The 142199-nt window shown below is 46.5% G+C and overlaps 7 protein-coding genes across 15 annotated transcripts; 3 read left to right on the plus strand and 4 right to left on the minus strand.

The window, feature by feature from the left end:
* The first annotated feature begins 24318 nt into the window (after window positions 1-24318).
* LOC149331493 (U5 small nuclear ribonucleoprotein 40 kDa protein-like) lies at window positions 24319-36698 on the plus strand. Its single transcript, XM_089557350.1, has 9 exons — window positions 24319-24556; window positions 25565-25694; window positions 25776-25869; window positions 28041-28206; window positions 30078-30200; window positions 32353-32473; window positions 33950-34032; window positions 35610-35775; window positions 36646-36698. The coding sequence occupies exons 1-9, from the start codon at window positions 24437-24439 to the stop codon at window positions 36696-36698; spliced, it is 1056 nt and encodes a 351-aa protein (XP_089413476.1). The 5' UTR covers window positions 24319-24436.
* Window positions 36699-36719: 21 nt separating this feature from the next.
* CysRS-m (cysteine--tRNA ligase-like protein, mitochondrial) lies at window positions 36720-38574 on the minus strand. Its single transcript, XM_089556668.1, has one exon. It carries the CDS (start codon window positions 38437-38439, stop codon window positions 36727-36729), a length of 1713 nt encoding a protein of 570 aa, XP_089412794.1. The 5' UTR covers window positions 38440-38574; the 3' UTR covers window positions 36720-36726.
* A 440-nt stretch (window positions 38575-39014) lies between these two features.
* On the plus strand, window positions 39015-44461 carry LOC149331495 (uncharacterized). Of its 8 annotated transcripts, none has more exons than XM_089556672.1 (8): window positions 39015-39166; window positions 39611-39648; window positions 41469-41588; window positions 41720-41803; window positions 42418-42479; window positions 42643-42722; window positions 43339-43431; window positions 44158-44461. In XM_089556672.1, the coding sequence occupies exons 2-8, from the start codon at window positions 39640-39642 to the stop codon at window positions 44316-44318; spliced, it is 609 nt and encodes a 202-aa protein (XP_089412798.1). In that variant the 5' UTR covers window positions 39015-39166; window positions 39611-39639; the 3' UTR covers window positions 44319-44461. The 8 variants fall into 8 exon arrangements, with proteins under 8 accessions (XP_089412798.1, XP_089412802.1, XP_089412797.1 ...); XM_089556676.1 differs by having other exon boundaries at window positions 44261-44461; XM_089556671.1 differs by having other exon boundaries at window positions 39017-39166; window positions 42643-42951; window positions 44261-44461.
* A 2745-nt stretch (window positions 44462-47206) lies between these two features.
* Window positions 47207-68134, plus strand: LOC149331496 (zinc transporter 6-like). The gene is made up of 13 exons (XM_089556677.1): window positions 47207-47570; window positions 47824-47910; window positions 48541-48625; window positions 48740-48782; window positions 49088-49153; window positions 50375-50455; window positions 54120-54155; window positions 55772-55915; window positions 57155-57274; window positions 58118-58220; window positions 64973-65089; window positions 66486-66590; window positions 67621-68134. Exons 1-13 carry the CDS (start codon window positions 47502-47504, stop codon window positions 67747-67749), a joined length of 1185 nt encoding a protein of 394 aa, XP_089412803.1. The 5' UTR covers window positions 47207-47501; the 3' UTR covers window positions 67750-68134.
* A 5440-nt stretch (window positions 68135-73574) lies between these two features.
* On the minus strand, window positions 73575-79233 carry LOC149331497 (long-chain-fatty-acid--CoA ligase 4-like). Of its 2 annotated transcripts, none has more exons than XM_089556679.1 (3): window positions 78902-79233; window positions 75783-77106; window positions 73575-75347 (listed from the first exon to the last, which is right to left on the minus strand). In XM_089556679.1, exons 2-3 carry the CDS (start codon window positions 76497-76499, stop codon window positions 73941-73943), a joined length of 2124 nt encoding a protein of 707 aa, XP_089412805.1. In that variant the 5' UTR covers window positions 76500-77106; window positions 78902-79233; the 3' UTR covers window positions 73575-73940. The 2 variants fall into 2 exon arrangements, with proteins under 2 accessions (XP_089412805.1, XP_089412806.1); XM_089556680.1 differs by having other exon boundaries at window positions 78898-79233.
* Window positions 79234-87387: 8154 nt separating this feature from the next.
* Window positions 87388-112722, minus strand: LOC149331498 (long-chain-fatty-acid--CoA ligase 4-like). Its single transcript, XM_089556678.1, has 3 exons — window positions 112588-112722; window positions 91361-92374; window positions 87388-89027 (listed from the first exon to the last, which is right to left on the minus strand). The coding sequence occupies exons 2-3, from the start codon at window positions 92096-92098 to the stop codon at window positions 87594-87596; spliced, it is 2172 nt and encodes a 723-aa protein (XP_089412804.1). The 5' UTR covers window positions 92099-92374; window positions 112588-112722; the 3' UTR covers window positions 87388-87593.
* A 15896-nt stretch (window positions 112723-128618) lies between these two features.
* On the minus strand, window positions 128619-137112 carry LOC149331499 (long-chain-fatty-acid--CoA ligase 4-like). Its single transcript, XM_089556682.1, has 2 exons — window positions 136593-137112; window positions 128619-130058 (listed from the first exon to the last, which is right to left on the minus strand). Exons 1-2 carry the CDS (start codon window positions 137106-137108, stop codon window positions 128619-128621), a joined length of 1956 nt encoding a protein of 651 aa, XP_089412808.1. The 5' UTR covers window positions 137109-137112.
* Window positions 137113-142199: the final 5087 nt, after the last annotated feature.

The following is a 142199-nucleotide window of genomic DNA, read 5'->3' on the forward strand; positions in this document are numbered from 1 at the left end:
GCGACCAATCATTAACTGCCACCTGCCACGATGGGCAATTGCTCACAATCTGGTGGGCAGGCTGTGATTACGCCACAAGGTCACGTGTCCTAGATCGCTCACCTTGGTTGCTGCTCCGGGGATGGCTCAGTGGTTATCGCGTTCGGCGGCTCACCCGAAAGACGTGGGTTCGATCCCGGCCGCGGCGGTCGCTAATTTCGATGAAGGCGAAATTTTAGAGGCCCGTGTACTGTGCGATGTCGGTGCACGTTAAAGAACCCCAGGTGGTCGAAATTTCCGGAGCCCTCCACTACGGTGTCCCTCATAGCCTGTGTCGCATTGGGTCGTTAAACCCCCATAAACCAAACCAAACCGATTTTTCGCTCACAACGCCGACGCCTGACTTTTTTTCTGAACGGGAGCTTTGACTGTATCCAGTTAAGACGTAAACAAAATACTCAGCGAAGAGTTCTTGACGGAAAGTAAACCCTTCATGAAGAGGCTATAAGCCATCTTTAGCTCGCGGTATATAAAAGTTATCAGTGCACCAAATCATGATAATCGAAGTGGCGATGCAGCCAAGCGGCCGCACTTTGTGTATGGTGTTGCATTTTCAGCTAAACAGTAAAAAATACGCATACAATCGTTTCCTTGATACACAAAAAAGTAATTGATGTTATCACAAGTGTACTGTCTGCACATCATAATTGTTTTACCTTTGGGAGTAATTAGAAAAGTGCCAGAATTTGTGAGATCTTTCGCATCGTCTCGTCACACTGTAGCTGTGTCCTTGAGAACTATAAGAAGCAAAACCAGGTTCTCTAAGATCAGCAACTTCATAGAGTGGGATTTTGATTTCGCAGATATGAAAAGAAAAAACATGTAAAAGAAGGGAGTGTGGCATGTGGTACAAACATGCTAAATACCTCTACTAATTGCAAACACCGCACATGGGAAATGCTATCCTTCAGTTTGTACTTCCCTCTCCTTTTTTGTTCTTTTTTTGGTCTCTCTGATCACTGAACAGTTCAGGTGTTCACAAAGAGTACAGGAGGTACAGCCGGGCAAATCTTTTGCTGGGGTGCGCGAAGGCTGCTTTTTCTGCGCTCCTAAGCATGGTATTAGTGAGCCTATGCTTAGATTTGATATTTTTTCAAGTTTGGTTCGTTGTAAGCTGCAGGAGCACGAAAAACGCCGCCGTCGCGCACGCCAGCTAAAGATTTTGCCGGCTGTACAGCGCTTGCCCATTATTCGTAATCGCAGTGTGACTTAACCTACCTAGCCTTCGCGCGCCTCCAGTAACCAGTTATCAGCAGGGTTTTATTCCGGCTGACCCTGCTGCATTGGCTTAGCGGTTATGGCGTTCGTTTTGCAGATCCAGAGGGCGTGGGGTCGAATACCGACCACGGCGGCCATGTTTCGATGCAGACGGAATGCATAAGACGACCATGTGATTTGCGAAGTCAGTGCACGTTACAAAAGAGTCAATTCGTCGATATTACCCTTGAGCCCCCCGCTGCGGCGTCTCCGATAGTGCCAGCAGGAGTGGCTCTCTTGGCTAGCCGATAATTCATTTCTGTTCAAAACTAAAAAGAAACAGTGAAAAGGCGACAAAGACACAAGAGAAGAAAATTGCTAGGACGCTTTGACAACGAAAGTGTTGAGAGGCGAAAGCCTAGGACACTGTGCCGTGACGACTTGCGGTGGATGTGACGTCACATCGTTCCCGTGGCTATATCGACGCAAGTTCGACATTTTTGCCCATAATTAATTAACTAATTAATGTACAGTCATCAAACTTAGATTCTAGGTTCATTTTTTCCTTCTCTATCTGAAGCAACCATAGGTTTTCTTCTTTTTTAGTTCCCGAGTTAAACGCATGTGACACGCTTTGTTAACGAACGACAGTATGAGCCATCAAAGCCTTTCGCCTTAATACTCGTGCTACCGCGCACTGGTCGCTCTCATGTTGGCGCTCAGGATGATGGCCACGTGTCAGGTAGCATACCACTTCCCGGCCATGTACTAGTGCCACGAGAGGGCTACTAAGAGTGGCCATGCGCTGCGTTCGGTCAAAGCTATGCAGAATGCTTATTTTCTTGACGAAGCAGCTCAGCGGACACGTCTGTGTTTGCGTGACGACATCCGGGGCTTGGGAAGTAGGGTGTACGAATATTCGAAATTGGCGAATAGCGAATAAAATATCCTACTCTTCGATTCGCTGAGCGAATCAATTAGTGCATGTTCAAATTTTTTTTAAACAAATCGAGTAGGTGCTGAATTTTTCGAATAGCTTTCGAAAAATTGGCAGTGGCTTAGCTCAGCTATGCCAGGTTATACCTAGCGAGAGGTACGGTATAGCCCTGGTTTCATCTAGTTGTTTTGCTTATCGTCATGGCTACGTGTTAGACATTTAAGACGAGACATGTGGTGAACGCGGCTATTGACTGCTAGAAAGACGGCCCGGTGATCCGTAAAGTAACAAGCGGCCGTCTCGGTCGGAGGCGAGCGGCGTCTGCTCCGCGGTCGGCGCGCGGCGCACCAGCTGCGCGGCTCCGACGTCACTCGGCTCCTCGCGCATGCGCAGAACTGGCGACCGACAGCCACACCACTCGGCTCCTCGCGCATGCGCAGAACTGGCGACCGACAGCCACAGCGAAACGGCGAGATTGCGGATAATGTAGCTCTCGCTACATTAATACGCACGAAATTGTAACAGGCACGCCGTGGTTTTCTTCAACGGCTATTTCAGAAACAGAGTCCACTCCGACCCCTCACAGCATGCTGCCATGATCTATGCGCTTGAATAACGATTCAGAGCAGGGACGCCGTCCACTGGGTTTAATCATGAGCTATCATGATACATCATACATCATAAATTGAGGTGCATGTCATCATCAGCACAAAAAGGTGATTCTCACGTGCGTATCACATGACGGTCGTAGTCATGACGTACTGACAGTGTTGCGATCAGTGTTGCGTCTTTCAATAGCTGCAGCTTTACCCCATCGGTTATAGAGCCGCCTTAGCGTCGCACTGTTTTGCATTTGTATTCGTTTTTTTTTCGAATATTCGTAAAAGTAGTGAATAATCATGGAAATGCTGAATTCATATTAGATTCGGTTTTTCACTCTATTCGCATTCAATTCTGATTTTAACTCACTATTCGTATACAATTCAGTTTCGATGTGCTGCTCGCACATCTCTAGTTTTGAGGAAAGGCGCAGTAACTACTCTATCTAGGTGGACACCTCAGCCGCGCCGCGAACAAAACCGCGGTGGCCCAGTAGTTGAAAATTCAAATTGCTGTTCAAGGAGAGGAAATGGCGCAGTAACTGTCTCACATATCTCGGCGGACACCCGAACTATGCCGCAAGGAAGGAATAACGAAGGGAGTGAAAGAAAGAAAGAAGAAAGAGCTGACATATTGAAGGGCTTCGGAATAATTTCGACCACCTGGGGATCTTTAACATGCACTGACATCGCACAGCACACGGGCGCCTTTTGCGTACACCACGCTACAGCAGTTTGGTGCATGATGGCCTTAGCTGCCTATGTGCCGTCAAACCCAACACAACACAACAGCGTTCTCCCTCACTACGCCTATGAACACAAAAAGCGCTCGTGTGCTGTGCGATGTCAGTGCACGTTAAAGATCCCCAAAACTATTCCGGAGACCTCCACTACGGCCCCTCTCCCTTCCTTCCAACCCTCTTTCACTCCCTCCTTTATCCCTTCCCTTACGGCGCGGTTAGAGTGTCCGCCGAGATATGTGAGACTGTTACTGCGTCAATTCCTTTGGTAAAAACCGATTTTACGGCAGCGCCTATCGAATTCTACGCCGCGTGAGCAACTAATAGGCACAGGCCGCCTCGGAAGGTCCGTTCCTGAGAAAGCGCTTTAACCACGATCGCGTGCAAATTCGTTTCGAAATTTTGCGCGAAATGGTCTCAACCTTCGATCCTCTTGGGCGTCCCTACTTTCAGCTGAAGACTTGCGCGTCATTCGGCGTTGAGCCGCACGTCGTCTTTTAGATGCAATGCCAGAATCGAGCTCGTCGTAACCTTTTCTTGAATGAAACTGGAACGAGCAAAGTAGATTATGTTATCATGCGCTTCACGTGAGATTCGACGATAAACGGTTAAAAGCCACGTAAGGCACCTTATTATCTTTTGCGAGGAGAAAGTCACTCCACACCTGAATGCGAGAAGAACAAAGACGACGCATACGCTTAACTCGATATATATTGAAGGTCAAATCTTTCATCATATATGTAACGTCAAGGCTTATCATACCTCTTCGTAGCAGGAAAACGAAATTTAAATGCTGCTGCAGCGCGTCTAAGTGGATTGATAAAGGGCTTCTCAAAGTGAAATACCATTCACGAAGCTGCTTTTCTTTCCAGTACTTGAAGTTAATACGTTTCAACCCCCCCCCCCCCCTTTTTTTTTCTTTTTGATAAAAAGATAGGATTCTTGACTGTTTTCACCTAATTAGTGGCGTCATTCTTTTCTTTTATTAAGATGAGTTAAGAAGATTTTGGCGTCCTGCTCCGTAGAGGACTACCTAATCGCTCGTTACGTAATCAAGCTGCGACGCACGTAAGTTAAGAAAAAAGCGCAACACCGAAGCCGCGTGAATGTACTCGGAAGGAATACACATTCAGTCTATAGTCCAATATACGTAAATCTGAACTCGAGTCTATAGTGTAGTGAGTGTAGTTATAGTGTAGTTAGCCAACAGTTTGTATGGGCTAACAATCATGCATCTTCCATCTCCCCTGTTACCTCCGGCGTACCTCAAGGCGCGGTTTTAGGACCTCTACTATTTTTAATTTACATCAACGACCTCCCAAGTAATATATCTTCCACCGTTCGTTTGTTCACCGACAACTGCGTCATCTACCGGAGCATCACTTGTAACAGAGACACTTACCATCTGCAGTGCGACATAGGACTTGTGGAAGAGTGGTGCGCAAACTGGCTGATGTCTTTGAACGTTAATAAAACAACGCTAGTATCATTTCATCGTCGTCAATCGTATCCTACTCCCAATTACACCCTTCGCGGTTCCATGATAACACACGCATCTTCATATAAATATTTAGGTATTAGCTTTACACAGGATTTCTCTTGGACCACCCACATAATGAACATAACCAACGAAGCTAACCGTGTTCTTGGTTATCTAAAGCGTAACTTGCGTTTGGCACCTGCTTCCGTAAAATTTTCCGCCTATTTAACTCTTGTCCGTCCTAAACTTGAATATTCATGCTCAATCTGGGACCCCCAACAAATTAACCTAGCCAAAACCCTTGAGTGCGTCCAGAGCCGCGCGATAAGATTCGTATATTCTGATTACTCATATCATACGAGCGTAACAGCATTGAAAACAAAAGCTAACCTCCCCAGCCTTGAATCCCGTCGAAAAATAGCCAGACTCTGCCTTTTCCAGAAGTTTTATCATTCTCATTTCAGCCAATCCGTTATCACCCCTGCATACCGCCTTTCACTTCGCATCAGTCATCCGAAAGCTGTTCATACACCTCGAGCATCTACTTCTGCGCACCTAAAATCATTCTTCGCCCAGACCGCAAGAGACTGGAACGACCTCCCCGCTGAAGCTTTCATCCATCCTGGCCTGGAATACTTCAAATCATTCATCACTTATTTTTTTCAATGATATGTATGCCCACCCCTCATGTAATGCCCCTAGTGGGCCTTTGAGGTACTAATAAATAAATAATACGTAAATCTGAACTCGGGACCCTTAAACAAATTTTGTTGGGTCCCTGAAGTTCTGTGTTTGTATTTCTTTTTTTTATGCTAAATAAATACTTTCTTTCTTTCTTTCAGTCTATAGTGTAGTGAGTAGCCAAAACTCTTTTGCACGATAATAGACTCCCTGTGTGCAAAAGATTGACCCACAGAACTAAATAGTGAATTCGTAAAAACTTCCAAGCATATACAAAAAATTATTTAGCAACATACAAGGCAAGACGTGCAACAGATGCATCTGATGCAACCGCATAATGAGAGCATATGCTGAAGACATCAACAAAAGAAAGTGTAAGAGTGTGCAAGACACAAACCAAAAGCAAGTCGCACTTAGTTCTCGGGTTCGAGCCTAGTGCAGTCCAGTGATGCACTGTCATCCTTACTAAAATATATGCCACGTGACAGGCCTCTATGTTCTTCCATTTATCAGGCGACACTAATAAGACAGATAATTAAAAATGTCTTAAACAGGTTTTTGTGAAGCATCTTTTGACCACAGCCCATAAATTTTAGTCGCGGGCGATGGTCGTCTGTGGAGAGGAGTGGGGAGTGGGGGAGTGGAGAGGGGGAGAGGTGTCGCAGCTGTATAAGTAGGCGGCTCGGCGGAGCTCTCGCGTCACTCCAGGTTGAACCAGAGCTAAACCACAGACAATTTTTCTTATATTTGGAGTTCTTTGAAGTTCCGCCATTTTCCACTTTCCTCGTTGCACACGTGCGTCTGTTGTCCTTTACTTTCTTGCATTGTTGTCACTGCGCCGCAGTATTTTCAGTCGTGCACCAACTCGCCCCACAGGCCGTCATTCTAGAGACATGATTCCGTTATCCGACCTGAGTTGCTTTGGGTCGTTAAACCCCATAAACCAAACCAAACCAACGATACAGTCGAAAAGCTTCCTAGAGTGCCTGGATGAAGCGTTCCATTGAAGGCGTTGCCAAAGGACCTCTGCACCCGGGCACCCTGGAGCTTCCGGTTAAGCAACGCTACCTACAGGCAAATAGGATGAAGTTTAAGAGAACGGATTAGAGCGTAATTAAAAGCACCCATCTCACCGGTTCTGTAGCGGAGTGAATTAGCGCTGCGTTTTTGAACGCGAAAGACACCAGTTCAAACACTTTTGTTGAGAATATTTTTTCCTGTCTTCTTTTTAAATGTGAAGCACGAAAATATTTTCTGGTCTCCACTGGGTGCATTTACTTTTAGGTTGCATTTAGGTTGCACTCAACCACCGTTTAAGAAGCTTTGAGAAGAGCCGGGTGGCGACATCGGAAGCTAAGGTACCGCAACGTTAAGAGGAAGGAATTACGCAGAATCACCTGCACATACATGATTTACCGTATCCTCCTGAGCGTGTATTACTATTTAGGTTGCATATTGAAATGCCTTTGCGCCAAAATCACTGTTCAGAAATCTGTCACATATCTGGTAGGCGAAACCGGAACTTAGTGTACTGCACCGTTGAGACTGTTGACTCGTCGGAGGAGGAGGAGGAAATGCGGGGAGGTTAACCAGGATAAGAAACCGGTTTGCCGCATCTTATGGGGTAAGGAATGAGGGTATATAAAGGTGAAGGAGAAAATGGACAGCAAGAAAACTGAAGTCAGTAAGCGCGCGGTAAAATCAAGTATAGAAAATTGCACACCTGGGTTCCAAAACTGTCCGGAATTCCTCGAGGTAAGCGTGATCTCCCTCTCAAATGTTCGGAGCCTGCCCTATTCGTCCACTCTCGAAGTAGGGATCGACACACAATAGCCATCGTGTTGGGCAGTCCACTTCCGCGCTGTGATTGAGAGGTCAGATTTACCCCTCAGCGATAGCGCTGCTTCTGAAGTGTCACTTGGAGTTTGGTTTTGTTTTCGTTTTTCGGCGTGGACACAGGTAGCCTTCGATCTGGCGCGCTTGTTCTCCACCACAAGACATAAATGTATTGTAGTGAAGCCACAAAATCGCGCTGCCGTGACCAGCGTGTTTGTACATCGTGCGGTGAAGACAACACAATAGATGTGAGGTTTCGCGCCAAACTACCCAATTCATGCAAGCAGCATAGCAGAGCTAATCAAGATGCGCAACATAAGTTTCCCATAAATCATCAATATGCTATGTGTGCTACTTAACAACCCAGCAACAATGGCTGACTGCCCGTGCACCTCGTTTGCGTGCGCCTTGCCCTCATATACTATACACTGCTAGACGCTAATTCATCGTCAGAAAGTCATAATATATATCCATTATATGCGTCGATAATATAAATCCATAATCTGTGTGGATTATTGGATGAGATGTAGTCGATGTCCACCCGCAATCTACAAAGATTCCGACAAAATTCCACAGAAGTATTTTAGTATTCTGCACACCAGTCGTGAGCTAAGCCATGGATAGTGACGCAGGTTGGAAACGTGAGTTACTTAGCAGAGTAACGTCATCAGGAAATGAGATATTGCTAACATATTCTTGAATAGCTCAATATATTCAGGCAAAAAATATATTGCTGTTAGCAGAAACAGGCGATAATGACACAAGGAGAAGAACGCACACGTTGCGCGCCCACACTGTCTGCCACGGGTGCTGAATTGTGAGTGATTCTGAAAAAAAAAAAAAAACCTAGTCGGCGGTAATGATAGCAGCATCCACGGTTTACAGTTGTCGGAATCAAAGTAATCGCAGCTCTCTAACGTGCTTTCTTTATGCTCCTCCCTGAAGAACTTCGCGGCAGCAGAATTAGTTGTCTTTTTTATATTTTCGATTTACCATGATTTCCAATATTTCCTTTTTTATATTAGTCGACGAAAGTTCAAAAATAAAAATACATTCACATCGCGTTGTTTTAATAATCACCTATTTGCTGCTCGCGCAATTGTTCTGAAAGAGCTTGCTAATTTTGAGGTTCTAAGAACTAGTCCTTGCCTTTTTCCTAAAGCCTCTTCGATTCTTCCAAGCTCAGTGATACGTTTACCGTGAGAGAGCTTCTTGGAGGCGGCAAATTAAACACACCAGAGAACATATTTATTCATGCTATACTTCACCTTGATAACCTCCTCTTGCTTTAAAACACGTGCCTATTGTTATCATCAATACTCTCGTCCTGGGTGACCGATCGATTTTAGAGCAAAAAGTATAAGATACAAAAAAACTACAAAACCCTTATTGATAAGTTTGCTTTGCCGCATTTTTAGTCTTATCAAGGCAAAGCCAACTTCCAAAAAAATGTGCGAATCACTTGTTGACAAGTTGGCTTTGCCACATTAATAGGCTTATAATGGCAAAGCCAACTTAGACGAAAATGTGCTTGTGGTTGTGGAATGCGTGCAAAGCTCTGCTACAGTACCCATAAATCTTGCTAATTTAAAAGAAACGGACTTAGTTAAAGAAATGAGAGCATTTAAGGTGCAAAAGGGCCCATCAAAAGGAACATATGGTAGAAAAATTTGTAATAAATTATTCAGTGCGAGGCGAGTACGAGGCTACGTTGCGACGAAAATACTAAATTTTACATTAACATGTCGACGAAATCGTGATAAAGAAAACACTATCCTAAAAAGTAGATTTCAAAAAAGGACCTCACTCCTTCCAGCTATTCATGCACCCTGAATCAGCGAGGTCCCGGCCCCAGTTAAAAACAACATACTGCAATGGTTCAATCATTCACGTAAACTGCAGCTCCGTCTCCCTTCAAGAACCGCTGGCCTGTGAAGAATCAACAGCCTGGAGACTTGCTAGCCTATAGTGATTTAAAGCCACCACAGTTCTTTCGCAAGCATTTCTTGAGATAACATTGCTGAGTTGTGATTCTGTTGCCTCTCAAAACACATCGATGTCTGTAAAGAAAGGAGAGAAGACAACGGAGAGTGGAAAGATGGGGGGGGGGGGGGGATGTCTTGACGCAAGCGATCTGCATCCGGCCCCAAAGATCGCTCAGCTTCCTTTCACCGGAGAAGTGCGATTTACAATTCTGCGGAAATCGCCGACGCGCGTGTTAAGGTCCCTCAACGGCGTCAGCTAGATACACAGTCCGAGACCGACAACGGCGGCTGCCGCGCGGACTGCATTGTTTATAGCTGCCTCGCTGAAGCTGCATCCGCCGACGCCGCAGTGCCGACACATGTCGACGGAAAGAAACAAGGCGCGAACAGCCGGGCATACTGAGCAGAACAAGAACAGCATCAGCAGCAGCACTGGAGACAGAAACAGCACGCGAACAGAGATGAAAGCCTTCTTCCCGACGTCGCGCGAGAGCTCGGCTCGTGGGGGAAGCCGAGTGCCGTGCCTCCGGCCAAAAGGAAACACTCCCGTCTCAGCTGTCTCCAGTTAAAGCATCGATCGAGCTCGCTAGAAGGGCGAGGGATCGAGGTAGAAGCGTCAGAGAAGGCGAGTTGAAAGAAGGAACGACGCGAAACGAGAGGGCGGAATAAACTCGGTCGGGCAAGCCCCGCCCCCTCTGAGCCCGCCCACCGAGCGGCACCGACCAATAAGGAGCCGCGCAGGGGAGACCCATCTAAGCGAACGCGAGCGCGATCTCAATTTGCGCGCTCTAACGAAGCGGTAATTGAAAGAGGGTTCGTGAGTCACGCTTCGCAAGAGAGTGGCTGCACGCGGGAAGGGGGGAGGGGGGGGGGGTACGGTGGGGGAGGAAAAGTAGTCTCAGCCAAGCGCGAGCACATCCCTTCTCCACTTCCTTTCCCCGGTCACTCCCTCCCCCATTTCATCCCCCGAGCGCTCGCCCATCTCCATCCTCCGCACTTTTGCAGCGGCAGCAGCGGCGACGCGGGAACCGGCGCGACCGCGCGCTCTCTGGCTCCGTCTCTGGCTTCGGCTCCGGCTAGAAACCTCGGGGGGAGCAAATCGCATTTGCAGCGCAGCGCACAGACGCCCCCTCGGGCTCTTCGGAGAGCGGGCTTCCAGCGAACTCGGCCGGAGAGAGCACAGACCGTAGGGAGGGGAGACAGAGACGACGAAGGGTGGTGGTGGCGCAGGCTGATTGCGTTGGCATGCCGCCGCGGAGCCGGAGGGTTGGCGGGAGAGGGGGCGCCACACGCGTCTTCTTGCTTGCCTCGCGGAGTTCGCCGCCTAATGGCACACCACACGTTCGCGTTTTTCCATTAGGGAGAGCGGTGAGGCACGTGCGTCCATAACCGCGTACGCGTGTTTGTGAACCGGCGCTGGGCTTTCAATATTCAGAGGGGATAAACAGAGTAGAAGCTGCTGCCGTTGACGCTGCGGTTTTACGCAGCCTCGTGCACGTGCAAGACGCGCTAGACCTAAAGGCGGAGAATGGGCGCGCAACAAAGCTCTTTTGGGGTGTTGTTTCGGTTTTACGCTTCTAGCAGTACACACACCTGCGCATGCGCGCGATGGAGTAGGACGCTTGGCATGAGCTGCCCCCCCCCCCCCCCCCCCCCCCCCCCCCCCCCCCCCCCAAGATGAAGACGCGTCACCGACGAAAACAAACTCCGAAGCGGAAATTCCGCGGAATTCGCCTCTCAGCAAAAGAGTAGAAGGAGACATTGAAACATGCACTGATAAAAGACGCTATAATTTCTAAAATACAAAAAAATTACGAAGACGAAAAGTACACTTCAGTAAAGGCCTCCGCTTTGTTGATTCTAAATGGATTGAAAATAAAAGAGAAAGTGAAAATAAGTTGAACGCGGAAAGGCAATTTGCACTTCCTCTGAAAAGTGGAAACAGAAAAGAACGAAACAGGCGGGAAGAGGACACAATATCCGAGTGTTTCACTATACGCGGCGAGATAAGAAAGGGTGACACCGTGGTTAGCACGCCCGGTGCTTCTTCGATCCATGACCGGAGGCGAGCAAAGATCCAAAGACAGCGTCGGTTGCTTTCTTTCGGTCACCACGCGAGAGTTCGAGCTGGTCCCTGGCTATGCATTGGACCAAGACTTCCCCTAGGACAGAGAGTGTCCAAGCATCTGACGCCGTCCAAGTAAAGTGCGATAAGCGAAAGCGCGACCCTGACGAAGCTTCGCTAAGGAGGAGAGAGCGGACGCGTTAAGTCGACCGAGGTCCCGCTCATTCCCCAGAGCTCGTCGGTGTTTGGCGCACCCGGCATAGAAACAGAACATCTGGAAGCAGGAAGTGCAAGAGGCGAAAAAAGCAAAGAGCGTAACGACACGGGCTTGAAGGTGGCTTGAAGCTATGGTGGCTCCGGGTAACGGCGTGACTGGGAGTAAATATAACATTAAACGAAGCGGTATTATAGCTTGTATAAACATGAATTAGTACACTTTGAGTGCGCTAGTAGTGCCGAGATGATGTATCATTCTATTTGAACTTTTGACTGAAGTGATACAGGTCTCCGCTAGTCCCGAAAGAAGCCCTTGGCTTGGCAACTGACAAAAACAAAATAGAATTAAAATAAAACATAATCATTTAACTACGCGGAAAAGGGGTAAAACTTTTCTGAGAAAAAAAAAGTCAACAAAACAGGAGCCGCCTTAGCAGTGCCGAATTCTTTGTCTGCGATGAACAAGCTGTTATATAAACACTACACAAACGAGTTGTGACATAAACAAGTTTTGGTATAAAACACTTAGCTCTCCCATTGTTTATAACAACAATGGCTGTCCCTTATCGCCAATAGGTGCACAGTATAAACTAGATTGCATAACTGGTACTTGCGTTGTTTTATCTTTGGTCTGCAATCTGGAGTAGTAGGGCACATCTGACACTTTGTTGATCCAGGTTGCCGGATGAGATTAGTAAGTTTTGCGGGGTAAAGGTGGTTACAGCTGGTACAGGATAAAATTAATATACTGTTTTTTTTTTCCCTCACGTTCAGTGTAACATCTTTGCCTTTGCTGCACATATATGGTACAGGATAAAGTTAATATACTGTTTTTTCCCTCACGTTCAGTGTAACATCTTTGCCGCACATATATGAGACTGAATAAATTTTTACCGGCTGCATAAAGAAACGCAAAAAAAGATACTTTTTGAAAAGGGCGTTTCGTTAAGTTTTATAAACCATTTGCTTCAAAACTCAAAGCGCTGTTAGTAAAAAAAAAAAAAAAAACTAAACTTGAATAATACATGCTTTAAGTTTAAGGGTAAACCTAAGAAAGAAAATGTCATCCGGATTCAGACTATGCATCCTATGTAGTCGAAATATAGCAGAATTTGGCAAAACCAAGACGGTATATATTTATGAAGAAAGCCAACAGTCACCGTAACCAAGCATAAGGGAACGTGTAATTTTTTTTTATTATTTGTGGTCCTGATCAATGGGAAATCAATTACAAAATTATAAAATAGCGGAAAGATAACTGATTAGACAACGAAATAAAAAGCAATCAGCATCCCGCCGGTGGTATCCAAACCTCCGACCTCCGAATTTCCCGTCCGGTGCTCCATCAGCTGAGCTGCGGCGACGGCTGTTCATTTTTCTGCTTTCGGGGGTATTCACGCGTATAGTGTAACCGAACCTTGAGAGTGTTCACCAGCGCCACCCTCTTCCACAGCGGCGGACGTAGTAAGTTCTGTATTACTGCGAGTGTCACGTGGAATCATCGAACGGTGAGGGCAGGCCTCGTTAAGCTATCGAGCAGACAAGGACAAGGAGCCCCTAATTTCTGCTCCAGGTGGTCTCCGCAAGGTGGTATATTGTTGAACAAATACCATCACACAAAGGGGACGACAAACAATGCGTATATGAAGGCGAAGCTTACTCTTTAAGGGTTAGAACATCCTCATGTTCATTTAGATATGATACGGGGTGTTGTCAATGTCCCCGAATTCAATGCAAGTGCGCAGGTTCGACGAGAGACCGGACGGAGTCATTTCCAGGGGTTTCTCCTCCTGCGAATGTCAAGCACTTGACCAGCGGATTCTTATCCTCGCATCCTTAATTCCTCGCAAATGTGTGGCTGTGCGACATGCAATTCAGCCAGTTCTGACTCCTAGCCTAATTTTTTTATTGGTTTCTCTTGTTCTACTCAGCTGTATAAATTTAGTAATTAACTGTTTCTTCTTTTGATCATGGTTATCAAATAGACTATATATTTATCGACTTTGAAGAAGCCTGCGATTCTGTACCTCATATATTATTTTTACGTAAGTTATCCTCTCTTGGCCTTCATCCCATTGTGCTTGACTGGCTCCTTTCGCGTCTTAGCATGTTTTTATTAACGATTGTCACTCCTATTATGTCAGTGTATCCTCTGGTGTACCGTATAGGCCAATTCTGGGGCCTCTTTTTTTCTTGATTTATATCATTTATGCTTAAGGGTGAGGGTCCTTAAGGGTAACGGACTGGATTCCAAGAGAAGGAAACCGTAGCAGGGGGCGGCAGTAAGTTAGGTGGGCGGATGAGATTAAGAAGTTTGCGGGGATACGGCGGTCGCAGCTGGCACAGGACAGGGTTATTTGGAGAGACATGGCCTTTGCCCTGCAGTGGGCGTAGTCAGGCTGATGATGATGATGATGATTGTTCCTTTACCCACTCTGCTCTCTTCCATTCGTTTAGTGGAGTACAGGCACAGCTTTTGATGGCATGGTTTCTTCCTTGGCATAGTGCATAAAGCACCGCTTTTCACGGATCGAAACGTACAATTCGCCTGCGTCTAAAGAATAACCTATAATTCAGTATCTTTTCTCATGATGTTTAGGCTTCCGCAGCCGAGCCGTTTCTACGATGTCAACATGGCCTTCAGATCACACGAAGCATAAATAATTGGCATATAATGACTGCTTCGTCGTTTTTATTCGCTTCAACACTTACGCTAACCTGCCTCGAGAGCCGGAACGAAAACAAACAAGCAGCTAAATATGCCAGTTTTCTTTTTTTTTTTTTTAACGCCTCAAGTGGCCTGAAGTCCAGTGTGATGTGATAAACAGAGCTCGGCTTTTATTTCGAAACCGCATAGGAAAAAAACCAAACTACTAATTTATTTACCGGCTAGGTAATTAGGCAAAAATGATAGGTGTAACGCAAAGTTACAGTAAAACACGTTGTTGGGCTAGTTGGTGCATTGCATTCTGTGCGAATCTAAACACAGAAAATGGCCCACTGTATGAAAAAGATATTGCGAATTATCTTCCACTTGATGATGATGATGTCACCAGGCTTAATGGCACTTCTTCTCCAGCCTCTTTCCTATCTTCCACTTCTCAGTTTTCTTGTGTGCGTCTTTTTGGCTGGTTTAATTTTTTAACGTAAAGTTACACCTGTCATTTTTCTTTCCATAGCTCGCTGCGCTGTCCTTAGCCTGCAGTACGTAGAAATAATTTAAAAAAAGAAATAGTGAAGTCAGTCGCTAGAGTCAATCATTGGCCTTATTCTCATCATCAGCACCAGCTCAGCCATCATCATCATCACAATCAGGCGCTCACTCAGCGCATAACCGACAGGCGGAATCTCCACGGGTTCCGCACGTAAAGGCCTATCTTCATCCGTTCAAGAGATTGAGCCGTCCTTCTGAAAAAGCCTGCGCTCGTTTGCGAGTTTCCATCAGTTCGCCCCATTAAGTAGTCCGGAAATTAGCCATCACGGCTGTTGAGGGATGCGGTTACCGTCGGCGCCTTAACGTGACGCCAACACGTCCGTTCATTACCGAACTACAGCTTCATTCCCGTGTAGGTATTCCAGTGCACTAGGCATGCAATTCGTGCCGTAATTAAACGGGAAATTAAGATTAATCGCGCTGTTAGGCAACCGGCTTACCGTATATTTAGGTCGTGCAAGATATATGCTATACCTGAAGCAAACAAGCAGTCAAATGTTTAGGGGAATCCTCCAAGGTGGAGCAGGATTGTAATAAAGAAGTATTTACTCATTGGCATCCAGTATGGCTACAAACGAAAGCTGTACAGCTTTCTCAGAAACATCACAATTGAAAAAAAAAAAAACTGCGAAGTTTCTGAGAAAACTGTCTAGCTTTCCTCTGTAGTCGTATAGCTGCGCTTGGGTGGATTCCAATTAGTAATTACTCTCTTATTACAAGCAAACAAATACTTTTGAAAACATACTTCTTTATTCACCGAAAGCAAAATTGAAGCCATTTCTATAAGTATTTACCTATAGTGCATCCAGCAGGATATTTATTACTGAATGAGCTTGAGTTTTGCAGAAAAGCATTTTACCAGCATTCTAAGCACTGAAGATGCGGAAGATGTATCTGTCAGAGAAATTCGAGGTCTGTGAGAGGAAAGGCGCAGTTGTTATCGGTACGGTAACTTAGTCCTAAGCGCTATTTCTAGGCATCAAATCCAGTGCACTATGTAGAAGCTCTTGCCACTTCGACCCCCCCCCCCTCCCCCCCTCCCGTGCTTTAAGCTTCAGTGTGCAAAAGTATCACCCAGTGATTATACTCTGTTAGGCGAGGGACTTGATTTGATGGGTTTGTAACAGCCAAACTTCGCTGCTACAAGCCTGGTGCACAAATTATCATTCCTTTCTGTCTGCAAGTCACACGATTTTGTAAGTCGCGACCCTCCTTAAAATTTCTTCTTTCCCGAAGCATTTCGTATAAAAGTCTCAGTGTGGTCTCAGTGGTTAGAGGGACCCCTTACGTGGAGCAAATTATGAAATAAGGTTGTAATCGCTCATTAACATCCAGCCAGGTGCGGTCAGATGACAACAAAGATTTTCGGTGTAGCCGTTTGCCTGCCCTTCCGTGAATGTGAATGAGTAATTAATTCGTTCCAGCTTTCTTATAAACCTCGACCTTTTTACACTCAATGCGATGGATCGAGTGACGCATGTATTGAATAATCGCGTGTCCACCAAATCTGCCTTATGGGAAGTCTCCAGTCTACACTCAGTGGTCACTTGAAGAGGAACAACTGTAGCCTTTTCGATTCTGTAATCAGCAGTTGTAACAATGTAATACTGTGACCTATACACGATCGTCTGCTTTTTTTCTTTTTTGAGGCGGTGGTTGCAAAAACGAAAAAAAAAAACGCGTATTTATTGCATTTAGAAGAACTCCGATTTGAGACAGGAAACAATAGCACCTAAAAAGAGAAACGCAATGGAAGAACAATAAATTGCATTGTTAAATAAAATTACGCAAAATAGTCATCATCATCATCATCACTAGCCCTATTGCGTGCACTGCAGGACAAAGGCCTCGCCCGTTTTCCTCTGAATCATAATATCCTGCGCTGCCTGCGCCCCCTAGAGCTACTCAATACCCGCAAACTTCCTTGTATTCCCTGCCGACCTGATTTTCAACTTCCCCGCTCCTTCACTTACCTCCGCTTGGAATCCAGTCCTTTAGCCTAAGGGACCATCGCTTACTCTACCCTGTATCTGTTCATACCCTCTTGATATCGGTTAGGATATCATTAGCTCGCGTAGATTGTATACACCACTCTCCTCACCACAAGTCTCATAGCGTTACATATGTCATGTTCCTTTCCGTAGCTATCTCCGTCGTCGTAAACATAGCGACTTAAGAAAACACTGAGTCAACGGTTTCAAACGGCGCCGGGTTATGTCAGCCGGAAATGCGGGGTCTCGATTTGCATTTTCACTGTTTGTGATACGATGTCTAGAGTACTTTTAAATCGTCTGTAAAAATGTCAGTTCGCTTTTTTTTTACCCGACCGACGCTGGGGAGAGCCTGTGAGTGCGGCTATCGTAGGGACGGTCAGGTCGCATTGATTCTACTCAGCAGCCAATCATGGCCGGCATTGCCTCCCTAGAGAGCTAAGGAAGGAACCAAGGCGCCTCTTAGCATGCATCCGCTTGTTTAAACACCAGTGAGCTCACACGCACACAGTGATGAATTACTGTAGCAGAATTCTTGGGCCTTGACCGAAGCCATATAAATTGCCCTCGCAGCTATAGAACCAAGAAAGGTTTATCTGTCGCTTTTTCAGTGCCTGCAAGAACACAATACTGGAATAACACGTTATGACACTAATTTGTGTGGATATGCGCAGTCTGTGTGTGTGTGTGTGTCTGTGTGTGTGTGTGTGTGTGTGTGTGCGTGTGTGTGTGTGTGTGTGTGTGTGTGTGTGTGTGTGTGTGTGTGTGTGTGTGTGTGTGTGTGTGTGTGTGTGTGTGTGTGTGTGTGTGTGTGTGTGTGTGTGTGTGTGTGTGTGTGCGCGTGCGTGCGTGCGTGCGTGTGCGCGTGCGTGAAACCATGTACACTCGCCGTCAAAAGTAAATGGAAGGCGACTTTGTCAAAAAGATTTGATTTCTTTAAATCTAAAGCTTAATGGTCCATGTTTGTTGGTACGCAGTGCAATTCGCACAATCACAATTAGGCTGCACATATGTATTCAAGGATGCATGAATTGAGGGGGCAGTGATTAATTTTCTTTTCGCTAATATTGCCTTCCATTTACTTTTGACGGCACCTGTACGTATCTCTAAAGTTATGTATACTTATATTTCTTATATTAAATAAATTCCACATACACGAACATTGTGTTAATTTGAAATTAACAGCGCAATTATATAGGAAACAAAAAATCATTCTGCCTTTTCTGATGACGAAAAAAATTTTGTTTTCGCCCTGTTCTCTAGGCACGTAGATAGTCTTATAAGGCTATCGTCATTACGTTACTGTTCTTAAAGTAATTACATATATCTCGGGACTGAACCACATTTGCGATGACGTGGGCAGCGCTTTTCGACAGATTGGATTTGAATCTACCCACATATTCGCGTATGATTGCGTAAGCGCCTTTGGTGTCAAAGCTGCACTTAGTTACGAACCAAGACAGTTTATAAAGAAAATTTAACTACTGGAATTAGGTTGCATAACAAGCTTTTCGAAGTTTGTGCATCATATACTCAAACGCAGGAACGCCTAAAAGCATAAATCTTGTATCTTTTTTTCATTTTGACGCTTTTCAGTAATGCTGATTCAAAATCCTTCTCACTGCGCTTCACGTAACTGACATGTCCGATTGTTAGTGGCGACCGCTTCGCCAGAACTGTCTTATTAATTTTTGCCGATTTTCGTTTTGCCACCGTACTGGAGGCTTACAAAGGTGGAACCGAAGGTAACGATACGTGAAAGTACGATTCAAAGACATAGTTTGGAAAAATTTAGTGCGACTAAAATCGGGGGTACTTCTACAATAAATATGAAACAGCGTTGTCGTCACGCGGGGCTACTATGAGGTGTCATGGTTTTACTCTTGATGTAAATGGAAGCACTATAAGACACTAAAATAAAAAGGCTCGAGAAGCTTCAATGCCTTCATACCAATTCTCTGAGTTAGTTATGTTTCATAGTAAGAAACAGTTTTCAGCGACTGGTAGGAGCGCAAAGGAAGTTGGTTTCTACGCGCGCTTAAGTCTTAACCGAACGCTGTGGCGATCGGACCTCTACTTTTCCAACGAGCGTTCTCCAGAGCTATATATTATCTTCTAGAATCATTCCTATGTGCATCGTAAGCCATTCGACAATAAAGTAGTGAGCCAAGCTCGTCAGTGGGCACGCATTAACAATAAAACAACCAAAATCAAGCAATCAAGCCCCCCCCCCCCCCCCTTTTTTTTTCAGTGATAGCTGCGGCGTTATAGAACACATATCTTAAGAACACATATCCAAGAGAAGGCAAACGTAGCAGGGGGCGGTAGAAAATTAGGTGGGAGGATGAGATTAAGAAATTTGCGGGAATATGGTGGCCGCGGCTGGCCAAGGACAGGGTTAATCGGAGAGACGTGAGAGAGGCCTTTGCCCTGCAGTGGGCGTAGTCAGGCTGATGATGATGATGATTATGATGACGAAGAAAAAATAAGGGATGTCACAGCTTCGGTGTAACCTGATCCTTTTCTGACGAACAAGGAGGCGGTCCTGACGCTTCCGTCTGCTGGCCAATGAAACCGTGTTGTGTAGTCACGTGGTTGAGGTTTTGCGGCCAATAAGAATGCGTCATTTGTGTTCACGTGACGCATGCCTATGGTTTACGGGATCCAGAGTGCCTTTCGCAGCAAAAAAAAAAAAGAAATCTTGGAAGGATGATAGGGCACGGAGCACAGCCGTCGTCGCAGTTTCTTCTAGCTATCGCTATCACGTCAGAAGAGGACGAGAAGCCTGAGAGTTTTATGGGTTTGTTTTATATATTTTTTTTAGCGCTTGGTTTAAACCATGGTCATAGTATTTTTTCCTGCAAGACACATCCCCGCGTTTTGAAAATATATGAGCCAGACTTGCATTACTGCACGGTATAGTTTTTGATGCCAGATATTTTCAACACCGGGCCATGCTACTCGCCTATTTCAGAGATGAACATGTACTGCACTTGATGGAGCAGATTACTCAAATATAAAAAAATCAATCTTTTTTTCTAACTCCAAACACGTGGCCTTGCACCACAAGACCACGCCAAGAACGTTTGCCGTTCTTGGCAGCAAGGGTAATCTGACTCTGTGCCATCATGCATGGGTCCTTAGCAGCTATCGCTTTTCGAAGAGCGGAGACATCCCCAGCTAGCGCGTCGTCTGCTACATCTGTAGCTGATCATGTGCTTCGGCGTTGATAAAGCGATTTAAGGCAGGTGAGAGTGTTTTGTGATTATTCTACCAGTTTACGGCATGGTGGTCCGTTGATAACGGTCTCCTGCATTTTGCGCTGCGCATAACAGACGACAAGACGCTCGAAGATTTTTGGAATGCAGCGGTATGTCAGCTCCGTTGCTTTGATGAGCTGCGCATGTGCTCATGCAAGTTCACGCACCTTGGATCAATCACTCCAGCGGCAGAGCGATTTCGGTTCTCGCTGCTGCAGACGACACGGCATTTCTCGTTCCCCTCTAGCGCTTCTCGAGCAGTGGGAGCCGCGAACAACGCGCGCCGTTAAATTGCGCTGGCTGTAAAGAGAAACACATGATCCCGTGTTCCCTTTCATAACGCTTTTGATTGTAAATACAAGCTTTGAAAGATGCACGAGCCACAAACTTGATTCTCTTTTTTGTAAAGAGTGCTTTGCCACAATTACTTCCTTTGTGTGGCGAAGCAAGTACTACTTTTGTGTAGGGTGGTCTTGGAAGGAAATAAATCTGTTTTCGTGCATATGTAAGCGTTAGTTGGCGTTCGAGTAGTGATGGCTGAGACTATGCTTGCCACCTACAAAGCCAGATACCAGAGAAAACTCGAAAATTACAACCATAGGTGGCGATTCAAGTTGGCGAGAACAACCGAAACAAAATGACTTTTTTGCACGGCGTACCTCAAAGCTCCAGATGCTTAACATAATCTGACTGCATCCCATTCTGACCGAAATCAATTGTTATCTAGTCTACGGTAACAAAAATTAAGTAAAAAATATTTTCTGTCTCATTATAAAGGAAAGTAATCGAACCTTTTTTGTGACATGTCAAAGAATGTCACACTGCGCCAGTAGACTACGAATTATAAACCGCTAACTGAATCCTTAGCAAAGTCCTTCCTGTTTACAGGATTCCTAAGGGACAGATTTTTTTGTTTTAGTTTTTTTGCATGCCGGTACAATTATCGCGTCCATTAAATCCAGCTTTGGTTAGACGGATCGCTGCAAAAGTGCTTCGCAGTAGTCATGCAACAGATATATTTGTCCGTGTTTAACACCCTTCGATAGGGGAAACATTAGGAGACAGAAAGAGCTGGCAGAGTGGGCTCGAGAACCAGCGTGAATTAAAGATATTCTAGCTGAAACCAAAAAGAGAAAATGTACTTGGGAAGGACAAGTAGTGCTGAGATCAGGTGACTAGCGTTCTGTCAGGACACGGGAATGGCTTCTAAGAGATTGGAAACTCAACCGGGCGTGGCAGGCCGTTTGGAAGGAAGAAAAGAGTTAACTGGAAATCAGTGCATGGAAGTTAGTTATGTTGATTATGAACTTCGGTGCCCTGCTGTACTTCGAAAGGGGGTGCCATAATGATGCAGAAGCCAATAAATTTCGCTGGTCAATGTATAGTCGCGATCAGAACAATTCAACGCATGCTTCTGATGTCATATCACTTGTTACCGAGCAAAAATAATTTTTTATTTAAATTTATATAAGTGCCGATAGTGCGTTGCGCATAAATGCTACAGAACTCTGTTTCCTCTATGTAATTGCGAGAGAACAGTTGAAACGCTGAAGCATGGCTCCCGTATTGTTATGACTCCATCTGCATATATCAATGCTAAACGCTTATCAACGGGAAACTTTGCCGTTTCCTTTACCAGAAAAATAAGGAGGCGTTCACTATAAATTTAGACCTGCAATACCTGCTTAGTTTACAGCCGCTGATTACGTGTAAAGAGGTACACATGCGAGCTGATCCCTTCCAGTTCTATTTAGTTCTATTTCATACGTGGATTATTCAGGCTCAAAGCAAGCTCACAAATCAGAGCGAGATAAAAACACTGGAACTGTAAATTTATCCAGCGTTTCGATTCCTTTCCAGCGTAGATGCTATGACTCCAGAATTCGTTCTTTGCAGCGAGCGGTTCAACCACCATACCTTATTGCACTGCTCGAGTGAGAATTTCGGAGGTCTTGTGTTCGGATCCCACCGGTGACATGTGGTTGTGTTTTTTCTTCTACTTTCAAATCAATTGTCTTTAAATGATATAATGAGAACACTATTATACTCCCATTTATCTACACCACAAATAAAAAGTAGAAACATTCTTCGTGCTCCTTGGTTTCGGCTGCTATTGGCTACCTTCATATGTACCGTATTGTGCGTTTTTATCGTAAAGATTTTCAAAATTTTTCTTACCTCAACCGCTGGCTCGTTTGCGCTGAAACTGCACACAGAGCTTGCGTATTATGGTAACTTTTGTATCGTAGCAAGTTTTACAACGGTACTTACTTAGTTGAGCCGTGCATGATGCAAAAGCGTAATCGTCTGCGTCGAGATCGGCGAACCGAAGCCCAAAACACCGAGTTTTTGCTGAAGGGCGGCAGTAGCGCCATCTGTCTTCCACAATGAAATTAAACAAGAAAAAAAACAGCTCAGGACATCGCGACGTCGTCCTCCGACGCTTTAGGAGACCCACGAAAGCAGACGATATAAGCTGAATTGGATAGTCATTGGACGAAAAAAAGAAGACGTAAAACAATATACTTTTAATGGCACAGCCGCGTTAAAATAGTTGTTTCTGGCATTTTTTCCGCTCAGTTGGCCGAAGCGCTTAACCCCGCGCTCCTTGCAACGCTCGCCTTGGCGGCTTGTGACGCTTTCCACTGCAGAAGACAGATGGCGCTACTGCCGCCATTCAGCAAAAACTCGGTGTTTTGAGCTTCGGCTCGCCGATCTAGACGCAGACGATTACGCTTTTTTATCATGCACGGCTCAACTAAGTAAGCACCGTTGTAAAACTTGCTACGATACAAAAGTTACCATAATACGCAAGCTATGTGTGCAGTTTCACCGCAAACGAGCCAGCGGTTGAGGTAAGAAAAATTTTGAAAGTCTTTACGATAAAAACGCACAATACGGTATGTCATAACGAACCCCTAATTTCCCTTCGCTTTCTGCTCAACGAGAATGTAATAGTGTGGGGTTCATTTGGGATCATAAAGATCAATGTGTTTAGAGAACCCTTTGAAGAGAGGTAGACTTGAAACAAACGAACAACTACCATTATATGTACTATATAGCATAACATATGGCTAGAAAAGAAAGTTGTACTGTTTTGTCAAATCTTTGTGGTGTAATAACTAAGAACATTTTTTAGCTGTGAAGTCTTTTTAGCTTACCTTTGTAAGTGATAGGCACATAAAAATCAATCAATCAATCAATAAAAGGACAAAACCCTTTCCACGCGTCACATGCATACTTCACACGGTACATCGCTACTCACGTAAAGTTTCGTGGTTGCGGAAAGGCGTAGCGCTCACTCGTGGTCACAAACGCCACTTTGTTTCACCTCCTAGATGGCCTTCCTCTGCTCAGCATTGTAGTTTATCGACGCTGGGTTCCTTCTTCTAAGCTGGGTGCTCACGAGCTGTGCGCTCTCCTTCTGGTCAGGGACATTATATATTGCGAAGAAATTCGTGGCGCGTGTTTTTCTACACTCGAACTTGAGAGGCGGGTCCACAGTCCACGGGCGAAATAGAATTAACGAGACAGACAGACACCAAATTACATCTCCATGCGTGTTTCCTCTTACACCCCACCCTTCGCAGGTTTTCAGAGCACAAACTTTTATTGTACCTCCGTAACCCTGTTTTCACCCCTCACCCCTGCTCGAACCACGAGCTCCATCGACTTGCTGCACATTGTGGTCGTGGCCCTAGCAACCGGGCCAACCTAGCAACGGAGCTCCGCACGGAACTACCGCTCTCATGGAGGAAGGAAAACGTCCTCCATGACCGCTCTGAATACTGACGTCACGGATTAAAAAAAAAAAAAAACTCATTTGTCTCCAATTTGGAACGTTTGAACTCAAAAATTATATTAGTTTAATTGCTATTTGAATTATTTATATTATTTTATATTTGATAATTTACTCTTCTAGGCTTAGAGACAGATTTTATTGCTACGGTTGTATCTGTAAAATCGATGGCCACACTGTACACAAAGTCGAAAAGTAGCCATTTGTAGCCGCCAGCAGTGCAATCCAAAGTCGCGCGTTGTTTCTTTGCTTGAAGCATTTGGTTGAAGTATAGTTGAAGTGTGTTCGGGACCGGCGTCACTGTTCTGTGAAGTTATCCGCTGAATTCTCTGTTTGACTGGCAAACCGTGCATGACAGCAACTATTGGATAAGGCTCGCGGGTAGTGTTCAGCAGGCATGGCTTATTATTCGGCTCAGGAAAAGAGGAAAGCGTCCGAATTGGCCCTGGTTCCTGCAAAGAAATCTCGGCATGATCTCATCTCAGCCAGCGATCAGAACAAACGGCTGCAGCTCGCAGTAAGTGTCGCTTTTACGTCCTGATCTGCCGTCATGACCTACTTCGTTCGCATCTCCTATCTGAATTGTCGAAATGGGGGGATGAAGTTGGGCACGACATAGCCACACTTCTACTTGCCTGTTTTTGTTTCGGCGATCGCATTTTGTATCTTGATTCGGGAAAGGGAACTGTTGATCGTCAAAATCAGGAGCAGTGATCTCACTTCGTTTGGTCCATTCGGACTTGTGTGGCTGACGCTGACGACAGCATTAACAGACCGGTTAATTTTAGTCAAACATAGAACAAGCATTGCTGCAACATCAACTAAGAACTGCTACAAGTCAAAGGCCCCAGACAGGGTCTATCATAATTCCAAATATCTAATAAAGTTCTCTTCTGTGATCAAATTCCGCATCGTTTCAGCCCTGAATTATGTCCTTCTGAAAGCTTCATGCGCTTAAAGTTCCGCCCGAACGGAACAACTGCGGTTGGAGTTCTGTCGAGGCCCATAACGGCTGTTAACCTAACCTGACAAAACAAAAGCACACAGCAGAATATTGAAACGTTTTGTAATGCTCTGGTACTTCTGGACGGAACTCTAACTACGGCTAGACATTCTGCTGGCAGTCATTCTTAAAAAATAATAATTATAATTAACCACTCTCGAAGCTACGTCTAGAAAGAACGGCGACTGTCACTTTAGTTTTGATACGCCGAACCTGACCTAATCTAACCAAAGCATACCATACCTAACCGTTTGAGATGCAGTGGGCATGGAAACAAAACCATGCTGCAATATACCATCATACATGTTGTGATGGTATGTACTGGTGCCAGTCTGATTGAAATCTTAAGGGGCAGTTGGCACTGAGGGTTGATCTAAAAGAAATGGGGGACTGGTATGGTCAAAACTGCATCGCCAGTAAATGCTGCATTTGGACAGAGCTCTAGCAGCAGCCATGTCGTTCCATCTGGATGGAACATCAGACACTTCATTTTCTTAAAGCAGCACTCTTTTTTCTTTTCAGGATATTAATCGAACATCTAGTTTGGAGGCACCCATTATGCTTCTGACCGGACACCAGGGAGAAATTTATTGCGGCAAGTTTCACCCAGATGGCACGTACCTGGCTACGTCCGGCTTCGACAGGCAGATCTGTGGGTATCCACTGTTAAGAGGCGTCAGAACTTATTTCTAAGCATTGCTTTTGTCGCTCTGTCTCTGTCCAACTTTTGCAGTTTTTTGGAACACGTTGGGAGAATGCGAGAATTTTGGAGTTCTCACCGGCCACACAGGTGCTGTACTGGATATGCACTTCTCCACAGATGGCAGGTGAGTGGGAAAGAAATACGCACAGTTCTTGATGATGCTTGTCTGTTCCCAAGTCGGAATAGTGGCCACAGAGCTATTATTGCGGAGTAGGTTCCCAAAGTATTGCCGAATATGCTTCTAAGTGTTTCAGCTTTGGGGCAGAATAAAAGCATTAATGTGTAGTCGGTCTAGAACTGTCCCTGTGGTCAGTCACATCTAACTGTTTTGTGAGGTCTCTGACCTTTGTGTGGTGAATAAAAGGTACACACACACTTGCTTAGTCACAACTAACTTCATTTTGGAAAACATGTGATCGTATATCAGCACTAGAGCAAGCACTCCTTTGCTGGCTTCCAATTTATGAGATGTTTGTGCGGTCGTATTTTCACTACAGCCTGCTACCAAGTTACTGAACTTTACAATCCATCATGTCGTATTAAACTTTGGAAAAATGCATGTTCTAAGCTGTAGTATTTTATGTACATCATTGTTCATTGAAACTGAAAACCTCTCTGGAGTGGGTCAGTGGTTAGGGTGCCCGGCTACCGCACCGGTGGACCCAAGTTCAGTCCTGGCTGTGGTGGCCATGTTTTAGGGCCGGCGAAATGCAAAAGGCGCCCATGTGCTGTGTGATTTCAGCAAACGTTAAAGAACCTGAGGTGGTCTAAATCAATCTGGTGTAGAGTCTTCTACTTTGGCGCCCCTCATAGTACTTTGGCGCCCCTCGTAATTTTTCCATGGCTCCATCTTCTTTAAAACTGCTACTTTATAAAACCTTAGTTAGATCTAAATTAGAATATGCGTGCTCTGTGTGGGACCCGGGACTTGAAACTCTTACTAATCAGTTAGAGTCAGTACAGAATCGTAGCGCCAGATTCATTTTGTCTAACTTTTCCCGCACTGCTAGTGTAACTACAATGAAAAATACTTTGAACCTTCCTAGCCTTTCCCTTCGTAGAAAACTCGCGCGAATACTAACTTTTCACAAGATTTACTACCACAATCATCAGCTAAAACGGGATCTTCTATCTGAACCATCGTTCATATCACCTCGCACGGATCATCGCCACAAGGTACGCATTCCATACTGCCAAAACAATGCATATTTTAACTCGTTTATACCAAAGACGGCGAGCGATTGGAACCACCTGCCCACCTTGGTCGCCGACATCTCTGACAACTGTTTATTTAAAAATGCCGCGGAAAACTGTGTTTGACTAGGCTGTTTTCTTACGTAATCTGATTTGTATTTTGTTCAAGCTTACGTTTTTTCATTCCTTGCTGTATAACATTACATTTTCCGTTTACTTTTTGTTTTCATTTTGCTGCATTGTTTTTACTTTTTTATCCACTCCCTTCTGTAACGCCCCACTGGGGCCCTGAAAGTAATGTAATAAATAAATAAATACATGTGTAGCTTTGATATGTTAAACCCCACCTTTTATAATTTTCACAAAGGCTGCGATGCTCAAGCTTTTGCATCGTGTTTTGGTAGGTTTACAGTGGTAGATGGCCTAAGGTTAATAATGTAACGGGTGAGGTGTTGGGCCTTTATTACTCGGATATCAGGAGACAGTCACCGAGGCAAAGACGGGCCTAGGATGTGAAAACTTAGCAGCAGTTTATTCTCTTGGCAGGAATGAAAATAGGAGTCCTCTATACAGGACAGAGCGTGCACTATTATGTGCTGCACATCACCATTCCTTAGGCAGAAAAGTTTGACATACCGGAAGGTCACGTAACACTGGCCACTGGCACATGAAGCCCCACCACTTCACACGTCCTTTGGCAGTGTGACTCAAGACACATTCCTAGCAAGCCCATCCTGGTCTGGCCGCCAATGGGTCAAGGCTTTTGGCTTAGAACGATAGCACTGCCTTGTCTAGAAGCCTAAATTCGCCGAATAAGATTTGGGCTTTGCTTGCAACTCCAGGTGTTAATGTGTACTAAGGCCCAGTACGGCAGTCAGCAAGTTTGTAGACTGATACGATGACAGCAGGTGTCCAACGTGCTGCCTCCCAGTGTTTTCCATGCGGTTGCTTCGTGGGGCGCACGTGGTCTGTCAGCTGCGATTACTGTTGCTGGAGGCCAGTGGTGTGCCAGTTCTGAGTTTCCACTAACGGCCAGATGAATGTCCTTGTGAAACATAACAGTGGTGTTGGCATCACACTGAGCTGTGCTTGTCAGTGCAGCCTGCTGTTCACGGCGTCCACTGACAAGACTCTCGGCGTCTGGGACACCCACGTTGGTGTGAGGATCAAGCGGCTCAGGGGTCACACCCTGTATGTCAATGCCTGCCACCCTGCCCGCAGGGGGCCCCAGCTCATCTGCAGTGGCAGCGATGACAGCACACTCAAGGTATGGTCTGGTCTGCATTTTCTCACCATCAAGACGAGAGGAACAGACCCTGTTGGCATTGCTTTTAATTTCTTATTATGCCTCAACATCTTGCTTAACTTGTCGAAACAGTTTTTAACCGCGCAGTTCTTGCTTGGGTGTCATCCTTATTTGTTGTGATTCTTAACTCTTTTAAATTTTTGATCATTTGTTATGGTATACAGTTTATGCTATAGCATAGGAAAGGGAGGATACCTGCAAGTAAGATTGCAATTTGTCTGTTATTTTACACATTAGCTGACGTCAGCCCTTCTGATGCTGTAAGTCATTCTAAAAGAGGCGTTCAAACTAAATAACATTTTGGTGCATTTGAAAATTTTTAGAATATGATGGCGATATGTTTATGAAGAGTTTACTCAAGATTTTCAGCACATTTTCTTGTAGACGTTTTTGTTGTTCATGAAATTTCTAGAGACCTCCACTACAGTTTCTCTCGTAGCCTGAGTCGCTTTGGACGTTACACCCCATAAAACGAAAACCAAACCAATTTCAGTTTTTACTCAGTGCCATTAAGCCCTCCAGTAGTGCCAGGGTGCCTCACTGTGCAGCTCAGAAGCAGACCGCTTGGGCTTCATATTTTTGGCAAAGGCCCTACAGTTGAGGGAGGGGTGCGGAGATTGTCCTGTGTGCGCCATCCGTGACCTTGTCGTCTTGAGTGTTTCTGGAAGTAGGCTCTGTCATTTGGGTGGGGTTGGTGTTGCGGTACTGCTGTCACTTTCTCTTCCTTTTACCAGGGAATGTCTCGAATTCTCCGAATGTCTCGAATTCAAACAGCATACTCCTTAAATAATAGGTCACTCGAGCTAGTCACCACGTATAAGTACTTAGGACTTCACCTTCATTCAGACTTAGCATGGAACCACCATATTAACCTTATACTTGCATCTGCTAATTGGTCATTAGGTCTCTTAAAACATAACCTAAAGCATGCTCCTCCTCACCTCCGTGCTCATGCCTATACCACTCTAATTCGACCTAAAATTGAATATGCCTCGGCTATTTGGGACCCTTACCAATCTTACCTAATAAATAACATCGAATCATTGCAGAACCGCGCCGTTCGTTTTATTTACTCCGATTATTCACGTAACACCAGCATCACAGCCTTAAAGAAACGCGCAGGTCTCCAGGATTTATGTCTCCGCCCGTAAAATTGCACGACTATCACTTTTTCATAAACTTTATCATCATCCATCACTTCATAACGACTTTTTTTCTTTGCCTCCTTCGATTTGTGACCGCCGCGATCATCCCTTTAAAGTTAGACGTTTCACGTGCAGAACATTTAACTATGCGCATTCATTCTTACCACGCACAATATCTGACTGGAACACTCTGCCTTCACATATCGCAACCACCACTGATCCTGATAAATATTTTAAACTTATATCTTCAATAACTACTGCTTAACTCTTTGCATACATTGTTATTTTATTTGTTCATGGCTTCCTTTTTTGCAGGGTTTGTTACTAAAAAGATTCATTGTATGTTCTGTTTGTATAATTTTAATACTGCAGTAATCTTCGTTCTTTGCCGCGCTGCCATTCTTTTAATTCTTTTTGCTTACTTATGTCATGCAAAGTGTCTTATTTGTGCTTTTGATTGATTCTTTTGCTTACTTATGTTATCCAAAGTGTCTTATTTGTGCTTTTGTTGTTTGTTTTATATTTGTGGTTTTGTTTTATTCTGTTCAATTGCCTGTGCCCCCCCCCCCCCCCCTATGTAATACCCTCTCGAGGGCCTTTAGGGGTATTCTGTATAAATAAAAAAAAAAGGCAATGAAAAGTGCAAGTTGTTGTTGTTTTTTCACCTCGCCTTTGTCCCCGTTCTAGCTCTGGGACACTCGGAAGCGCACCCCAGCGCACAGCTACCAGGAGAGCTACCAGATCACGGCGGTCTCCTTCAACGACACGGCTGAGCAGGTGCTCTCGGCTGGCATCGACAACCAGATCAAGGTGAAGAGTTTAGCCGACTTGTGTTCTTTGTTTCCGCCTTTTCAATGACTGGCACGGCTCGCTGGCAGCTTATTGGGTTCACTGCACTGCAGGTAACATACCACATGGTTCGGACTGACCTAATGAAGTGATCACTATGTCAATAAAAAAAAAAAAAGTAACTATTGAAAGTCGCTATTAAATGCCCTCATATAATTAAATGGCACTTTGTTGATGCAGTCACATGTCTGGGGTTGTTATGGTAATTTTCAGCATGATAATTCACACGAAAGGAGTAATTCCAGTGTATGATGCAATTGTTCACATTGACAACAAATTGCACTGGCTCAAAAAACAGACACAGCAGATGAGGTTGACGGGACAGGCGTCTCCTATGTGTTTTTGTGTTAGTGCAGTTTGTTCTCAATTAGAAACCACGAACCAACTCACTCAGCAAGAAGTACTTCTAAGAAACTTTGTTTCTAATACGAAATTCTAAAATGTAAAGGATGCAAACATTTCATCGGATCAGAATGCTTGACATCCCGATTATCCTAACCGCATCTACTATAGACCTTTTCACGACCTTCGGAGCAACCGGTTTTCAATGAGGCAGCACCCTTCGATATTACGGTCAGATACAACTCAAGAATGGTGCGGTGAATGCTTCTCGAAGAGGGCCCTCGAACCAATGGCGTCGGCCGATTTCTGAGATTTCTTGCTTAATTCCCTTGCATATGCAAGACAAGCGTGTCATTGCGGGAGGCTTGCAGGTGCAAAGGGATCAACCACGAGGTCATGACACCCGGTTAATGCCATTGGCTGTAGACCCACCTTTGAGGAGAATTCAGCACTTAGTTCTTGAGTTGTATTTGACTACAAGGGTGCTTGCCTCACACAAAGGTTGCGGTGTACCTTGTACAGCAGTCTTCAGCAGTTTGCAGAAGAAAGAAGTTGTCTGAAAAGAACCGTTTTTTTTCATGACATAGGTGTTCTACCTGAATTTGAGGCTTGTTGTGCATATTTTGCATACACAAGCTCAGGCTCTGCCCTTCATTTCTAGGTTCGATTCCAGGCTGCAAGAAAATGCACTCTTATCATAGCTTTCATATTCTGCAAGCTTTTGCAGTCAACTGTACAGAATGCTGCTTCTCTCAAAGGAGCAGACATCAATGCTTCTGCCCAGTAACCAGTGGCTTGCTTACGCTTGGATTTCACACAGCGGTAGAGCTCAGCTAGGGGCTTTGGCTAATATTCCATTTTAGTGTGGCATGTCTGTTTCAGAGCACAACTCTTAAGCGCTCATTCGTTAATTGAGCCGCATCGCTGCTGTCGGTGTAACCGAGCCAAGCTATAAAGAAATAAATAAAAAACAAACAATGCCACGACTGGTATTCGAACCCGCGGCATCGCAAATAAATCAGCTTCGCTGGCCACTGCACGAGAGCACTAGGCTATTGCCGCAGCCGATCACGCCTCGTTTTAAACTGCAACACACTCTCGTGCTCTGCATTGCACATCATCGTCTTCATCAACTAATACCGCTATCAAACTAATATCTTTGCTATACACGCCGACGACCCAGCAAAGCAAAAAAATGAGCCTACCGAGACTTATATCACTAGGATGTTGCCGCAGCCGATCACTCTCGCACTGTGCAGTGCACATCGTCGTCTTCTTCTTCTAATACTTCTATCGAACTGAAATAAATGTTCTTGCATGCCGTGCATTGCACGTTGTTATCTTCTTAAACAAATACTAATATCGAACTAATATCATCGTCAGACGGGCCGATGACCCAGCAAAGCAAAACAGTGAGCCTACAGAGCCATAGATGCATACACAGCTACGCAAAAATTTTGCGTTAGGGAGCATTGTAATTGTCCTTAGAATATTTTTATATCCGAAATCAGCGGTGCGTCAAGGGCAGTGGCAGCGTCTGGCCCTGTGAAGGCAGGACAGCCTCTTGAAAGCCTTCTTACTCTCCCACTGCATCGCGGAAAAGAGTGTTGCGATCTTTCCCCCTGCATTGGCATGTGCGATATCCGCAGATTGCTCTTTTAGCGTATTCATTTTCAGTGTAATTTTTGTCACTTGCTTTGGCACCCCTGATGTGGCACCTGCTTTGCTTGTTCTACTTGGGTTGCTCAATTCACTGCGTGCGCATTTGCAGGTCTGGGACCTGAGGAAGAATGCAGTGCTGTACAAGATGGTGGGCCACCTCGACACCATCACTGGCCTCTCCCTCAGCCCCGACGGCTCGTACATCCTTTCAAACTCCATGGACAACACATGTTAGTACTCTAGTGCTGTCGGCAGCCAGCATGGAATCACAGACCTGTGCCTCTCCCTAGCATTACCTCTTCTGGACACGTTACCATTGATTTTGATCTTGACGTCGGTGTCATTTCGTGCCCCTTGCAGCACCAGCAGGAGCAGTGCAGCTCAAAAAGCAGTCTGCACAGGGCAAAAGAAAGGTGTTGTGGGCACAATAATAAAAATCGCTATGATATGTGTGTAGGCTACGTTCAGTAATGCCGTATATGTACTCATGTAAGGGCCGCACTTTTTTTCCGCGGCTCTCACGAGGTGTGGCCCTTGCATGGAACCGGCGTTTTTCCGCTAAAAATTTCTGCTACAGCACAGCCCCGATTACGCGTCCATTTTTTACATGGCAATACCCATTTTTATGACGAATTAGCGCAGGCGCGATGAATCCTTCGAATACACAATGCATTAAAAGTGTGGATTGTGCCTGTGCGATCTGTGTGGTTACCACCCACAGTAAGGCAGGTTGCTAGCGGTTGCTTGATGACTGTATTTTGTATTGCTTGCAAATTTCGCGTGATCCTAAGTTAAGATTCACCTAAGGTGCGGCGCTTGTGACGGCTTGGAGCGGCGCGTCACCGCCCAAAAATGCGCCACTCACGTTTTCTTGCACGGTGAGGCACACTCAACATGCCTGCACCCCATCCTGGCTTTTGCGCAGCATAACGTTTTGTCAATTCTTTCTGGTGCGAACGCTGAGTGAGCTAGCGTCAGTGACGGACCGCGTGTGCGGGGTTCCAGGCCGAGCACGATGCGCAGGACGACGCTTTCGTGGTGTAGCAATTTTTATGCGGCCCAAATTATACACACATGAAACAGTGTTTGGCTCACTTTTTTTTTTTTATCGAATTGCTGGTGGCCAAGGTGGGGATGTGGCTCTTACACGGGGGTGGCCCGTACACAAGTAGTATATACGGTATTTCTTGGTAGAAGGGGTCTAATTGATTGGCTTTGGCTTATGTCTCTCTTACAGTGTCCAGGCTATGACAGACTCGGCTACACTCTAGGTGACAGATTTTCAAGCATTGGAGGTTCTTTCAAAAGCATTCTAAATGTTTTGAGAAGTGAAGTTAACCAAACCAAGCCAAAAGATGTTGCACCAAACCATGCAGATGGGTTGATTTCAATAGTTGAGTCCTTCTCAAAAGCAGAATCTGCTAAGGAATTTACACGTTGGCTCCTGAAAGCAGCATGGTATTTGCATGTTCAGGAATTGAGGGTTAACACGTCTAATTTGTAGCCGTAGGCTTATGTCTCTCCTACAGTGTCTAGGCTATGGAAGACTAGGCTACATTCTAGTGGCCCTTGAATAGTTTTGTGGTTTGTGTGCAAATGTGTTATATTGAGTCAACAGTGTGGTAGCTGTCTTGTATGAGACAGCTGATGTTTCACGTGGCAAGCATTTATTGAAGCCAAGCAACGTTTCTTTTTTCTTTTTGCAGTAAGAATCTGGGATGTTCGTCCCTTTGCCCCACAAGAGCGATGTGTCAAGATCCTCCAGGGACACATGCACAATTTTGAGAAGGTATGCTTTGTTCCATGCTTTCTTCTCATTCCAATACACAGTACCTGCATACGAACCTGTGGCAGACCGAGAGCCTTTATTTGGTGGAAGTTGATGGTTTGTGTCACTTTATGTGTTCCATAGCTTCCACAATGGCTGCAGCATGTACAGCCTTTGTCAAAAGTTTATAGCTCAGGGGGTTTGATTCTAAACTGTATCGTGGTGCTCCTGTAGTAATTGTGGAAGTCTTACCCATTGGAGAAGGTAGGACCAGAAATCTTCTTCCCTTCAGGAAACTATGTTCGCTAAGGATACATTACCAGCCACATGATGAGACTCAAAAGCAACCCCCCCCCCCCCCCCCCCCGGGCTTGACAAAGGGCGCACTTATTGGCTAGCATCCTAATGAGACTGACTACAGACCTCTGCCTCATTTGTTAATTGCAGGATGGCCAATGGGGAGCTCACAGCCTCTGTGCCAGTTAACTCACAGTGCCGTAAACCTTGCAGAGTGTCCCTCATGCATTTACCACTGCTAAACTTGGCCCAATCTGTTGCAAGAGCAGTTTGTCTGCACATTTGTGCATTTCAACATTTTGTATGCGTAGTGTTAGGTTCCCATTTGATGGCTATTGAAGCCCTCATATGGGAGCAAAGTTGTTGTGGACACATTGCACAAAAATGTCAGGGCAAATGCTGGTCCTTGAATCCTTGTTGGCTGGCATGCAAGCTGTCTCTCACTAGATAATTCAATATCTGCTCTGAGGATGGAGTCTTACGCTGCCTAGTCAAAACCGCTGTGGTCTGCATATCTTGTCACATTGATGTTAACTGAATTTGAAAACAAGAGTTTAAATTCGAAAAGGCCATGCCTTGTGGCATCATTCAAAAATGACATCGTACATAATGTTTGGACATACAGCACAATTACTATTATTTTGTTGCTCTGGTTTCTTGAAGGTACACTGAGCTTGTTGTCACTTAATTATGAACTTGTGAAGATCAGGAGGAATGTGGAACATTGAGAAAGGACAACATGCGCACGAAGTGCTTTGGTCACATCAGCAGAATTTTTTTTTTCTTGCTGTCTTGAAGGCGCCCAGTTCTTACTTAGTAATGCAGTTGCAGCTACTGTCAAGCCTTTATGCAACCTCACATGTGCCACCCAAGTAAGACGGAAGGCTTCTGGGGACGTGTGAACAGCTGTGGCATTCTTTTATGTCCTCGAAAGCTTAGAATACAAGTTTATGTTTTATTTATTGATTGATTGATTAAAAGTGGTGAAAGCGCCCTCATGAGCTAAGAGCCCCACTTCCCCTTCCAAACTGCATTCGTTCCCCAACTGTCATCATCACTGTCGTTTGTTCCTCGGGGTGTCATGTGAGAGTGAATTACACTTTGAGCACCACTGACATCATTATTAACATGGAGCAAGTGTAGGCCTCAGACCTGTGCTCACAGGTCTGTCATGAACATGAATCCTTGATGCAGCGAAGAGTGGGTATCAGTGCTATTATCTCTCATCTGGTGGAAAGTTTTGATATCTTTCATGCATGTTTGATGAATGCTCGTCTTGTTTCTTTCTTACCATTTTTCAGAACCTGCTGCGATGTGCGTGGTCTTCAGACGGCAGCAAGGTTACGGCCGGTTCGGCCGATCGCTACGTGCACATCTGGGACACCACCAGTCGCCGCCTGCTGTACAAACTGCCGGGCCACAACGGCTCAGTCAATGACGTTCAATTTCATCCCAAAGAGCCAATCGGTTAGCGACTTTTTCAATTACTAGAGATAGCAATACACTACGTAAACTATAGAACAGAGGTTGTCAGACTGAGTTTCGTGGTACCTTTGGGTTCCCTGAGCACCTAAACCCGTATATGCCTCAACCCCAGTCTTCCCTTTATCCACTTTATTTGGGGAATGACCATATCGCACTTGCTTACAGCAGGCTGTTTCACTATACTTTGAGTTATTATTAATCGAATTTGGCCATCTTTTAAGGCTCTCTGCATCTGTACTCATTTTTTTTTTTCATCCGTGTTAGGTAGGATGCAATGAAAACCAGGTCAGTCAGGGTCCCTGGGCACTTTTGGGAAGTCATTGGGGTTTCACAAGACTAAACAGATTGAGAACACCTTGTATAGATTATGCTATGGACATGGTTAAACCGTTTGTGAAAAGGAACGGTTAAGCAAATCTAAATATAGCCACCCATCCACACACAGAACGATCCATTCTAAAATGGAGTCTGATGGCTTGGGCAGAAATTATATTTGAACAGCTCACAAATTCTGCATAACTGCAACTCTAGAACAGGCACACTGTGGAGCATTGCGTTCAGTAGGAGAGCAGATTGGCAAATGAAGCAGGGTTAGCCGCTCACCGTGCTGAAAGCTCCCTTCTCATCATTGGTGTCAGAGATGGGAGTTATTACAGGAAAAGGCAGTGTTGCTGTTACAGAAGGCTGCCGAGATTGCCATGCATGCAATAGCAAATTAGTCCTCATGCTACTGAGAGAGGACTGCACATTAATTTGCATAGCGTTCTTTTTGCATGCATGTTCTAAGCAGTGTGATAGCATGCCAGGGTGTGGATGAAGTTCTAACTCTATCTTTTTCTGTTGCTCTTGCAGTGCTTTCTGTGGCAAGCGACAAGCAAGTGTACCTCGGAGAAATTGACAAGTGAAGCACTCAGTAAACACATTCAGCCCACGTCATCTGCTTTTTATTTCTGTGGGAGTGCCTGCTAGAAACTCCCACGTGGAATTTGTTTTCCTGTCTTTAATTTTCACACCTTCACCCTCCAGCTGACCACGCAGAACATCACAAGCTTGTAAGAGCACCTTGTCCTTAGACTCCAAGGCATGGGCTCGCACGGTTGCCCTGAACGCCACTGTGTCATCAAGAACTCGAGCCAACATTGATGAAGAACCTGCAACACCTTGTGTCTGAGCAGAGGCCAATTCTAGTCCCAGATTCCGGAAGAAGTTGGTGACGAATTCAAGGCAGGCAGCCACTGCCGCTCTGCTCGCATCATTGTGATTGCGTTGGACGTCTTTGGATGGTGCTTGAAGCTTCGCGTTGATTTGTGTTCCAAGGTGCTGGACAGATGACACAGCCGTAGGGTAGTCCAGGTCATCGGCAAAAGCATCTTGTAGGCATGACCTTGTTCGTTTCAGAAGGTCGTACAGTTCTTGCTCTACTATATGCGCTGTGGGCACCTGACCGCGGGCATACGATTTGGCATTGGCACAGAAATCGTTCAGGGCCTGTAGGGAGCTTTCAGCACCTCGAAGCAGGTCTGGTGTGAGAAGCACGTCCGCTTTGTAGGCCTTTTGGAGACAGAACATTCGAAAAACGTCGGCCGAGTGAGTCCCGAGGAACTCCCGCAGGGGCATGGCGTTGCCCAGCGACTTGGCCATTTTCGTCGGCTTGCCGTCGGGGCCGCACACATGCACCTGCCCGGTGTGAAGCCAGTGATTCACCCACTTCGACACACCGTGGTAGCACCGACTCTGCGCCAGTTCGTTTTCATGGTGCGGGAACGCGAGGTCCCTGCCCCCTGTGTGGAGATCAATGGCCGAGCCGAAAATGGCGCTGGCCATGGCTGAACACTCGACGTGCCATCCGGGCCGCCCGGGCCCCCACGGCGCGTCCCAGCGGGGCTCCCCAGGTTTTGCGCCTTTCCACAAAGCAAAGTCCCGGGCATCTTTCTTGCCAGCGGTTTTCACAGCCTCGGGGTCGTCGCTAACACTTCCTGGAGTACGAAAAACGGCGTATTCGGGACACCTGGCCAGCTCGAAGTAAAGGGATCCGTCCGGTGCGGGATAGGCGAATCCCTTGTCCCTAAGCGCAGAGCAGAATTCGACGACGGCATCGATGTGTTCGCTGACACGCATGAAGAGCGTGGGGGGCAGAACGCCAAGGTTTTCCAAGTCCTCGCAGAACTCTCGTTCGTATTTTCGGGCGTGCGCCTCGAAAGTAACGCCTAGATCGCGGGCGCGGTTGATAATTTTGTCGTCCACGTCCGTGATGCCCATGAGCAGCACCACGTCCAGGTCGTAGAATCTGCTCAGGATCCGTCTTACGATGTCCATTCGGACGTAGGAACAGGCGTGACCAACGTGAGTCGAATCGTACACGGTGGGGCCGCACGAGTACCATTTCACGACGCGCCCGGATTCGAGCACAAACGGCCTCTTGTCGCGAGTAATGGGATCGTAAAGCAATATTCCCGTGTCGAGGCCCTGAGGAGGCGAACCGGGCGGACTGGACGCATGGCAAAGCCAGGAACGTATCGAGTGAAGGAAAGCGTCGGGCTGGAGAATGCGACCGGAGAAAAGGCGTCTGCAAGCGAGTGCCATGAGTGCCATGCTTCGTAGCGTCTGTGAGCAGTGCAAAACTGGGGCGGGCCCTTTTAAAAACATTCAGATCGGCCCTCCATTGAACTGTACACTGTGAACTTTACTGGGAACACGACGTGCGGCGTGAGATGTAATCAATGTAATACATAAACTGTGTAAAGGACGACTTTACCGGCAATCGGCGCGCATGTGATTTTAAAAAAAAAGAAACGCAAGAAAAAAACTGTTAAAACAAGGCAAAATAATTTGCCACTAATCCTGAAAATGTGTCCATATTTGCGCTAAAAATTGCCTTAAAGTAACTGCAAAAGCATTCTTTAAGAAATAAATATTAAATACATCAGCCATAGAATCAACTGCTTCCCTGAAGAGGGCGTATACAAACACGCAGGCTTCAAGAAGATAGCTTTGAAGAAACAGCATGTGTCTGACTAAAACAGTAAAATCGAAACTAGTGTTCTTACAGCATGCCAAATTTTTAGTATTGCCATTTTTAAACAACGGCAGGAAAAATTTGAGCACGAATAGCTTGAGTTCCAACGTGAGAAAGCACTGGGAAAGTTCCGCGTACCGGTGTGACTCACTGACATCATCCATCCATTGCGTCATGGTAGGAAAAGTTCCGCGGAAACGTTTATTCTCGTAGTGCATTGTGGGATACGCACATTTTTGTTAGGAAGCCAGTCTGGAAACAGCGCCATATTTCGCGCCAAGCTCGTGGTTTGTGGTCGTTGCATCGCAGGCCTGGTGGCTGTCTTTCACTGTTGACGTGATCAGCGCGTGTGAAAAGGTGAGTGGCGTTTCGAATAAGCTAATCATTTTCCCGGACAGTTTGAAAACAAAATGAGACACCGGCAAAGTGCATGTAGCGGCGAATTCGACGCCGGCGGTCTTTGACGCAGTCTTTTGTTGCTAAGCCTAAGCAGTGAGCGATAGTCCCGGTTTCGCCGGTCAGCGAGAAATGTATGGACGTTCGCGCTTCGCTTTATCACGGCAACTTAGCACGTTCCTATGTCTTTGGAATTCACGCAGCTGAGCGGCGTGGCCAATACGCTTGCCGTAGTCGTAGGCCGGCGTGGTGGTAGCTTTAATTCGCTAAGCCTAGTACGTTATCCACGACGGGTTTCCCACGCTTCCGCTAATCGTGCCGCGATCTGTTCGTTACGCGAGGGATTGCGCAGGTGAAGGCGGCCATAGCGGTGTGTGTGATTGTTCTCTTTCTTTGTGTTCGCAGGTGTTGCCGCCCGTCAGCGGTGCTTCAGCATGTCGCCGGTGAGTTGCTCGGCTGAGGCGGTTTTCTTTTCTTTGGATTTTTATTTTAGTCGCGCTAGCCCTGAACCAGTTCCTGGCCGTACCTTTGCCCGCCTAGGAAACGGCAGTGAAGAGTGTGACGCCCTATCGCGCTTCCGCCGCTCGTCGATGGGAAGCTGTCGCTTATTTTTAGCGAGCTTTGGCGGGGTATAGAGGCGCGGAGTTGGGACTGCGGAGCTTTTTGAAACGGCGTTGTGCGAGGCATTGTTTGGCCGACTCTGTAGTTCGCCGGCATGTGGTCGCCGCGTTGCGCCCATCTGTGGAGCATTCTTCGTGCGAGTTATTTTATTGCCCACGCTGCCATTTCATCAGCCTGCGCTAGCGCGGTGACCGGTAACAGGAGCGAGTTGAACTTTTCAAATTCTAAGCTGTGCTTTATTCAGGCAGTACTTAGTGCCCTCGTTACTCGAGTGTAATGTGCTATAATACCGACTTCAGTGCAATGCTTTAAATAAAGTAGCTAGCGCTTCATTCTAATGCGCTTTTATAGCTCTCAATTTTAATCTTTAGCGGGAACAGGAAATCGCGCCTTTGAAGGGGAGTAGGTTTATATGAGAAGCCCGCTCAAAAGCGTCAAGAAATGTGCCCGCCGATGCACGAGGTCATTCGTATTCAAGTGTGGTGGATGCTAGCAATTGCTGCTGTTCGCCCAATTAAGGTCAATGCTGTGGAATTGTTTCGCGCATCCTTCGAAACTAAGGGCTAGTGTGCATGCCATTGAAAGTTGTTGGCCGGTTTGGGTGATTTTTCTTACTGCCTATAGCAAAATTCCTGTAATAACTAGTTGGCATTGTTGCATTTAAGGGTAGTATGAAGGAAACTAATGGTTGATGTGCAGTTTGTCTTGAGACATTTGCATGTGTGCATAAGTTGCCATGGAATTGATGCTTGTGTGGCTTTGAGGGTGCACTTGGCTTTCCCATAGCTGGCAGACTTTGTCAAAAATATGCATCCACATGGTTTGCTTTTTGACCACATGGTGTGGCTGGTTTTGTGTCAATTCATCTTTGCTGCTTAGAAACAAACTCCTTGAGCTGTAAAAGTGCATTGCTTGCCTGGGGAGCATGCAATTTTGCATATAGTAACTTTGTCCAGTGGCATCTTCGCTGGTCTCTTTGATCTGAAATCTTCTTATTGCACTGACTGGTATGAACTTTCAATGCGTTCAGTCTTGCCTTTCCTAAGCAGATCCATGTTCCTACCTTAAGCACTTGCCGACTCAAAAAAAAATTTGGTTGGAACGGCAGCATGAATTTCGAGCTTGGTCAGCATGAGCATTGCCCGACGAGTTTCTGGCTTGCACTGCTCCTTCGAGCCCCAGAAATATAGCACTTTTGCCATGCACACGTCCTTATTTTTGTGCTGTGGCCACTAAATTTGTACAGGCACAGAAATAGAGCTGCGAAGTCTAATCGCTCATAATGCATGCGAAGATACTGCAGAATGCATCTCGTGCTCAGCCTTTTTAATGCTTGCAAATGTCGCTGCTGCAGTCGACATGAGCACACCAGTCACTGTTGCTACCTGGGGCAGATGTATTTTCCAGACTTAGTTTGCTTGAAGCTTGTGCAGAACAGAGCATTGGTATAGCAGGGTCCATGCAGGTCCTTGAAAACCCTTTCCTATTTATTTCTGCTAGTGTTGGAAGGCGGTCAGGGTGGCCGCATCAGCTAAAGTGGTGCGGTTTGCACCATTGCATTAATGGTGTGTTGCGTCATTGGCAGTCACTGCCAAATGATTCTGGGAGGTTGCAATGTTGCGCGTGCCGCTTCTCTTGGCAGAGGACAAAGCTCTTCGTGGGCCACTTGCCAGACGGCCTTCGCACAGAGGAACTCCAGGAGCTCTTCGCCAAGTATGGCACTGTGACGGAGTGTGATGTCATCAATAAGTACGGTTTCGTGGTGAGTGCTGCTGGCGTGAGCTCTGCCTCTGGCCTTTTTTTTTTTTTTCCCCACCTTCCCGTCGCTGGGCAGAGGAGTGGTGGCTCTGGGTTTGGCTAACATGTTGTGCTTCTTGATTGGTGATGTTGCAGCACATGGCCACAGAGGAACAGGCCGAGGAGGCTCTGAAGAACCTGAACAACTACAACTTCATGGGTTCCACATTGTCAGTTGAGGTGAGGCCTTTCATTCTATAGTTTGATGTTTAGCTGATGCAACTTGATGCGTAAATTATGTAAACTGATGGAAAATTTGGAGTAGTTGTCTTGAGGATTTTGGTTTTCTTGAATTGCTCGTTGGCCAGTATCTATCTGGGTTTGAACTGTGCAACTGAACTCTGATTGCTGCTAGGAATGCAGTTTGCCACATTATCCAAACTGTTCGATATTGACCATTGTCTGCTAGTACTAACTTATGATAATCTTCCAGCCTTGCATCACCGTGCTAATGGCAATTTAGTAGAGTTCCTAAAAGCCTTGTTTGACTATACTGATAGCAGTTAGCGATTTTTGAGGTGTTCTCTGTGCTCTCCATTGTTCCTGTAGCTAAGGCAGTTTGGGTAGGTACGCAGCCCCATCCTGCGGGCAGCTGCTATTGCAGGCGGCTGCCCTTCATATTGGTGGCTAAAGAAATCTCGGGGTCTTTTGAGTGACCCTTGTGGCATGCTCTTGCGTTGAGCTTGCACGAATCTTGAGGTCCCACAGCTGTGCATGTACTTACATTTGCCTGCGAAGACCGTAGTCCGCGTGTTTCGAGGCTTGACGCACCTGTTCTTTTGTCTGCCTGCCAGCGCTCCACAAGCAAGTTCCACCAAGAGCCGGGGGCACCTGGTCGGGCCAAGGGAGGACCGAGGTGAGGCGCTTGGTGCTCAGCTCTGTTTGCATTGTCATGTGCTTTTGTTTTCCAAAGTGAAACTCATTGGCTGCAATACATGCGTCAAAGAGGAACTTAGTTTCAGTCCCCGCTGAACTTCAGAATTGTGCTTTGAGGCAGTGTTGGTCGCTTTCTGGTGCAGACCACCATATGGCCAGGGCATGCAGAGGAACGGCTACGATGGCAGACCTTCGGGCGGCTACTACAATGGCGGCGGACCAGGTGGCTATGCTGACTACCGCCGGGGCGGCGACTTCTATGATCGGGCCCCATACAGGGCCATGGTAGACAGGCCGCGGCCCTACCCAGCCCCGTACGAGCGCCGGGACGACCCCTACGCACCACGACGCCCGCCCCCGGGACCCCCCTCCATGGGACCTGACATGTACGAGCGGAGGCCGGCTCCAGACTATGCCCTCTACAGCCGCCGGTCGCCTCCCCCTGCCTCAGGGTCAGCGGGCGCTTAATCCGCACCCTAGAAACTGTGTGTGTGCGCAGCTAGTAGCGGGAGGTTCTACCGAGGCGCTCTCCTTTAGAATCCCGTCAAGCTGTCTCTGGCTCTTTCTCCGAATTTGCATGCACCAAAAATGCAGGATGGCTTTGCTCCCATCACCCGATTTGACCTGTCCTGGCATGCACAAAAAGACGGGGTGGGTTGGCTTCTGCCCCCATCACCCATTTGGCTTGCCCCATCATAGTTGCATGTTGAATCGCCTTGCCAGCTTGTTTGGGGTCCCCTGTTTTTGTGAAATCAGCTTTGGTGTAGGTTGCTTGTTGTGCATGTGGTACGTTTGTGTCGCAGGGGCCCTGTGCTGATGGCAATTTGTTTCGTTTGCAGGTACAGCTGGGGTGCTGGCTACGGTTCCAGTGACCGCATGGGCGGCTACTCCTACGGTGGCTACTAGGCGCCTTTCGGCTCCCCCCGCAACAGGTGAGGGTGAAATTTGCGACGCCAGCCACAGCCGTGGCGGTGGTTCATTTTGAGTGCGCGCGAGTTGTGTGTGTAGTCGCGTCGGCTTAGCCGCTCTTGTGTGGCGCGGTCGAGCGCGATGATGGGCAGCGCGTCGTCGTGACTTGTCGCCTCTTGCCTCCTCCCCCGCAGCGACGACACCCCGGACGGTTGCGCTAGCGCTTCGGTCGGAGGTAGCGTGCGGCGGCTAGCGCCCCCTCGCCGCGTGACGACCGCCCGACCCTTTGCGCCCGCCCGCTGGACCGCCTCTGCCGTACCGGGGCGCCTGCGCCCTCCGCCTCCTCACACGTCACCCATACTTAAAACCTGGCCGCAAGTGCCGCTCTCTGTTAACCACCACCATCATCCTGCCTTTTTTTTTTTTTGCTCTCTTCTCTGTGTACCACCACACCTCATGTCTCGTCGTCCGAATGCAGTCGCTGCCCGAGGGGAGCGGGCCAGTTTTACTAAAGCGTCGTCTCGTCGTCTCTCACTCAATAAATGTCCATGGTGTCGCCAACAGAACCCCGTCTCGAGAGTTACTGCTGCGCTTCGTGTGACGCTGACCCCGCAGGCCGAACGCCGTACTACGCTGCTCAGGCTTTGTACGCTGTCGGTTGCGCCGGAGGTGTGTGCGTACATTATGGGGCTGTTGGTGGGGGGGCCCCCGGCCACTCACCGATGTTCCCCTCCTCCCACTTTTTCCAGCCTGGTTACAGGTGCACACTGCCTCCAACACCCTCCCAACTGGGTTTGTGGTAAGTCTGTGGGAGGCCCTTCGTGGCCCCTTGTCCCCCCTTTTCATTTGCAGCGGGCCCACGACTCGGGATTGGTTGGCCAAGTCTCATCCGGGTTCCCAGGGAGCTTAACGATGCAGTCGGGTGGCCGAGGTTAACGGGATCGATCTAGGAGTGCTGGTTAACGGTAAACGGTTGCTCTGGGTTCGGCGTGTACTACCTTCGTGCTTGCGGATTAGAACTGAAGTGTAAATAAACTGGTTTCTACAACTGTTCTTGGTGCGTGTGTTCTTGCGGTTGCACAAATGGTGACTTCAGGCGCATTGCAAAGGTAGGTCCTTCGTCTGGATTGGCGGAAGATGGTCTGCTGGAAGGTTGGTATGTTCGAAATGGCCCTCTTCGTTGTAGCTCAGGTAGGTATCTAGGGGCTTCTGTGTAGCCGCTTAGGAGTTTTATGCGAAGCGTATTGCTAGAGCTGCCACTCACGCCGTCGCCGTGGATCCCCCACGCGACACCGTGACGTCACACCGCGTGACGACGGATGAGAGCCGGCCTCCACCTCGCGCCGTCGCCGTGGGGCTCCTAGCCGTCACACCCGCGCATTTCGAACGCGCGGTCACACACTAGGTGAAACGCTCGCTCCACCGGGCAGGCAGACTCGCCCAACGCGCGTCTCGGGGTTAGTCTGCGTTCCGCTGTAGCCATGCCGTTGTCTTCCCCCACGACGAAGGCTTCTAGTGGTTGTATTAAAATGACCAAGTATTCAACCAAGGAAAGCCATGTATTACCAAGCCTAGCCACTACTATGCTTCGTATTCCCCAGGCTTAGCCAAGCTGAGCCTCTGCAATTTTTTAGTTGGAGCTTTCGGGCAATACTTGTAGGCGTACCAGGATTCGCGGTTAGCGACCACGTTCTACTCGTGCGTTTGAATTCCACGTTGGCGTGCAGATATCTGCGGAAACAGGATTGTTCGCTCTGGCTGAACTCTAGAAAGGCACCGTTGGGGCGAGATTACGAAGTGGAGCAAGCCGAGATTTGAGTGGTCGGCTGCTTTTATGATGCGTTTCGGAATGCTGGCGGCCATACAGTACAGTGCTCTAGAGCACTGTACCCGAAGGTTTGCGTGCCCAGCTGGTCTGTATTGTGCACTTAGCGCCAACTGCATTTCTCTGGCGCCCACTGTGGACAGTTTCCTCGGCAATGAACGCTTCTTTTTTTTTTTTTTTTTTTTTTTTTTTTTTTTTTTTTTAGAGCGAGCACTGCACCGTGCAGCGGTGGCATTGTTTCAGGCGAGTTTAGCATTCTTGCAGCGAAAGCTTCACTACGCCATGTAAAGCTAAGGCCGCGGACTGCAGGACCACGACCTTGCACTGAGCCAGAGGTAAACCAAGCAGCTACCACACGGCACCAAGGTCAAAGGAAAGGAACTGAGAAGAGTGCATGATTGTGTGTCGATTCACACGACCACGTAGCCGAAGATGTATCGATGAACACCCTGTGACAAAGCTGAGACACACGTGACTTCTGACGTCAACAATTTTTGTAAAAGCGGGCGCTATCGCGTTGGGGTACGTGGGGTGGTGAGATATGTGGGCTGCATTCGTTAGCGCCGACAGCGTAGTGTTCATTGGATGAGCAAACACTCGCGATCAAATGCACCAGGGTGGGCGCGCTGCGTATCCAATGTCTGGAACTCTCAACGTAACAGACACCAAGCCGCGTAAAGTATAGTAGCCTGATAAACCATAGCTATCGCTCTCTAGCCAGATTCAGCAGCAGAAAACCGCACCCAAACTTTCTTGTCACACATAAAGGTGGTTTTAATGCGAGAGCATTCCTTGGCTCGTGTGGAAAACCGGCCGTCAGATCTAGAAACCTGTGGCCGAAACGCGGCAGGCAAATTTACATTGCCTTGTCCTAGAGAAGCAGGCCACCGGCGTCGCCATGCACGTATTGGAGCGTTTGAGGTGTCCGCTGACCCAGCTATATGATGTTTCCTGGATGAAATTGACCCCGAGCCAAACATAACTTGGACCTCCGAACAATCGTGCTTGGAAGTAAACGAGGACGCGGATGGCCAAGCTTGAGTTTACGCAAACCACCCAACCATATTCGCTAATCCAACCCATGTTCACAGTCTCGAACGCCTTGCGCATCAATTCCTACCACCAGCAGCACCTCGCAAACTGCGCAGGAAGCTAGGGACTAGAATTCCAGACGAGCACCTGAATTCCGCCCTTTGCTGTGCGATGTCTGCACGTTGAAGATTCTCGGGTGGTCAAAATTGTTAGCGCTCCACTACGGCACTCATATAAATTTCACTTCCCCCTCCTTGCGGCGCGGTTCGGGTGTCCACTGAGATACGTGGGACAGTTATCCTCGGACAATAGCATGCCCACAAAGAGGGATCGGCCAAGAATTGGGGTGCAGAGAGTTTTTCAGATGAAAAACTGTACTGTTACGAGCTATCGAGTGCATCATGGGCAAGGGTGATTGAGGCAGCGCAGCCTAGTTAGACCTCAAGCTGCCGTGAATTGCATGATTTCATGCTCCACGAATATCTGAGATGCAGGAAATCTGATCTTAAAAGAGTTCTAGTTGTCATGCTTCGCAATTAATATACTTCGCACAGCGCCAACTAGGCACAGCCGCCGTGACCGGGTTCCGCGTCCTCGTTCGGCACCTCGGCATTATCATCCGTAGAGCTAATATACCAACTCATCATCAGTGATATCATCAGTTATCATCAGTGATTATTAATGCAATTAGAACGGAAATAACAAAAATGTTGCTAGCCGCGGCATCTGCCATGACCTCAAAACACCTGGGAGAGGGTAGGGAGACCCGCAAAAGTAGTGCAACGCAACGCCCGCCGCGTCAGATGGCAAGCGTGCACTTTCGCAGCCAAAAACCGCCAGGGAGCAGCAGTGGTTATACTGCTTCAGAGTTTTACCTCTTGCTTGTTGTGCTATGGAACTATAGATGTTTATATGCGTCTAAAGTGGAGAGAGAGGAAAGAGAGAAAATAGGTGTAAAAAGAAACATGGCGCAGCCCGTGTTTTGGCATGTGCAGGTTGCGCGAATGTATTGATAGCGGTGCGTGGGTAACCTGCAGCGGACGGCCTGTTGGCCTTCTTGTCGTGCTGCTGTCGTGAACATTCATACACTTTGGAACTCTGACATGGCGTCTCGGCACTATTTCTCACGGGCTAACGCTTTAAAAAGCCCGGCGAAAGGCCGAAGGTTGTAGTAGCTCGCAAGTTGCCAGGATCCAGACATCTGGGGGAGGGCACTTGGCACAGCTGGCAGTCACAATGCAGAGTGAGCTGTCGGATCTCCGGCAGCGCGTCGCACCGATGAACTCCCGGGATGACCATTCTGAGGTGTGTGCAAACATTACTACCCCACTCGCGTTGCTGGGTGCTTGCGGTTAACGCAGAGGTCGTCACGTCATTTCGCTTTTTTTGACAAATGAAAACTAACAGAGGGCCACGTACTGTACTACATGATGTGAAAACGCTAGCGCGAGTGATCATTTCGAGTGTGCAGTTTTCTGCGATTCTGCTTAAAACTGACGATCAATCAAGTCGGCTTTCGTTGAGCAATTGTAATTGATTGTAATTGATGTAATTGCAGGGATTATTTCAACCGTTCAGGAAGCCGGCTCTCGGTGTGGTTGGCACACTCCTCACTGAGCTGCGACCCGTCATGAAAGAACCGGCGGTATGTATCCTGTTATCCATACGCAAAAATTGCTGCTTTCACACACGACCCATTAAAACTGTGCACTGAGCGGGACGGTATTTGAATCTTTGCGTTTCGGTGTAATGGACCCGAGTGCCCGATACGTATGTGCAAAGCGTGTGTCGGCATGTTGCGCAGTGACTGTAGTTTAAGGTGCTTTGCGCGGTTCTGCTAATACATCTGATTACCTCGTTGGTAGCATTGAATATTGCTGCACCCAAGCTCGGTGTTGATGGTGTCAGACATAAAAGGAGTTCTGCTAGAAAAGCAGAGTCTGTCGAACTCGTTTTACCCTGCTGCATTGAGTCTGTCTCCTAAAACACTGTCGTGGCATTCTTTTTTTTCTTTTTGCTTTTCCCATTGTATATTTATACATGTTCGTTACAAATTCTGATGTCATTTGTAACCAAAGAGAGTAGACGTTAAAGATCCCAGGTGGTCGAAATTTCTGGATCCCTTCACTATGGCGTTCCTGATAGCCTGAGTCTCTTTGGGGTGTTAAACCCCCCCATCAACATAAATCATAATAATGAAAGCAGTTCTGAGGAATTACACCTGCTGATACACTGTGGCTGTGAACATACAAGGTACGGCATGCTTTCTTTGTAGGCGAAAAAAATAGTCTGGCTGATGGTTGGGAACATCATTTGTAGCTCTGTACTTTCGTACTGGAGTCGGTCTTCTGGAAGTTTAGGTGAGTGGAGCCTGTAGGCTCTCTTTTCATTTTGTGCTGCTTTCTCTCTCATCCCTGTTTATTGTTTTTGCACAAAACATGAAACCGTTGCTTTCTTTTTCTTTTTTCTTCCAGCACTTGGTGCCTTTACTCAGTTGACACTTTTTGACCTACTCTGGTGAGAATATCTGTTTGTTTTTAATGATGACGTACTAGTTTACTACCCATGCACTTCTAAATCAACTGGCACATCTAAGCATGTAGTACTTATAGGAGAGCAAGAATGTCGGTACGACTGGAGCGTGCGAAATTCGACGAATTCATAAGCCAATTCACTCACTCGAAGTATAAAATAGGGCAGGTGTTTTGATTATTGCGTTATGGGCTTGCTTCTGCGTCTATATCGTGACGAGTTCAGGTGGCATTCGTTGCGTCAAATGCAGCCGAAATAAAAACTTTTTTTTCTTTTTTGTCCCTATTTAGTCTTGGGAACTGCCTTCTCGGCATGTGGGTTTCTCAACAAAAGCCTGGACCAACGTATAGCTTTGGGTAAGTGTTTTTGTCAAAAGCCTGTCTTACAAGAACAGAATTTATTCGCTTCCTGATGATCTTTCTGCTAATAAGTAGTCGCATGGCAGCACTCTTTTCAAATGCAGGTTGTGGTTTCCTGCCGTTTGCACCAGGTGTGTTGCCTTACGAGGTGCCGCAGTGGCCTGCTAATTTTAGCATTTGCGTCAGCTGTACTGAGAGGAGAGGACATTGCCCGTGGCTTGCAGTTATTTTGCTTGACGCACTTTAGGGTGGGCCTTTGTTTCTTGAGCAAATGATCTTCATTTCATCGCTGAAGCCTGACCTAAATAAATGAATAAAATAAAGATTGCTGCGACCGGATTTCGAACCCATGGCGACATGAACAGATTAGCTTCACTGGCCAGTGCACGAGAGGACTATGCCAGTCATGCCTTCTGTTAAACTGCAACACACTCTTGCGCTATGCATTGCACATTGCCTTCATCAACTTCCATCTGCAGCACGAACAGATCAGATGAGCTTAACCTCAATCGGAGCTTAACCTGGGTCTAATATCGTCACCGGACGTGCTGACGACCCTGCAAATCAAAATGATGAGCCCACCGGGCTAAACAATTGAATGTTTCTGGATGTCTACTCAGTTTAAATATGTTAAAACCCTACCAATCTTTTTTGCTAAGGTTTTATAGTGATTGCGTTATAAGTGCCACGGTGTGTGTTTGTGTACTAGTTGTCGCTGTGTGAAGTTCTAACGAAAGCGTCACTTCATAAGTGGTGAGGTCAGATTAACGGAATGCCTTGTGAACTAGCTTGGGTGGTGCTGCCGAATCGAATTAACTTCTCGTCTCGACATTAAGGTAACCTGAAATGAACTGAAGGATTGAGTGTTGGGCCACTTGTCGCGTAGCTGAATGGAGTGTGAAGTTGAAAAATACGAAAAGAGAAGTATACACGTGATAAGCACTCCTTCTATCTGTGTCCATCTTTTTCTTGAAGTTGACGTTGTGGGTGACCGGTGGGATTAATCTTGTGATTATTCTACCAGGAATTGCTCAATCTTTTCATGCCTTTCAGTGCTACGTGCCATTAACACACAGTGATTGCAATAACTAGCGTGCAGGTGATTCTTGCATTCGATTTTAGCCTCTTTGATAGAACCACAAGTATGTACCTCTTGCTTGTCTGGTCGTACAAGTATCTGGTTTTAAGGTTCGGCGTCACTTTTCTCACACAATCCAGGTATAGAAGATGGGAGGTCTTGGCTGTTTTGGCAAGTGCAACATTGTCACAGCTGGGCTCATTTTTGGTCCTCAAGGAAAGGTGAGTTGGGTGGAGCCCACTTTCAGCTTGTAGCTGCTACCTAATGGACAGTTGCTGTGTAAAAAAAGCAGACCTGTGTAGCTGCTGCCTTACATGAGACATTAGTAGAAACATTAGCAATTAGTAGAAACTGTCCACGACCTAGCTATGACAATAGACAAAGGGGGGCAAATAGATATGGTATTCCTTGATTTCTCAAAAGCATTCGACCGGGTATCTCATTCTAAACTTCACTACAAGCTAGTTCACTTTCTTGGAAACGGCTCAATAACTAATTGGATAAAAGCCTACTTAACTGATCGACATCAGTTTGTCTGTTTTGAAAACAGCCAGTCGGATTTAGCAGCAGTATTATCTGGCGTACCACAAGGGTCAGTGCTCGCCCCAATTCTTTTCCTTCTCTTTATTAATGATCTGTGCAAGAATATTGATGCAACAGTACGTATGTTTGCGGATGATTGTGTGATGTACAAAGAAATCAATAGCTCTGCCGACCAAATACTGCTTAACAAATCCCTGCTGTACATATCGGAATGGTGCGACAACTGGCAGATGGCCCTCAACCTGGAGAAAACCGTCTGCATGACCGTCACAAGAAAGAAACAACCATTAAACTTCACTTATGGAATTGAACAGAAGTCCCTTACAAAAGTAGAGCAATTCAAGTATCTTGGTGTGATTATTAGCTCCGATCTACGTTGGAACAAGCACGTGACACACATTGCCACAAAGGCACATTCCGCGCTTTATACCGTAAGACGTTCCCTTCGACTTGCTTCACCTGAAGCAAGACTGTTAGCCTACATTTCACTTGTCCGCTCAGTTGTAGAATACAGTATTATTGCCTGGTTGCCCTACACTAAACAATATATTGATAGATTAGAAAGTGTTCAGCGAAAAGCTGTCCGCTTCATTTATAACAAATACAGTCGCCATGACTCTCCCTCACTGCTTTTACAAAAAGCCGGCCTATCTACAATTCACATACGAGCTAGACTGTTGCAGCTTAAGTTCTTGTTCCTCCTCTTGAATAACGACACAAAACTTGATAAAACTAGATACCTGCTTACGCCTAATACACGTGTCGCAAGAACAAAACATGAAAAACATCTATCTGAATATAGATACCATAGTGATGCATTCAAATTTTCATACTTCCCGCATTAATCCGTGAGTGGAATATGTTGCCTTCTGAAATTGTAAGCCAGCTCACTCCTGAAGCATTCGTGTCGAAGGTAGCAAACCACTTTCAAAACGGTTAACATTGTCACCATGTGTCATTTACCATGTTTCTTTCTATGAGAGTGAAAAGTTCCTTCTCTGCAGTCTTTTATTGTGTACTTTTTCATGCATATGTGCACCCAATCCTGTTACGGCCTCAAAGAGAGGCCAACAGTATGTAATAAATAATAATAATAATAATTTCGCCTTATGTAGGTGGACTATTACAGCCAGACCTTGCTGTAATGAAATAATGGATATAATGATGGAATAACCATTCTCCTTGGTTGCTTCGACAGAATGTTATTTATTTTATGTCTCATTTTGATAGACTAAAGTGCTCGTACAACGGGATACAACGAACCTCCAAACAGCTCCACTGGCCATTTCATATTGAATGTGTCATTTATAACGGTGTCCAACACTTCCATGCCAACTTGATGTGACAATTTGAAGTGACCGTGCGTAATCTGCTGTATCGAGCTCCGCAGGAAACATGAAGAAAAACTTGTCTTGTCTCAAGTGGGGCCTACAAAAAACATTTTTCTGGGCAGTTCGTCAGCTTCGCCTCGTGGTTTGACATGGCGCTCGCTTTTCTGTCGAAAATTTGGTACGTGGCCTGCTGAATGATGCCGTGCTGTGCCTCACAGAATGCTGAAGTCACTGCCGTCCCCATTTCTTCAACCTCCTTGCCGCGCATGTCCTGCCGTGAGCGCACTCTGCTTTCACGGTTCCATGTGGTCAGGTTTAGTTTCCATCTTCGTAGCATGGTCACATGGTTAAAGCTGTTAGGCAATGTATTTGGCGTGCTTGACGGTAGCAAGGCTCCGCCGGTTTCACAGGGTCAAATGACAGAAAATTATGGGGGGATGTGGGGATCAGATCGCAAAAATCGCGAAAAAAGTCGACTTTTGAAAAGTACACTTTTTGGCATCTCCAACACTGTTTCTGTGAATATTTCACCCAAAAGTAAACTTTAAGCGCTCCAAATAAATATATTTGTCAGCATCTACACATAGACAGTGTGTACTAGCTTAGAACTTTGAGGACTGTTTTCTCGAAAGTTTGTTTTGAGCTTAACACCTTGCTCGTGGAAAGTGTAGCACAGCAATGGGTGCATGGATTTTTACCCTGTTTGTTTTGTTGTGATCACTAAAATGTGTTCTGCATCAAGACAGTCTCAGATTTACCATTTAGGCTCTTTTGTTTTTATTACATGGTAATTAGATCATGATGCATTCTAAACATAAGGAGAAGATACATATTGTGTCCTTTAAAAAAAAGAGCAGAGAAATTAAAAAATAATGAAGAGAGTCTTGATTTACACCACACTTCTTAGTAAGTATTAAAAGCATTTACAGACATGTAGCCTGTTTTTTTGTCATGCTAGGCTTTCCACAAGCAAGCAACATGAGGGCAACATATAAACAATGATAAAAGGAAACCTACTGGAGCTGTCGTAGTGAAACTTTATATCTGATTGTTTGATACTGTTTTACGCCAGTCTGCCAAATTTCATCACTCTAAGTCGAAAAATAGAAAAGTTGCCTTCGATCCTCTCAATCCCCCCTTAAGGCACACCACAATTTTCATTCCCAAGGATATATATCATCAAAGCATCTGGCATACACATTCTGCACAAGACACTCCAGTCAGGCGGAGAAGTATTGCGGCCCAAACGCTCGTTTGCTGTGTGGCACCAACCAAAACGGGTACTGGTGATAAAATCAGTGCCGTGCATCTTTTTTTTTCCCAGTCGCCCATATCAGCTTCAGCACCCAAAATATGGAGCCCAGTATTCTGAATAGGCCCCTCTCTGTTCTCGATGGTATTATTTTTCTGAGACCCATTTTCTGGCCTCTGATGCGTGTGTGGGCGCCTGAAGATGGGCACGCGTTTTGCAGAGCTGACTGATTCGGCTAACGTACTATGTATATTCGGCCACATGGCGACCACGGCTATAGTGATGAAATCACGGGGCCCCTTCAACTTCATTACAACAAAGTCCATCTGCACGAGGACCTTTACATCTTTTCATGAACCTGTGCAGGAGCAGGGATTGTCATGTGTTGAGCTAATAAACATTTTCAACTATGGTGGGCAACCTGTAGCCCATTAAACATACAGTGGTGGCTCTGTGGCTTACCATTGGGCTGTTGGGCTTGAAGTCGCAGGATTTAATCCTGGCTGTGGTGGTCGCACTGTGGCAGAGGTGAAATTCAAAACCGCCTGTACTATGTGGGCCATTGAGTGCGGAAGAACCCCAAGTGCTCTAAATTAATTTGGGACCCTCCACTGTGACATCCCTCATAGACCACGTGCAGCCTTGTAGTGCTGAGCCCCGTGTAACATGCCATGAGTGTAGCCTAGTAAATCGACTGGAATTTTTTTGGTTAATGCGAGTTGGTCAATTGAATGTAATTGGATTCTGTCTTTTTTTCAGCATTGAGAGACTCCTGGAACCAGCTACTGTTCACATGTAAGGACATCTTCCTTATACTCACAGTGTTGCCCGGAACAGCTGTTGCCTCTGCTTTTCGGAAATGTGGAGTGAAAGAGCGGCTAGATTTTTTACTTGCGTGATCTTTTATGGCACTCATTTTTTTTTTTTGATGTTCACTGAGTGTGGTCTTTATTAAGGGTACTATACGAGCATCAATCAAAGCTGCAGCACGCAGCTTTTTAGCACAGGACATCCAAGAGGGAGTCAGAGGTATAGGTGGGAGCTGAGAGTGAGCGGAACATGTATCTCAGCATCGATTGCGCTGGTATACAATCCTGTAGAAATTAGGGCTGCTGTACCTGCATAAACACGCTATCCAGAGCCATGTAGTTGTATGTCTGCATAGCAGCTTTTCTGTTGAGAAAGCTGCCTTGAGATGCACAATGAAGCTGGATGTAAGGCAAAATAATACACATATTTTCAGAACACAGTCATTGTGTTCACTGTGAAGGGTTGAAGTTCAAACTGTTAGGGGCTTGTTAACTCAAATAATGATCGGTGACGGCACCAATGGGAGGCGAGGAGTCGCGGCCACCACCTCCAAAGTTTTCCGAGTGCTCCATTCAGACCCTGATGAGCAGGTTTTTGCACCCCTCACTCGTAAGCAAGTATGTGAAGCCCTTGCTACTGTGTTTATTTTGTTCATTCGGCTTGCTTAATCTTTCTGACCAGCACTGCCATAGAGGCGTCATGCCGACTCAAAATTTGACTTGGTCTACCTTCGGGCGTACCATTTTTTTTACTTGCCACTCCAGAAAAGAGAGAGAAAAACAACTTTATTATGACACGGCATTAAGTGTCATAATGGTGCATGGAGTGTCATGCACCAGGGTCACCAAATCAGCTGGTCTGGGGTTAGCCAGGCGTGATCTTTGGGGGAAAGGGGTACGGCTAATGGGGGGATTGAATGGCAGTGGGGCAGGATAAGAGGGGATTTACCAGATTAGCGTAGGGTTTGGGAATGCAGAGGGGATGGGGGGTCAGAGACATTAGAGGAAAGAATGGGCAGGGGTGAAGAGTGTATTCAAATCCATGCGCCAGAGAATGTGCTGAGAGATTTGTCAGGAACAGGAAGGGTACAGAGTTTCTGTAATATTGTCATAGTGACGACTTATTTCGTATTTGTGATGGAGAGTAGTGACCCCTTGTTGGTTGACGAATATCTCTGGTGATGATTGAAGTGTCATTGTTGCCTTCCACCAGTCTCCTGCAGAAATTATTTGCCTTCTGGCCCATTTCACCACAGACAGGTATTCAGAGGCACTAACCATAAAATTTTTAAGTGTACAGCAAACTGGAGATTTAACTTTGGACATAGCAGTTGCAGTACGCCCTGAGTATTCTTTCACAAATGGGCACTCGGAGGCATCAATGCGAAACTGTAGAAGTGAATGGCCAGCAGGTAACTTTGAGCGGTAGTGGGTAGTTACATTACACCATGAATTTTTCCATAAAAATAGCAAAAATTACCAAGTAATTTAATGGTTGAAGCAAGCACAAAGTGAATTGATAGGAATGCTGCATTTAGTGTTTAAAATCTTGAACATTTGCTTATATTTTGAATAAAAATTAAGCACAAAATGCCGCCTCAGTGGCCGCCTGCTCCCAGGGACGATGTTGGGCCTGTGCTGGCACCTGCTGGTGCAGCTGACTGTCAAGCAGCCTGCTCTGAGCAGCGTCCTGCAGGCGTCCAGCTCCAGTTGGCTCCAGGAGCACCTCTCAGACATCAGCCACAGGTGAGGGGGGGAGCCCATAGCTCTTGTTGCTGGGAGTGCCTGAAGGACTGCGTCCAACTCTCTCTTTTCGAAAAAGACTAGTGTCAGTTAAGCCTGCATTCGTGCAGCGGGAAATTGGTTGTGGGGAAAGAAAGGTGCAGTTGATGTCTCAGTCTCAGCGGACATGTCAGCTTTACCTTGATTGAAAAAAATGAAGCAGAGAATGAAAGTACGATGGGATAAAGTGACGATGCAATGGTGGAGTGCGCCAGGTTAATTTCGACTTCAAAAAATATTTCGTGATCGTTTTTTGTGTATTAAGATTTTTGAAATGTTTGCCAGCGCACTGATGTATAGCTAATAAGGGAGTAATCACTCATTGACAGCCACCCGAGTGCAGCCATATGGCTACAAAGGAAAGCTATACAGCTTTCTCAGAAACTTCGTAGTTAAAGAAAAATTCGTCCTGGTCCGGGGTTCGAACACGGGACCACCGCTTCACCGGAGCAATCACTCTACCAATTGAACTAAGCAGGACGGCAAGCTTATGGTAGGGCGAGAGCGAATTGATCAATAACTCGAAGTGGGAACTGTGTCGGTCAGATGTTTAGGGGAGTCCCCCAAGGTGGAGTAGATTGGTGGAGTTGTGTGGAGTTGTGACAAGTCCACGACTGGAGATTGTGTGCATTGGATGCAGATTATAAAGGCTACAGAGGGGTGATTGCATGGGTAACTCTTAGGAGCAAATAGGTGGGACGTCCTATTTGCATGCTCTATTTCTGAAACTTCCTTTGTTTAAGAAGAATGGGGGCTAATTGGGAGCTTTCCGAGGGAGAATTGCTCTCAGGCCATTCAGAAGTGCATGTGGCAACAGGTGCCAGAGGTGAACGACACCGCGCGCTCATATCAAGGGTGGCACCGAGATGAAGTGCCCCTTCATCAGGACAGTGCGTCTTTATTAATGTCGTACCTCTACAATAAAGGCGTGCTAGTCACTTATTTCATCCAGTAGAGCATATGACACACTTGTTACGTTGAGATGTGAGTTCTGGAGTGTAGCTGTTTGTCCATGGTGTCTTTCTTATTTATTTATTTATTGACACCTCAAAGGTTTCAACGCCTTATATATACTGCATACCCGTTAACTTTGAACATCACTTGCATGAGGTGGGGGCCTGTTTATCAAATTGCTTGCCATGCATAAGGGCGATGGTGGATGTGTCTTCACAGATGTCCCTCTGCCTTCCTGTCTCATTGCAGCGTGTGCAGTGTGGTGCCTGGTCTCTCCGGCCTGCTCCTTCCACGTCTCAATCCCATCCTCCTGCTGGGGTGGGCTGAGGCCTGCCTGCTGCTCCTGTGCCACACCCTGATGCTTTCGTAGTGAGCACCTCCCTTTTTGTCCAAGTACAGCGCATACCAGCATTAAAGGGAACACCCGGGGTAAACTGCCAAGTGTGAGTGTAAAGCTGAGGCTGTTGTGTTCATCAAGTGAGACCCTACTGAAGAGTCAGACTCATGGCGCCGTTTAGAAAACATTTTGGCTGTGCAATATATTGTCACATAGCAGTTGGCACTGGTAGAGCCGCGTCTAGACGGCAGAGGAACGCCAACACCAAGAAGATGCGACAGCACACTGAGACAGCCAGGGTGGAACGTCCAGTTTCTTCTTCTTCAGAAGCGAACAGCGGGGCACACGAGCTGTGTGCTGAGCAGCCGCCGAGCGGCTATTGTTGTAGACGAGGCAATATAGCATAAGCATTCCTTCTTCAAAGGATGGGGCTGTGCTGGAAGAAGCATTTTGGGGATGGCAGTGCAATGCATGGCAATGCCATCTGTTGACGTGGGGCTTGTTGTAAAGACCACAGATCATTTCTTATCCATCAAGTCTGCTTCTTTGTTTTCTTTAGCCATTTAGCTATCTAGTAAGCATGTAACCAACGGCTAGATTTCTGACTGAATTGAGTTAGAAAGTGTCCATTTTATTGCTCTTCGGCCCAGCGGCACATGGATTTATAGGAAAGGAAAGGCTCGAAATTGATGCATTGCTCATATTGGTTATTATTCAGCTATCGGCTTGTTGGCCCTTTCATCACCTGTCTCTGGAGGTTATGAACAAGGTGTTGGTTCGTCACGTTTGGAAAAGCATGTGCTTCGTTTAGGAGTGAAATTTTGACTGGTTGCCTTTCTTGATTTACCATGATGTTTTGCAATGCTTTTGTGCAGTGACTGGGCTCACGCTGACACCGTGACGGCCGTACTGCTGGCCATTATGTGTTGCGCAACAATGTTGCCCGTGAGCATCCACTGTGCCTTTGTTCTGCTTCAGGTAAGCAGCATTTTCTTTTTTCTTCTAAAAGTATGCGTGTTGCTCAGTCGCCGGCTGCGGATTACAACATTAACGGTAGAAGATGCGGTCATAGCCTCCAGCTGTGCTCGAGAGCTGTCACCCGTAGAGTACAGAAGCAGGGACTGCTTTTGATGTCGCTTCGGTGCTCACGCTATTGTGTGCTGCGGCATTACACATCTTCGTCATGAATACTGTGACTTCAGAGCCACCTTCTTGGTTGGCTCAGTGATAATTGTGGTGTTCTGCTGCTGAGGAAGAGGTCGTGGGTTCGATTCACAGCAGTGGTGGCTACATTCTCACACAGGTGAAATGCAAAAGCACTGTTGTACTGAGATTTCTGTGTGCGTAAAAATATCCTGGACACTCAAAATTATTCTGGAGCCATCCACTTCTGCATACCTTGTAGCCACAACTTTGGCTTTTGTTGTGAAAATTCATCAGTTAATAATTATTACTACTAGTGTTATTATTATTATTACTTTGACTTGGGAATCTTGGCTCATACCAGTAACTTAAGCATCTTAAGCATATAGTACTAAATGCCTGCATTCTTTTCCAGCTTTCCCACAAATAGCTCTTGTTCTTGCTGTTCCGTTTTCGTATAAGGCTCTGTGATGTATAGAACAATTCATGTGTTACAGTTTTTTTGGCATTTTTTCACTGTATTGTCACGTTGTAGTGACGGCAGTCCGGCGGTCAGGAAGACACCAGCCAGTCTTGGAAACGATGCTCTTTATTTGGGCTGACTTGCGCCCGCAAAATAACTGAATCACTCGGTGGTGGCGTAAGCAACAAACGTGCTCGTCGGTCGTCGAACTACGAATGCCCGCTGCTCGCGGCATCGCTCAATTTAAAGCCGGCAAGGAAACTTCCAGATAGCAGGACAAGATCATGTACAGTAATCTGGAAAAACCTAGATGCAGCCTTTCATGGCTGCGATCAATCGAGATTAGACTGGTCGCTTCTCGCGTCACGAACAAAAATGATAACAGGCCTTTTCTGCAGCCTTGAGCGTGAACGAACAGATACGCGGCATTACCCCCCTTTCAAAGAAGCATCGTCTCGATGCTTTAAAATGAAATTAAACACGGAGAATGCTTCGAGAACTTAAGAGTCCTTTAGCGTTCCTAATAAGGTGTAAGGGCAGCGGTAAAAGCTTCAAGTCTGGCCGTGTCGTCGTCGTCGTCGGTGTTGTCTTCGGTGTTGTCTTCAGTGTTGTCCTAGTTTTTGGCGTCGTATTTGTCGCCGTAGTAGTCGTCGTCGTAGGGATCGTCGTCGTCGTAGTTCTCGTCGTAGTTGAGGCATGGTCTTGTGTTTTCGTCGATGGAGGATCTTAGTTCTTGCGCTCAGAAGCAACCTCACCTCCAGAGGCTGCTTTATTCAGTTTAACCTTCGGGGGCTGGGGGAGCGTCCACGCACTGCGTAGCCTCGGCTAGGAGATCCATAGCGCGGTGACGATGGTGACGGGGAACGTGATAGGCGGCTGGGTGATGAGTATTCTTCCAGCCAGCGCAGCTGGCTGAGGGCGATAGGGGCTTGGGTCTCGTTGTCGAGGTGCAGGACTGCGCACTGCTGCGGCGTAAGTCATGGCTGGAGGCTCCAGAGGCTGCGTGGTAGACTGTAGTCAGGTCCTCCGGTGAATGACTCAGAGGGCTGGCGTCACGACTTGTAGGGGGTGTCCGGAACTTGAAAGGCTACCCAGCACCTCCACCAGATGTCACGTTGTAGTGACGGCAGTCCGGCGGTCAGGAAGACACCAGCCAGTCTTGGAAACGATGCTCTTTATTTGGGCTGACTTGCGCCCGCAAAATAACTGAATCACTCGGCGGCGGCGTAAGCAACAAACGTGCTCGTCGGTCGTCGAACTACGAATGCCCGCTGCTCGCGGCATCGCTCAATTTAAAGCCGGCAAGGAAACTTCCAGATAGCAGGACAAGATCATCTACAGTAATCTGGAAAAACCTAGATGCAGCCTTTCATGGCTGCGATCAATCGAGATTAGACTGGTCGCTTCTCGCGTCACGAACAAAAATGATAACAGCCCTTTTCTGCAGCCTTGAGCGTGAACGAACAGATACGCGGCAGTATGCTGTATACCGGGATGTACTAGAACACACAGTGTAATGTGCATGAATTAAGACCGGCCAGATGCTGTCACATTCAGTTCAGTCACTGGTGTTTGTACAGGTATCTTGAACATGAAACGGTAACACAGAATGAGCATTCAAGCAATGATTATTGCAATACCTGTGTGTGACACGCACTCTTTTTTTTTTTTAGTGTTGCCCAACTAGCTTTCCCTTTGGTGTACAGAGTAGTCCCAGTAAACCATAAAACGTACCATAGACATCAGCAAGATATTTACGCTGGACATTAGACACCTCCATTAGACATCCATATTAGTACCGTTTACGAAAAATCTACGTACCTACAACATGAAAATTGGGGTCCAGTTCACGTTGTAGGTACGTACTGCAGACATCACGCTCTACATTTATCAGATATTTGTGAACATGTAAGTACGCCCAGTCTACGTAGCCTAGACGTCTATATAAAGAGAATATGACTATACATAGATCAATATCCAGGTGAAAATTTCAAACTGGTTCCAGTCCTACTGTTTTAAGAGACACATTTCCAGACTGGAACCAGCTGACACCTGTTACTATTCCAGATGGAACGGAGACCTACTGCATCCCAGCCACAGACTTCCCTATGGAGTCGTCGGGACGTCCAAGCACTCTAGCTAGCTCAAATACAGTTGAGTAAGCGAGTACATGGCCATCATGGGAGCCCAAAACACTACAGATGACTTCCGAGTGCGTCAGTATTTTATTGCGCTCGGCGCTTTCACTGAATCTTCTCGTTGAGCATTATCGTCAGGTTAACAGCTGCGATGGCAGCTGCCGAGCCCAATAAGCCAGGGTTGCTGCAAAAGAAAGCATAATTGTTCACTTTTACAGGTGACAGGAGAATGGCACAGCAACCACAACGAACAAACCCAGTAATTTACGCCACTTTTACCGACGCAAGTCTATGAAGCGTCAAAGGTTGCCCTTGCAGCACTAAAAGGCAGTCGTGCTGAGCGGAGTGTGCTTGCACACGCACTTCGGCACACCATCCGAACGCATGCCCACATTTCGGTAGTAGAGGCCAGTTGCATACATCACCAGCCTTTGTTTCAATACATAGCGAGTTTGGCAAAACAGCCAAACGAGTGAGCGTAAAAATATAACGTGCCGATAAATGCGTTAGAATTTTTTCATTACGAACGCAAAAATAGCATAAAATACACTTCAATGAGTAAACTGAGACTGAGTACGCACCAAGAAAGGTCACGATCCCAGCCGGTAAAAACGACTTGTAGTCCTAATTCGTACTGACGGGTCCACTTCGCCGAGTAGTAAAAGCAAGCAAACTGTCTTCCTTCAGCTCCATCAAGGAAAGAACGGTTGAACAATCTCGCCAGCAATAATAAGGGAATAATTAATTCTGTGTCGAGGTTCTTCAAACACAATGTTCCCACGGAACACGATAGAAACCGCACACGCCCTGCGCTCTACCACTGCCGCCATGGCTGAACCTAGCCTCGTGCGGATGTGCGAAACTGTCACATATTTTGTATCGTCTCTTTTTTGTACTTAGTAGCAGGCTTGCTGTGGCACGAAAAATAAGTTAATTATTTTTAAATTGTAGCATATTACTTTTTTCACAGCTGCAATCGCCATGCGCAGTTTGCGCTATTATTGATAAAATACGATACGAACTACAACGCGATGGCGGCTTAGACAATTCACCGCACTTTCCCCGCCGCCGCCTGTCCGCGGCATAGAACAGGCCATGGCCTCCTGGAACAGGCATATGGGCAGCGCATGTTGCATGAAGGCAAGATAACCAATTATCGTTAGGGTAGCGCGCTGGATTCAGAGAGAATGCAAGCACAGCAGAGAGGATCAGGGCAGGTGGGCAGATGAGATTCGGAAGTTTGCTGGGATAAGGGGGCCGCCGCTGGCACAGGGTTAACTGGAGAAATTTTTGGCCTGCACTGGACATGATTACAGTGTTGACATGATGATAAAAAGCGGGACTCAAGAAGTTTATTCTCAAGAAATATGAGGTCACACATTCAGCTACACAAATGCCTAAGCTTTCCTCAGCTCAACATTCCAATAGTTATCATTGCTAGCGCGATTAGCAGATTTAAGACATTTTTGAAAAAAAAAAAAACTCCCAAAAATTGAACTGAACCAATTCTTGTACTTTAAATAGTTGGATAAGTTGAATAAAACATGCTTAATCAGAAAAAATGGTTATTATATAGTCCTGGCTGCTAAATAACAAAAAAGTTTTTTAGTGTGTCCTCACTTTTCAGTGTGGTTGAGATAGCTTGCAGGCTGTAGCACAAGGTATAAATTGAATGTAAGAATAGTAATGAAATAACAATGCGAATCCTGACCAAAGTGACTGGCATTTCAAACCAACTGCGTGCAGTTGAGTCAGAAACCTGATGCGTGTGCATTCAGATTTGTCTTTACTACTTCCCGTATTTTCCTTCTTTCTAGGTAGGATAATGTTGCCGTGAAGCGAGCACAAAAAAAACACAAAAACACAGGCAGCGCTGGTCATGCCTCCAATTTGTAGTCAACAGCGATTTCCAACTTTAAATGCAGTAAGGCAACACGAAATATCGAACGATTGAAAAATATGGAATTCTTAAATTATATATCTCGCTTACATACCCAGGACGTGACAAGTAATATCTACTAGGAGTCTAGGTTAAGGCAGATATAATGTCGTGGGTACGTCTGCAGCTTTTCCACGAAAAAAGGTTGGTAGATAAGACGTCTGAGAGATTTCGGTTTGGTACATAGACGTTCAGACTTAATCTGGACATCTATGGGAGGTTTGTGGTTTGCTGGGGTGATGCAAAACTATCGGAAAATTGACTATCGATACTATCGATAGTTTTTTGGAAACTATCGATAGTGTAAAAGATACTATCGATAGTGTTGCTATTGATAGACTGTCGATAGTATTATCGATAGTCTACTATCGATAGTAATACTATTGATTCTACCATCGATAGTGTTACTATCGAGAGTAGAATCGATAGTATTACTATAGATAGTGTTGCTATCGATAGCAAGAATGCCGATAGTGAAACTGTCGATCGCAACCGCTGCAGAAATGCTTTTCGCAAAGATGCTTCAGAACTAGGTCATTCGCACGCTAACATTTTATCCAGCAACTTTACGTAGGGAACGTCTGCAGAGCTCGATGACGCGTAAGCCCCGAAAACGGGCGAGTCCAGTCAGTACTCATACCATCACTGCCATACCACACCTCGGCAAACCAAGTTTAGGATGCAGTGGATACGCGTGGTTGATTTTATAGAACCGATAGTACTGTATACAGCAAGTAGTATCGATACACCTATCGATAGTACTATCAATAAAACTATCGAAAGTACTATCAATAGTACTATTGAAAGTACTAACTATCGATAGTGCTATCAATAGCGCACTATCGATAGTACTATCGATAGTTTTGCATCACTAGTACAGAATCCAAAAGTCAGTTTCCAAGATTAGTTCTGAAATAACGACAAAGTTCGCCCTTTTGTGTGAACTAGTTTTTCGCTCTTTCATATTGGAGTGGGCTGCATGTTTACCTGTTGCCTTCATTGTTGATAAATTTTTTACTTGTTTTGCATGCTACAGTTTGCTTTCAAAATTGTAGAACAATGATTTCTGCGTCGTGCCACATACTACATGCTTTAAGCTGACCTAATCTTGCTGCTTGTGCGATTCTCAACTAACTGTGCGCGGTGCTCAGCACGCGAGAGCATCAGCAAACTCTCCGTTTTCTTTTGCACCTATACTAGGGTTTGTCAAAACGGGCCTTGTTTTTGGGAGGGAGGGGGCATGTTGGGAAGACATCCTGTCGTCTTTGAAAATGGCTCAAGGGACTGCAAAGCTCTTGCTGAAAAGTGAAGGCCTTTTCTTTTCTTGGCTATGTAAAAAAAATAGAGGAGAGCCACGTGCACTTGTTCAGGTCAGGTATGTGTCGAATTGTGCTTCTTCAGGGCAGTGCATATTTTAAGAGTTGAGGAAAGAAAAAAACCAAGTGTTGGTACCATGGTAGCATTATGCAAGAATTGCCTAAGAAGAATTTATAATACAGTATTTCTTGAATTGTTGCTTTTGAGCGTATTTTTAGTAATTTAATTTAGTGCTTGCAACTGTTTGCATCAGCTGCATTTTTGGTCTTATCGTGCTGGTGGTTCCACTCACTTGAGCTGTCTGATCACAGTCAGTGATGCTTGAGACATTTATGTCCGACATCTGTGCAGCTAACACAATTGCTACTTAGCACGTAAGGCATTTCATACATTATAAGCCGGCTTGGTGGCTCAGTGGTTATGGTGCTCAGTCGCTGGCCCAAAACAGGCGAGTTCGATCCTGGTTGCGGCAGTCGCATTTCAATGGAGGCGAAGTGCTAGAAGCCCGTGTACTGTGCGATGTCAGTGCATGTTAAAAGATCCCCAGGTGGTAGAAATTTCTGGCGCCCTTCACTATGGTGTTCCTCATAGCCTGAGTCGCTTTCGGACACTAAATCCCATAAACCAAACCAAACCTGAACAAACCATTCATTAAAAAGCTTTTGCTTGGTGCTGGAGTATTGCACTGTGAACCGCATGAGGAGCTCTTGCTCGATCCCTCTTTCTGCAGACAACCCCAGGGCACTTGCTAGGCCAGCTGGACAAGTGTCTTCGAGAGGCATCAACACTGGACGGTGTGCTGGAGTTTCGCCACGAGCTTTTCTGGACACTGTCCTTCGGAACTTTGGTCAGTATCTCATTTCACATAGAGTGCCCACATGTATATCCACTTGCTGTCTGTACATAGCTGACTTGGGGTGGCCATCAGCATTTATTGCTGGGACTCACTCTATTTCTCCTTGAGGTGTAATACAGTGGACTCTCGTTTCTTTCAACCGGTTTATTTGAACTGTTGCCAGATGATTTTAACTGTCACCGTGGTGTCCTCAACATCACGAGTATTAAAAGAAGGCCATCGTTAGTTCGAACTTCACATAAATGGGAGAAATTTCTGGTCCCCCTTGAGTCGACTCTCGAGGTCCCCCCTGAGAGTTGACATTGAGAGTTGACTGTGCTTGGTTTTTCTTCGTGGTGTTTGCACCTCTGATTGTTTTGTTGTGCTCCACTTGGATAGGATATTTCTTTTCTGAAAGCATGTAACCTTTTCAGAAGCCTTATTGAAGATCCTAGTTTTGATGGTTGTTAGCCATGGCACATGGTGCAGACAGGGGATGTTCAAAAATATGTCCTTGGGCAGTGTGAAAACAGTGAAAAAGCATAATACACAGGACAGGTTGTGGATTTAAAACTTTTCTGAAACAACCACACATCAACCACTGATAGGCCTGTGCATGAAGTTGATGCCAGGCATCGTGTAGGCAGAAAGTTCAGCTCATGTGCAGCAGCTTTGAAGCCTCTGCGTTTGTCAACAGATGTGATCATGCCCTTGTCTCATCCACACATTTTAACTTGGCTGTTTAATACAGTGCAAACAAACACCAGCACCATCCGACTGGATGGTGCTGGTGTTTTGTTTGTCGTGTTCCACCTTTGTAATCTGTACCTTGTATCACTCCTATCTTGGTCCTGACCGGACTGATAGTATCTCTAATAAATAAATAATAAATAAATAAATAAATAAATAAATAAATAAATAGCCTAGTTCCCCCCAGTTTCACATCTTGGCATCGTGCCGTCAGCATACCCCATTCTGCAGCAAAAAGACAGCTATACGCCTCTACAAAGCTACCGGCTGATGGAAGGGCACTTTACCCTCGCGTCCATCTTCCGGTGAAGGTCAACAGGTTCAACTTGTGCAACCAAATTTGAACTGGAGGTTCTAACCTGGACCGTGTTGCTGAGTATATGTTCCCTCAGCCATGAATCCTTCCAGTCATTCATAGGCTACTGCGTTTGTATTTGTGTTTATGTGGTCGAGCTCAGTAGCATCAATTGTAACCCTCCCACAATAAGAACACACTTGTTACCACATCATGCACGGTGTCAACATTGTGTTTAGCATTTTATGAATCGGCTAGTGCAGATAATTCATGTCCTGATGGTATGTGACTATTTTGCCATACTGCACTGTTTGTTGTTTTGAGGGCAGTCTTGGTGTCAAAGCATTGCTGTTCTGTTTGCAGGCTGGTTCGGTCCATGTTCGTGTTCGAAGGGACGCCAACGAACAGCTTGTCTTGGCTCACATCGTCGACCGCCTGTCGGCCCTTGTCCCAGAGCTTACTGTTCAGGTAGGTGCTTCTTGTATTGTACTAAGGAGTGAAATTATGGTGAGTAGCTGATTCCACAGCCGGCCGCTAATGAATTTGACATGATGCTCGGGATTCCCTTTGGCTGAAGTGAAGGATAACTCTGGCAATTCTTTTCACTACACTCGGTTAATGGCTGATTTATATTGCTGTGGGGTTTCCCACCAGAGTACACTACTTCATTTTTTAAAAATAAACTTGAAATAAGCAAAAATGTTTGAGCTGAGACCAAAACTCCTGCATGTAGCCTAGAGAGCTGCTTTGCGTGACATCAGTGATGATGCTGGTCTGCTAAAAAAAAAGCGAATTGGCAGTGAAGAGCATGTTCGAAGACCAAGCTCAAATCCGTGTTTTTTTTTCTCCATGTTCTTTGACCTTGTGAGTGACGACTCTGCAGACACAGCTTCAGTATAAATGACTTGCTGTTAACCTATCACCCATTGCCATGAAAAAGGCCTTGTCAGGGATTAAGTGTTATAGGGAAGGTTAAGCCCTTACAATTTTGATTTTGAAATGAAAAATCAATTGGGTGTTGTGGGTAAGAGGGGCCCAGGAGGGGGCAGAAACTGAAAGCTGGCCCACATCCTAGATGGCAAACAGCCCCGCAGAAATGTCAGTGCCGAACGCATGATAGTAGGTGTGGGAAGAGTAATTGCCTGGTGTTTCAGAGAGGTTACAATGGTAACCTGCATGTGTATCTAACGAGTTCAAAATGTTTCAGCAGTAATAAGTGCAGCTAAAACATTAGGGCTGCGAGCTCTTGAAAGCCTTGCTAGAATTTTTGGCACTGTTTGTACGTGTTGCAGACGCCAACGAAAACGGTTCCGCTTAAGTTAAGGACAGCACAGCAAGTTATGGAAATATAAATGGTGGGTGTAACGTTAGTAGACTGCAAGCGGGCAGAGTGGGTGAGGGAACAAACGCAGGGTGATGACGTCCTAGTCAAAATCAAAAGGCTGTTGCTGAGATCGGTGTAATTAGAGTGCACTCTGAGCTTCAGTTTCTAAACCAGGTGTTCAAGGACGAATGGGCATGGAGTCGAGCGGCTCCGTTCCACCCAGCACGGGACCAGTCGCCAAGCCTGGAGAGGCGGGAGTCCTATGGCAGCCAGTCTGCCCTCAGTGCGGCGGCAAAAGTGTGACCCCCGAAGCGTCCACGCTTGAAAATCGCAATTCAGCTCACGCCCACTCTGTGCGCGTGAACTGCAGCCGTTTGTGCAATCTCTGTGATATTACGGTGCGTGATTTCTGCCGCAGACCACCAGTTTGCCGAGGTGCACTTTGCTTTTGGCGTGCGTGAGGAACAGCAGCCACTGGGGGATACCTCATGTTTATAGGTTCTGTTTGTTTTTAACCACAACGTATTATACTGTTATTAAACTACTATCAGGGTTTATGAAAAGGCGAAGTGTTTGTGACTGGTATGTACTTTTATGCCAACTTACACCAACATTGTGGGCTTGCTATTTCGTTCATCATCATGAGATTTTGGTATTAAACGAATAGGGATTTTGTTGCGGGACATAATGGTCTTGCTTTTTATTTGCATTCTAAAGGAACTCGTTCATTTTGTGTGTTTCAATGCTTATTGTCTTGCCATAGGCTGCTTCAGCTTATTTGGTAGGATTTTGCAGCATGCAAACTTTGGCCTGCATACTACTGTTGCTGTAGTCAACGTCGACTTCAGAACTTCCCGTCAACCTTCACGCAGGTTGTTGTTCTGTGCGGAATGTATGTTCCTGTGAAAGCTGCTTGTGCACCCAAGATTGAGTAGTCACAGTAGTGATAGATTTCTTGGGAACCTCAGCAACCATGTGTACAGTGTCCCAGTGGTATGCTGATATGAGTGCCTCAGTGACTTCCTGGGAATCTTGTCCATTTCGACTCCCGCTCTTGAGTGCGGAACTTTTCTCTGATAGGCACTCCAGGGCACTGCAATATAAGGGTGTAATAATGGAGGGATTACTCATTGGCATCCACCCAAGTGCAGCCATACGGCTACAAAAGCAAGCTATAAAGCTTCTACAGGAAATTTGTAGTTGAAGAAAAATTTGTCTCGATCTGGAGTTCGAACCTGGGACCACAACTTGACCGTTTGATGGAACCGAAACAGCGTCAAGAAGAAATTCAGTTCTAAATTATTTAGCGGTTGTCAGCGAATACCACACTGATCCACGTGTTCTGATGTCTAACGCATAATTTGAAAGGAAACACTCGAGCAAAAATTTGTTGTCTATAGAGCTTTAAGTGTCTCCAAGTTTTTTCGTGTACGTGCTCCACGTTGGTCACAGTCGCTGTGCATACATGTTCAGGGAGCAGCTTCGGTCGCTGTCGGTCTGGCCTGGATTTGTGGCGTCGCCATGTTGGCTACACCAAAACAACAGCAGGGCATGAAACCTAAAGTGTCTGTGCAAAAATTGTTTCTTGAAAGCACATAGTGCTGGTATCTGGTCAGAGGAAGAAGAGAAGGATTATGGGCAGCGAGAGGGGTACCAACAACAGTTAATGCAATGCAGTGCACCTGCCCGTGTGACTTGAGATTTATAAAAGCGAGAGAATTGGAACTGACAGGTGTTTTTGCAAAATGGAGAATTCAGCCGAAAACAGCAAGCAGCGGACAGCAATGACAAAATACGCCAGTGAAATGTGAACGACGATAAAGTTTCGTAATTATAACATATCTATGCATTCATGCATTTCGTATTCAGACCACGGGGTTCGTTTAAACTCCTCATGAATTGTTCGGCACAATGAAAACCTGCATCTGCTTTTTCTTGGTGTCCCTGACAAAGATAAGCCAACCGAGCTCACTTACAAAAAAAAAAGGGACATTTCTGCCTTAAAAGGTGCGATGCGACAGCAGTTCCTCTTGCTCATGCAGACACTGACGCCATTTTCTCTTTTACATCACAATCATTACATGAAAGAACTCATGACATACATATAAAGCCCCGCTTTAACCAAGCTGTGTGAACGTGCCTGCTTGGTGTAGCAGTAGCTTGTCTGTCTTGCAACCCGAGGGTCAAGGGTTTGCAAGGCGTTGATGACGATGATGTGACCATACCCTTTGGTACAGATGAGCAATATACATGTGCTCAGCCCGCCGCGGTGGCTCAGTGGTTATGATGCTCGGCTGCTGACCCGAAAGACGCGGGTTCGATCCCGGCCGCAGCAGTCGAATTTCTTTGGAGGAGAAATTCTAGTGGCCCGTGTACTGTGCGGTGTCAGTGCACGTTAAAGAACCCCAGGTGGTCGAAATTTCCGGAGCCCCCCACTACGGCGTCTCTCATAGCCTTAGTCGCTTTGGGACGTTAAACCCCATAAACCAAACCAAAGCAAACCAAACATGTGCTCAGGCCATGCAAAAAAAAGAACAAAGGGGAAAAAAATTAGAAAGAAAAAGGTGGATTAAAAAGTACAACACAGAGAACATATAAGGAAACGGGGTGAGGGGTAACTTTTCTTACTGCCATTGCTCTCTGGTGTCAGTGTATCATCACCCACCGCTTGGAGAGTCAGCGTTTCATTGCTGCCACCTCGTTGTTTGCTTGGTTCACTAACCCGAGCACCTATTGCTCCCATCTGCAGTGTAACAGCCACCTTTTCGACCAGTCCTTTTTTCGTCACGACGACGGCAACGCCATTTCCAGCTTTTCTACGACACGGGGCCTTTTCGCTTTCACATAATATTTACTTGCGTTCGCAGCAAGGTGTGCTTTTGTTCCTGTCTACGTATGATGTGCAATATGCATCAGCGAAGAGGGCAGAGGTTGTCCCCTGCTCTTTCTTCTTTTTTTAATGCGAGAACATTACTGGTACCATTACGAAAAAAGGCAGTGTGCATGTGTGTGTGTGTACATACTTGCAGATGGTACTGAAAATCCCAGCGCTGACAAAAAAAAAAAAGGGTGACGTCATCAAGCGGCCATCTAACGCACCGCCACTTCAGACAATCCTATACGTGTTGTCTGTCTATATATACTCTCCACCATAGCTCACCACTGGTCGACCTCCGTGTGACGACATTTTTCTTGACTATATTCGTACCAAAATTGTGATGCAACCGTTTGTTGTACAGTGCTCCGAGTGGTGTCATAGAGTCGCTTTCGGCTTTGGCCGTCTGCGTGATCTTTGTGTGTCTGTTGTTTGTCATCAGGTGGCGCCACCACCTCCAGTGTAGCATAGCAACGGCCACGCTTGCTTGTGGGGCGTGCTCCATTGCAGCCATATCCTAGCATGCTATTTCAAAATAGGCTTTTTGAGATAAAAAAGATGCCTTCGGGGCCTGCAGTAATGCCAGTGTTGAAGGACATCAGGAAGCAGATGAATCACGTTAGCTAGTTAGCTCCTTAACTGAATTCTAATAGTTTAAATTTGATTATTACAAATACCTGGCTCCTGACTGCAATTATAGGTTTGTAGTTGGCCATTATACTGAGGGCGACATCAGTGCTTAAAATTTCGAAAAACGTGGTTGCCCTCGGTGCACATCCTGCGTGATTGGAAAATTGCGCGTGAAATGGCAGAGATTTGTTGAGTGCGTCACGAGGTGACGTACACTGCTTGGCGTTGCTGTGTGGGCACCAAAGGCGTGTGATTCGAAAATCGCGCGTGAAGTGGACAAAGTGTGTTGAGCCACAGCGTTACGGGAATCGCATGTTTGAGATATTTGTAAGACGGATGTGGCTGCTACTAATGGTGACCTGCAAATCTATAATTGCAACCAGGCGCCTGTCTATAGTAGTTAAAAAGTTGACTATTGCAATTCAGTTTACCTTTTCCGACGCCCGCCAATGCAGGAGTATGTCGCAAAAGCCATCTTTCTACTTCAGAAAGCCTATTTTACATATTAGCGGCGGGCTTCCCTGAAACATCCTAAAACACAATTTTCTCGTTTGAATATTATTAAACTGCTATTCATCATCTATTTATCAAATGGTTTTTCATCTACCCATCAAATGCAGCCATCAAAATTATTCAAAGATGAGCTGAACACAAATCCGATTCATAGAACTGACCTTGCTGATGTAGCGACATGTTTGGTGTGTATCGGACTCTTGTCTTGTTTTCATCGAGGAAATGTGATATCACACTCATGACATGGGACACAAAGTAACAGTTTCATACGAAATTTAACATTTCAGCTTGGCTCATGAAGGTAGAGGCTGATCCACATGAGTGATTTCCCCAAGAAAAACTGGCAGACTGCCACTCGGTGGCGTCCGTCCGCTCGCCGGCGTCTGTTAGCTGGGCCGTCAGCCACTCGTTGGAAGTGGCCAGTGCGCATGGAGGAAGGAAAGTTCAGGAGAGGCCACGGCGGAAGGAAAGCGCAGAAGAAGCCCTCGCTATCCGAGCTGCACGCCAAAAAGTGTGCCGGAAGTAACGTGCTTTCGCAAGGACTATGGGAGTCTTTGGCCGATGGCGCAGCCAATGGTAATGTGGAGCGCAGCTGCGTCGTCTGCTACATTGCCTGCTGTGCATGCGCAAGTGCGCCGAGACGGTGGCCAAGTAGTGGGGGGGGCGACCTAGGGAGAGCGGTTTAAAAAAAGTGGCAGTGGTTTAGTTCTGGTTAATCCTGGTTGTGTTGCAAAAGCAACGGCTGCCTGCCTGCGCTTAGGATTCGCTTGTTAGGCTGGCGAAGCGAGCGCCGGCGACGGCGGCGCCATCTGGCGAAGCGCGGCGGCGGCAGCTGCTGCGGTTGCTGGCGAGGGCTCAAAGTCGTTCGTGGAGTCGCCGCCACGGGGAAAGAGCGGCCACGCTGAAGAAGCGAAACGGTGGGCGTAGTGTTGCTTTCGCTACAGAGAATGTGACGCAACCGCTTCTCATGCTTTTCCTTCATGCAAATGCGGGTTGTCCGCGCGGACCAGTCAGGCCGCGACGGCACCTGACTTCCGCCCGCCGCATTTCACTTGTGGGCAGGGCTAGCCAGCTACGGTAAGCATGGCGACGAAAGCTGCGCGCATCCCGTGCAGTAAGTTGATCGCAGCCGTCCGATGCGACCACTGTTCTAGAACAAAAGCGCTGCCGCGGCTAAAACCGATCACGATTACCAATGCGCAGTGTGAGCAGCCCTGGCGATTTCTCCGCGTCTTCCAGTCTGCGTTATAATACAAAAAGGACAAATTCTGAAAATGACGTTAAATCTAAACAATAGATTTATAGCATAGCGTAATGCACGATCCCCTTCCGCGGGGCACCACTACATACGCGCTGATTGGTCCCTACGCAGCAGGCGCGCACGCAGCTGACGGGAACGTGGCGCCATCTGGCGCCTCCAATGGCGTTCTGCACACTTGCAGTGGCGCCTCGCGGAAGCGGTTCGCAGATCGCGCTGTGCTATAAATCTAATAATCCGCCCTCTTTACTGCGGCGGAACGCCAGCGTGCGTTGCCGAGCTGCATCACATACGGAGAAAAACCCTATGATTTCACTATTGCTAGACACTTCAGAAAGCTTTGCATCTGTAAATAAGTCATTATTTTGTCAACGGCAGCAAAGAGGACTAATTAGTTTTTGAATAAATAATGGCTTATTTGCAAAGCAAAGCTGTGTTTTTCAAGTTTCATTCTTTTTCTTTCCATATTCAATGCATAATAAAAACCACTACTACTACACTGAAGTCACAGCGGCGGCGGCCGCCTGTTTTTCGCCGCATGTGATATAGCACGGCGACGGCACGCCGACATTCCGCCGCGGTGGTGCTGACCGCACTAAGTTCGTCGTGCAAGTTCGCTCCATGTGGGTCGGCCTTAAGTACACCGGGATCAGATTCGAATGCGGAGTTCGGTAGACCACGTATTTTGAATGACAGATAGATATGTGGTCCGCTGCAGTACATTTCAGCATTGATCCATCGATCCCCTTTCTGACAACAGAAACTTGCGCTTGTTCTGTCGCTTCAGTATTACCTGAACGAGGTTCACGGTCGGTGTCTATGTAGCAGGAGGCAAAAAGAAACCAGCACATGTGCTGTTCATGCTTTTATTTCTTGGTTGGTGAGGAGTCACATAAAACGAAGGTCACTATTTTTGATCTTACTGTTCCTCCTAGAATTTTCGTGCGTCGTGGGCAAATATGCCGCATTAAACCTGGGACCGCTTTCGACTGATCTTTTTCCGCCGCCATCATGTGCGGTAATGGGAAACACTCATCGCACCTATGCAGCAGGAACACCGTTGATCGTTCCGTTGTAGTTTATTCGTCTTGCCGTCGGAACCAGGTATGGAATGTCGGTTACTGACCTTACTGGGTTTACATTATTTTGCCTTCTCTCTCTCGGCGATTTCGTTCTATATCAAGAATAGGGACACTTTAAGCCTCGCCCGCTGCACCTTTATGAACCGTACAGCGCATCTATGTCGCACTGGTAGAAGTTTTGCAATAGCTTCCTACGAATCTTGAGTGTGGGTGTGACCAGTCCTGAGTCTGGAGTCCACGACTCGGCGCACAGTTTCACCTTGAGCGGCACTTCGCATTTCTGCAAGTTGTTTTGGACAGCATACGCCACGATGAACTCTGCGGCAGCTTTGGACACATCGGCGTCGTCGCACAGTTCGTCCAGAGTTGCGGCCTCTTGTCTGCCCAGTTCTCGAGCAACGCGCCGGAGCTGCTTCTGGTTCGGCACCACAAATGCCACGACGTAGTTGTGCAGTGGGCTACCATACGCGAACACGTTATCAACCAGCGGACACGTCTTGAGCACGGACTCGGCATGGCCCAAGGAGACGAACTCGCCCGACTGAAGCTTGACCAGGTCCGTCTTGCGGTCAATTATCTTGAGCGTGCCATCTGGGAAGATCTCGCCAATGTCTCCTGTATAGAACCATCGGAGGCTGCCTGCCTCTCGAAACGACTCTCGCGTCAGTTCTTCGTTCTTGAAGTAGCCTTGTGTCACGCACGCGCCTCCCACGACGACTTCGCCGCGAGGATTGGGTTTATCCGATGTATGGCACAGGCCTTCGGGCCAGTCGACGAGTCGGATGTAGCATTCCGGAAGTGGAGGTCCGACCCGGTCCACGCTTGTGTCGTCCGCGTGATTAACGGCTGCTGCGGCACAGGTTTCAGTCATGCCATACGCCTCGATCACGTTGCAGCAAAAGCAAGCCCGCACGAAGCGACGAGTTTCGGTCGACAGCGGTGCGGAGCCACTCGCCAGAACTTTCACCTTCCCGCCCAAAAGGAGTCGGACACCGTTGAAGACCAGGAGGTTCAGGAGTGGAGTGTCGAAGCCGAGGTCTAGCCAGAAGTTCTTGTATTGGACGGCGTAGTCAAAGAAGGCCTTGAAAAGAGGTCCCTTGGTAGAAGCGAGCTCGGTGACACCCTTGCGGACCCGGTCTACGATAAGCGGTACGCAGGCGACTTGAGTTGGCTGTAGGAGGGTCACATCCCCTGCGCAACCTTGGGCCACAGCAGCGGAGTTATCAGTGAGAGTCAGCGGAGAGGAATAACCTATGCGTGCTCCGGCGCTTAAGGTAAGCAGTTCTACGGTAAGCTCGAGCATGTGAGCAAGCGGCAAGTAGGCGATGTAGGTGTCGTCGCTGGTGGCAAGCCCGAAACTTTGACAGACGGTGCCGAAACCGTTAATGGCCGAGAGGAGGTTTCTGTGAGTAGCCATCACGCCCTTGGGCACGCCCGAAGATCCGCTTGTGAACATGACGATGGCCACGTCGTCTGGTGCAGGGGGAAGGTCTTTCGTGTCGAAGTCCATGCTTATTTCTTCAAGGATAGAAAATGGGATGACCTGTGCCAGACGATGAAACAAAAGAAACCTTGTCACAGAAAAAGAAAATGCAGTAGGTACGCTCACGTCTTCTGGGTCTTAGTTGAAACTTGGTTCAGCGCAAAAGACGAACACAGAGTAAGGAAACGACGCACTCTGTGTTCGTCTTTTGCGCTGAACCAAGTTTCAGCAGCAGTAAATGAAACCAGCTTTTTAATGTTTGACTATATCAAACAATCCACGTATCAAAATTCAAGAGCTCATAATTTTTTTTCTCGTGGCAAGCTTCTTGTTTAGGTAACAAGAAACGTTTAAGAAGCGGACTACTTTTTTTTCGTGGAGGGATTCTGTGCGCGGAGGCTGAATGTGGGCGGAGCTTCACTGCAGACTTAAGTTGTATCCGACTATAAGAGTAACTTAAACCTTTTTTTCGAGTGTAAGTAATATGTTACTTACCTGCGGCTCTCTAGCCAGTGGCGCTGGCAGCTTGCTGGTAGAATTTTCTATACAGACTACGTGAGTCAAGAGCGGCATCTTGTCCGCCACACTGAGCACCCGGAGCAGAAGGTCCGCGGAGGCGACCAGGTGCGTCACTTCCGTCTCGTTGATGGCGCTCACGATGGCGTCGTTGCTGAGTGTCGCGTACAAGGTTACCAGCGGGATGTTGACGCGAAAGCAAGCCTGCGCCGTCAGCATCCACTCGACTCGCGTCTCGGCCAGGATGGCCAAGTACTTTCGAGGCCTGGCGCCTATGGACAGCAAACCGCGAGCAATGAGGTCTATCTTGTCATCCACTTCCTCGTATGTGAGCCACTCGTAGTCTCCTAGAACGAGCTTCTTGAAGACCTTGCCGCTGGCCTGCCTCTCATCGCTTCGTTGTAAGACGGGTCGCGTTCCTAGCGCTGGTCGCTCAGGATTCAGGCGGACGACTTTGCGGAACATCTCGTCCAGAGTTTGAACACCTTCCAGTTTTTCAAATTCAAAGTTTTCAAGTCGTTTGTAAGGCGAAGTCGGGTCGCCCTCGATGATGGGTTTGGCGAAGCAAGTTCTTTTCCGTCTCCAGTGTATCCATGGTTCCTGGAAGACGATGTAAATCGACAATGTGGCCACATCGTAGGCGGCTATCAGGATCTTAAGGAAGCCGATTATGGTTCGAATCACGAAGGGAGACATGACTGCAGCGCTGGTCGCCTGGTCAGCGCGTTACCTCAGGCGAAGAGTGTGCGGCTGCAAGAATGTGTCAAATTATTTCCAAACGCAGCTGGTATGAATTTCGCAGTGGCCTTATCGGGACTGAGAAACTATATCTTCCACTATATTGTGATATCGCCACGCTGCATCCAGTTGCTCTATTTTTATTCTTCCGTCCTTGTTTCTTACAAGCTACTCCCGTGTTGGTCACAGGACCGCAGATTTAACTGAAGCTTTCATATAGATGGACAGTGCATCGTATCATGCCGTCTAAATCCAAGGAATGTCAATATTATTGTTCTTTTTTTTTTTTGAGAAGCAAGAGATGACAGTATTAGTGCTTTTTCTTCACTCCCGAATTGCGTAGTTTTTTTTTTTATCTCTACAGACGCAACAGGTGTTTGGAGATTTTGAACTCTGGGGTCAGTGACGGCCGTGCCGCGATGTTTGGTGGCTAACACCGAAGGCGATCTTGGTTCTAAGATGCCGTTAGTCTGGCTCCATTTCTTTCTCTTTGGTAAGTGACTTGGGAGGATACCACTTGTTGACACCTCCTGGTCAGCTGCCTTTCCACTTAAAATCTTCGTTTCTGAAAAGAAAAAAGTAGAAACAAGTTTGTTTTTTTTTTTCATCTTAGCATATGCTGTAGCACCAGGGTTGATCAGAACAACTTCTGTCCAGAAGAAATGGTCGTTTATGCATGTCGGCAGTTTGCAGTTGTACCTCGTAGCTGACTACAGACCCGCTTGCATTTGTGAAAAGCTTTTGGGCATGAATATGTCATTCGGGTTGTTTGGGGGCTCCCTGCATCGCAATTATTGTCGCAAGTTACGCTGTGCTAGAATGCATGTTTATGTTCCATCGGGGGCATGAGTAACAGACCCCCCCCTCGAAGTTCCAACCCGTGCCACTCTGCATGGGGGCGCCATCTGATAAAACACTTCTGATGTCGAGACCGGCGCAGTGTGGGCCCATTTCAACACCAGATGGTATCAGGTGGCGCCTTTACGCAGAGTGGCACGGGTCGGAACTTAGAGGGGGGGGGTGTCTGTTACTTTTGCCCATGATGTTGCGTACATAGTACAGCTGGACTTGGGGGGTGTGGACGCTTTTGAAGAGATCTTTACGAATAGAATGGCAGTTCTCAGTTCTTTAGCCCTTAAAGTAGGGTGAAAAGCATCTTCACATCTTTTGTCTCTGTATATCTGTGCGTCGGCTTTTGCGTTGTGGGACGCGCCCTACTCGCCCCTTGTGGCTGGCTTCACCTCGATGCACCTTCCCTAGCCTACGTAGTTAGTTATTTTAGCTAACAAGGGAGGGCGCTCGCGTCGCAGCGCCACGAGCGCCACGGACGGCGTGATTGCTACGCGCGCACGCAGGGGAGACGGTTTCTCTTCGGCTCGGGGATTTGTACCGTACGAGCGTGTCGGCGCGGTCCCTTCTCCCCGCCAGCTGGGCGAGGCGTAAGACATGATGCGTAAGGCATTGGCATGCATGGATTACCGCAGCTGACCAATGACTATGACGCCAACGTGAGTCCTATAGGTCACGTGAGACATGAAAAAACTGCGATTTAATCGCTGCTTCGTCGTTTTAACTCACTACAGTGCAAAGCCAGCTTGCCTCAAGAGCCGGAATCACATAAAGCAACAGTTGCAGTTTTTCATGCTTCACGTAACCTATAAGCACACGTTGACGTCTCATTCATCCTTAGGCTATTGAAACCTAAACAGCATGGGAAAGAAATTCAATTATAAATTATTTAGCGGTTGTAAGCGAATGCCACATGGTGATTCATGCACAGTAGTGTCTACCGCATCATTACTGAGAAGAAAACATGCCACCAAAATTAGATGTCTATACCCTAAACAATTCTGGTTTCTCAAATAAAAGTGTACAGGCTCCTCTTTTTAATAGAGCTAAGGTTATGTATAGGCATAAAGACCAGTTGACAAGAGAAATATGCGAGGGGTAGACTTCGAGAGATATATTAAAGCATAAAGAAACGACGAAATGCGCCGGTGAAGGAGTAAAGAATTAAAGACCTATATCAGTTCATTCACATATCGTACAATCCACGAGGTCAGTCGGGTACCTTACTGGACAAACACAATACAAGCCAGTGCGTACGTGTGCTTTTGTTTGATGTCACTGGCGTAGATCGGCCAGTCGAGCCCATTGACGCAAGTCGCTTATGTTATCTCATTTAAGACTAACTCGTATCCTGGTTGATTGACTCGTAATTCTACCATCCGCGTATTTTGAGCGTCATCGAAGGAGGGCAAGCGCTAGGCAGATTATTCAATACGAAGCAATTGCCCCACTATGCGGCAGCTATTGTTCGGTGTCGTTGACGTAGTTGAACAAACCGCGCGCTCACTCACATTGAAGCCGGTTATGTCATCTCATCTGGGATAGCGCGGATCCCGGTTCACTGACAGATGTTTTCGCTTGTAGATATCCACGTGTGATGAACACCACCGAAGGAGAGAATCCACTTTGGGAAGTATCCTCTTCAGGGCACTTATTCTTGCCTCATATGTTGTGGCTTGTCCGGCTTGTTATCACCGTTTGGGAGTGGCGTTTTTGATGACGTCATAGAAAGAGAGCATCCGTTTTGGACAGCAATCTGCTCGAAGTGTTTGTTCTTGTCTTTACCATTGTGTGACTGGTCCGGTTTGTTATCGACCGCACGGGGTATCTTAGTGATTGCGCTGCTAGGCCAAGTCCACCATCAAGTGGACATTGCCGATGCATGTAGACGTGTAGGGGCATTCTTATCGCTCTTTCGGCAACAACAAAATCGGGAGAGTCATTTTCGCTAAAATCTGTTTGTGACGAGCACTTCGCTACAAGTACTGGCGGCCACAAAGACGAGAGCACAAAGCGCGTAAGTGCCGAGACAGGATGCGACATTTATCGCCAGGAACTTACAGCTCTCTTCGTTCTTAGACCGCACAGGATGAGATATTTATCACTGTAGGCGCGCAGCCATCCGGTAACAGGAATTTAGACCGCTCTGCGCTATTAGACCGAACTTGGCAGTCATGAAGCTATGAATGGAATCGAAGTTGGAGCGGCCATTCGTAGAAGAAGATTAATTTGGAAATTTTTACTGAGCAGAGAACATAGGAATTAAAGGAATTAAACGCGGCTAGACCCCGTCTGATGAGGTGTGTGCCTAGTAGCAAAGTACAGCACCTCTTTGCTCGCAAGTTTGTTACAATATACTACACATGCTTTCCAGCAAGTCACGTGCGTCATGCCAAGGGAATTAAGTCAGTTTCTTTCACTAACTGCTGCTTTTCAACTACCCAGTTATGCTTAATCAGTGCGAGGGACATGTCATCGGGCAAGCTAAAGGAAATATTTTCTGTGAAATAAAGTCAAGTGAATTTCGGTGGAAGGACATGCCGATATAGAGGCCGAGGGAAGAGAAGCTCGGATTCTTAATTGTGGCCACGTCTGCATGTCGAGTAAAGTCAACGATATGCCTTTTACATAGAGGTATGACAGCGTTGGGCGCTTATTACCTACATTTATTTTGTTATTATAGGCCTTTGTCAGAGCTCTTGCCTTTGCTCCAGTTTCTGTAATCAGAATGAAACAAATAAAGTTAAAAGTAGTGGGATATAATTACATTCATACTCGTTTTGGAGTTGAAGTAATTTGACGCTTGTTTCATGGCATGAGACGCATAGGTATCTCCGCTAAATATGAAACGCAAAGTTTACTCCACGTTTCTCGATAATTAAAGCTGACTTCAGTGCGTTAGTTAACGACGGAGCGAAGGCTGTATTTTCGGAGGGGACTCTTAGGTCTTGTTTCCCCTCCGCGGTGGCTAAGTGGTTACGGCGCTCGGCTGCTGACACGAAAGACGCAGGTTCGATCCCGGCCACGGTGGTCGAATTTCGATGGAGGCGAAATTCTAGAGGCCCGTGTACTGTGCGATGTCAGTGCACGTTAAAGAGCCCCAGGTGGTCGAAATTTCCGGAGCCCTTCACTACGGCGTCCCTCATAGCCTGAGTCGCTTTGGGACGTTAAACCCCAATAAACCAAACTAAACCAGTCATAGGTCTTGTTTATCATACGAGTGCTCGCAGGCCTTGTGAAGTCGGCGGTGACCTCACGAATCTTTTAAATCATGACCCACTTGCTTTCTCCAGAGATAGTGCTTACTCTTCTAAGAATTTGGTGAAGTCGATTTAACCATGATCGTACAGTGTTGAACGGTGATCACTGCTAACAATATTACACCTATCGAATGGCCCAGTGGTCGTATAGTCCCGAAACTCCCATTTTATATGTGTATGCTTTGCTGAAAGTCTGCAGCCTTCGCTGTTGTTATTATGACCTTAGGCGACAGTGTCTTAAACGCTGTTGGCTAGTTTCGGTGAAAAGTCTAGGTAAAGGTAGGTAAAACAGACGTTTAAGTGAACTGGCATACTTCTGGTCCATTGCGCCTTCATGTTTTACCTAATAGTAGCGTTCCACCTTATTTTTGTTTTTACTAGTGCAGACCACGTATCACAACAATTTACGGTATTTGGCCTCAGAAGCTGTCTCACTATAAAACATCTGTCGTCATTAACAACGCCATAATTTGTATGTGTACATGCATCATCATCATCACCAGCCTGACTACGCCCACTGCAGGGCAAAGCTAGCCTCTCCCATGTATCTCCAATTAACCCTGCCATTCGCCAGTTGCGGCCACTGTATTCCCGCAAATTTCTTAATCTTATCCGCCCACCTAACTTTCTGCCGCCCCCTGCTACGCTTGCCTTCTCTTGGAATCCACTCCGTTACTCTTAAGGACCAGCGGTTATCTTGCCTTCGCATTACATGCCCTACCCAAGCCCATTTCTTCCTCTTGATTTCGACTAGGATGTCGTTTACTAGTGTTCGTTCTCTCACCCACTCCACCCGCTTCCAGTCTCTTTACGTTACACCTATCATTTTTCTTTCCATAGCTCGCTGCGTTGTCCTTAACTTAAGCTGAACCCTCTTTGTTAGCCTACACTTTTCTGCCCCATAGGCGAGTACTGGTAACATACAGCTGTTGTACACTTTTCTCTTGAGGGATATTGGTAAACTACCACTCATGATTTAAGAAAACCTGCCACATGTGCACCACCCCATTTTTATTTTTCTAGTTATTTCCTTCTCATGATCCGGATCAGCGGTCACTACCTGCCCCAAGTAGACATATTCTCTTACTACTTCCAGCCCCGCGCCACCAATTGTGAACTGCTGTTCTCTTGCTAGACTGTTGAATATTACTTTGGTTTTCTGCATGTTAATTTTCATGTTAATTTGCATGTTGGTTTTCTGCATGTTAGGGTGTACTTTGCACCCTACGCTTCCTTCACTCAGACTCAACTTAACGCTCTCGAGACTGCCCTTGTGGGCCTCTACAAGGCAGCTCTCAACCTCCCTATCACTACCTCTACCACTAAGCTCTTTGCCACAGGCCTCTTCCATCCTCTTCGTTCTCTTCTCAGTCTCCATCGTGACTCGCAGCTTGCCCGGCTTTCCCTTACCCGTCAGGGTCAGTGGTTATTGACTCAAGCGGGTATCTCGCCCATTCCAATCTCCCCGTTTACCTCTCCTATTCCCACCCCCGCCCCCAATCTTCGTATCCTTCCCCTCCCGACCAACATGTCCCCCGTCCTGCACGCCGGACGTCGTCATGCTGCCGCACAGCACCATTCCCCTCTCTTTGATACCCAGGGTGTAGCTTACACGGATGCCTCCTTCGTGGCTCCTCGAGGTTCCTGCGGCTACGCCCTGTACCATCCACACCTCCCTGCTCCTGAAACCCACACCAGCGGGCCGTATCTACACCCTCCAGACGCATTGTCCCTCGAGGTCCTCGCCATTGCGCATGCCCTCCAGTCATTTTCCCTCCTTCCCTCTCTCCAAGAGTACACAGTCTATTCGGACTCACAAGCCGCTATACACCACATACAGAAACGCACCCTGACCCCTTCTCTCCAACAGGAGGTCGAACGAGCGGTCTCCGCACTGCAGCCTTCCATCGTTTTCCTCCGCTGGGTCCCTGGGCATTCAGGGATTGACGGCAATGAGCTGGCCCATCAGCTCGCCCGCGACACACTTTTCCGGGCACCGTTGATCCCCTGGCCCAAGCCCTCGGAGGACGGTGGGAGACTCACCCTTCGCCGCACCATAAAAGAGGTCTACCTTGAGCTCCGCCTCGACAAACGCCTTTACCCTCCCCCTCATCCATCACTCACGGTGCCGGAGTCTCGCCTTCTTCGGCACATTCAGATGAATGCAGTTATCACCCCGTCCCGCCTCTTCCTCTATCGCTATCGATCGGACCCTTCCTGTCCCAACTGCCCCTGTATCTATGCGGACCTGGCCCATTGCCTCTTCTATTGCCCGGCTGCTCAGCAGTCGGGTTCCTTCCCCCCACCCTCTCTATCCATCACCACCTGGCTCGACTGGCTTGGCGCTGAAGGGGAAGAAGAACAGCGGCTTCTGGTCGCCCAGGCGGTCGAAATGCTCGGCCTGTAAATTATGGTCGATTAAAAGTCTTTACTACTACTACTACTACTAATTTTTAGCCCCACCGTTATGCTCTGCCTGTCTAATTCATTGATTATGCTTTGCAGTTCATGTCCTGAGTGACTTAGCGAGGCAATGTCATCAGCGAAATGCAGATTACTTAGGTATTCTCTATTAACTCTTATCCCTGACTCTTCGCATTTCAGGCCCCTGAATACCCCCTGTAAACAGGCAGTGAATAGCATAGGCGAGATTGTGTCTCCCTGCCTGACACCTTTCCTTATTGGAATTTTATTGCTGTATTTATGGAGAACTATGGTAGCTGTGCAATCGTTATAAATATCTTCTACTATTTTCACATAACACTCTTCTACACCCTGATTCCGCAATGCCTGCATGACTGCTGAGGTTTCTACGGAGTCGAATGCTTTCTCGTAATCAATGAACGCTATACTATATAGGGGCTGGCTATATTCTGCGCATTTCTCTATCACCTGACTGATAGCGTGAATTTGGTCTATTGTCGAGTATCCTTTACGAAAGCCTGCCTGATCATTTGGCTGATTGAAGACTAAGGTTGTCCTTACCCTATTAGCGATTACCTTAGTAAATACCTTGTAGGCAACAGACAATAAGCTGATCGGTCTCTAATTCTTGAAGTCCTTGACGTCTTCTTTCTTATGAATTAAGATAATGTTAGCGTTTTTCCAAGCTCTATGTACGCTCGAGGTCACAAGGCACTGCGTGTATAGGGTGGCTAGTTTTTATAGCACAATCTCTCCTCCATCCTTCAAGAAATCTGTTGTTATCTGATCCTCACCAGCTGCTTCGCCCTTTTGCATTGCTCCTAAGGCTTTCGTTGCTGGCGGGATGTCCCATTGCTGTGCTCTACTGCCTATCTCAGCACCATTCTGATTGCAATCGCTTGTGTATAGATTTGTGTAAAACTCTTCGGCTACTTTAACTATCTTACCCATATTGCTAATGACATTGCCCTCTTTGTCTCTTATCGCATACATCTAGTTTTTACCGATGCCTAGTTTTCTCTTCACTGCTTTTAGGCTGCCTCCACTCTTTAGAGCATGCTCGATTTTCTCTATGTTAAACTTCCTGATGTCGGCTACCTTGCGCTTATTTATTAACTTCGACAGCCATACGAGTTCTATTCTGTCTATGGAGTTAGACGTCTTCATACTTTGCCATTTCTTAATCAGATCTTTAGTTTCTTGAGATAGCTTCTCGGTATCCTGTCGAACTATATATCCTACCGCCTACTTCTACGGCGCACTCCGTAATGATATCTGTGAGACGATCGTTCATTGTTTCAATATTACGGTTGTCATCTTCAGTTAAAGCAGAAAATCTGTTCTGCAGCAAAATCCTGAATTCCTCTACTTTCCCCCTTAATGCTAACTCGTTAATGGACTTCTGCTTCACTGATTTCCTCTGTTCTCTTTTCAAATCTAAGCTAATACGAGACCTTACCATTCTGTGGTCGCTACAACGGACCTTTCTGAGGACCTCCACATCCTCTACGATACCAGGGTGAGCGCACAGTATGAAGTCTATTTCATTTTTAGTCTCACCATTGGGGCTCTTCCACGTCCATTTCCCGTTGGCTCGTTTGCGGAAGAAGGTATTCATGATCCGTAAATTATTTCTATCTGTGAACTCGACTAATAACTCTCCCCTGCTATTCCTAGAACCTATGCCATAGTCACCTACCGCCTAGTCTCCAGCTTGCTTCTTTCCTACCATCACATTGAAGTCGCCCATCAGTACAGTGTACTATGATTTTACTTTGTTTTACTGTGATTGCACATGCAAGGCTTAAAGATTTCTGCTATTGGTTCCGTGCGCTGGTAGGGGGCGCCAGCAGTCCGCAGCACCCGGCGCCACCTTCCGGCCGAGTCGGGCACATTGTGGGCGCTTCCACACATTGCAGAATACCCTAGAAGTGACAGCATATGCTGCTCCGCTAACTCCGGGGAACGAAAAATGGCAACGAATAAATAAAAAAATTGTAACGTCGGGCAACGTGCAAGCTTAATCACATCTACCCAGCAGCTCGGGGTTAATCAGCTTCACTCGTAGTTGGATTCGTCTGCATGACTGACTCGCCCCCAATGCTTTCGAATCTGCCCGCATTGTAAGGTTCCCACTGTGTATCGATTGTGTTTTATGCAGTGGCTTCCTCTGCCATTTACCGTGACCTCTTTACCATGACCTCAACATTCTACCGTTAAACTGCCTCCTTAATCTTAGGTTAGGTCTTCTAATTTACCGCGCTCGCAATGATAATAAGCAACTTTTCTGTTTCTCCGCATCTTGCCTCGCTAATAGTAATAACGCTCGATTCTCTGAACAACACAATATACTGCTACCAATAGTGAACACAAATTCCACTACCTGCACAGTGGCGCAGCGGTTAAGCGATGCACCACTGCACTGGCAGGTGGCTGGCTGTTCCTGTGACAGCCACCCGTAGGGGTTGTGCGATCCATGTTGCTCTTCCCGAACAACTTCTCGCGCAGCTGGCGCGGTGCTCCTTCGAGTTTACCAGAGCTTACCCGAGCTTACCCGAGTTACCGAGTAACTCGTGTAGCCTCGGGTAAGTGTCCACACTTTGTGCTCCCGCCATCTGCTCACGCCACATATGAGCCAAGTAGAGCATACGCAATAATAGAGTGAAGTGAAGCGAAGGTATAGATTGGTGGCTTCAATACTCACCACGGCGTCAGCTTTCGCGGAGTCCAACCTACGCAGTCGATCTTCGCATTACAAACGCATCTTTCGACTTCTAGCGTACTCGCCCAGTCCACTTTCGCCCGGCCAGTGATCCCCACCGCTGTCACGGCCAAGCGGGACAGTATCGTGTCCTCAAAGCCGCTGTCGTTTCCAGTGGGGTGCGCCCTTTGCTCCGGCGACGATAGGCCACCGTGGGATATTCCGCTGGCGATTGCACCGTTTGCAGAGATTGCACCGTGGAACTCCGCGGTGGTTGTATATATGCACTGATATTCGCGCTATTTGAGTCTTTAAGATTGTGCGCTGATAATTCCAAGCTCACTCAGCATGAAAAACACGATAAGTTTTAGGCGCCTCGTGTACAGATTCAGTGCTTGTACCAAAGCAAAAATAATAAAAAAAGTTTCCAAAGGCGAAATGTGGTCGCCCTTAAAGAGGGGTTGCTTATAGCAGCATGGACTAGTCACGCAAACTCTGGCACATCAGATTTCTCCGATGCAATGGGCTGCCATGCAGCGTTATAATACAGTGCTTAAGGAAGAAGGATGCTATACACTTTACAGGACCACACCTGAACCAAGGATCGCAGTTTAACCGCCGCACCCCGATCAAATACAACGCATCAATCGAGGTGATTCACGCCTGCCTGGTTATAACCTTGACTTGATGACTGACTGACTGATGACTGATGATTGACTTGACTGACTTGATGATGAAGGATGAAAATAACAGATGTTAGCCACCTTAACTTACTTTTGAGGTTGTAGCGAAGTGCGCGTGGTCGCAAACCAGGCGTCATTCTGTGCTCTGCAGTTTTTTTTCTTTCCGTTATATTTCAGAGAAGGGATAGCATGTCCCATTTTAGATAGCGGAGGAATTGATGGGCTAAGGTTTGCGTACCACGATACAGGGTCTAGTGAATGAGTGAGGACACGGTGAGAAACACACAACGCACGTATATTGGAAACAAGGCGAGCTGCTTCAGCAAGTTATGTAGCTTGCCGAGCTAGGTGGCACCTTGCAGAAGCAAATAAGCGCAAATAAGGTGCTACGGTAAGGGCAACAGTTGGAAGTAGAGTGTTAGCGGAACACACCCTACAAGACGTGTGCGTGGGAACACTCGAAGAATGAATCCCACTTATAAAAATGGTTTATAGACAGTCTATAGACTTCTTAAAGTCTCTATCCCTCCTATAGATATTTCCTTTTGTCTATTCATAGTCTATAGACTGTCCATAGACAAATGTCTACTAAAAGTGTATGGCCATAAATCTATAGACTGGCTGTAGCTTTTGTATTGCCTAAGGCTGTTCTCTAGGATTTGTCTATAGAGAGTGCATAGACTTTGTAAACAGAAAGTCTATGGACAGCCTATAGACTGTCTAAAATTTTTTTTGTAAGGGCCCAGGGCTCAAAATGACCGTTGAATATAATTTTTCCACCTGTAATGCATCAACTATGACGGTTTTTTGACATGTACAGTTTGTGTCCTATCCACATATTTCCCATTTGTCCAGTTACTGCTTGCGCGGGTTTCGTGCCTCAGTTAAGTGTACGCATACCGTATTTCGAATAAACACCACACAACCACTCTTGTTACACAGCGCTACACAACCGCAACGCCGTTGTTTTGAATAAGCACTACACAGAATACGTGAGTTAATTTTTTCAGTCCGTGCCTTGGGGAATTATGTCCGACTTACGCCACCTGACTCCTCTTTACGGAGCGCATTCACCCAAATGAACACATTTTTCTGTACCTGTCTTACACATCACTTCGGACATCCACCTTATACTTCACACCTGACGCAGTCTGTTTTCCTCTCCCGAGCCATAAAGAGCATCGATATCACTCTGGTAGAATCTCTGGAGCGGCTTTCTGCAGAGCTTGAGCGTCGGCGTCACTAGTCCTGTATCCGGCATCCACTCCTCGGCGCACAGCTTCACCTTGAAGGGCACTTCGACCTTCTGCAGGTCGCTCGATCTTGCGTACGCCAAGATGGACTCCGTGGCTGCTTTGCTCACTTCGGGGTCATCGCACAATTCTTTCAGCGAGGCGCCGTCCTCTTTGCCCAGATCTCTGGCTACCCGCTGTAACCCCTCGTAGTTCGGAGTCACGAGCGCGACCAGATACGTATGCAACGAGCTGCCGTACACAAACGCATTGTCCACAAGATGGCAGGACTTGAGCACGGATTCAACGCGGCTCAGAGCAACGTACTCGCCGTACTGAAGCTTGACTAAGTCCTTCTTGCGGTCGATGATCTTGAGCGTACCGTCGGGGAATATCTCGCCGATGTCACCGGTGTAGAACCAGCGGATGCCGTCTTCCTCGCGGAACGACTCCCTCGTCAACTCCTCGTTCTTGAAGTAGCCTTTGACAATGCAGTCCCCGGCCAAGACGATCTCGCCACGAGGGTTCGGTTTGTCCGAGGTGCTGTAGTTGCCCTCGGGCCAGTCGACGAGGCGCACGTAACATCCGGTAAGTGGAGCTCCCACGCGGTTCGCGCTCGTGTCGTCGTGGGACATGACGGTGGCCGCGCAGGTGGTCTCCGTGAGACCGTACCCTTCTACGACGTGGCAGCCCAAGCACGCCCTCAGGAAGCGACGCGTGTGGGTGGACAGTGGTGCGGAGCCGCTCACGACGAACTTCGTCTTGCCTCCGAGCACGAGTCGAGTCTTGTTGAATAGCAGGAGGTTGAGGAGCGGGGTGTCGAAGCCGTGTTCCAGCCAGAAGCTCTTGTACTCGACAGCGTAGTCAAAGAAGGCTTTGAAGAGGGGACCTTTGGAAGCGACGGCCTCGGAGATCCCTTTGCGTATGCGGTCGGCAACGAGAGGAACACACGTGATCTGGGTAGGCTGGAGGAGGGTTGCGTCCCCTGGACAGCCCCGAGCTATGGCGGTGGACTTGTCGGTGAGGGTCAACGGGGAGGAGTAGCCTATGCGGGCGCCGACGCAGAAGAGTAGTGACTCGACAGACAGCTCGAGCATGTGGGCCAGTGGAAGGTAGGCGATGTGGGTGTCCTCGCTGCTTGAAACCCCGAAGCCTTTACAGATGACGGCGAACGCTCTTATCGTTGCCAGAAGGTTCGTGTGTGTGATCATGACACCCTTTGGGACCCCCGTGGACCCGCTGGTGAACATAACGATGGCAACGTCATCCGGCGCAGTCGGGCACGTTTCTAGCTCGCACTCGGGTTTTCGTCCCTCAAGGGCGGAGAATGGAATGACCTGCAGTAGAAGAGGAGTGGGAATTATTTCTCGTCGTCTGAAGTGGATACACCTATAGCGCATTTAGCACTGAGGCCTAAGAAGAGCTCTTTTTCAGCAGGTGTAAAGAGGCAGCTCAAACTCAGCGCGTGATGAGCAAGCTCGATTTGATAGATGCTAGACACTGCGGCCTCTCTTAAAGGGCAACTCCGCTTTTTTTTTTAGATCCTTTGAATTCATAACCGCATCACATTCCTTGGGGTAAAAAAGAAACGTTCCGCAAAATGCCGCTACAAGTATTTTAAAAGAGCAGGAACCAGGAAACAGAAACTGGGTTTCGACCAAATGATGACGTCTCGACAGACCAACCTGTGACGACACAGATACTGTCAAAACTTTCGTGCCCGCGTTGATTGCCTAAACTGGCGATTGTAAGTGACAGCTTTGGTCATTATTTGTCAGAAATGACCAAAAGCAAGTTCGAAATAAAATATTTTTATTTTTAATGCGCATTTTATAGGGGAGTGCTTCGGAAGCACGGGAACGATAGTAAAAATAGTAAAAAGGGTGAAAAAAGTAATGGCCTCGCATATCTCCTCGGTTGAACGCCTCAGAGGTGTACCTTGATCGGCATGTGAGGCGATGCATTTGCGCCTTGTAAAGTATACCCGGTTCTTTATAGGACCTGTTCTTTGTAGGACCGGTTCCGGTACTTTATAGAACCGGTATTTCCCAATACATTTCCAATATTGGGCTCATTAGCTTCGCTGCTGGGGTGGTGGACCGTGTGAACACGGGCGCCGCTGGAGCGCATAGCTATGAGGCGGATGAGACCGAATGCGGCGCGGGCGGATTCACGGATGACTGTCAGCCACGGAATGCCGGTTCTGCAGATGCATGAAAAAGAGACCTACGATCCGAGCTGTAACCAGCCTAGGCTATCAGAGGAATTGTCGACTACGCAGTGAAAATGTCAGCTCTTCGCGAGCCGGCCTTGTTGCTAGTGCTAGTGAAACTTGATTAGTAGGGCGAGGAAGTCAGGCCTAGGGGAAAGAGGCGAGATGTGAAGGTCCCAGTACGTGCTGAACGGTATATGATTCTGTCGGAGGTCAGGATCGGTAAATAATGTAGTACGAGAACGGAACTTTGGGACACTTCCTGTACCAAAGACATCCTTTGGATACTAAGATAGGTAGCTCATTGGCGCGGACTGGCATAATGTGAAGAGAACGATTCTGCGCGTGTTTACTTCTAGAATTTGAACACCAGCCGGTGGTTTAACAACGGAACTCTCCCATAGCCTCGTCGATGTCAGAAATTCACAGGGACATCTAATTCCATCATGTGTGGGATATCCGACAGCATTAGCAGCTTTTGGTGCCTTTACCGGAAGTGACGCAACTCCTTTGTCTGGTGCCGTCATTTCCCTCCGGCCAATGGGAAGTGGATGGATGGATGGATGGATGGATGGATGGATGGATGGATGGAAAAAACTTTATTGTCAATAAATTGATGTTCTTGCTCCCTCCTGCTGACGTCACTTTCCTCGAGCCAATGGGGAAATTTTATGACCGACGACGCATTTTGGTCTCATGAGGATTCTCATGTTATCGCATCAATAATCACTTCCTTTAGGGCGCCCTTATCCACTGTTTCAACGTATACTGCCATTCACCCATTCGCATGTGTCTGCTGTAGCGTATACAGTGGGAGAGAGAGTGAGAAGAAAGAAAGAAGGAATGAAGGAAGGAAGGAAGGAAGGAATGTAGGAAGGAAGGAAGGAAACAAAAGAAAGAAAGAAATAAATAAAGAAAGAAAGAAAGAAAGAAAGAAAGAAAGAAAGAAAAAGAAAGACGGAGAGATCAACCATCTTATTGTGCCGGAATACTACCCTTCACAAGGGAAATAGATGGGGGGACATAAAGACAAAGCATCCCGCATTGCTTTTAGGCGAGCAAACACTTGTCGAGTTTTCACTTGTTTGTAAGTTTCTAAAGAAAGCTAATGTTTTAAACTTATTATAATGTAACCTCTATACACTTAACATAACATCATCTAACCTTATGTTTGGCGCATGATAGCCATAGTTGCTTATGCGCCATAAAACCCCATATAACTAACTAACTAACAAATAAAGACAAAGCAGAAAAAGAAGGTGACGTAAAATTGAAGTATGGAAGAAAGCGAGAATTTTCGTGCTGCACGGTTATAGTCTGTAGCCTAAACGTAAGGCCTCCTTCGATCACTTCTTGAGCAACGACCAGCATATACTCCCTTCTAGAATCATCATTTTTAACCTGCTCAGCATTAATGGCGACGGCTTCGAGTCGCTTACAGGCGTTCACCGTTCTTACCTGAACTCCAGAGACCAATGGTGCTGGGGGCTTGGAGTTAGAGCTCTCCATGTAGACAATATGTGTCAGGAGCGGCATCTTGTCCACGATTCTCAGCACCCGCGGCAGAAGGTCCGCGGAGGTGACCAGGTGCGTCACTTCCGTCTCGTTGATGGCGCTGACGATGCCGTCATTGCTGAGCGTCGCGTACAGAGTCACCAGTGGTATGTTGGTACGGAAGCAGGCCTGTGCCGTCAGCATCCACTCGACCCGCGTCTCTGCCAGGATGGCCAGGTACTGCCGGGGCTTGACGCCTATGGACAGCAAGCCGCAAGCAGCGAGGTCAATCTTGCGGTCTACCTCTTCGTACGTCATCCACTCGTAGTCTCCCAGGACGAGCTTCTTGAAGCATTTCCCGTTGGGCTGCTTCGTTTCAGTGCTACTTAAAACGGGTCGCGTTCCAAGAGCAGGTCGAGAAGCATGGTGACGAATGGCCCTTCGGGCCATTTCGTCCAGGGTTTCGACGCCTCTTAGGTCCTCGAACTCGGCATTTTGCAGCCCCTTGTACGGAGACGATGGGTCGCCCTCGATGATGGGTTTGGCGAAGCAAATGCGCTTTCTCTTCCAATAAATCCAGGGCCTTTGGAATACCACGTAGACTGGAAGTGTGATGACATCGTAGACAGTCACTAAACACATGATGAGCCCCACAAAGGACTGGATGGCGAGCGGAAACATGGTGTCTACGATGGCGGCCATTTCTACGTCTGTCGATGTTGAGGAGGATGCAAGGATGCAGCGGCAAGATTTAAGGAAGCTGCACCTTGATGTAGGCTTTTAAGCGAGACAGGCCGAAGGCTACTTTTCGTAGGATCTAGTGGGGGTCTCTGCTGGTATGGCTGCCGTATTGCGGAATGATGGTTAGTAGATCCACGACGTCGCCGGTTCCCTGTGGGCGGTGCCCAGACGGGTGTGGTAAACCTGGTAAAACTTTTCCAACTCGGCTGGCTTGATCACCGTCCTGGAAGGTTGATCCTGCACAGAAATATCAAGTTGATTACTTAGAGAAATATCAAGTTCATTACTTAGGGAGAGACTGCTGCTTTACAGCGCCAGTTTATAGTTTAGCTTGCAGTTTCCCCATAAATGGAGCCTATATATTTGCACGCTTTTTCCGTAAGTAATCTTCACTAATCTCGACGGTTATGACAAGAATAGAATTAACTTGTATTCTGTCTTTTCTGTCGCCCAGTGCTGCTGAAGGCGCACGCTTAGAAACGTGCGATTCCTGCCCGAAGTCCTGCGGGGATCTACACTTGGTTGCGGTCGTATTTTCGGCCACGCTAGACACACGCTAAGTCGTCCTTCGTATCTGCAGATTGCAAGCTCGACGTGATAATTTGCTTTAGATTGATTAGCTGGCAGTTGGGGGTTGGTGTTTTCGCATTCCTCCGTTGAAGCGACGTGCGTGTTTACAACGTGCGCGCGGTGTGGCACCGTGTGACGGTAAAAAGAAAGAAAGAAAAGGAGGCGCGAGAACTGCGCAGTTTTGTAGGCGTTCTCTTTTTACGTTGAAGAAGTATGGTTTTGTTTGGTTTATTGGTTTTAACGTCCCAGGCTATGAGTGACTCAGGCTATGAAGGACACCGTAGTGAAGGGCTGCGGAAATTTCGACCACCTGGGGTTCTTTAACGCGCACTGACATCGCACAGCACAGGGGCCTCTAGAATTTCGCCTCCATCGAAATGCGACTGCTACGGCCAGGATCAGACCTGCGTCTTTCGGGTCAGCAGCCGAGCACCATAACCGCTGACCCAAGAGTACAGTTGAGCCGCCGCGGTGGCTCTGTGGTTATGGCGCTCGGCTGCTGACCCAAAAGACGCGGGTCCGATCTCGGCCGTGGGGGGTCGAATTTCGACGGAGGCGAAATTCTAGAGGTCCATGTACTGTGCGATGTCAGTGCAAGTTAAAGAACTCCAAGTAGACGAAATTATCCGAAGTCCTTCACTACGATATCCCTCGCAGACTGCAAGGTAACTGCAGTCGACAAATAAACGCCATGCAGTTACCATCCCCTTGAGATTCTGCTGACTTTTAGCCTTTTCACCCTGTTACGTTTTTATCGCTTTTATGGCTCTTTACACCATGTGACATTAACTGTGTATAGTCATTGAGTGTAGTTTTCATTTTGTTACCATCCCTTTTGATATTCAGTTCACTGTTAGCTTTTTCACCTTGTTTTGTTTTTATCGCTTTTATGGCTCTTTGCACCATGTGACGTTGACTGCATCTGACTATCTTTGGCACTGCCTTCCTATATATTGCGCGAGTTTCGCTCAATAAATTCAGTTGTCAGTCAGCGCTCTTTCCTGTCACTTCCTCGTTTCGCCTTCGGGCTTCTTCTTTCGCGCTGTTTTCACCAATGTCAGTATAGAAGACATGTATACATACATATGGCTGAAGGTGTGTGGCGTTTATTAGTCGGTTGTGGTTCCCTTGCACCATGAGCCACCAATTAGCTCAGAAACAAATCCTTTCAGTAGGTTGAGTCGCTTTGGGGCGTTAAACCCCATAAAATCGTAAGACAAATACAGTTGGACAATGCTTCATTCAAATATCTGTCGAACATTAAGACTAGACATTGCTCCGTCTGTCTTTTTTTGTGCCAGTCCTAATTAATCTCCCACTAACGTCGAAACGAAGTATGAACGAAATAACTAAGATTCAAACAGTTCGGTTAAACTTCATCTGTGACGCAGACGAGTCTATCGAGAAACCACTGGAATGTAGCTAACCCTGTAACGTGATTCTAGTAGTGACGAACAGGAAGCAGTCATATTAAGACCGGTATATTAAAGGTCTGGGTTCAAATTGTAAGGCTAAACAATTTCGACCGCGTTTTCTTATCCAGGAATTAATATGCAGTATAATTGATCTTAAATCACAGTGAAAAATTCACATGTATAAAACCTTTCTTTGTTTTCTAAAAATGTACAACCGGTTGCACTTTGCAGAAACATGACGTCACGACTCACATGACAAAACATAAGAACATGGGCAAACGGTAGCTCCGCACACGAGTACAGGATGACGTTTTAAAAATTCGCTTAATTTGTTTTTAACAAGTAGTGGAAGGTACGTATGTATGCATCTGGTTTCTTTAACAATTGCGTAATTAAACGGACCCTGATAACTAATTTGAGCAATTATTGCTATCAGTAGAAATGGGTTTTTAGGCTCTTTCTGGGTATGTTGACGTTTTTTCTGGCTGCAAAATACGCATTCACTGTCGAGAAAATTGTATTTAAAAATATTCCCGCCAGTCGATTTAAACTCCTTATCTATGTGTTTGCGGAAAACAACGTTTTGCCACCGTACTGAAGTGAATCGGCCGGTGATGGCGACACGTGCATTTCGATTTTTTCTTCATTTCTAGCTTATAGAAGCTCCGTTTTCGGTGTGACTGGGTCCTTTTGTGATGAGAATCCTATCGATACCACATCTATATGGGCCTAATTCAATCTGTCCCCGAATTTTTTTTCTAGCGCTCAAGAAGGCCAACGGACAAGAAATGAAACACGAAACGTACCGTGGGCATTCCCATCGTCTGGCCTGCCTTTACCTCCTTTATGAGGCTCCAAAAAGCAGGCTACTCGAATTAAACACTGTCGTCGCTCGCTGAGAGCCTCGACAGTCGATTCAAGCCGTGTACTTATCAGAAAAACAGCTAATTAAAAATTAACTATGGCGTGCTCGAAAATCCGACATCCTGTCATTCTTTCACCTTTGATATTCGCAGCCTTCCTTGCAAAAAAAAAGAAAAGCTGAAAGCCAATTTTTTAAATATTAGCTGTCACGTACTCTTATCTTACGATTAATTACAGAGCTGGTGAAGTCTTTGTTCTTTGAATGCCCATTTTCTTTTTTTAGCATGATATCTACCCTTACAAAAAAAAACTTTTCGACAGTCTATACAGTGTCTATAGACTTCTGTCTATAAAGTCTATAGACTCTCTATAGAAAAATCCTAGAGAACAGTCTACAGGCAATACAAATGCCAGACAGTCTATAGACAATCTATAGATTTATGGTCATACACTTTTACTAGACTTTTCTCTATAGACCGTCCATAGACTATGAATAGACAAAACGCAATATCTATAGGAAGTCAACAGGGTCAATAAGAAGTCTGTAGACTGTCTATAGACTGTCTATAGACCATTTTTATAAAGGTATTACAGTGAAGGAGCTTTACTTGTACTAGAACTATAACCACGATGCAACAAGAAAACGTCACCCCACGGATATGACAACCCCGAAACACGTGACCGCAACTGCACACTATAGAAGTCAACACATGAAGTCTGCACATGCCAAAATCTGCACATGAAGTAAACGAACAGTACCATGCATACAGGTATTCAGGCAGCTTAGTCATACATTCCTCTAAGGTGAAGAGCCATTTGTATATTAGCGGGATTTCAACGAATCTGCAGACTCACATTCGCTGTTCAACAAGCGGTTTTCTATAGGTTGTCCCTGTATTCTTTGTTGATTTGCGTACAATGGAACGCGCAGTCCCCTAGCGACCTTCGATCAAAGCTGGGCCGCTGCAGCTGTCCGCGTCCTTTCTCGTAATGCTTCTCTATTATTAGATGAGCACGCAGGCAGAGCTGTCTGTCATGAGAGGGGGGGGGGGGGGGGCGAAGGGGGAAAGGGCGACTTCACTTCCTCTCCCCACATTTCACTTCCGGCATAAACAAGCGATTGCCCACGATTGTAAAGCCGGATTCCGCATTTTACAATTTTACATAGTTTAGTAGTTTTTTCTCCAATTTTGTTATTTAACGCTTCATTATGACGCGCTCGTTTGTTCACTCTGAACTTTAACGCGTTGAAAGTACAAGGCTGTATAGGAGGGTTTGCCTTGAAGGTTTGTGATGGACGGTCCTCTCCAAAAAGAAAGTAGAAGTACGCGGAGTACAATACACGTTTACATAACCTGTCCCTATACCGCTTATAAAGGCCGTGGAAGTTCGCGGTTCGTGTTTATTGCGCATGTGCAGTGCATGTGTAAACCACTCGCAGTGGCCTTTTTTTTTAAATCAAGCGACATACAATGTGTAGGGCGGGCGCATTAATACAACACTTGTCGGAGCGCACACTCAACTCTGAGGTGGCACGGGTCCTTGTATCAGTGATTGCGTGTGATGAATGTAAGGTCACTTATCATCATCATCATCATCATCATCATCATCATCAGCCTTATTACGCCCATTGCAGGGCAAAGGCCTCTCCCATGTCTCTCCAATTAACCCTGTCCTTCGCCAGCTGCGGCCAAAGTATCCCCGCAAACTTCTTAATCTCATCCGCCCACCTAACTTTCTGCCACCCCCTGCTACGTTTGCCTTCTCTTGGAATCCACTCCGTTACCCTCAAGGACCAGTGGTTATCTTGCCTTCGCATTACATGCCCTTCCCAAGCCCACTCCTTCCTCTTGATTTCAACTAGGATGTCACTAACCCGCGTTTGTTCTCTCACCCACTCCGCCCGCTTCCGATCTCTTAACGTTGCACCTGTCATTTTCCTTTCCATAGCTCGCTGCGTTGTCCTTAACTTAAGCTGAACGCTCTTTATTAGCCTCCACGTTTCTGTCCAGTTAAGCTAAATTCCATTCAAACATCTTTACTAAAAGGATGACTCGAGGTCCTAGAGGGTTAAGAGGAGGGGGGAGATCATTAACGACCATTTCACTGCCGTCTTCTCCTCCCAAAGCGTCCAATATAAGCTGATACCCCTGCCACACGCGCGCAAGAAATGGCAGTAAATGCTTAAGTTCTTAAGTTTGTTAATGCAGCAGCAAATGCTTAAGTCCTTAAGTTTGTTGATGCCATTATTTTCGGAGTTGGTGCTACGCGTTCATATTTAATGTCATTATACGAAAGTCACCATCGCGATAATGCTTGCAAGGCGGTAAAAAACTTCACCTGAATACAAACAGTGCCAATGAGCACATTATCTCGGGAGTGTTGTTAAAATGTAATGTAAAATTATTTTTTTTTTTCAGATAATACAGCTGTTCTTGTTTGACAAGTCGAAAAAGTAGCCATAAATTCGCGTGTCAGCACACGAGAATATCTGTCAGAAGTGTTGGTAAAAATGGCATCCTTCGCATCGAAAATGCCGTAGAGATGCCTCATCTGACTGATAGTTATGGTTTGGCTTATGGGGCTTTAACGTCCTAAAGCGACTCAGGCTATGACTGATAGTTATGAATTAACCATTTGCTACTGGTTAGAAAGTTGTTACTAACAAAGTTGCATGCTTTTCTGCGTGTGGAATAGGGATGAGAGTACACATTAGTCGGGCGAATGAGTTCTGTCAGACACGAATGACAGTAAGGCTAATGCCATTAAATTTATGCCCATGGCACAGTGCGGATACCATTAAAACCTAAGCCAGTAAGAGATTAATGGCATTAAATCTGCCAGTGTAACACGGGTATTAAAGAGTCGACAAGAGCAAGAAATACTTTACTGGAATCGCGTATAATTTGCTCTGGTTTTGTGCGTTTGAGAACTGAACAAATCTTTACGTTCACCTACCATGATATCTGGTAATTAAACCGGGACAGCTGTGACTGACTTTTATGCTACCAACTACCAAAACCTGCTGCTCGAGGACCGGATGTCTGTGAACTCGAACGCAGATCTGTATTCGCATAAAATGAATATAGTTCTATTTTGACCGGTCGGCTGGCAGTATTGTCGCTTTTGCTTTCTCTATGGACTTTGTAAGGACCCTCAATATATATAGTTTATATTAACTAAATTAGTGAAAAAAATACATAAATGAGTAATCAACGTGCGTGCAAGTATAATCCGTCACTCTCACTCATTCTCGGTCAAGTCCTGCCCTCTTTGTTGCCCTGAGTATAAGAGGCCCGAACGGTGCTCCTCCACAAACCCCGCCGCTTTTATCACGGATTCCTTGTTTTTTAAAAGCACTGAATGAAAAAAAAATTTCCGCCAACACTGCCTCAGTGTTCTACTTAAGAGAGTTAGCTATGGGAGCTTCAAGTGTTTAGATTGGTAAGCTCAGCAAACGTGGAGAAGAACAAAGACAAACATCCGTGGATGTTTCCTTTCTGGCAAGATCACTTCTAAGACACAAGCAGCACCATCTACCCCATGGATTTTGCACTAGTATTGTGATTTATAGCCACCTTCGCTATATCCAGTATATTTACTCGTGATATCAGTTCATAAATTTTATAAACGCGTGCATCACAGCACGACGAATCGTTTGACGCCATCCGGAACCCCGTGCGACGAACAGTTCGGCAGTAATGGCCGTCGAAAGGTCCTCGGAATGCACGATTTGGGGGCGGAAAGGTCGTCGTTGTGAATCCCACACATATTTTGAGCTTCATCTCAATTAGTTATTTTGTCCTCAGGAACACGCCAAGTCATTTGTCACCACTTCGAACATTCTGCGTCAAACGGGTGGCCCTCAAATTTTATGCAAATGGTGGTCCCGAAGGGGGGGGGGGGGGGGGGGGGTTCCACGTCGATGGCCGTTATACTGGCACATTCATGCATATAGTACAACGGATCGAAAGTATAGGTATCAATTAATTGAGTGTTACGCGCTTACTTTTGCTATGTGATACTTTGTGGTCACGTGGTTGCTGTTTTGGTCACTTTGACCTTCACTGCAGACAGACGCATCATAAACAAACGTACGTAGTAAGAGCTAACGTTCTTAAAGGTGCACTGAAGAGGAATATGAACTCGTAATTTCCCTCTGCGGCCGATTTCCCTAATTTAAATCTGATTAAACGTCCCGGCTCCAGTCTTTTTTTTTTTTTTTAATTCCCCGCAGACCGTGGGAGGAGTCGACCAACCTTTCAGCCAGTCCCGTGGCGGCTTGCCGCTCTGCCATCGGCGGAGTGATACGTAGTGGACGGTGAAAGCAAGGACTCCACGCGTATTTTTATTTCCGTGGGCCTAATTTGCGGCTATGTAGCCTCTGACTAGATCTGTTTAATCACGGAAACCTAAAAGAAACAAAATAAAAGCGGAAGGAAAGCCGTCATGCGACTGCCTGAAAGGCACTCCATGCCTTGGCTGACTCCTCCCACCGTAAAAAAAAAAAGGCGGGAGCCGGACGTCAATTCGATTTAAATTATGTAAATCGGCCGCACAGGGCAATACATCGAAGTTTCTAAGAATGCTCGGGACGTGTAGATCGAGTTCCCGCGGCAAAAAGACGAGTCAGATTCCTCTTCAATGCACCTTCAAAAAAAAAAAAAAGAAAAACACTGCGGCAGTAACCACTTGCGCAGTATCCAGTTACACACAGGGCTTACCCGGATGCACTTCACAACTCTTCGTCATCTAGTATGCACATGACGTGGGTGTGCAACCCTTCCCTTCCGTGATTGCTAACATCCCACACTACACACACGCAATGGAAGGAATTCGCTCTTCATCACCTTTTTCCTATATACCTCCAACTACCTCCATCACTATATATACCTCTATATATACCTGTATATACCTCCATCACTATATACCTCCAACATCGCTCGCGCGAGGACTACATTAGAGACTTAGAATAGGGAGACGCATAGGGTCATAGCGGGGTGCCTGCGCGCTTGCGCAGAACAATAACGCCCCGCCTGCGCATGCGCTCCAGCGGCCCGCTATACCCCTAATCGAGAGGGTCACACTATCCTAAATGTCTCACACAACGACAGAAGGGCGTCAGAAATAAGACCTCTTTCATCTCCGTCGCTAGAGTCGCTGAAAGACAAAGACTCACTCAAGAATCCTCCTTCTGAACTGTAGCCGAAAGCGATCGGTTTGTGCCCGTTCTACCGTGTGTCGTGTTCGTGTTGTTTTCCAAGATTGAGGGAAAGAAAAAATGAATGAAATAAAAAGAACAGGACGAACCGAAGCAACGGATGAACGTGCGTGTATACGGTTGAAACGCGATAGGCGCGGACCGGACGCTGTAGACGAGAGTAGTCCGTGACTGAGCGAGCGGTGGCGGAATACATATGCCGCGCACGTGATGAAGCAGAGGCTTCGTTTTTCCCCATCCGTATCTCGTTTCGTCAGCGGCTCGAAGTGCAGTGCGCAGCGGAGTTGCGATGTGAGGATAACTCCGGGCAAATGCAAGAAGTGCATCTCCCTCCGCTTCATGCTATTTCGACATCGCTTTTTGCCTTTCAAACGCCGTTTCCATATCTTTTTGAATCTTGAGCATGTACAAGGGTTGCATTCCAGCGCGAACGCGACGAAGGCATATATAAACAGGGTGTTTCACCTAAGTCTTTACACAATTTTTAAAAAATAGGGTTTTTGAGTTGGAAGAGCGCTTTTTTTCGGCATAGCATTTTCAGCGGGGAAGTACAGGGTCGGTCAAAAGTTCCCAGGCCACAGGGTCTCCTTTAGAACGCTATAGTTGAGCAGCTACGACACCCCTGAGGCAAAAATCTCTGTAGAGGATAGAAGAAGTACCATTCTCACCTCTGAGAACCTTGTTGTCTTTGTTGTTATCGTAAGTGACAGAATACGCCGCTGAAAAGCAGACCCTGTGGCCTGGGAACTTTTTACCAACCCTGTACATCAGAATATAGCTAAGACGTGCTATCTAGCAGGTTGGTTAACTAATGCCGAATAGTTAACTTTTTAACTATTATTGTTAGGCTCCTTAATTATTGAGAAGGCGTGTAAATAATATACATATCAGTTTCTAGTATTTCGAAAATGCGCTTACCCTCGGCGCTGTGGCCCAACAAATTTTGCCTACATCGCGCCAAAATACATGCGCCTTCGAGAAGCTTGCAGGCAACTAAACCTCTCCAGTGCACGTAACGCGTCGAATTATCCAAAATTTGTTGCGCCACAGCGCCGAAGGTAACCGGGTTTTCTTATTTCTAAAAACTGATATGGATATTGCTTACGGTGGGCTACACGCCTCTCAGTAATTAACGAGGCTAACGGTAATAGTTAAAAAGTTAGCTATTCGATATTAGTTAACCAGCCTGCTAGTTAGCACGTCTTACTTGCATTCTGATGTAGGTCACCTCTGACAATGCTGTGGTGAAAAAAGCACTCTTCTAACTCAAAAAGCCCATTTTTATAAATTGTGTAAATCAATTCTTAGATGAAACACCGTGTATACAAGATAACAAGATGGCCTCTGGAATTATTTCGAGTCACGTACCAACTAAACCGAGCAGTAATACTTTTGCTCGGTTTGTGATCAACAATTTTATGACTCTATTGAACTCACCGTGGCCTCCGAGATCTATAGCGGGGCCACAAACTGCAGAGTTTCTCACTATTACCTCGAGGAAAAGCTGGAGCCACCATGAATGCGCTTGTTGAATCGCTTGAATCACTTTAATGTATTCATTCCAAGCTTGATTCAATTGAAAACACATTTTTTAAATAAATACAGTTTCTAAGTTTGGCAGTGTGCACATTATTTTTTCGCATCGCTTGTTTCTGCGGCGTATCTGGTGTCCAGAGTACACATTCGGTTCAAGATTGAATGAGAATGAGTTCCCCTAACTCGTTCAATGGCGAATGTCATTCGAACCTAATTACATTACATATTCCCGTGTAGCAGCCGATTAATGACATTAGGTGCTAATGTCATTCGATTAGAATGACATTAAATTTGATAGTGTGACAGGGGTATTAAGAGGACTCGTCCATCGCGCGAATGCCGGGAAGTCGAGGTTTCTTATTTGCCTTTGCTAATATTGAGCCGAAAAACATGGATTCTGCCTCTGAATCGGCAGCTACGCCGCAAAGCTGTCGTCTGCGCGCAGAAATTATTTTAGTAGCGCGCTTTTCACTGCAATAAATTTAACATAAGTGTTAGGCTGGTACGGAAACTTGCACAACGTTTGCTAACTAGGTCTGCACGACGCCTGCACTTTTTCATGCCCAACATTCTCGCAAAAGAATTTTGAAAATTGGAAAATTATACGATACTGTTGCGGAAATATTAAAGGTAATGGTCCATTCTTCTGATATGTATCAAAATCTTTCTTTTAAATTGTTTCCATCGACCGCATCGAGCAGTTAAGATTACCACAAAAAACCAGTGCGACACGCTTTTGACGGTAGTAAAAACGTTAAGAGAAAAAAAAAATATACAAGACTGATGTCGGATGATCTGCGGATATATTGTTATAGTAAAATCTTGCGTTATATGAAAAAATGGCTTTCATAAATGGTTTTCCCGCTCAAAGATGCTCTTGTACAGAACTGTTGGGTATGGCAACGAATGGCCTCGGGCGGAGGACGCCATGTTGCACTCTTGAAACGAATGGCGAAGTTACAGGACACCGGGAACTAGTTCATGTAGTGCAGGCGAATCGAACGGACTTATTATGAACAGACCTATCAAGACCTATTATGGAAATAAGCGGACATACATGCCATTTCTTGTTGCCGCTGGCGGCATTGCAACCTCCGCTTGCATCCGCTATGATTGACGAACGTATGCCGCCAGGGGACACAAGTGGGACCTACAATATTTTTTTCGTCAACGATGAAGCCACCTGCGATTGTTTTTTTCAATCAACCTTCCAGCTGGCATACCAATCAACGTGTCATTGCAGGAAGACAGATGGCGCGCCTGAGCGTGGTACGGGCACAACAGCGACCTGTGCGGCGTTGCTGTTCGTGCTTTCTTTAGTAGGTTTACTTTAATTGGCCACGCGGTTTGACGGCGTCTCATTTCTCTGATTCCATATCGCGTTTTCAGAGTTCTTCCTTCCGTTTCCCCCTCTTCATTGCTTTTTGTTTTCTCGCGCTATATTTTAGCGCAAAGTATTCTTTATTACAAAAAAAAAGAAAAAAGACCCCTCTGGCAGATTGCCGGAAAGCTTTGCAATGTTTATATGTTCATGCTCAAAGCTACCGGCACGTGGCTCTGTCATTTGTTTCTGATGAGAGATGGTAGTAAATATCATTCTGGAATGTCTGTAGACGCGCGCAATCAGTTCTACATTGTTCGAGATGTCCGTAGGCAATTACCGTGCCACACCCGGAAAGTTTTTCGTCAGCTTTAAATTGAGCGCGCCTGAGAGCGCTGGTGATTCCATTCTCGAACACCCGCAGAGCGCGTTTGGTGCTATTGCCGTCGCCGAGTTGTTCAGTTAATTACGGGCGCAAGTCAGCCACTTTATAGTCTGCTCGTCTATTACTTCCGCCGTTGTCACAATCTTGTGACTATGTAGACGATGGTAAGCGTGTTGCACACGTTGACTTATTAGACACCTTTAGCCAAGCGTACCGTGTTGCCGTTACCCACCGCATGTGAGCACACGCTGATTGGTCCCGATGCTTCAGCAACCGGGTGCCTGGCGCCATCTGGCGACGTCAAGGAGATTTGCGCATGCGCATTGGCTACGCGCGGGCTCCCGGTACTCCGGAGATGGACGACACGGTCACCGACATTCAACATTCAATCGATTCCTCTTCGGAAAAGTACATTTCCGGGCTTTCAAATATGACAGCCAATTAACCAGAGGTATCTCAGCTGCGGGTTCAGGTGGAATCAATTTCCGCTACAGTCGCGCCTGAGACTGAAATCCTGGACTGAACGACGGTGCAGATAAATCAACTTGAGCAGTATGGCAGACGTTGCAATTTTGAAATCCATGGCCTCACTTTGAAACCAGACGGAGAAGAACTTCATGCCTGACTTAGCCGTACGACTAAAGTCTTTTTCACATGCAAGCGAAAACACTCGGGATTTCAGCCGCCGCGGCGCAAAAACATGTTTCGAGTGGCCAGAGCAACGAAGTTCCAATAGGTTGAAAATTTTTTGCCGTGCCACGCAGACACGATTCGCTCAGTTGCTTGCTTGTGAAACAGTCTTAAGCCTAACGAACTTCGGGGAAGATAAAATTTTCAAGACACGTCGTTTGCCGGCCCAGGGTAAATCTATTTCGAGCCCTCCTATCCTTGTGCAAGCGCAGAATGATTCAGCGAAAGTAAAATGGTTTCGCGCTGAGAAAAATCTCTTGCTCAGCCTGATAGGTTCCGTTGTCTGTTCATCAACGAAAACTTGACGCAGATGAACCGTAACCTCTCCCGGTTGGCACGCTCCAAGGCAAAAGAGAACAGTTATAAATTAGTATAGACGGAAAAAGGAAAGATGATAGCAAGGAAGTACGAGGGAACATCGTCCATTCGAAAAGAAAAATTTTCGAATTTAGATTAGGATACCTATACATGGCTGACATAGAATGTATCTAATGCATTGATTTTGCGGTCGTGCGCAGGTTTTTATCTGAATCCTCCAATAGCAGCTTTTGATGTTGCGCATGCTAACATTCGTAGCCTTCACAAACTTTTGAATCAGTTTTGCGTCATTACTTCATCGTCTCTCCTATAGCGTTCGACTGTTTGTACTTGAAGAAATTGATATTTCTTCTGACTACATTCTATTCATTCCATGTATTTCGTTCACGCGTTCAACAAGGAAAAGATTTGAGGTCGCAGTTTTTATCAGTAACAGAAAGGCAGTTTCACAGTAAAAATATTCTCTTTCCCAAGCTGAAGCGGTTTCATTGCGTTTTAACACGCCTACCATTTCGGTGATTTTGTTGTCAGGTTACCAATCTCCCAGTTACAATGCACGCCTTTTCTTATCCGAACTTGATTATCAGTAAATTTCCTTCAAGATGGGCGTCATCTGATAGAGTTGGACAAATGCATAACGCGTTCTTGTTGATTAATATTCGATTCCCGCAGGGTTCTATTCTCAGTACGTTATTATTCAGTATTTATGTATACTACTTTCATAGCGTGATACCCGCTAATCTTTACCAATACCTCGATGATACAGTGATTTTAATTTCTTCAACAATTACTATCACACGATTTCTTCTTTACAATATGCTGCCACAAACGATATGAACTGGTTTCGAAATAACATAATAATACAATTATGTATAATACACAGAAGAGTTAAGAGAAAACTTGAAGAGGTAACACTTGACTACCCTCTTGTTTTGCCATGGGCAGAGTGTTGGTCTTTCTCTTGACAGCCACTGTAGTAGCATCTGTAGTAATATATCTGGGCTTGTATCTTTACTGCGACCTCTCTTAGAACAGCCACCTTGCTGTAAGGAACCCCGCGCTGTACCATGTCTACTATAGGATTTAAAATATTACAAACCCTTATTGAAAAGGAAAACAATAACACATGGCTTAAGCTATGGTATACTGCGATATGCAGTGACAAATTATAGGCACTGTGCAATTCGCCGGCACAACACAATAAACGCTATTATGTATTCTGTTGGAGACGGAGGGGCCCTGGTGTTGACTTACTCGTTCAGCCCCGCGGGTCCCGGCTCCGAAGGACGGTGTCGAACTCCGTTATGGAGGAAAGTGTACAGTTAGTTTATTTGTACTCATTTACAGTCGAGATAGGAGTGCCTCGGTACAAACCAACATTTCATTATATACCCTTCGTATTCCCCAGATCCCTGACTGGGGAATAAAGTTCTGAGAACGATGTCCAATCAGGTGGACAGTTGTGGACACCGGTGGTACCACCCACGGCAGGGGGCGGTGCGGATACTCTCTCGCAGTTCGGTCGATGGGAAGGGGAAAAGCCAGTCCTCGAAAACTGTCGTGTCGAAATCGCCATTGTGGCAGGTATGTGGAAGGAATGGCACGCCGTTTCCCAGCCGGTGGACAGGAGGAAAGACACGTCATCGATGGCTGTCGTGTCGATTTCAGCACTGAGGCAAAGTCGGCGCCTCCGTGGGAAAGGAATTGCACGCCTTTTTCCAGCAGGTGAATGAACGGCCTTGTACTCCCCCGCCTGGTGTCCGAAACGCGGGACCTCTGTCAATGTCGCAGCCATCTTTCAAGTAACATCAACAGCATCACCTTTCATAGCATAATTCCGACCGGCAACCCGAGGGCAGACTCGACCACCTGACGCCGCTGCCGTCGCCAGTCCTCGCCGCATCTTTGTTACGTGATGACTCATGTCTGCTAGGAATTCCTACCAGACCCGTGTTCGCCGATCTTAACAATTCCCTCTTACAGAACATATGTTATCATTTAGGGTCGAATGCTGACGCAGACTGTTTTAAAATCCATTCGGCGCCGAATTTCTATAATATTTTGATGCAGACGGTTGTTTTGTAACGCTTCTGGTCCAGTGAATTCTTAGCGACGTATGTTTCCTCCCACTGCTTAAGGTGGTAGTGGTGGTGGTGGTGGTTGTGGTTTATTTAATAAAATAATAAAAAAAAGGTGAAGGAAAAGAATGTTACCTGCCGCGGCAATTTCTGTCTAACATCTTAAGCACCCGAGCTGCAGCCGGCGGAAGTGAAAGGGAGAGTATAGTGAGCGGAAGTACAGAGGGGAAGGATAGCAAGAAAGGACAGAGGAGAGCTTTGTACCTCTATTTACAAAATACAAAATGTAATCAAGCTCGCGCCGCTCGCGCGCAAATGTCCTAGCTTTGCCCGAAAATAAGTGCGCTCGAGCGGCCACTGTGCACAGTCAATTACAGAAGGTGAAGTAAGCTATGTACTATTGGGACAAAAGTGATATACTCCACGCGGCGGGAGCCGGAGCAACGGACGGATGGATGGATAGGAGTGTCCCCTTTGAAACGGGGTGGTGGCAAATGCCACCATGCTCAGCTTTTTTTCCCTTTATTTTTGTTCAACTGTGTTGTTAATTCTCATTAAGATTCGCCATCTTCTTTCACTACGGTTTCCTACACTTCTAACCTTACGTCACCTCTCCGCTTTTCAGCCACCAATCTTCCAATCTCGTTTTGCTAACTTCCACTGCAGATTTATTTACATGACCATTGTTATCTTTAAACCCTAGGGCCTCGGGAAGAGTGACTGTGCCTGCATCGACATCCGGTTGGATACCATCACATTTGAGTATGAGGTGTTCAATTGTTTCTACAGATCTACCACATACAGAACATGTGTCATCATCTTCGTTAAATTTTTTTTCGTAGCTGCGCGGAAAACTGCGTTGCAACGCCATCTACAGGCGGCATCTGGGGTCGAGACAGCCAATGCGTGACCTTTATTATTAGCAGGCATGTCGCTTGGCTCGTTTCAATGTTACGTGCTTTAGCTCGCCAAAATGCCGCAGTTTTCCGTTGCTCCGGCTCCAGGCCGCGTGGAGTGTACCACTTGTGTTCCCGATGGCACGCAGCAGCCGCGCGCACGTAGCGTCCTGTCTCGGACTAATCGCGCGCGGCACACTGCACTAGTTGCCGAGGTGGGGTGCCCGGTCCCCACGGAGCACCCACGGAGCGTTCATGTCACGCGTGCACTACCTGACGAAGAGTAAGAGGGGAGTCAAGCCCGAGCGCGCGCCGACGAGAAAAATGCGCTCTCCTCGCGCGATGCGAGGGTCCGGGTGCTGCTGACGGAGGTGGTCGTAGATCACCTCGTGGGCTTGCTCGTGGCCGCGGATGCCGCAGTGACCGAGTACCCACTGCACGCGAATACTGCATATACGCTCCACTGCTTGAGGCCCAGAGACCGTTTTTGGAGGTAGGGTGTTTCACAATGTATCATACCCGACAATTCTGGACGAAAACATATTTCATCGGGAAAGAGTTTATGAGTGCAATTTTGCAATGAGTGCAATTTTGGACATGTAAGATTTCACTATAACAATCAATGTATTCGGATATCTCCCGTCGACGGGCTTGCATTTTTGCGCTGTTAACTTTTTTGCTATCGTCAAAAGCGTTCCCCATTGGTTTTTAACTGCTCCATGCGAGTGGTGGAAAAATTTTAAAAGTAAGATTTCGCTACACGTCGGAAGAATGGACCATGATACCTTCAATATTTCCCTAACAGTACCTCACAATTTTCTAATATTCAAGGTTTTTGTTCGAGAATGTTGGACATATGATATCTATACCTACTTCAATGATTCACCCCCCGCACCTTTTGTATAAAACTAAAATCTGCTCATGAAGTCTTATATCTTCCATTATTTCTTGTTCCTCGTACAGCTTGTGCTGTGTCCATTTGAACCCTGACAGCCTTATTGTAGCGTGCTTGTGTCTTATGTTTTCACGACCATTTTGTCGACACAGATTTCTCTGACCCTGTGTTTCATTGTGTTACGCTAAATGAGAAATTTATTTCGTAGACACTGTGCAAATTTTAATATTTCTTTTTCCATACTATACTAGAGCTCTGTGACTATTTATTCTGTGCACGTGTACAGTGTATGATTTTGCTGCCTGCCAGGCGATGCCACTGAAGTCATCAAATGCTTTGGCAGGCCTAAATATACGTGCTGTTTTCATTAGTGGCATAAAAGTCTTATCATAAAAGCTTCGTTTTCGACGAGAGTGCTCTGTTTGGGATCAGCACACGGTATCTTATAGATACAGGCCAACTTCAATTTGTCCTCACAAGTACATCCTTTGTGGACACTTTTAATTATGAGGCAACTGTGGAATATTGTAAGATATTGTTATGAACTTATTGATGGGAATGTTTTTATCTACCGATGCATAGCAAAATCTTTCTTTTAGTGGGGTGGAAATTTGGGCAAGTCGGTATTGATCCATAACATAAGAGTAGCGCAAAACCAGGACGACGGACACAAGGGGAGAGAACACACCTGTGGCGCCTGTGTTGTGGGTGTGTGTTCTCTCCCCTTGTGTCCGTCGTCCTGGTTTTGCGCTACTCTGATGTTATGGATCTTTCTTTTAGTGTTTGACCTGCTGCGGCATCGAGTAGTTAATACTGCCACAGAAAACCAATGGTTTGTGTTTTTGGCAATAAATAGCAAAAAAATAAAACGTGAAGAGGAGGGATTTGCGGATATATCATTGTTACGGTGCAGTCTTACGATATTCGAAAAAAATTGGTTCATAAAATCTACCCGTTGAAAAAATGCATTTGTCCAGAATTTCTGGCCACGGTGTCCCTTTAGAGAACCCCCGGAGTTCAAAATTAATCCGGAGCCCTACTGTATAAGGGCGTCTCTCACATGCCATTCGGGACCTAATGGAACCAAACCAGAGCAGATCCTCGCTAGCAGCACAGGTAATTGGCCCAATATTGCAAATGGGTGGTTTCACTCCGGTTCTTTGCGGGACCGACATATGCCAATACTTTTCCAATATTGGGCCAATTATCAGTGCAGCTAGGGCTTTTATTCGTGGCACACGTTGCCACACGCGGCACGTAGCTTCTTACTATGGCACGCGGGATATGAGAGACCCCGCAGTGGAGGTTCTGCGTTGTAACTGTTTTCGCTTTTGCAGTCTGAAATGTCGATTCCTATTTTAATGGAAAAGCGTTTAAGGTTCTGTTGTGCGGAATGCACGGCGTCAACGTGCCCGGAAAATCTCGATTGGTCGATTGGGTAGTGGCGTAGAAGAGCAGTTTCGTTGAAAAGAAAAATGGCCGCCGCGGTGGCTCAGTGGCTATGGTGCTCGGCTGCTGCCCCAAAAGACGCGGGTTCGATCCCGGCCGCGGCGGCTGGAATTTCTTTGGAGGAGAAATTCTAGAGGCCCGTGTACTGTGCGATGTCGGTGCACGTTAAAGAACCCCAGGTGGTCGAAATTTCCGGAGCCCTTCACTACGGCGTCTCTCATAGCCTCAGTCGCTTTGGGACGTTAAACCCCATAAACCAAACCAAACCAAAAGAAAAATGTGGTCAATCGGCATCGAACTGCTATCCTTTGAGTCGGAAGACGGGCACGCTACCTCTACAGCACTGAGGAACACTCGTTCAGTGGGATAAACGGAGACCTTGTAAGATCACATCACACCGCACAGTAGGAGAATTAGATTGCAGGAACGCTTAGTTAATTAGGACCACTAATTAGCACCACCAATCAGTATGAACGATGATGTGCAATAAATCAGTATATGACGACAACAAGCCTGCCGATGTTTGGAAAAGGTGCACCATGGGATACCCAAGCGACCGCAGGTGCCCTTTAACAGCTATTGCGTCATACTCTTAAGATGGACTTGTGTCCCTCAAGTTATATCTCCATTGCACTTCCCGTGTCGTCAAGCGGACCCATAATGCACCGTCCTCCTGCGTCTCTCATCTTTATGCGCGTAATCTAGGTGTGTTTCCGCCGAAGTTGGACGTTGCGCCGAGGGCATCCGTCCGGGTCTACAACACAGCCTGTTTTTACGAGCGGCGCTCCGTGAGTCCCGATTAGGACAGGTACAAGTGCAAGACTATCTCATATCTGCAGTTTTGAACCGTTCCTCGTTGTAGATCACGGCGGTCGCGACTGCTCCATCTGAGAAAGTCAGAACTGCGACAAGTGACTCTTATACCCCAGCTTTCGTCTTGAATGAATGAATGAATGAATGAATGAATGAATGAATGAATGAATGAATGAATGAATGAATGAATGAATGAATGAATGCGGCATATGGCATTAAGTGCAGATTTATTTTGCGCAATATATCCATTTGCTTTGTCTTATTTGCCGAAAGATACGCGCAGCCTTTGCCTAAAATACAGGAAACAAAGGGTTTGTTCATAATCCGTGTTGTGGGGTGAGTGGGAACGCTCCTCTCACCTTACGGCATTTGGAATGCTGGCGATGCATAACAAGCCACACAGCTTGTCCGAGAAGCAAACCACTTGGTTTGTGTACATTTGACAAAGAATGTTTGCATACCGTATTTACTCGCACAATGAACGCGCTCGCATACTGAACGCACTGTACGCACGCACGCTGTAAAAAATTGCAATTTTTACCGCCCGCATAATAAAAGCACAGCCTGATAGCGTACTGTTTGTGTGGCTAAGAAACTTTCACGTTTTTCTCCGTTTCCGTTTAGATGGATTTTGCTCATTCCGAAAAAAAAAATTAATTTATTCCACCAGCCTAGTTTTTGTCCCGTTTTTTCACCTTCAAATGTTTTGCATAATGCATAATGAACGCTGTCCCCCAAATTCTCGGGAGATTTCCTTGAAAAGCCGGCGCGGTGGCTCAGTGGTTACGGCGCTCGGCTGCTGACCCGAAAGACGCGGGTTCGATCCCGGCCGTAGCGGTCGAATTTCAATGGAGGCGAAATTCTAGAGGCCCGTGCACTGTGCGATGTCAGTGCGCGTTAAAGAACCGCAAGTGGTCGAAATTTCCGGAGCCCATCACTACGGCGTCCCTCATAGCCTGAGTCGTTCCGGGTCGTTAAACCACCATAAAACATTTCCTTGAAAAAAAAAAAAAAAGTGCGTCTGGTACGCGTACAAATACGATACGTGCTCAAGAATGGTTGGCCCCTGCAGTAGTTTCGGTTGTATTCAATCTCATTAGTGCTTGCTGCGCTGTGGAAGATGCGAGTGCGATAAAACTTTAAGAGTTGTGAGGCTATCTCTCGTGGGCGTGAGAAAACTTCACATGCGGGAGCCATTGCATCGCGCTCCTTTTAGCATACACTTCACTTGAAGAAGTACTGAGATGAAGCATAGTGTCAGGTCCATTGATAAGGCCCCACTCTTTTTGCAAGCAGGTAGAATCACATTTAAGAGAGACTATCTCTTTGTAAACAAACAGAGTCACATTTAACAAAGATGAAAACGGAAGAATTACCGCTAGCAGTGACGCAGCGTAAAGGCCTACATAAATCGGACCTTAAGTATATTAAGCGAGAGTTTTCCTTCAATACAGGTTGAGATTTTGTCGCTATGGTTGTGCCACTCCGACTGCAAAATACAGCTGCACCCGCCGCGGTGGCTCAGTGGTTACGGTGCTCGGCTGCTGACCCGAAAGACGCGGTTTCGATCTCGGCCGCAGCGGTGGAATTTCTATGGAGGCGAAATTCTAGAGGCCCGTGTGCTGTGCGATGTCAGTGCACGTTAAAGAACCCCAGGTGGTCGAAATTTCCGGAGCCCTTCACTACGGCGTGCCTCATAGCCTGAGTTGCTTCGGGACGTTAAACCCCAATAAACCAAACCAAACCAAAATACAGCTGCGAATGACGTAACGGTGAGCTTTAGCTCTGCATAGTGTTTCTATTTGACGAATTAGAATAAAATTCTATCTCAAGCAACACAGGTAATTGGCCCAATATTGGAAATTTATAGCAAAGACCGGGCCTACACAGGGCCATCCATTTCCAATATTGCACCGATGCCTGTGCTGCTTGAGTAGGTACTCGAAGCGCTCGCGACCGATGGAGCGAGGTATGAACGCAACCGGAGGAGTATACTCACCGCGCGCTGCGTCGAGCCAGTGGCCGCCGGCGGAGTGCGCGCAGCCCGTTCGCGCCTCGCTACCGTCTTCCGCCTTCCCCAGGAAACGCGCGCGCGTCGTTTCACCGCCGGTCGCAACGCGACGCCGTCCCCCACCACGTGACTTGGTCGGCTCACGGATATGCGTCGCGTGCACCGAGAGCGCTGGGCATGTTTTTTATGGGTGTGCGTGCCATGGTGGTCGATGGCGACAGTCGGGAGGGGTCTTTTGTTTTCGCGACGGTTGCGCGCCTTTGTGAAACTATCGACGTGAACCACTTCATTTGCGTGTTGAGATGTTGCGCGCTGAAGAAGCAAAGGAGGTCGGCACTAATGCGGATCCCCTATTACCAGGCGGTCAGTCACTCGGTCAGTAGGTCGGTCGGTCGATCGATCGATTGATCGATCGGTATCACTCAGTCAGACTCCTGGTTCTTAGCACAGGAAAAAAAATCCAAGGACTCAAGATATTATACGGCAGCATGGTCGCTGCTGGGTTGTTGTGTATTAGGAGTGCTTCCTCATACCGCATTTCAGTGCAAGTCACGTGGTTTGTTTTCTTTTACTTCCCATAGCTGTTGATGCTATTTAGTTTTGTATGTTTCCTGGTAAAAATGTTTTTGCATATTCTGTGGAGTGACATTTCACACTGTGCACGCTGCCTGTTGGGTCTGCCCTTTAAGCCCAATGCGGCTTTGGCGGGGCTATTATGTACTGGTGGTGATGAAACCCTCATTATATTATAGTATTATTATTAGTATTATTGTTATCAATCAATCAATCAATCAATCAATCAATCAATCAATCAATCAATCAATCAATCAATCGTTAAACCAAACCAAACCTAAGAGGAAACAGTCCCTTTGGAGCAATGATGGAAATGCTTGTTTTTTTTGTTTTTTTTTACTGGAAGGCACAAGCGAAAATATTGCAGGCGTAATAATGGCAAGGCTGCCTGTATCTCAACGCCACTTCCGCCATGAGCGCCGAAACGGTCTTGAAAGTTACAACGGATTACAGGTGAAGAAATGGGAGGCCTCGGGAACGTTAGTTAATTCAGTACCTCGCTTTAACTTCGTCTAAATTTCTCTCCTAAGGCATGCAAGCAACCGTACTCTCACACACACAGATAAGGAAAAGGTACCCATGCGGCCACTTCGCGCCGCATTGTTTGTTCCTGTGCAAATCTGCTCTGCAAATCTGCTCACGCTCGTCGGACGATGTCGCGCGTTCAAGATAAGCGGGAGCGGCTGCTTTCGATGTCGCTCAGCCATTCGACGCGAGGTCAGAGCCAGTATGCAGATTATAGGTACTCAGTCCGAAGGTCTATGGCATTTGCTCGGAGTATTTTCTACATAGAACGAAAAGACGGCTATAACGAAGGAACTTTAGCGCGCCCTTCAGCGTTGCTATAGGGACCTCATCTCTACTGTCGACACCGAAACAGCGTATATGGGGCTGCAGCTGAAGAACTGCAGTTAAAGATGATCGACAAGCGTTGGGGATGGCGCCAGGGTGGCTTGCGGGCCACTGTGGCAGCTGCAAACGACATGTCATTTGAACTCGCGGGTACGAGCAAAATTGGAAAGTTGGTTTTTGAGGTAAGGAAATGGCGCAGTAACTGTCTCGAATATCTCGGTGGACACCTGAACAGCACCGTAAGGGAAGGGGGGAAGGTGGGAGTGAAAGAAGAAAGGAAGAAAGAGGTGTCGTAGGTCTCCGGAATAATTTCGACCACCTGGGGATCTTTAACGTGCACTGACATCGCACAGCACACGGGCGCCTCTTGCGTTTCGCCTCCGTCGAAACGCGGCCGCCGCGGTCGGGTTCGAACCCGGGAACTCCGGCTCAATAGCCGAGCGCTCTAACTACTGAGCCACCGTGACGGGTCAAGCAAAAACCTTAAAAGTCGCCGCAGCGGTGGCTCAGTGGTTACGGTGCTCGGCTGCTGACCCGAAAGACGCGGGTTCGATCCCGGCCGCGGCGGCTGAATTTCTTTGGAGGAGAAATTCTAGAGGCCCGTGTACTGTGCGTTCTCAGTGCACGTTAAAGAACCCCAGGTGGTCGAAATTTCCGGAGCCCTTCACTACGGCGTCTCTCATAGCCTTAGTCGCTTTGAGACGTTAAACCCCATAAAATCCAAATCCTTAAAAGTCGTTTTCTGTAAACAAAGAGATATGACAGCTGCGCCACCGCATAGCGTGTCCTTGTTTGAACTGCACTGTGTTTCGTACATCGTCTGCGTAGTAACGTTCAATCTACCAAAGTGCGCATCGTCTATGCCACCGTCTTTTCCTGGTCGTTGTATGCGCTATAGCGCAGTGAGCAGTTTTGATAGGTGAAGGTTTGTCCGAAAATTAATGCCAGTGATTATGTTGCGAAGCGACTATGTGTCACAGTGCGCTAGGACCGGTTGGGATTTGTAGTGGCGGAAGTCATCTTTTGCACGCGCAGTCATTCAGTCGTCTGCGATCATCTGTAGAGTAAGGACAGGCGTTTCCTTTGAAACTCGTTTTTATCTCCCGTGCAAGCCGTAATGCAGCGCTCTTGGGGAAAAAGGATTGCCATCATGTTTCGTGTGAAAGTCGGCAAGTGAAAGTCGACAAGTTTTTCTGTGACAGAATAAATGTTCTTTACGAATTAAATCCTCGGAGTCTTGTGTGCACTCCCGTTACGTAGATATTACAGTGAGCGAAACAATTAACCCTTCGGCTTCATCAAAGCGGAATTCTGAATTTTCTGAATTTTCATTCTGAATTCTTTTTAACACCCCTTTCTTCTTTTTCATTCCTCTTTTGCTCCACATCTTATTCCACTCTTAAACCCCTTTTACACCTTATCCCCTTTTCGCGGTAGTTTACTATCGCGAAAATTAAAGTGCTTTCTTTTAAAGCGCCTCTGCGACCGTGCGCAGGTTCACATGCATGGCATAGAAGTCACAAATGCCATACGTTCGTAGTTGCTGACTTTGGTGTAGAGCAGAAGATTCTGTTTAGTTGCATATTATATGGAAATATTGTACATAGCCGCGATTTTTCGTACGAGTGTTTTTTTTGTGAGAAAATAGAAAATGTTTTTTTTTTCGAATCAAGTCCTTGAAGTCCTGTATGCACTCGCATTATGAAGATATTACAGTGAGCGAAACAACTAACCCTTCGGCTTCATTAAAGTGGAAAAACGACAAAGACATTGTTTGGACGCAGGCTTTCTTTCTTTCTTTCTTTCCTTCTTTCTTTCTTTCTTTCTTTCTTTCTTTCTTTCTTTCTTTCTTTCTTTCTTTCTTACTTTCTTTCTTTCTTTCTTTCTTTCTTTCTTTCTTTCTTTCTTTCTTTCTTTCTTTCTTTCTTTCTTTCTTTCTTTCTTTCCTTCTTTCTTTCTTTCTTTCTTTCTTTCTTTCTTTCTCTCTCTTTCTTTCTCTCTTTCCTTCTTTCTTTCTTTCTTTCTTTCTTTCTTTCTTTGTTTCTTGCTTTTTTCTTTCTTTCTTTCTTTCTTTCTTCCTTTCTTTCTTTCTTTCTTTCTATCTATCTTTCTTCCTTTCTTTCTTTTTTTCTATTTTTTTTACCGGCGGCATGTAACACCCCTTGAAAAATATTTCTGGTTACGTCAGTGTCCGGGGCTATTAGTAGACTTCCCGGAAAACATGAGCCACACTTGCTTTTTTACAGCAACTAAAGGTTATTCCTCTTATTTCCCCTCTATAAATGTATTGAATGAGGCTTGTTTCACTATTGCGTGTCCTGAATGGCTAACTTTAGAAATGGCGTGGTACGGTATTATTTTGCTTGGTTTTACGTATTGCGAGAAAAGCGTTTTTTAACCTATGGCATTAGTGTGGATTCTCACTGCAGCTATTATAACGGAGAACTGCGCCAAACTTGAGGTGACCGAGATTGAAGGAAGAGAAAAAAAGGTAGAAGGAATGCAGAAAAGCGTCTGAATTTAATCCGCCGTCAGCGTAGCTCTATCGTTGTGTACGAAACAAAAGCCTTCAGCACGCTGTCATCATTGTGTTTCAAATAAACGAAGAGTGTGTGCGAACGTTTTCCACGACGTTTATAAACGCAAGTTGCCGCTTCCTATATGAGCTCGGTGAGGGGGAGAGTGGGCTGCAGCGATTTGCAAGGGTCTACCCTCCCAAGTCTACATAAACTGTGCTGCCGGTGTCAAGCTACCACGTGCCTTCTGTCTTACAATTGGCCTCATTTCGAATTTTTTTCTTTCCCGCACCCCTATCTTCCCCTGTCATACCTATTCTGCTACCTCTTTACTCCCCTCTTACTGACCTCTTTACTCCCCTCTTACTGACCTCTTTACTCCCCTCTTATTGACCTCTTTACTCCCCTCTTACTGACCTCTTTACTCCCCTCTTACTCGCCTCTTTACTCCCATCTTACTCTCCTCTTTACTCCCCTCTTACTCCCCTCTTACTCACCTCTTTACTCCCCTCTTACTCACCTCTTTACTCCCCTCTTACTCACCTCTTTACTCCCCTCTTACTCCCCTCGTACTCACCTCTTTATTTCCCTCTTACTCGCCTCTTTACTCCCCTCAATCGCCTCTTTACTCCCCTCTTACTCCCCTCTTAACTTTCCTCTTACTCTCCTCTTTACTCCCCTCTTACTCCCCTCGTACTCACCTCTTTACTCCCCTCTTACTCGCCTCTTTACTCCCATCTTACTCTCCTCTTTACTCCCCTCTTACTCCCCTCTTACTCACCTCTTTACTCCCCTCTTACTCACCTCTTTACTCCCCTCTTACTCACCTCTTTACTCCCCTCTTACTCCCCTCGTACTCACCTCTTTATTTCCCTCTTACTCGCCTCTTTACTCCCCTCAATCGCCTCTTTACTCCCCTCTTACTCCCCTCTTAACTTTCCTCTTACTCTCCTCTTTACTCCCCTCTTACTCCCCTCGTACTCACCTCTTTACTCCCCTCTTACTCGCCTCTTTACTCCCATCTTACTCTCCTCTTTACTCCCCTCTTACTCCCCTCTTACTCACCTCTTTACTCCCCTCTTACTCACCTCTTTACTCCCCTCTTACTCACCTCTTTACTCCCCTCTTACTCCCCTCGTACTCACCTCTTTATTTCCCTCTTACTCGCCTCTTTACTCCCCTCAATCGCCTCTTTACTCCCCTCTTACTCCCCTCTTAACTTTCCTCTTACTCTCCTCTTTACTCCCCTCTTACTCCCCTCGTACTCACCTCTTTACTTCCCTCTTACTCACCTCTTTACTCCCCTTAATCGCCTCTTTACTCCCCTCTTACTCCCCTCTTTACTTCCCTCTTACTCTCCTCTTTACTCCCCTATTACTCTCCTCTTATACCTCTTTCACTCCTTATCAAAGACCCCAATCTTGACCCTCAACGATGATTCGCTGCTCGTTCACAAAACACGCAGACATTTTGGCCTCATCTTTCGTTATTTTTTGCCATTAAAACAGGCAAATGCGTCATCTCTACTGCAAAATAACATGCTTACTTCTTTTTCACAACCTTTTTAATTACCCAGTAAATGCAACAAATGGATGCAAATGGGACAGGTGGAAACGCAGCTCTGAGCAGATAAAAGCGAAACGGAGACCTGTATTACAAATGGCGTTGGTGCAAGTAATTTCTTCAACACACAATTTATTCAGAGAAAAGAGAGAAAAGAAAGAACTATCAGCAACGAATGAAACACGAACAAGAGAAGTGAAGCGCCAACACAAAAGCACCAACATAGTAGCTTCTGGAGCCTGAGGAACTACAAATGAGATTTATTAACACTTCTAAAGAAGCATCGATTGTAGATGAACGGAAGTTAAAAAAGGAGCCCTCGATGCAGCATCGTAATACTTTAAAATATAAAACAAAGTGAGTGGGAGAGTTCAACTTTGTACCAAACCTTTTCCTCGATGAAAATTGTTTCCTTACAAGGCTGGTTTTTCAGTACGGACTTCTGGAACGCCATTCGCGTTTATTCTTCTTTCGAGGTGTTTGTTATTATGAAGAGGTGAAGGATAATTTTTAAGGACCTGACTAATTACTGATGTAAAAAAAAAAAAATTGAGGTGACGCAGGCCCACCCTGGCCGTGACAGGAATGCCGGTAGCAGATTTAGTACATGTGGCCATTTTTGGTAACAGAGCTCGTAATTTTTCGCTGTTAGCTCCTCAAAAGTATGCTCACAGCATCCTTAATTCTACTTATTTGCGTACTGAGTCACTTGTCGGCATCTGCGAAAGTAGTTCAACGCAACTCGAGGCAGCAAGGCTCAACATCTTGGCCGCAAAACCAACAAAGGTGTCTGTTTTATCTGTTACGAATTGCCCAATGGTAGCCTTGCGCCGCCATGTCGAGAGCGGATACCTTTCGTAATGCGTACCGCGTAAAGTGCGTCCTATAATCATTCTCGATACCCGTCCTCACAGGACACGCATGTGACGAAAGAAGCCTTTTACTCTTTTCCCCAACAGAGCTTTGCAGCGCTATAGGGGGCGCTACAAGACTGCTGCTGCACTGTCTACACTGTAAACACGAATACGCGTACATTGGAGCAAAAATGGAATAAGAACTCCCTTTTATGAGAGAGAGTTCGTTAGAATAGAGTTTACTCCCTTTTTACGCCTTTCTGTTTAGAGCGTTGCAGCGCAACCGGTAGCCTAAGCTTTGCAAATTCCGTTACAATGCTGGGGACGTGGCAGAGAGCCTGGCTGCCGGTTGGCGAGATTAGGGAAGCTTGCTGGGAAATGGCGGCCGCGGCTGCTGCGTAGGACATGATGAATTGGAGGTGAATGGGAGACGCCTTTCTCCTGCAGTAGACTTGATTAATCTGTCTGGTGATAATTATTTCGACACCGAAAGCACATTTTTATTGAGTTCCGGCCTTACTATTATTGTTTTTTTTTTCTGAATTTTTTAGCGTTCACCCAAGGCGGGCCCAGGAAGAGGGGACTCAGGGGCCATGAACAATCCCTCGACTTAGACCTAACTGAGGCCTGATTAGGCCTAATTAAGGTGGGCAGATGAGATTAAAAGTTTTCGGGGATACGGTGGCCTCAGCTGGCAAAGTGGAGGGTTAGTTGGAGAGACATGTTAGAGGCCTTTGCCCTGCAGTGGGAGTAGTCAGGCTGATGATGGTGATGAAGTGGGGCCCACATTAAGTCGAGAACAGTGCAGAAGACGAAGGAAATATAGAGAGGAGGAAAGTTTGACGCCTTTTCTTCCGTGTTCCGCTGCTTATAACAGTAAAGCTTTCTGCACGCCTGTGGCCTTGAAAAAGTCAGATAAATGAAGAAAGGTTACTGTAATCTCGTCACTTATGCTGCCGAGTCCTTAGAGGCTTCACCGACACCTTAACGACGCTGTAAGCAACAGTTACTACAGGGGATCCGATTCCAGCGCCGCCGTGAGCATCTCCGCTCCGCGACCAACGGATGGTTATGTTTTTAGCACCGGCCTCCTCGGGGCCTACTTTATCATCCTTTGCATCCTCCTCAAAGGATCGTAAACTATCGTGAAAATTAGAAGTGCTTTCTTTTAAAGCACCTCTGTGGCCGGGCGTAGGTTCACATGCATGGTGTAGGAGTTTTCACAAATGCCATTCGTTAGCAGTTCCTGACTTTGTTGTAGAGCAGAAACTTTTATGTTGAATATTATGTGAAAATATAGTAAATAGCCGCGATTTTTCGCACGAATGTTTTTTTTTGTGAGGAAATAAATGTTCATTACGAATCAAGTCCTCGGGAACGAAACAACTAACCCTTTGGTTTTATTAAAGCGGAAAAAGTGACAAAGATATTGTTTGGGCGCAGGCTTTCTTTTTTTTTAACCGGCGGCGTATAACACCCCTTGAAAAGTATTTCTGGCTACGCCAATGTCCTGGACTATTAGTAGATTTCCCGGAAAGCATGAGCCACACTTGTTTTTTCCAGCAAATAAAGGTTATTCCTCCTCCTAACCCATCTATAAATACATTGAATGAGACGTGTTTCACTATTGCGTGTACTGAATGGCTAACTTTAGAAATGGCATGGTATGGTATGATTTTGCTTGGTTTTACGTATTACGTGGAAAGAACCGTTTTTTAGCCCATGGCATTGCTTTGGAAATCCAATGATTTATATTATAACGGGGAACTGCGCCATACTTGAGGTGACCGAGACTGAAAAAAAAAACAAAGGTAGAAGGAATACCGAAAAGTGTCTGAATTCAATCCGCCGTCATGGTAGCTCTGTCGCTGTGTACGAAACAAAATCCTTCAGCACGTTGTCATCATTGCGTTTAAAAAAATCGTCAGGACACTTTGCCAACTAAAGTGTTAAGAGGCGAAAGCCGAAGACACTATGCCGCGTCGACTTCCGGTGGATGTGACGTCACACTGTTCCCGTGGCTATATCGACGTCCGTGCTATTTCGACGCAGTTTCGAAATTTTTGCTAATCATTAATTAACTAATTAATCTACAGTCATCAAACTTGGCTTCTAGGTTTATTTTTTTCCCTCTATCTTGAGCGATTATTGCTTTTATTCTATCTTTTTTATTTCCCGAGTTAAGCGCTTGTGGCTCCCTCTGCTAACGGACGACAGTATGAGCCATCAAAGGCTTTCGCCTTAATAAACGAAGACTGTGTGTGAACGTTTTCCACGACGTTTATAGACGCAAGCTGCCACTGTCTATGTAGGCTTGGAGACGGGCAGTGCGTGCTGCTGACATTTGCACACGTTCACCCTCCAAGTCGACGTAAACTGTGCTGCCGGTGTCCAGCTACCAAATGTCTTCCGTCTTACAATTAGCCTTATTCTGAATTTTAAGGCGAAAGCCTTTAATGGCTCATACTGTCGTCGGTAAGGAGAGAATGCCACGCCTCTGGCAGCGGTTAACTCGTGTTAACTCGGGAACTAAAAAAGATAGGAGAAAACGAATGGTTGCTTCAGATAGAGGAAAAAATGAAACTAGAAGCGAAGTTTGATGACTCTACATTAATTAGGTAATAAATTATAGGCAAAAATGTCGAAATTGCGTTGAAATAGCGCGGACGTCGACGCAGCCACGGGAACGGTGTGACGTCACAGCCACCGAAAGTCATCATGGCACAGTGAAAATTGCCACAGAATGGTCGGAAAAACGTCGGGTTTGTGCCAAATTAGATAGAAAAATGTGTAATTAAGCGTAATTAACACTTCAGATCCCCGAAAGGTGTATAATTTAGGTATCGATATAGCCACGGGAACGGTGTGACGTCACATCCACCGGAAGTCGTCATGGCATAGTGTCCTCGGCTTTCGCCTCTCAACACTTTAGTTTCTAAGGTGTCCTCGCAATTTTTTCTCTTTTTCACATCCCTATCTTCTTTTTCAGTCTTCTTTTGCTCCCTATCTTACTCCCCTCTTATAACCCTTCTACTCCTTATCCCCGACTCCAATCTTGACCCTCAAATATGATTCGCTGCTTGTTCACAAAACACGCAGGCGTTTTGGCATCTTTACTTCTTATTTATTCATACGAAAACAGGCAAATGCATCTTCGTTACTGAAAAATCGCATGTCTACTTCTGTTCATATCTTCCATTTAACTAATTATTAAATACAACAAATGAGATGCGGATGGCGCTGGTGAAAACGCAGTCCTCAGAACACAAAGCGAAACGTAGACATGTATTACAAATGGCGATGGCGGAAGTAATTTCTTCAACACACAGCTTATTCAGAGAAGATAGGAAAAGAAAAACTATCAGCAACGAATGAAACGCGAACAAGAAAACTGAGTTGGCAACACAAAAACACTAACATATTAGCTCCTGGAGAGGAAGTAGGCGTGACAAGGCGAAGCTGCTTCCTGCCGTCGCCAGCTGGCTTCCGTGAATCGCTGAGTTCAAAACTTAGAGAAAAAGACTGATGACTCCTGTCAAACACGGTAACCCAAGTCCAATCATATCGGTACCTTGGAATCACTATCTCCAGAAAATTAACCTGGTCGGAACACATCTTATATCTAGCATCTAGAGCATCAAAATCACTTGGCCTCATCCGAAGATCCCTGTACCTAGCCCCTCCTTCTGTTCGAAAATTAGCATACGAAACATTCACCCGTACCATACTTGATTATGCAGCGGCTATATGGAATCCTCACCAAGCATACTTAACACCTTGGAAGCCGTTCAAAACCGAGCAGCCCGTTTTATATCCTCAAATTACAATAGACACAGCAGTATCACCAGTATTAAATCTTCACTTAACATCCCGCCACTAGAGCTCCGACGGAAAATCGCACGACTCTGCCTCTTTCATAAATTATATTACAATTTTCCTGATCTTCGTGACACATTATTACTAGCTCCCATCAGAACATCGCGCCGCCTGTTTAACCTCCTCAGCATTCAACGTATACATGGATCGACCTTGCAACTGTAGTAGAAAATTGGAACCTGCTACCCGACTACATTGTTAACGAGCGCGACGCTACTAAATTTCGACAGGCATTAATTAATCACTGTACTGAATAAAAGACACTGCTCAAACTTCATCCAGTTACACTTATTCTTTTTCTTGTTGTTGTTGTTGTTACCGCCTAATTCAGCCTTGCGCCCTTCATTATTGACCAACGTTGTATTGTGATGTATCGTTTTTCATTTTATTGTATTGCATTATGTTTTGTTGTATTAACGTATTATTCTCAGTTGCATTTGCTTCCCCCCCCCCCCCCCCCCCCCTATGTAATGCCTCAACAGAGGCCTTTAAGGGTAAAATAAATGATGATGATGACTTAGAATATCGAAGCGGGCGCTCAAACTTGGTCGTTTATGAACTTTCAGAAGAACAGGATGAGAGTGAGAGCAGGATGAGTGGTTAAGTGCATTGGAGAAAGTGACAAACTTGAATCATTTATGTTCGCCTGAGCCGAATACTCTCCCAAGGACTAATACTCACATGTTCCACGCCTTGTAGCTCACTGTATGTCGTTATTGCCTTGTAAGTTGCAAGTTGCTGTGCAGTTTTTTCGTGCTCTTTCTTCACTCTGTAAACTGCCCTTCCTGCCTGGACCGAACCATGGTTCGCAGTAGGTACGCAAATAAAATAAAATAAGAAAAGCAAGTGAAACATGCTACCGGAATGATCACTACGCGCACCTTCTCGAGAAGAAGAAGGGGTGGAAAGAATACGAAAACAACACGAGTTAAGTACAGAGGGCTATAATTGTGAATTTAGTATTTCTGCACGCCGCTTCAACAGGCGGCATTCAACAAACCGCACCAAAACGCGAGCACCAGCGAGACAGGGAAGAAAAGGACATGACGGGGTGTTGGAACTGACTAAGAAGGAGAAACATCAAAACAACAGCGCTCACCGTAGGAAACTGGAAGCATGTACTCGAGCACGCTTGTCTACAAAGCGCTGTAGCGGTGTAGCGGTGTGGCGCGGAAAGAACGAACCGAAATCTGGTCGCAGCTGCTCTGTTTGGGGCGCAGTGTTCGTACGTACCTTTGTCGCCTGTACTGCGTCCGTGCAGCTGCGTCCGAGAGCAAATGGATTGTGAGGGAGGCCAGGCACCTTCCTTTGCCACTCACGGCGAGCGCTATGAACAAGCCTGCTGTCGTTACAGCTGGTTTACCTAATGTACAAAGAAGGGTGACAACTGATGACTAGGATCTACGGGTGTGCAAATAGTAGTTTTTAGGGCATTAAGGTCCGCTTCCCGTGTTTCGAGTCTCAGCGTCATAACGGAAATCGTAACCGATGTAATCGCGGTTACATAATGCAACAGGCGACATCAGGGATGCCTGAGCACCACAACTAGAAACTGAATCCAGTATATACATATATACCCTTTTTGGCATGCGTCAAAGTCGGCCCACTTAGCCCCGACATTCGTGTAAAATTTGTGGGCCAACCGCTTGCCGCATAATGTTCCGGATGGCGTCATACGATTCAGCGTTTCGTGCAGCATAAACCTACTAGTTAAGTTAGAGCCTAGCTCGCGGCAGGGATTTGAACCGGCGACCTATGTGTCCCCAGTTCCGCGTCTTTACTATTTTCATGTGAACATTGCGCCTCAACCGTTTGTCGCAGAGTGTTCGGGGTGACGTCATACGATTCAGCGTTTTTGGTGCAACGTAAGCTTAATAGTTAAATTAGAGCCTAGCTCGCGGCACGGATTCGAACCACCGACCTATGTGCCCCCAATTCCACATCTTTACGAATCTTCCTATGAACACTGCGGCTGAACCGCTCGTCGAAGAGTGTTCGGGGTGGTGGCACAGGACTTCGCGTTTCGTGCAGCGTAAATTTACAAAGTTAGAGCCTAGCTCGTGGCAGGGATTCGAACCGGCGACCTAAGTTAGGTGTGTTAAAGCTCGATATTCGATCGCTGCCTAAGCGTCGGCTCCATTTTTCGCAGCCGAATCTAATACGAATAGTTTAGCTGTAAACCGAATCGCATACGAATCGATTACGCGAATGATTATTCGTTACTTGTGCGAATATTCGTACGACAGGATACTCACGCGAAACAGCGAAAACCTAGCGGTGGTGCTGCGAGTATTGGATTTAAAGCTGCACCGTCCGAGAAACGGATCATTGATCTATACTGTGATGCAGCACGGTGTCAGTATATTAGCTCTGCGACCATGACTTCATGTGCCTCAGAAATCTACTTGTTTACTACTGACAACGACGGCGAACAAACGAACATCGTATCTCATTTAATGAGAATGACGAGAATAATGAGCCGTAGCCACCGTCAAACGTGAAGGCAGGGTTTAAATTGGACCTGACTAAACGCCGCCGCGCAAATAGACCGCGTCTCGGCGTTGAACGTTAGACCAATATAGCGGAACATGCTTTTCGGCGTCGGAGTAGGCCCTGTTTTTTGAAACTGCTGTGAAAGAAAAGTACAGCTTCATGATATTTATCACAGCGCAACAAGAACGGGAAAGACGAAAGACGAAAGAGTAACACAAACAAGCGCTTGTTTGTGTTACTCTTTCGTCTTTCCCGTTCTTGTTGCGCTGTGAACAATATCATGAATAATTACCAACTCGCCCAGATTTCTGCCTTGCTGAAAGTACAGCTTGCCCGATTCGAACTTTGTGTCCGTAAAGCTGTTCCAAAATTTGAGATCGTATTCGAATCGTTTCGAGCATTTTTCAGTAGGCACTATTTAATTTGTTCAGCGAATCCAGTTGGTGGATATTCGATTCGATATTCGAAACTTTCGAATATCCGCACAAACCACGGTACCAAAGCAAAACAACGATCTTCCATTCAAAAAAAAAAAAAAAAAAACGTGCATCCCCGCTGCAAGCGGCACGTGTACTAAATGAGCGATATATGATTGGTCGGCTTACGGTTGGGCCGAGGCAACTAAAACACAGCTGTCATTTTGCTCATCCGGTGCCCTGTGTGCATTTCAGCTGCGCCTTTTGATCGCCGGTGCCAGGTTTTCGGAGAAATGAGCTTTGTGGGGAATGAGATGCCTTTGATAGAATCTATGAGCGACAGAATTCAATTCACAAGATTCTGCTGTTCACGTGCCTGCACCAGCTTCATTGGCCGCTATGTTTTATAGGTATACATACGTACAGCCACCCTGATTTTTAATAATATAGCGCGAGCGTCGACCGAACTGCTGGTCAGCGCCTTATAACGGCGATAAGCGTGCAACAAGGCGAGAGTTCGCGCATGCGCACAAACTACAGAGCGTCGTCTGCTACGCTGTTCCGAGCACGAGGACACACGCCCTACCAGAATATCAGTTCTCATGATCCCGCCAAGTCGTAGAGCGCATGCGCACGATTAATATGTGAGACTGCATGAGACGTGATTTCTTTCTCTCTCTTTTTTTTTTTTGCCTATTACGGGAGGTCAGCCTGGCGATGCAAAGTTATGATAAGAAAAAATAAAAGGAAAGAAATATAGCAGCACATTGAAACCACTGCATGGATCGCGACCAACGGGGTTCCAACCAACTCTTTAATCAGCCTTGCAGTGCCTCGACGGTATAAAAAGACATTGGTTGGAACCCCGTTTATCGCGATCCAGGCAATGGTTTCAATGTGCTGCTATATTTCTTTCCTTTTTTTTTGTCATCATAACTTTGCATCGCCAGGCTGGCCTGCCGTAATAGGCAAAAAAAGAGTGAAATCACGTCTCATGGAGTCTCACATATTAATCAGGCGCATGCGCTCTACGACTTGGCAGGATCATGAGAACTGATATTGTGGCAGGGCGTGTGCCCTCGTGCTCGGAACAGCGTAGCAGACGACGCTCTGCGTTGGTGCGCATGCGCGAACTCTCGCCTTGTTGCACGCTTATCGCCGTTATAAGGCGCTGACCAGCAGTTCGGTCGACGCTCGCGCCATATTATTAAAAATCAGGGTGGCTGTACATTGCTTCTTTTCCGGCAGAAGTTTTTGGGTTTAATGGGGTTCAACGAAATGCCATGGCCAGTCCTGACATTTATTATCGCTTGGAGATAACAGAACGCGGGAATGGTTTCGCGCAAAGTGGCTTGATCAGGACAAGGATCTGCGTTCTATTTTTCTTTCCGGTGCGCTGAAAAAGTGCAGCAGTACGAACTTGTGGGCTTGTTTAATGTAATTAAGTGACATGCTACATAAAATCAGCGTTTAAAAAAAAGCACTTGTCACACGCCGAGTAGCATTCCAGCGTTTTTTGCACGCAGGCTAAAATCTGTGCTTTTCGGTAAAAGGTTTTTCCCTCTCCCTCGATCCCGGCCGCGGCGGCTGAATTTCGATGGAGGCGAAATTCTAGAGGCCCATGTACTGTGCGATGTGAGTGCACGTTGAAGAACCTCAGGTGGTCGAAATTTCCGTAGCCCTCCACTACGGCGTCTCTCATAGCCTGAGTCGCTTTGGGACTTTAAACATCAATCAATCAATCAATCAATCAATCAATCAATCAATCAATCAATCAATCAATCAATCAATCAATCAATCAATCAATCAATCAATCAATCAATCAATCAATCAATCAATCAATCAATCAATCAATCTCTGTCTCTATGCGTACGGACAACACGTACAGTGCTGGTCAGAAGGTGTGCTTGTGAGTCTTACAGTTGGCCGTTTTGGTCAGCACCGAAGCTCTGTAAGTGCCCTCCTAAACGGCTGAAAAGCATACCCTGCGGCCTGTGGACTTCTGACCAACCCTGTACATACAGCAAACTCAACTCCTGTTTCGAAAGAAGACAGCATCAAATATCAAGGGAAAGTTTTTTTTTTATTGAATCTGCGCTCCCAAAGTGGACGTCCATGTTGTTGTAACCGTACTGCCCTTATACAAATGATCTATAGAGAGTCTATGAACTTCTTATAGACTCTATTGCCTTCCTATAGCTATTTCTCTTTGTCTATTCATAGTGTATAGACTGTCCAAAGACAAACAGCTGCTAAAAGTCTATGGCCATGGATCTAGGGTTTGGTTTGGTTATTGCGGTTTAACGTCCCAAAGCAGCTCAGGGTATGAGGAACGCCGTGGTGAAGGGCTCCGGAAAGTTCGACCACCTGGGGTTCTTTAACATGCACTGACATCGCACAGCACACAGGCCTCCAGAATTTCGCCTCCATCGAAATTCAGCCGCCGCAGCCGGGATCGAACCCGCGTCTTTCGGGTCAGCAGCCGAGCGCTGTAACCACTGAGCCACCGCGGCGGGGCCCATGGATCTATAGACTGTCCGTAGACTGTCTCTGGCATTTGTATTGCCTATAGGATATATAGAATTTGTCTATAGAGAGTGTATAGACTTTATAGGCAGAAGTCTATAGACAGTCTATCGACTGTTTAAAAAATATTGTAAAGGAATGTTCAGTGTATTCCTTTCATATAAAAATGTATCTTTTATTGAATGCGATGTACTTTTCTTATTTGCTTGAATACGTCTCACAGACCATTTCCTGGGTATGCGTTCAGTGTATTCCCTTCATATAAAAATGTATTGTTTATAGAATACGACGTGCTTTTATTTTTTGCTTGAATTCATCTCACAGACCATTTCCTGCGCATAATTTTTATTTCACGCACGACAAAGTCCGTTTTCCTCTCCGCAGCCATATAGTGCGTTGATATCCTTCTGGTAAAAAGTCTGCAACGGCTTTCTGCAGAGCTTAAGCGTCGCTGTAACTAGTCCCGAATCCGGCGTCCACTCCTCCGCGCACAGTTTAACCTTGACGGGAATTTCGGCCTTCTGTAGGTCACTGGAACGCGCGTACGCCAGGATAGACTCCGCGGCTGCCTTGCACACATCTCGATCATCGCACAGTTCCTTAACTGTCGCGGCGGCTCGTCCCTTGCCGATGTCCCTGGCCAACAGCTGAAGTTGTTCGTAGCTGGGCACCACAAAGGCGACTATATACCCGTGAAGCGAGCTGCCGTACACAAACGCGTTGTCCACAAGATGGCAGGACTTGAGCACGGATTCGACGCGGCTCAGAGCGACGTACTCGCCAGACTGAAGCTTGACTAAGTCCTTCTTGCGGTCGATGATCTTGAGCGTACCATCGTGGAAGATCTCGCCGATGTCTCCGGTGTAGAACCAGCGGATGCCGTCTTCCTCGCGGAACGACTCCCTCGTCAGTTCCTCGTTCTTGAAGTACCCTTTTGCGATGCTGGGGCCTCCAACGACGACCTCGCCACGAGGGTTTGGCTTGTCCGAGGTGCGGCAGTCGCCCTCGATCCAGTCGACGAGCCGGACGTAGTTTCCGTTCAGTGGTGCCCCCACGCGTCCCTCGCTGGTGTCCTCGGGGTTCATCATAGCGGCCAGGCAGCTAGTCTCGGTGAGACCGTACCCTTCCACGACGTGGCAGTTACTCAGACAAGCCCTCAAGAAGCGGCGGGTGTGGTTGGAGAGGGGTGCCGCGCCACACACGATTACTTTCGTTCGACCCCCCAGCACGAGGCGAGTCCTGTTGAAAAGCATGCGGTTAAGGATAGGCGTGTGGAAGCCATGTTCCATCCAGAAGCTTTTGTACTGGACAGCGTAGTCCAGTAGGGTTTTGTAGAGAGTACCTCTGGAGGAGAAGTCCTCACAGATGCATTTGCGGATTCGGTCTCCGACCTGAGGAACGCATATCATCATAGTCGGCTTGAGAAGAGTGGCGTCTCCGGGGCAACCCGGGGCGATGGCGCCGAATTTGTCGGTGAGAGTCAGCGGGGTAGAATACCCTATGCGGGCGCCGACGCTGAGCGTGACCAGCTCGAAAGAAAGCTCGAACATGTGAGCTAGCGGCAGGTAGGCAGCGTAGGTGTCCTCGTTGCTTGCGGCACCGAATCTCTGCGCATGAATTCCGAATCCCCTTACCGTTGTCATGAGGTTTCTGTGTGTCGTCATGATGCCCTTTGGAATGCCCGTGGAACCGCTAGTGAACATGATGATGGCGACGTCCTCGACGGTAGGCGGACAGGCTTCCACATCAAACTCAGGTTTTCGCCGCTCAAGGCTGGAGAATGGTATGACCTGCAGTATAGAATACGAAGTGCGCTGTATGTTCGACGGAGAACGTATGCGCCTTCAATGTCCCTCATAATCCTCTTTACGAAGCCTTACCGCTTCTCCCCACTACTGCCATTTTCCCCTCTCCTCTCGATTTACGCGTAGCATGCCGAAAGGTGCAGTGGCAGGCCTGTTGCACGTGCTGGGCGCCATATGTCCAACAGTTTATGCGTACATGTGTTCTGACTCCCTAAACAGATTATGAACCTTGTTACACAGGTGAGTTTAGATAAGTAAATAAACTTTGAAACCTGTTAAATACGCAGGCCTCGAAGCAATCCCAACTATTGGAGAGAATTTCGTAAATTTAAATTACACCATTCACGACGCATCGTACACCTCCTGGCCTACGTGAGATGATTTCGGAAGGAGCAGGCTGATGGCTGGAAATGTTAAAATTACAAAATACTCAAAATTGGAATTGCAGAATACTGAAGGCTTGATAAAACACAGACTTGATTGCAGGCAGCTGGACTTACAGCGACAACCCTTATAAAATGGTCTGTAGACAGTCTATAGACTTCTTATAGACTCGATTGCCTTCCTATAGATATTTCTTTCTGTCTACTCATAGTCTACAGACTGTTTAGACAGAAAGAATTCTACTAAAAGTGTATGGCCATAAATCTATAGATTGTCTATGGACTTTCTATAGGGTTTGTATTGCCTATAGTCTGTTCTCTAGGATTTGTCGATAGACAGTCTATAGACTTTATAGACAGAAGTCTATGGACAATGTATAGACTGTCTAAAAAATTCTTAAAGGAAAGGAGGGAGTCCTATCCCTGTTTTGGTTTCTGGCTGAAAATTGCGTCCACGACCTTCTATAGTACATCGGCAGTCCCATCTAACGCCAAATGATGAGTCCCCCCCACACACACACACACAGCCAGACGGAAACGTTCACAAAGGGATCCACATGAGGCAAGGACTGACGCCACTACTTACGCAAACTATTTATTGCCTGAAACAGCGCCCAATCTCAACCGGGGGTCGCTCCGAGAGGTATACTGAGAGTTCGAGTGCCTCGACGGGCAGCGCCGGTTTAAAGGGAGGGTGAAATGGCTTTTTAACAATTCGAGGTTATTCTAGAATTCGAATCCACCAAGCTTCTTGGTAATGCGTGCAAAGTAGTTTTGCGCTAGCATTTAAAATGGCGACGCAATCACCGATTAAGACTACGACGATTTTCAGGCTTCTCCTCACTGTGTTGGAGAATTGCGGGGAAACTCGTGGTGACGTCATAACTGTCTACATTTCAAATGTCCACTGCCTTCGTCTACATGCTGCTATGCGCCTTCCGATGCCGCCAAACAATGCTTCATGAGCTTCACCTTCTACGGCATTCTTTTTCATCCTTGAAACAACCGCTTCTTCGCTGGAAACTTAGTGCCGCCGTGCGTGACGTCATCACTGGGGCATCTGCCTGTCGCTGTGCACTGCAGAGAAGCCTGAACATCGATGTCCCTTTAGTCGGCGATTACACCACGATTTAAAATCGTAGCGCAAAAAGATTTCGCATGCTTTACCTACAGGTTTCAAACATTCGGCTCGGCTAAAATCATCAAATTCTAAAAACTCTTCAGTTGCCCTCTGACTTCGACGGCGTTACGTTGGGACGCACTCTCGTTCGGCCACATCGAGCGCATTGCGGCGGCGGCCCGTTTCGAAGAGAAAACCGCCGATACCGCGTCTAATTCTGTAAATTTGGTGTTCTCCAGACACCAGGGTGGTAGCCCAAATTGTTTAAACAGTGAATCGTAGTTAGTAGCGCTCATGTATATCATCTTTCGCAGCTGACCTGCCGAGAAAATCGGCGCCTTGTGAACAGTCGTTACATTCTCACAACGGGCGTAGCATATCCCACTACAATCTATTAACTCAGGTGGTCTAGATTTCGATTACTTTTCCAACAATGAGGATTACTTATTTCGAGCTGCAGCTGCATATTCGCAGCAGAGTGCCATTTAGGCAGCTTCTCGTTCTCCATGAAATCAAGTGAACAAAGTCGCCTTTGACCGCTGCTAATTTCAGTACTTATGGGGATGCAAATTTAAAGTCATGCATCATACCTTCGGCCCAAGCAAAAATTGTTCTAGAATGTAAATGTTTCGCATGCCTTACTTCGCATACTTTGTAGTTGTCTGTTGATTTACAGCCGTTTCACTTGACTTGCGATTCCGAACTTTTTTTTTCTGCGCACGCTGTCCCGAGCAAAGCGAAAAATTGCGAGGACACTTTGGCAACTAAAGTGTTGAGAGGCGAAAGCCGAGGACACTATGCCGTGACGACTCCCGGTGGACGTGACGTCACACCGTTCCCGTGGCTATATGGATACCAAAATTATACATATTTCGGGGATCTTAAGTGTTAACTACGCCTAATTACACATTTTCCATCTAATTTTACACAAATTCGACGGTTTTCCGACCATTCTGTGACAATTTTTACTATTCCGTGACGACTACCGAAGGTGGATGTGACGTCACACCATTCCCGTGGCTATATCAACGTTCGCGCTATTTCGACGCAATTTCGACATTATTGCTATAATTATTTACTAATTGATCTGCAGTCATCAAACTTCGCTTCTAGGTTCATTTTTTTCTCCTCTATTCGAAGCAACCATTGTTTTTCTTCTATCTTTTTTAGTTCCCGAGGTAAACGCGTGTGACGCCTATGACGCAAGCGCGGAAAGGGTAACCAGGCCACATCAAAATTTTCCCAGCGCTTTCTTCACAACCTGGCGACAAATACGTTCCCCAGTAAGGCAGCCGTGATATTTACGCTCCCTTGCTGATAAGCGAGTATTCCAAGTTCTGTTCGCAGCATTGTGTTCGGTGTATTTATTTTATCTTCATGTCGCAAAAGCATTCTGACTCCCCCCTAAATCCTTTTCACTAGCTCATTACTTGTAACGATTCGCCGTATCTACATTCCGCGCGTCCTAAGCAAATAAGTCGCGGATGCTTGACGCCAACGAAAGGAGTCTTTTTCCTTATGAGCGGATTATTTTCCTTCCTTTTCGTATAGCTTGTAACTAAGTCACTACTGGAGGAAAAAGGCTCCTTCCGTTGGCGTCACGCAGCCACGTGAGCGAGAATCGCCATGCCTATTTCTGGGCAGGCATATGCTAGAGCTTGCTTTTTTTTTTTGTCTCTCTTGATCACAGCAGTGGAAATGAGAGCTAGCTTGTCTGTCGGGCTCACTCGTCAGTGTCTTTCTGCGCGCTTGACGTCAAACGTAGTCTTGCAACTAGTCCAGGCCCGTACTTTAATTAGAGATCTATTGCCTTTCCCAACGACTGTCGAGTGAGGCAGTAAGAAAACGTCTGTCGGAAATTGAAGCAGACAGTTCCGCGGAAACGAGGGAGGCGTCCTGTGTTGCTCCGACTCCCCTATGTTAGTTAGCCTGGCGGGTGTAATAAGATTCCAACGAAGTGATTATCAGAGGCCACTTTTGCAAGGTTTCTTTGTTAATCAATCGGTTTTAATGCTCTTTTGTCATGTTTTCGGAAGAAAAACGTTTCAGTTTATTTTAACCTCGAGTAAGGCTAATTAGCAACTACAAATCAGCTAGGCGTCGTCGCATCGTATCATCAATCTACGCGTAGTTAACAACGCCCAGAGGGAAACTGAATCGTCTGCATGATTTTGTTGAGGAACAAGCGACTAAGGCAAGCATTTGAAAAAATGTGACCATTTGGTTTCATACGTGCCCTCAGCTGCCCACCCCACGATGGACAGTTTGAAACAGAAATTTTCCATTACAGCGTAGAATTCTCCACTTGTGGTGCAATAATAAGACAGAGGGATCTCAGAGAATGTTGTAAAAGCGGGTGTTAACTACGCAGAAATAGTTATATTTGTCAGGCAATCCTCCCCATTGCTCCGCGCTCGCCGCGAACTCTCACCACGTAGAGAGCAAGCTATTGCTAGGGGCGATAACATAATCTTACACCAGCGAAAGCCAAACTCTGAGCACTCGCCAAATGCTTTAAAGGGACACTTAGGACTACTTCATCGAAGTATTCTTATCGGTAAAAAAGTGAATCTTTGGTGTCATGAAGGAAAGAGAGCTAACTGGAGGCCCTCGTTATCCGAGCTGCATGACAAAAAACGAGCCGGAAGTGACGTGTTTTCGCAAGGGCCACTGGGAGTGTTTGGCCGATGGTTCAGCCAATAGTAACGCTGGGCGCAGCGGCGTCGTCTGCTTCATTGCCTGCTGCTGTGCATGCGCGAGCGCGCAGAGACGGCGGTCAACAAAAGGGGGGGGGGGGGGGGGGGGGGGGGGGGGGCGTTGAGAAAATTCAATTAAAAAATTTTGTCAACTCGCCTCAAACTCGTGGCGTCACAGGGAGGACTGATTTGCTACCGTTTTGAAGTGACTGGCGGGGTAGCACCTCCTCTGGGATATGTACCCAAGCAGATTATTTTCTACTTTTGCCCACATTAACAGCATTGCGGAAATGTGTCGCACAAGTGTACGCTTGACTATGCTGTGAAGTGCGTAGTGGCATTTTTTATTGTTTTGTACTCGCTCGTTTATCCGGTCGTTGACACAACAGCAAGTTTGGCCGAGATAGGGTTTGCATCGCGAGAGTACAGGTATTGTTTCACTGCGCTCTTTCGTAGGGCTGGCCTTTGCCGATACGTTTCCAATATTGGGCCGACTACTTGCGCTGCTTGGGATGGAGTCCTTCTCTTTAATAGCCGTGTCTTCTCTCTTTCTCTTTAGAGAAACTATGGAGATATAGCTGAGCTGCTGTGCATACTCAACAATTCTGAACAAAAGCTTTTTGAACGGGAAAGAGTTTACGAGCGCAATTGTTTCGTGTGCTACAAGATTTAACTATGAAAATCAATATATCCACATATCTGCCGTCGATCGAGAGGCTTCCATTTTTTGCTATTAACGCATGCTCAACATTTTAGGACAAAAAATTTGGAAGTTGGAAAATGGTAAGATACTTTCACGGAAGTATTGAAGGTAATGGTCCATTCTTCTGATATGTGGCAAAATCTTTCTTTTAAAGTGCTTCCATCGATCGCACCGAACAGTTAAGACTGCCATAAAAAAACCAATGGGGAACGCTTTTGAAGAGAGCAAAAACGTCATCAGAAAAAGGAAATACACCAGTGCCTTCAGGTGAGCTGCAAATATATTGTTTGTTATAGTGAAATCTTACATTATATGAAAAAAGTGCGTTCATACAAGCTTTCCCGCTCAGAAATGCTTTTGTCCAGAATTGTTGGGTAGGGTTTTTGCTATCGTCAAAGGCGTTCCCCATTGGGTTGCTATGGTATTCTTAATTGCTCGATGCGAGCGATGGAAAAAAAAATTAAAAGAAAGATTTTGCTGCACATCGGAAGAATGGACCACTGTCTTCCATATTTCTATAATAGCACCTAAAGATTTTTCAATATTCAAAAAAAATTTTTTACATGAATATCGGACAGGAAGGAGCTGATAAAACTTGAGGAACCTTGCACTTGTTGGCAATTTCCTTAAATTTAACTTGCTTTATGTAGACAGGAAACCCGATTCAGGACCGGATGCTCAGTCATTTGTTCCATTTTTTTTGTAACTTCTTGTGTGGCATGGTTATGTGAAATAATTTTACCATTCTGGCGCCTTCTCTGTCTTCACTTTTTTGTTTTTATAGAAGGCTAAGCACCGGCCAAACCTAGCCTGACCGTTAACGGCCACAACTGAATTGCATACGAAAGGCTACTCACCGATATCCGCAACATGCCTTCTCACAGAAAATGTAATGTAATGTCTGCGAGATATACAGGGTGTTTCACCTAAGATATAGCACAATATTTAGAAATAGGCTTTCTGAGTTAAAAGAGCGCTTTTCTCGGCACAGCACTGGCAGCGGTGTAGCGCATCAGAATAAAGCTAAGACATGATAACTAGTGGGCTGGTTAACTAATATGAAATAGTTAACTTTTTAACTATTACCATTAGTCTCCTTAACTATGGAAAGGCATGTAGCACAACGTAAATGATATCCATATCAATTTTTAGAATTTTAAAAGGCGCTTACTCTCGGCGCTGTGGTCCATCAAATTTTGGCTACATCGCGCCAAAATACATGCGCTTTCGAGAAGCCTGCAGGCAAAGCAACCTCTCCAGTGCACGTAACTCGCCGAAATAGCGAAAATTTGTTGGGTCACAGCGCTGAGGGCAACAACGTTTTCGAAATTCTAAAAACTGGCATCGATATTATTTACAGTGGGCTAGACGCCTCTCAATAATTAAGGAGCCTAACAGTAATAGTTAAAAAGTTAACTATTCAATATTACATAAACAGCCCGCTAGTTAGCACGTCTTAGCTGTATCATTCTCATGTACTACATCGCTGACAATTCTAAGGCGAAAAAATCGCTCTTCTAACTCAAAGTGTATTTAAAAAAAAAAACTGTGCAAAGCCTTAGGTGAAACACCCTGTATATAGCTTCGAACAGCTTCGGAGACTTCTACCGTACTTACCTGACATCCTTGTACCGGTGACACCGGTGGCTTAAAGGTAGTGCTATCCATGTAGACAACGTGCGTCAGGAGCGGCATCTTGTCAACGATTCCCAGGACCCGGGGCAGAAGGTCCGCGGAAGTGACCAGGTGCGTCACTTCCGTCTCGTTGATGGCGCTGACGATGCCGCCATTGCTGAGCGTCGCGTACAGCGTTACGAGCGGGATGTTGGTTCGGAAGCAGGCCTGTGCCGTCAGCATCCACTCGACTCGCGTCTCTGCCAGAAGGGCCAAGTACTTTCGAGGCCTGGCGCCTATGGACAGCAAGCCTCGAGCAGTGAGGTCTATCTTGCGGTCTAGCTCTTCGTACGTCATCCACTCGTAGTCTCCCAGGACGAACTTCTTGAAGACCTTGCCGTTGGGCTGCATCTTTTCGGTGCAACTTAAAACGGGTCGCTTGCCAAGAGCAGGTCGGTGAGGATGGCGGCGGATGGCACAGCGGAGCATTTCATCCAGGGTCTCACTCCCTTCAAGCATTTGAACTCTACGTCTTGCAGCCGTTTGTATGGGGATGATGGGTCGCCCTTGATAATCGGCTTGGCGAAGCAAATGCGCTTTTTCTTCCAATAAATCCAGGGCCTCTGGAATATGAAGTACACTGGAAGTGTGATGACATCGTAAGCGGTCACCAGGAATTTGATGACGCCGAGGAGGGCTGCATGGATTGCGCACAGCGCAGTATCTCTGTGGGCTGTCATCTGAGCGTGTTGAAAAAGGCGCCGAAATTACTCTAAGCCGAAGTTTCGTACAGGATTTTGAGCGAAAAAGCTCGCACGAGCACTTGGTATTCCTTCTAGATGCAGTCGATGACACCCTCGACAGGTGGTGTCGATCAGTGCTTCTAGGATGTCGCTGTTCCGTCTTCGAGCTGGCAATGCAGATGTGGCTGATTTATATCCTTCGGATGAGTTTGTCTCTCTTCATCGTTTCTGAACCTGGAGAGTAGAAGACAGTTGCAAAAATCAGGTTAGAGGGCTGCTGTTGGCGGCCGAATGGAATTACTACGTAATGATATGCGATACGAGCGTTATATTATGCTTTTTTGGCTGCGAACGGCATCTTCTTGCTGACACTACTGGGAGGTTCTAACGCCATAATGCATAGCTTTTCAGTTATTTGTGTTGGAGCTTTGAAAATGAAGAAAAGTACGGAAAAGAGGATTAATTTCGTTCCCGAATCATGTCCAGGATCGAGAAGTTACGGAATGATCGAAATAGTCTTGGCAAGAAGTGACTCAAGAGTTTTAATATTTTCATTTAAACTACATTTTTGTCACTCATTGTCACGAGGATCCACGGTAGACAGAAGGCTGGAGGATAGAGGATTCTTGACAAAACAAAAACAAGATGAACAAAGGTGGAGAGGCTGCCTGAGTCCAATAGCCAACGTTTTGAGAGGAGGACGTAGTTGTCTTAGTCTGGGAAAACGCGGTCATATTAGCAGAGTTTATACAGCGGCTTCACTCCGAGGAGGAACGACCAGAGAGGGGGCGAAGATTTGGAGTGGAGAGGGTAAGAATATGGTGAACGTGAACGTGAAAAGGCTGTCGTCCAGGCGTGTGGGCTACGATAGGTGGCATGGTCAAGGTTAAGTCGGTTTGACGAGGTAAATGTGAAAGAAACGCAGCACCACAATAGCACCAAACAATGGGTGGGAGGTTAAAAAAAGAAGACACTAGACGAGAGGGCGGAAAACGGGCGCAGAAAAGCGTTTTTTCGTGTCAGAAAATGCTAGAAGAAAGGAGAAAGAGAAAGAAGGGGGAAGGGGAGTGCAAGTCCAAAGGCTGGCTGAAAAAGAAACATTCTAGTAGCTGCACAACAGAAGGTTAAGATTGAAAGAACATCTGAAAGACAGTTTTGGAACATTGTCATGAAAGTGGTCATAACTTCGAAGAACTTTGAACTATCCATTGTCGGAGCAGGCTTCAAATCTGCAAGACAAAATACAGAGAGGCATTCTTAATCCCCAAATTTAAAACATTGTAATCCACAGTGAAACTGTCTGTAAAGAAAACAGAAACTCGGAAGTATGTTCTACCGCTGACATAATCCTTTAATAATAAGGTCTTGCATATGAGCAAAGTCAGGGTATAAATAATACAGGAGAAAGAAAAAAACACTCTACACTTGCTTTCCCTGTGCTTCATATCGCCTCTTCCTTGTTTCTGTTTTCGATCTACTTTGGCTTATGTTGTGCACCAGCTGCTATGTGTTTTCAGTGTAACCTTTGGTTCCGCACTCCCCCCCCCCCCCCCTCCTTTTTTCTCCTCTCTTCTGGCATTATCTGACACAAAACACGCTTCTATGTGACGCTTTTCCTTTTCCGATTGCGTCTATTTTTTTTTTATAACGTTGCCGTATTTGGGTCTCATTTTTCAAATCAACCCGACTTCCCCTTTACGCTGCCACCAGCCTGGACAACATCTTTTTCACGTTGACGTTCTCCATATTACCACCCTCTTCCCTACACACCCTCACCCTCCTCATCGGTGCTCCCACCTCAGAGTGAAATCCCTTTATAATTTCTGCCAGTGATGGCAGCACTTGCCCTGACGAAGACAAGTCCCTTTGTCGAAACTTTGGATAGCTGGCTGATGCTCCCCCTCTATCTTTGTTCATTTTGTTTTGTTTTGTTATGAGGAGTTAAGCATGCCTCAGATTCACAAAGCTGTACCGTTGTTCAGTTGCAGTTTCGCGCAAAAAAAAAAGAGGAAAAAAATGGACTTCGCATTCAGACTCTTTTAATCTTACGAGTTAGGAAACTCCGACTCCAATCTTGCCTTGGCCTTTGATCACTTTCTGTAGGTTAAAAGACTGCAACCCTCGTTCGAACTTGGCAGCCAGGAGTCGGCGGCGTCTTGTAACTTTTATCGTACGGTTCGGATGGTTGCCACGTGTGGCGTAACAGTCTCACCAGATACCTACAAGTACTATGCGTACCAGAGTGCGAGATTTCAATACACGTATCCCCGTTATGACGCTATACTCACGCAACAGGCCTGTTGATGCCAGATTTGTTTTAAATAGAATTCTACAAACCGCAAATGTCGTATAATGCTCTCCTGGGCCCCAGTGAAGCTGCTTCAGCAGCTTTTGGCCCAGGAGACTCTCCAGCTACTTTAATTGGAAAGCTAAACTTCATTGAATTGTATTGAACGGAGGAATTCTCGCCATGAATAGACGACGGTTTCTGGCGTTGTGGACATAACCACAGCAAGAGATGGGGAGATGGGTTTACTGACAGAGAAAGACAGCTAGATCGACTTGAGTGATGGTTCTGAGGCCGGCTACTCTGCACTGGGGTAGAGGCAGTATATGCGGGAAATAAATGGATGTGATGGCTGACGAGCGGGACAGAAGTGAAAATTGATCTTGCTCACAAGCAAATTTGTCGGAGAACAGCCTGAAGAGATTTCCAAGTCTCTGGCCAAGTCGCCCAGTATTAGGTTCCCTGACAATGGCGTGTTGTCAAACGTGCCATGGAAGCGGCCAGCACCTGCCCTTGAATACGTATGGTCTCAGGGATGCGACTCGTAGCATAGTTTCCAAAGCACGTGTGTCCAGTAAGATGACGGCACCGATGCGCGAAAGCCACGCCCCATCTAATTATATACAGAAGAGTAGCGGGATTGTGCTGAATTAAATGACATAAAAAAACCCCACAGACTGCCACGTGGACCTGTCAAGGGATAGAATGCGCGATCAGCGCTTTGTTTTCGACGGGCTCGAGGCCAGCGACGCTGTTAATAACTGGGAGAAATGAAACCTATAGCAAAGACAGCCGAGCAGTTACAAAAATACAGTGGCTAAAGGTACGTTGCACGTATCCAGTACATTTGTTCTTCCGGGTACGTCAGACTTATCCAATCAGTGTATATACAAGGTCTGACGTATCTGACAGCGTAATTTTCTCTAGGCTCGGTATGACAGGTACGGCGGTATGTGTCTGCCCGTCTATTGGTAGCAATAATGGGTAAACGCAAGTTGATACGATATCATTGTGCGGGTATCGCAATGGCGTAGCATTATACTCATTGCTTTACTCATGTTTACTCTGCCGCCGCGGTGGCTCAGTGGTTACGGTGCTCGGATGCTAGCCCGAAAGAAGTGGTTTATATCCCGGCCCCGGTGGTCGCATTTCGATGGAGGCGAAATGCTACAGAGACACGTGTGCTGTGCGATGTCAGTGCACAATAAAATATCCCCAGGTGGTCGAATTTATACCGGAGATCTCCACTACTGCATCCCTCATCATAGCCTGAGTCGTTTTGGGACGTTGAACCCCATAAAACCAAAACGATCTGCCAGAATGGGGCGATTGAGGTTCGGTGAGCGTGCTTCGAGCGAGCCAGCAGTGAAATCTTAATGCGAAAGCATTAATAGCCCCATTAGGAGAAAAGCGGTGACGTTTATGTGCGCGTGTGCGTGCGTGCGATGGCATGAAAGATAGGGTGACGTCATCAAACGGCCGCATGACGCACACAACCAGCCGAGCACCGCCACTTCAGACAGTCCTGTACGTGTCGTTCGTCTATAGGTATATACTCGCCACTGGCCAACCTCCATGTGGAGCCAGTTTTCCCGAACCATCTGTCGTACAGTGTTCCGGGTGGCGTCATGCCATTTCTCGTTGCGTATAGTTTCCACGTGCTAGTCAGGTTGGAGGCTAGCTTGCGGAGATTCGAACAGGGATTCGAACCGACGACTTATGGACCTTCAGTTGTATGCCTTCCCACGCTTTTGTATAAAAATTGCGATGCAACCGTTCGTCGTACAGCGTTCCGTGTGACGTCATACGCGAGAGCGCGCGTGTGTGGTGGTGTCATACATCGCATTCATGCGGAAATCTCGAATGGCTCACCGGCCCATGGCGCTTTGAGCGTCCATGGTGGCTGAAGTGCAGCGCCGCCAGCTTTCCCTCTAGGTAATAGTGAGAAACTCTATGCTGCGTGCTGACGGACCCTGTTTTCCAAAGCAGACGACACGCGGAAGTGCAAAGGGGGCTTGCTTCCGGTGTTCAAAACAGCCACGTGGGTCACGTGATCCCTTTGGTACCGCTCGCACGCGTACTGCCGTCTGCTCATCGATGTGCAGTCTGCGGCGAGGCGGCCGGAAGTATTTTTCCAGTGACTCTAGAAATGGGTGGAGGCGAACCGGAACCGCGGCCCCGCCCTCGACAGTACGGTTCAAGGTCACGATTTACCAAAGCGTCCGACGGAAGTGATTAAACAGAGCTGCTCGTAGTAGCGTATAAGCTCAAAAAAGGGGCTCAGATAAAACGTGGCGTGACGCAAAAAAAGAAATAGGATGCTCCGACTTGGGCCTCTTCACGCTCCCCCTATGAGGACCAGCAGGTCAACGACCCGAAGTGCGGTTTGGAAATGCCCCTTGTTCCATGTCGATAAACTGCGCAAACACGCAAACACGTTTTCGGAATTAAACATCTGAGTAGTGACACTCTGTGTTCCCCCAAAAATACAACTGTCGCCCACCAAGTAGCTCAGCGGCCCATGATGCTTTGAGCGTCCATGGTGGCTGAAGTGCAGCGCCGCCAGTTTTCCCTCTAGGC

The sequence above is a fragment of the Amblyomma mixtum genome, chromosome 8 (assembly GCF_055824585.1).
Source record: "Amblyomma mixtum isolate Tamu chromosome 8, ASM5582458v1, whole genome shotgun sequence".
Lineage (NCBI taxonomy): Eukaryota > Metazoa > Arthropoda > Arachnida > Ixodida > Ixodidae > Amblyomma > Amblyomma mixtum.

What these genes read in the sequence shown, in the direction of transcription:
- LOC149331493 (XM_089557350.1), top strand. Translation starts at nt 24,437, where the DNA reads ATGGCTTATTATTCGGCTCAGGAAAAGAGGAAAGCGTCCGAATTGGCC. An exon ending in ACAAACGGCTGCAGCTCGCA is followed by an intron (nt 24,557 to 25,564) that starts GTAAGTGTCGCT and finishes TTTTCTTTTCAG; the next exon opens with GATATTAATCGAACATCTAG. An exon ending in AAACTCCATGGACAACACAT is followed by an intron (nt 32,474 to 33,949) that starts GTTAGTACTCTA and finishes TTCTTTTTGCAG; the next exon opens with TAAGAATCTGGGATGTTCGT.
- CysRS-m (XM_089556668.1), bottom strand. Translation starts at nt 38,439, where the DNA reads ATGTTTTTAAAAGGGCCCGCCCCAGTTTTGCACTGCTCACAGACGCTA.
- LOC149331495 (XM_089556671.1), top strand. An exon ending in GTTCCACATTGTCAGTTGAG is followed by an intron (nt 41,804 to 42,417) that starts GTGAGGCCTTTC and finishes TCTGCCTGCCAG; the next exon opens with CGCTCCACAAGCAAGTTCCA. An exon ending in TCGCCTCCCCCTGCCTCAGG is followed by an intron (nt 42,952 to 43,338) that starts GTCAGCGGGCGC and finishes TTTCGTTTGCAG; the next exon opens with GTACAGCTGGGGTGCTGGCT.
- LOC149331496 (XM_089556677.1), top strand. Translation starts at nt 47,502, where the DNA reads ATGCAGAGTGAGCTGTCGGATCTCCGGCAGCGCGTCGCACCGATGAAC. An exon ending in CCCGGGATGACCATTCTGAG is followed by an intron (nt 47,571 to 47,823) that starts GTGTGTGCAAAC and finishes ATGTAATTGCAG; the next exon opens with GGATTATTTCAACCGTTCAG. An exon ending in CACTGTCCTTCGGAACTTTG is followed by an intron (nt 65,090 to 66,485) that starts GTCAGTATCTCA and finishes TTCTGTTTGCAG; the next exon opens with GCTGGTTCGGTCCATGTTCG.
- LOC149331497 (XM_089556679.1), bottom strand. Translation starts at nt 76,499, where the DNA reads ATGTCTCCCTTCGTGATTCGAACCATAATCGGCTTCCTTAAGATCCTG. An exon ending in CACTGGCTAGAGAGCCGCAG is followed by an intron (nt 75,348 to 75,782) that starts GTAAGTAACATA and finishes CGTCTGGCACAG; the next exon opens with GTCATCCCATTTTCTATCCT.
- LOC149331498 (XM_089556678.1), bottom strand. Translation starts at nt 92,098, where the DNA reads ATGGCCGCCATCGTAGACACCATGTTTCCGCTCGCCATCCAGTCCTTT. An exon ending in CATTGGTCTCTGGAGTTCAG is followed by an intron (nt 89,028 to 91,360) that starts GTAAGAACGGTG and finishes CTTCTACTGCAG; the next exon opens with GTCATTCCATTCTCCGCCCT.
- LOC149331499 (XM_089556682.1), bottom strand. Translation starts at nt 137,108, where the DNA reads ATGCTTGAAGGGAGTGAGACCCTGGATGAAATGCTCCGCTGTGCCATC. An exon ending in CACCGGTACAAGGATGTCAG is followed by an intron (nt 130,059 to 136,592) that starts GTAAGTACGGTA and finishes TCTATACTGCAG; the next exon opens with GTCATACCATTCTCCAGCCT.